Source organism: Trachemys scripta, chromosome 18 (assembly GCF_013100865.1).
Source record: "Trachemys scripta elegans isolate TJP31775 chromosome 18, CAS_Tse_1.0, whole genome shotgun sequence".
In the NCBI taxonomy this organism is placed as follows: domain Eukaryota; kingdom Metazoa; phylum Chordata; order Testudines; family Emydidae; genus Trachemys; species Trachemys scripta.
The window spans coordinates 5,314,436-5,422,815 of record NC_048315.1 but is presented as its reverse complement, the minus strand read 5'-3'; the positions used below and the strand labels follow the sequence as shown (position 1 = coordinate 5,422,815).

At 40.3% G+C, this 108,380-nt stretch overlaps 2 protein-coding genes across 9 annotated transcripts; one reads left to right on the top strand and one right to left on the bottom strand.

The window, feature by feature from the left end:
- Positions 1-13,878: 13,878 nt before the first annotated feature.
- Positions 13,879-94,345, bottom strand: LOC117867399. Of its 6 annotated transcripts, XR_004643393.1 has the most exons (27): positions 94,234-94,345; positions 91,061-91,267; positions 89,078-89,224; positions 86,888-87,002; positions 83,891-84,003; positions 83,522-83,666; positions 77,155-77,380; positions 75,034-75,157; positions 71,514-71,682; positions 71,204-71,382; positions 70,806-70,949; positions 69,448-69,609; positions 68,304-68,419; positions 66,359-66,399; positions 64,098-64,201; positions 60,559-60,733; positions 50,548-50,649; positions 49,144-49,305; positions 46,650-46,743; positions 39,284-39,428; positions 35,440-35,644; positions 32,626-32,804; positions 31,683-31,848; positions 29,396-29,558; positions 28,228-28,391; positions 15,480-15,537; positions 13,879-13,889 (listed from the first exon to the last, which is right to left on the bottom strand). XR_004643393.1 is itself a non-coding variant. In XM_034752391.1 (24 exons), the coding sequence occupies exons 1-23, from the start codon at positions 91,205-91,207 to the stop codon at positions 29,398-29,400; spliced, it is 3,321 nt and encodes a 1,106-aa protein (XP_034608282.1). In that variant the 5' UTR covers positions 91,208-93,546; the 3' UTR covers positions 23,378-23,491; positions 29,396-29,397. The 6 variants fall into 6 exon arrangements, 2 of the variants coding, with proteins under 2 accessions (XP_034608282.1, XP_034608283.1); XR_004643392.1 differs by lacking the exon at positions 13,879-13,889 and having other exon boundaries at positions 91,061-91,276; positions 94,234-94,315; XR_004643391.1 differs by lacking the exons at positions 13,879-13,889; positions 15,480-15,537; positions 94,234-94,345 and adding an exon at positions 24,945-25,378 and having other exon boundaries at positions 91,061-93,546.
- Positions 94,338-108,020, top strand: RNFT1 (ring finger protein, transmembrane 1). 3 transcript variants are annotated; one of them, XM_034752393.1, is made up of 10 exons: positions 94,363-94,475; positions 96,459-96,505; positions 97,198-97,628; positions 97,974-98,050; positions 98,761-98,861; positions 99,512-99,665; positions 100,892-101,050; positions 102,959-103,024; positions 103,959-104,060; positions 107,869-108,020. In XM_034752393.1, the coding sequence occupies exons 2-10, from the start codon at positions 96,459-96,461 to the stop codon at positions 108,001-108,003; spliced, it is 1,272 nt and encodes a 423-aa protein (XP_034608284.1). In that variant the 5' UTR covers positions 94,363-94,475; the 3' UTR covers positions 108,004-108,020. The 3 variants fall into 3 exon arrangements, with proteins under 3 accessions (XP_034608285.1, XP_034608284.1, XP_034608286.1); XM_034752394.1 differs by lacking the exon at positions 96,459-96,505 and having other exon boundaries at positions 94,338-94,475; XM_034752395.1 differs by lacking the exons at positions 96,459-96,505; positions 97,198-97,628 and having other exon boundaries at positions 94,394-94,475.
- Positions 108,021-108,380: the final 360 nt, after the last annotated feature.

Sequence of the window (108,380 nt, the reverse complement as noted above, 5' to 3'; positions counted from 1 at the left end):
TTGTCAGTTGAAACCCAATGCAGTACCTTAACATTTTTCTCATTTATCCCTACATATTATACCCCCCTCACTTTTCACTTGGCTCCAAATCACCAAATATCTAGCCAAGAAAGGTGAGGAATAGCTTGTTTTCCCCGTAGGCAGAGGTGTTTGTTTCAATAATAATAATGATTTGTGGAGAAGGAACAAAAAGCAAATCCTCCTTTCCCCAACATTGTTTGCATTTCTAAACTGTTCCAGTTTATGCTCCCCTTTCCCTTACAAGATAAAACATTCCCCTGTTGAATAAGAAAAGTCAACAGATTACATACAGGCTGTCCTGGGGAATCTCTCCGTTGAATGATTTTGAAGAAAATGGTACATTTTGAAAGTAAATTCTAAAAAAGCAGAGAAGGCATCCAGAGGACACCAGCAAGAGCATAATAAACACAGCTTGGGAGGTGAACAACATGACGCAGCATCTCTTCCAGTAGTACCATTAAATGTTTAAGAACAAGAGATGAAAAATTACCCAGGTGTAATCAGTTTATGATTGTGAACCAGAGGTTGCAATAACTTGCCCTCCCTTCAAGTGCTACAGCTGACCATTCCCTCCTTAGCACGGCCTCTCCCATCACTCAAATATCAAGTCTCACTAATTTTTAATGCCCTAATCATCATAAAATATATGAACCACCAAACAGAATTGCCTCCCATCTTTATTCCCCTCCAGTTCCCAACCTACTTCCCTTCAAGAATTCATATTTTTTGTTGACAAGGGCACTAATACACCCTGCACCAACACCACTTTTTATCCTTTACTCTAGACACACCCTAAGTGGCTATAAGGGAATATGAGGGCATGTCTATACAGCAAAGTTACAGCACTAGTATAAATGTGAATTTAAAACAATACAGTTATACCAGTATAACTCCCAATGTTGACACCCTTAGTCAGGTATAAGAATGCCTTTTCTTGGTTTAGCTTACATTGCTTTGGAAGGGGTTTAAGCTAAACTGAAAAGGCACTCTTATTCCAGAATTCATGTAACTGTATCAGTTTAACTATACCGTTTTATTATCCCAGTATAACTGGTAAAACTTCCCTGAGTCAAGGGAGGGAAAGAGAGTGTCATTTAAAATTTGGGAGGAAAAACAACTAACTGGAAAAAATAAGAAGAGTAACTTAAAGTGCCAACCTTCCATCTTAATTTACATCTTCTTCTGGCTGCTCAGTATGCAAAGTGACACTAATTTAGACACCCACTTAACTACCTGTAATTTACACTAATTTACCCACCTCTAAATTTCATCCATTTACTTTTGTTTCAACACCTTTTTGAATGAAAATCGTTCAGACACTTTTTGGGCACACACAAATTACTATCTAGATAATACAATGTATTCTGCTAATTGAGGTACATGGGTCACCTGCCAAGTAGCCAAAGTTACAGCAGTACAAGTGATTATTGTAATAGTCCATCTGAAGCATATGTCAGGTCATATAAACTTATGACAGATTTATGCCAAAAGTTCCCCTGCCTCCTTGATACAGGGAATGCTATCATTGCTACAGAATAATTAAAGAGATCACAACACTAGAAACAATGAAAAGGACTAGTAATAATACAGATTAAAATATTATAAGATTAAATTTTTCTTTAACAACTATTCAGTATGCCCAGTGGAGGGTCGAGACACAAGACAACATCCAAACATAGGCGACTGTGCACACAAGAAGTACCTTGATGCAGACTTTGTTCCTAGTGGAATGATGGCTATTGAGCAACCCCAGTCATCAAGGGAAGATAAATTGTTATTAAAAGGATTACCGGAATCCCTCCTCACTAATTTATTTTTCTACTAAATGATTTAAAACATTTTCTCTGTAAAACATCTTTTGCAGAGAAATAAAAATGCTGTATTTTTGAGAGAGTTAAGGTTCTGATCAGAAAAGTAAAAGACAACTGAAAAGTAACAATGGCTTAATTAAAAGTGTACCACTCCTTTTTTATACAGATTTTTTTCTGACTTAGTTTCACTGTCTTAAAAATATATATTGAAATATAAGGAAGAATTTCTACCAATCTATAGACATTTATAAAGTGTTCCCCACTGTACTTTTTCAAGCACTGATCCTGCAATTGGACCCCCTTGCAAAAGGGTCTTCCCATGCTGAACTGATTGCAGGATTTGGGCCTAACTTTGTAACTTTCTAGTAATCTACAGTTTGCATCATGAACACCATCACCATTGGCTAGCATTTAATTTCAGTTCAAGCTCTCTTCTAATTTTTCTAAGTATTTCATTTCACATTCATTTTATTTGAAAAACTGAGAGTTTGTAGGATTTAATATATTGCCAGCTAGCTGGGGTATGAGGTGCAGACTGAGCACTAAAGCCCCAGCCACAGAGCTGGTAATTATTGTAATTGGTCCATTTGAAGCATAATATATCAAGTGGTACAGAGAGTTCAAATTCATGCCAGTCAGTCTCCAGTTGGCACAGGCAGTACTATCAGGAGGATATAGAGATCTCAACAGGATTTATTATTGGCATCTGCTCAACAGTTCTCTTTTCCAAATGATTTCAAAGGGGGTTGAGTGGAAGCTAATTTTTAACAATTTAAGGTACGTAAAATGGATGGATCCCCACAGCCACATAGTAATTACTATTGCAGACTATCAAGCAATTTAAGCAAGAGGGATTAAAAATATTATTACTGTAAAGAAATGTCTATCAGGCTTTAACAAATATGCCCTGACCACTACAAAGTTACCAAAACATTTACTATGAACATACTACTATAAGTATGTGCAGCACTCCAAAGGACAATGTACAGTAGAATATTTACATAATGTGTGTTCTTCTGTAAACAATTAAATCAAGTTACTGGAATCCTGGCATACATACTGTATGTACAGTACCAAAAGTGCCTAGCAAATAGGTTGTGGGAATGAGAGAACAATATCTTACTTTTTAATAAAAAAAATAAGGTCACAGGAGGTAGGATTGGGGGACCTGTTTAGGTCCAACTAAATATCTATTCTAATGCATTTCTAGGGTACCGTCACTGTGGTGTGCAGGCACTATACACAGAAATTAAGATTTTCATTGAGCGTTTTTCATTATGGATTCTGCTCTTCACCTCACCTACCTTAAGCTGCTTTTTCATTAATACCTCCTCAAGTTTGGGTATTACAGGACTACTTTCACAAGATGGTGAATTTTGTATTGTGGTTTGATTTCCATTGGTGGGTCAGGTTTTAGTAGAGGACCCTATTAGACTATGTGGGTACAATATAGTACAGTGAAAGGGAAGGAAAGCTGAGAATTCCTGCACTGTTAGGCCCTGATCCTGCAAAGACTTAAACATGCATGTGAGTAGTCCTTTTGAAGTCCCTGGGACTACATATGTGTGCAAAGTTACAAATGTGCTTCAGGGTCTTAATTAGTTTCATATTGTTTAATGGAAAAAAATAATGGAAGACTACTACCTATTTAGGCACAAGTCTTAAGAGTCTTTTAGGTAAGGAATCTCACAATAGGACATTTCTGCACTTCTCAAAAAAGCACTTGTATTCTCATAGGTCAAAGTATTAGGGGGAAAGAAATGAACTGTCTCAGATGAATGAGGGAGTGAGGATGTTCTTTGAATCTACAGCAGGGAAGGGGGAGTAATGGGTTTGCAAATAACCATAAAATTTACCATTATAAGCCTCCTGCAGCCTTTACTCACATTAAGGTCCCAGTGACTTCATATGCTGCAGGATTGGGTCCTATATCCTTGTGTTCTAAAGGCCTACATGCTTATCAGAAGAACCCTTCTGGTAACCACCATACAGTGTAATTTGAAATATCTTTATTTGCTGCAACATGACAGAGCAAGATTTGTTAGGTTATTGGCTAACAAAGGTTTGTTTCAGCTACAAATAATCTAATTAAAGGAACAGTAAATCAAGTTACAATAAGGCCATGTTGCCTTTATACACAAGACCTACAGAGTATTACAAAGAAAGGTTTGGTTTACCAAAAGAAAAAGCTTATGATGCAACAATGATTGAGTGAAGAGAAAAATCATTCAGGAATTTTTAGTATTTATATATGTTATCAAGTAAATTAAAATCTAATCAGTAGGTCTGATATCAGAAATTTGATATGATGAGTCATGAAAAAACGTTTTTTATATGGCAACAGCGGACAGAAGATCCTGTGCTTTGCATGGTAACAAACTACCTTCTAGGAGGCCACATTCACAAGTTACTGCACGTCAGACGAAGAAATTGATCTGTTTGGTGCAATAAATGATGGCAGACCTTTAGATATTTGAGGTGTAACAGATGGTTCTCTAGGAAGAGCACACAGACTGGCAGACAGTACACTTCATTAGAATGGCTTGGAATGTCTTCAGCAATTACACACTGAATGCTTTAGAAAAAAAGAACTGTCATCTTTATGATTCTCTCAGTGCAAACAATGTTCCTTTCCCTGTTCTGATTCTAAAGAATGATATCTTCTCATAACACACAAGCTACTGACAAAGTGAGTCAATAAGCTGGAAGGGGGAGTTAGGAGACACCTTCAGCCCTTCAATGATTATAGAAAGCAAGGCTCCAGGCTGATGCTCTCTAAAGATATTGTTATCTGTGGAAGGAGGAGCAAAAAGGAAAAAATCTTAACATTCAGCAAAAACAAGTTTTGGCATGTAACTGTGAGAGTACTTTATCTATAGCTATCTATACTACAGAAATGTAACTTTTGGAGGAGAGAGAAGTTTAAAAACAACCCTCTTCAGCCTTTTAGGAGCTGGGAGTGCTGCTGAGGCAGTGCACTGAGCCCTTAGGATAAGCAGTGGAGGGGAAAGGGAGTACATTACTCAACAGTAACCCCCCTCTGGTAGATTAAGGGGCATCACTGCTGGGCTTTGAAGAGTCCTATTAATCTGGAAGATTACAGCTACAACCCTTGAGGGCAGGGTATAGAAAAAAGGAGTTCTTCAGGGGTATGACAGGGATTCTCCCTCCCCCCCTTGTGACTTGACTGGCTATTGTAGTCGTTAACAGTTCACAACCACAGATAAAATAAGAAATAAAACAGTAATAGATATGCTGATGATGGTATTATAAGTAAGGTTTAAACAAACATCTCTTCTCCCTCCAAAATAGTCATTTCTGGGGTCAGACCTTATCAATCAAATTTCACCCTGGATAGAATTGTATATAGCAGAGTAAATACTAACCAAAATGTGTCCTTTTAACCAATTGTAACTTAAACATTGAAGAATCATAACTGCATTACTCCCCCTCCAATTAGCAGCAGCTTTCTTTATGTATGCTTATGAAGCGTAAACTGTTCACTTGTCATTACAAAGACCTTCTGTAGAGGACTTAAAAAAACAGCAACAGCAATTAAGATGATGACAGCAGAGGTGGATTAGGCACATTATGTCAGAAAATACCCAGCTGTTTCCTTTTCAGCAAAGGACACACCAGGCATCTGAAATGCGGTGGCCAAATTTTGCCAGTCCACATAGCACTGGTGATTATCTTAGATATGGTAGGGACTCCCAAGATGGGGATATGGATAAGAGAAACTAAAAAGAATATCGTAGATTGAATGATTTTCTTTTAAAATCATCAACAATCCCTTCTGTGATACAAAACTCTTTTTTTACCAAGAGTACAGATATTCTATTTATAAAATGTATTCTTTGCGTGTGAAATTGACTAAAGGCAAAGTGAAACTGACTAATCTATTTTCATTGCCAAACTGAGAAATCAAAAAGGTACTGACAGCATAAAGAGTGAACAGTAAATCAGATAATGCAATTCTTTCACTTGGTAGTGCTGGAAAGCATTTAAAGAGTTAATTAAGACTATAGGACTTAGTACACCCAGGTTATTTCTAACAACACTAACCTCTGTTACAATCACATGTGCCTCTCTGTGCTGCTTGCTCCTGCCTGCATATCATCATGACATTAATAATCTAAGGAATAATTTGTAACACAAGTAAGGAATTTTTAATTGAATTTTTAAGCTGATATTGTCCATTTAAGAAAAAAAGATATCTGAAATATAAATGATTTAGTTTGGATGCTTTCAGCTGAATAGAAGGGACTAAGAACATCTGAGGAAATAAGATAAATTTGATTATTGGTACAGTATGAAGGACAATGGCAAACACTACAAACACACTGAAGCAGACACTTGGATGAAGAAACTGTCTCTCTTTACCGTCCTCCTAAAAATACATCATTGGAGGAACTGTATGACTAGATCATCAAGAAGATTTCCTTCACCTATAAGTTATTGTTTCTGATAAAAGGGCAAATGTGTCAAGTGTTGTTATAAATGGGAATTGTCTATTAGCCATTTTTTGCCCATCACAATAATTTGATTATCCACGATCTCTTATGCAAACACAGGAATGCAGAAAACATTCCAGCTGTTAAATGCATTGTGTGGACACTTAACTCTGCTTTACATTTAGAAAGAGCTGCAGATGCACAAGCTCAAACATTAGGTACTTACCAAATTAATTTTTATTGTTGAGCACAAAACATCTGTGGCATATAGCCCTTAGCAGTCCCATAACCATTCGTTTCCTTTCATCTAAGTGTGTCTGGTTTTCAGGAGTGAAGCACATTCCTGGTGTAGCCACATACAGCTTACACAGCTATGCAACTACTCCCCTATCCCAGGGAGAAGTCAGACTTCAGAAAGTTCTTCTGTCATATACTGAACTCAAGATTTTGGGGCAGATTTCAGGTGAGGCTCTGAACAAGAACAGCACCATCACCACCTCAACGTCCTCACATCCCTGTCAGTTCTAGCTGGCAGCCAGCTAGGGGAACTTGAAAAGGATTGTGCCTCATACAAGCCCCTTATAGCTATGCAAGCAGGGCTGAGAATTTGGCTCTATATGGCTGAATAATTAAGTATCATTAAGCCACTAAGGGGTTTGCAATGTGGCAAAGGAGTGAAGAGGTGGCCATTCTGTATTTGACACCTACAGAGTTGCAAATGATAGAAGACCAATGCATCATCCTGCAACTATTTCAGGAGGCCAGAGCACACGGAAGCTGAGCTGCAACAATGCTGTCCTGGGTAACCTAATTTTACTGAGATTTCCTAATGGATAAGACAATAAGGTACAAAGAGACCTTTTAATCAACTATTGTTGCTGACAGTATAATAGCTGTTGAAAATGAACTTTCACATTTATAATCAGGAAAACAACAAAAGTACATTTTGAGTCAGCAGTAAATGGAACAACTTTAATGTAAAGATGTATACAATTTATACCCCATACATGCAGGAAGAAATGCTTTTTGTACAAAAGATTCTTAATTCTATTATTTATATTTTTTTAAAAATCAGTAAGTTATAAAATGGAGGCAAAATACACATAATGTATACTTAGTTTTAGGTAGAGCTTGAAAATATGTTTGATCCAGTTTAAGAATTTGATCATTTTGATACCCAATATTCTTCACCTTTGAGGGGAAAGCTCAAAAAGATAGTTCATAGATGACCATAACCTGCATTCAAGAGGACTTTTTCCTGTAATGAAATAAAACATTGGTTGACCTAGATGCACAGACTTGAATATATTGTAGATGAGAGGTTTGAGACATTTCCTTTTAATTTTTTCCCTTAAAAGTATTCTATATTAAAATATTTGATGAAAGAAACATTACTTGAGGACACCACTCCTTCCTAATATTACTTAGGGATATACAGAAATGGAGGTTGATTGGCTACAGCAAAGATAGATTGTTCAGCTACTTTAATCACTTCAGTTCCATGCCCTCATGCCCACTTTGTTTAAGACTGATCCCTTATGGCAATTAAGTTGACAAAGAAAATAAGAGCATATGTACTCACTGGATTCTTGAAGACATAAACTAATGCAAATAAACCCGAGTAACTCACTCCATGGCAGCCTAACTGTAGACTGTTGGTAACTGAATATTGTTCTACATTTACTAAATTATAATGAGCTTTCTAGGCATTCTTACCAAATCTTTTTCATATTTGATTTGAAGGTGGGAGAAAACATGGCACAATAAGGACATGAAATTAAGCATTTCTATGCCAAAATAGGCCTAAAGACCATATAGTGTGATATTCCATCTCAAAAAGTGGCTACTGACAGACACTTCAGAAAATTGCAAAATAAACACACAATATGCTCCTAATTGTAAAATATGAAAGATTTATTAGAATTAATCTTCCTGCTTAGGCATCACATACAGAAGAAACTCCACTCAGAAAAGTAAAGCAATCTTTTCCTTATAACACTTGGTTCAATCAGAGTTTGAACCTGATTAATTGTATCAGCATATGCTTTTACAAAGAACAAAATAGGTATGTGGAGAGAGAGAAATAGCGGGGTCCCCACAGGACCTGTACTGGCATCAGTGCTATTCAACATACTCATAAATTATCTGGAAAAAGGGATAAACAGTGAGGTGGCAAAATTTGCAGATGATACAAGCACTTTGGAGGATTGAAGTAGAATTCAAAATGACCTTGACAAATTGGAGAATTGTTCTGAAATCAGCAAGATGAAATTTAGTAAAGATAAGTACTTCATTTAGGAAGGAAAAAAAATCAAGTGCACAAATATACAATGGGGAATAAGTACTGCTGAAAAGGATCTGGGGGTTATAATGGATCATAAATTGAATACAAGTCAAGAATGTGATGCAACTGTGAAAAACACTAAGATCATTCTGTGGTGTATTAACAGGAGTGTCATATGTATGACAAGGGAGGTAACTGTCCCACTCTATTCTGCGCTGGTGAGGCCTCAGCTGGAGTACTGTGTCCAATTCTGAGAGCCACACTTTAGGAAAGAGGTGGACAAATTGGAGAGACTCCAGAATGGAGCAACACGCATGATAAAAGATTTAGAAAACCTTCTCTTTGAGGAAAGGTTTAAAAAAAATGGGCATGTTTACTCTGGAGAAAAGAAGATTGAGGGGAGACCTGATAACTGTCTTCAAGTATGTTAAGGGTTGTTATAAAGAGAAATGTGGTCAGTTGTTCTCCATGTCCACTGAAAGTAGTAGAAAAAGTAATGGGCTTAAACTGCAGCAGGGAGGTTTAGGTTAGCGCTAAGGAAAAGCTTTCTTACTATAAGGGTACTGAAGCCTTGGAATAGGTTTCCAAAGGAGGTTGTGGAATCCCCATCATTGGAGAATTTTAAGACCAAATTAGACAAACACCTGTCAGGGATGGTCTAGGTTTACTTGGTCCTGGCTCAGCGCAGGGGCTGGACTTGATAACTTCTTGAGGTCCCTTCCAGTCTTACATTTCTATGATTCTATGAAGCGTTTATACCTGATGTTATTTTCTACAAGTCATGAAAAACAGAAATTGCAGTCAATTAACATTGCAAGAGAAGTGCTTGAGAGACTAAAAAGTAATCAAGCTGAAGCCGAAAAAAAACTTGAATTGGGTCTTTTCTGCCTGGCAGTGACAATAGAGTGTTTATGACTCTCTGAAACCTAAGTGCCAAATGACTGAATTTAAAGGTTGGTTTATATGCAAAACATGTATTTATAAGCAACCTTACTGACCCAAGAACACCTCCAAAAATGCCAAGGGACAGAAGACTGGATGATCTATTTGAGACACTTCAAATGAGTAGCTTTCCTTTACCTTCATAACATCTTTTTCTCATTCTACTCAGTTATATAAGTCCTAGATCTGAAAGTCAAAATCTGTAACTGTGTCAGCTTGCATTGATTCATGATACTGCTGATCTTCCTGCCACATTACAAGAATCAAAAGATCACCTTCAACTAATGCTTAGGAATCTCTATGCCTTTTGGAATTACCTTCCTAAATACCCCCGGCTTTTTGTATGTGTGTGGTAATAGTAAGCATTGTTTCAAAAGAGGAAATTTTATTTAGCCACCATGAGAATCTGGTAGCTGGTCACAATGCATTTAACAATACCAACTGGTAAGCCACCAGTACCAGCAAAGTCAAACACAGATTGTGAGAGATGGAAACAAATCAAGTACAAATAGACTGTGTGCCAGGTTGAAAGCATATAGACCCATTTAGGGTGTACATTTTGGAGGAATAGTCTTAGTACACAAATATGAGTTTAAAATCAGATGGGAACTGCATTCCCTCAAAGTGTCTTTGTGGGCAAAGGGGTTTCACCTGGTCTCATGACTAGTGAAAATGTTGGAGTTCTGCTTGGAGACACCCAATTTGTGCCAAGTTTCCAGAGTGCTAGAATTTAGGAAGGAGGATTTTTTCTGAATGTTACAGAATAAGATAGTACTAGGCACCTATGACATGGACTGACAGGGATGGGTTAATACTTCCTCTTTCAAAGAAGGAAAGAGCACTGATGCTTGCTCCAAGTGCAGGGATTAGAACATAAGAACGGCCATACTAGGTCAGACCAAAGGTCCATCTAGCCCAGTATCCTGTCTTCTGACAGTGGCCAATTCCAGATGTTCCAGAGGGAATGAACAGAACAGGTAATCATCCAGTGATCCAAGTTATACCGATTTAAGTTTGTAGTGCAAACCAGGGCTCAGAAACAGCACCAATAGCCATAGTTGCGACTCCAGCTACAAAGAGGATAAATAAATCAGGAAGATATTTTTAAATTATATTCAACATTCAGTAAAATTCTAACACGTATTGAGAGAGAACTCAAAGTGTTTTAAGCTTTAAATTACGCGTATCACAAACAAATTCTTGTTACTACAGCAAGGCTGGACCAGCTGTGGTGCATTAAATAATTCCCCCAGCAGACTAAAAGAGAGCTATGCTTTGGGAAGTTGGGGCTAGCTAATATTAAAAGTCAGGCATTCCTTGTAATGAGAATGTAACAACACAGAAAAAGGCTTGTTTTATCTACACATTTTGGTAAAAAGACATCTCTTTTTAGTTAAGTTTCATTTGGAACCAGCCTGAGGAAAGCCTTCTTAACTATTAAGTTTAAAACACAGGTTGTGGGAAGTTTTTGTTTGATTTGACAGGGTTCTGAAAAGTCCAGATACATCAATCACCTTTCATACTTGACTGTGGTTTACTTGACAAAGAGCCACAACAATTTTGTCTGATGGTTTAAAAACAAAGAAAATATTCCCTGTATAGATGATTTTTTTCAAAAGTTAAGGGAAACACACTGATTTATTTAAGTATGCATCAGAGGTGCTTAGAGTGTTTGGGGAGATGCCTCTAATTTTATAAACAGAAATAAATAATAAATAATTAGAGGTTACACGTTAATTTATAGCAAAAACTTAGAATGTTCACGCTTACCACAAGACTGTAAAAAGCATTTCCCATTGCTTCTTTGTAAAAATACTCTTGTTGATAATATTCAGGGCTATGTCGTCCCAATTTTCTTATTTTTTTATCCATACTGTGCAGAACTAGCTGTGACAGCTCTTGGCCTCTCTTGTTTGCTTGAGTGTCCACAAATTTCTTTGTGTTAGCAACAGTTAGAAGGTTGTTTAGAACCTTAATTTTAAAGAGGTACAGTTTTAAAAATTTGATATAAAGCATGAGATCAAAGCTATTAAAAAATGAACTGGATTAATACTTTCAGAACTAATTATCTACTCCCCCCCCCTTGAAAAATTATTTGGGACAAAGGGATACTCACAACATTTTTTGTTTCTTTCCGGTGGGGGTGTATATTTTTAAGAAAAATCAGTATTTTACAGATCTTTACCTAGTATGGGCTTGAAAATATTAAATTCCTTTTCTGCACTTCTATTCATATTTTTCAAGAATTATTTCAGTGGGGAAGAAACTCGTTGTTTCTCCTACACAGTCAGTAAAGCTGTCAATATACAAAATAATCAAACTAAACAGTTTCAGTATTCAGTTAGACTAGAGATTACTTGTAATATAGAAAATACATAATTTTCAGATAAAGCGATTTTCAAATTGATTGTGTCGCTTTAATTTTATAAATGTAACATCTAAAAAGTGTCTGTTTTACCATAACTTTATCAGAAGGATTAAGCAAGCCCATCTTGACTTTCACATACTAAGTACCTACAATTTAGGCACTGTACTTGCATGACACCAGTATACCCTGGGCAAGCACACAACTGGGAGAGGTTTCTGGTGGAGACTGAAAAAGCTTCTCTATATAAGAAAATTGCACTAGTTTAAGTAAAGGTGTGATTTTTACACTGATTTAATTAAACCACTACAAAAGTCTGTTTGAATATTCTTATTTTGGTTTCAACCAGGTTTATTTTGGTTTAGGTTAGGTTGATTGTGGATAGATTTAAGATCAAACAAAACAGGACACACTTAAACCAAAAGAAGTTTCTATGCATAGGCTTGCACCAGTCAAAAACCATTTTAAATTAAACTGGTGCAACTTTCTTACATGGCTAAGACCATACACCAGGGCAGATGTGTAATATTGCTTCTTCCGAGCCCCATGTTCAAGGACTGAAAATGGTTAATAACAAAAGGTGAGAACATAAAAAAACAACAGTTAACAAACAAATAGCTGAGGTACGTAATATACAACTTCTACATACTTTACATTCTCTGATGCATCTTGTCGTTAAACCTGCTTGACAATCTTGTCTTTGCTATGTATTACTATTATTACTGTATATTACTGTATATGTATATACAGTAATATTTAGTGTATTTATGTCTTACTATTGTCTAATGTTTGCTACAAAGTGCTAATCTCCTGTGCAGAACATAAAGGAAGATACAGTCTTAAATTTTGGTTGACATAGTTTTTCTCTGGTGAATTAGCACAGATAAACTTCAGGGGAAAAGCGAGTTTTAAGGAGGATTTCAAATCAGAATGGAAGGTAGGCTTGTTGTACAAGGTTAAGGAGTGAGTTACAGATGTAAGGGACAGAATGAAAGAAATCATGTAGAGTGAAAGGATATATAAGTAATACTTAGAAGGGCAACCTTCAAGAAACATAAGCAGTGAGAGGAAGAGTAGGAAGAAATGAGAGCGGAGATGTTCTGAAGAGCTTGGAAGAATGAGAACCTTGAATTTCATGTAAAAGATTAAAGAAAGGCAATTAGGCAATTCAAAGAGGGGAAGGACATGGTGAGAGAAAGATGATTTTGGCAATACCATTTTGGATAGATTACAGGAGCACGAGACAAGACCAGAGAGGAGGTAACAGTGGGCAAGGTGAAAATTAGTCGAAGTGTGGACTAGGATTTCAGCAATAGGAAAGGAGGGCAAGGATGAAATTTAGAGAATGTTGCAGATGAAGAACCAAAAAAGCTGGCAATAGCTCAGATGTAGGGGTTAAAGAGACAGAAGAATCAAAAGTAACACTGAAGCAGTGATCCTGAGTGAAAGGAAGGCTAGTGACTCAACCATTATTCTGCTGGGAAAAAGGGGATTTCGGTTTTTGCCATAATTAACTTTAGTGTGTCACACGATAACCAGAATGAGATGCCAAAAAAATATGGACACGTAAGACTGAATAGAGAGGGAGTGGATGGGGATGGAAAGGTAGCTTTGTTGTCCTCAAGTGGAGAGATAATGAACAAAGACAAAAGAGAGAGGATGTGGTACCCAAGTGATGAACTGTGAAGGGAAAAAAGGAAGTGACTGAAGATGACCTTAAGGAGGTCTACGGAGAACAGAAGGAAGGAAATTAAGAGAAGCTTCCAAGAAAGACGTTGAAGGTGTACTTAGGGAGGTAGGAGAACCAGTATAATGTATGAATGATTGATTTAATTTCCATCATATAAACTTGAACTTACAGGTAGCTCATAATGCTCCTCTTCAAAGTAATGACCATCCCAAAACTCAAGAGTAACACTGCCAAAAGTTGGCAAAAGTTTTAATGTCTTTTTCTTTATACCTTCAGCCATAACATCCTTCACTGGCTGAGAGATTACAGACTGGAGAAATTCCTGCAAAATACACAGAAAAAGTCAGATTCCTCCAAGAAAAAAAGATTAAACATTAACTGCCTATTTTTCACTCCCATAAACTGTCCATCATTTATCTTCACACTTCAAGCTTCTGTACTGGAAGTTAGGATGTAAGATTTTGTAAAGCACAATGTCGTCCTCTGCCTATTTTATCTATTAGTATTCTTGGATAATGAGCACATTTTCTATTTAGTAATCTCTTTGAATGGTTTTTGGACTATATATATTTGTTTACGCAACACCATAATACCCAGTACCTACCATATTTCTTAATTTTACAGTTTACAAGAAGGACCCTAAAGCCACAACAGTTTGGTGCTATTGCATATACAGGAACCTAAACTAACTTCTTCTACAATTCTGCAGGTATAGCGATTTACATGTTTGCATCAATAGCAGCAAGAAACAAAACACTGCCTCAAATTTTGAAATCAGCAGATTTTATTTAACACCACAGTTATAAATCCAGGGCAATAAAAAAAGTGTACTAGAGCAATATCTCATAAATATAATGATGCTTTGCAGATGTTTGCTATTTAATCCAATGGAATGAATGTATAGTTCCATGTGGCTAAATTATATCAGACCCCATCATACCAGAGGCAGTGAGAGAGGGTTCAATCTCAAAAGGCAAATTTCTTGATACTGGACTGATAAAATCTTTTGAAATTTTGAAGCTTAATTTATTTCATACAATAAAAACATGTTGTACCACAATTTATCTAACCTTTTTATAAACGTTTGAAACCCAGGCATGCAATATTTACTCTCAGAAATAATCTTTGCTCATGTGAATATATATACACAGATATACAGGCAGTTGCATAGCCACAATAATAGCCTGCAGCAGAGACACCCAAGAGCTCATATAAAAGACAAGAGAGCAAAGCATTCCGTTGACATTGGGCCCAGCAAATGCCAGCTGCCGGATTACATCATATGGAAGGGCAAAATAAAATCAATTCTGCCAGCTATGGCAGGACCCAGTGCCCACAGGGATCAAGTGCCTATGCAATCACTATACAGGGGTGTGTCACTTAGATGGATAAAGGCGGTGCCTAGAAAATAAACACACAGTATGTCCATTTACGTCTCAATTCTCCACTGCCTTGTACCTTGTGTATTTTGAATTTATTGCACATGCGAACTCTGTGAACTAATGAATTTCTGTAAATAAACTGGTACTTTTCTCTTTGGTAACTCCAGGAACCATAAGGGGAATGGATTAGGGAAACTTTGGTTAACTGAACCACCAGTATTTTCAGTTAGCTCAGATCATTGCCATTACATTGGGATCCTACTTTACATGAAAGGAAGTTTGAAGTTGTATAAGAGTAGCAAGAAGTTTAAAGAGAGCATCTAAACAATCCTTACTCTCGTATTTTTCTCAAAGTTAACTCATATGAGCTAGGCAAATTGTGTGAATAAAGGTTTACGTGAACAGTTCCACGTCCATCATTAGTATACCAGTCTTTCCCTTTCATAAGTATTAAAATTCACTACGTTCCCCCTCTCTTTCCAGTTTGTCAGAAGAAAAAAAAAAATCTCATCATCATCCAGAATACTTACTGCACTTGGAGAACCCTGAAACAACGGAGCACTGTGCACACCACTCCTCACATAGTCACTGCAAAGGAAGCAAGGACAAAAAATGGACAAAACAGGCCATATCTGTTTTTCCCTCACAATTTTACTATTAATAGAGTCCCTAGTACTACAAATGTAGAACTGAAGTGTAATTAGATGATAACTGAAGAGATTTTGTGTTTCGGAGATAATCTATTTATAATAAACTCGAAGGCAGAAGGCTGAAGTGTTTATTAATCTAGGATATTAAAGGTTATAAATTTAGCAGGATGTACCTTCAAGTTATTACTATTATGCTAAGAGGTCTATTGATTAAATATTTTTGAGACATATTGGTAAGAGTGGTTTCCCTTCTGTCAACTAGATGAAATAAGAAATCGAGGCACCCATGATTATTCCGATTGAGTGGTGAGATCAAAAATTAGTTTTCAAAGTTAGTGAGACGACCACACAGTTGGGAGTCAGAAACTGTACATTTCTCTGCTGTTGGCTGGGAGCATTCAATTTCAGATGATGTTATTAAGAAGTTTAAGCACTGGGATCAGTAAGTCTGGAGTTCTAATCCTGGCTCCAAGACTGCAACTGTCTCTGGCCTTGGGTAAGTTACCCCACATCTTTTTTTCTCATCTGTTAAACGGAGACAATATCTCACATGGGTGCTACGTGGACTAATTAGAAAAGTTCGTAAGGGCTTTGAACATGGACTGTGACATATAATATTAAGAAAATAAGTAATATTGTTATTCCATACAATTCTTGATTCTTGTCTTTGAACACAGCAATTAAAAGAGTCAGAAAGGATATGTTTTTGAGTAACAGTCAAAATTTCAAGTGGCTTCCATTCTGAGGATTATTCAGTTCTGGATTTTAGGGATTTCCCTCTAAAAGATTTTATAGAATTCTTGTATGCAACATATGACTCATCTGTGTTACTTAAAGGGTAACAAAATAAATAAAATAAGATGTGCTTGTAACTGGAGCTGAGCACAAAATAGATTTTTCAGTTTGGGGTAGAACTGAACAATCTCCCCTCCCTCCCAAAAATACTGTTTGATGCAAACTGAAACTAATTGTTTCAAAATGTTTTGTCAAATCAAAAAAATTTCATTTTTAACCAACTGAAACATTTCTGAAGTCTCAACCCTGAATGTTCAGTTCTCCCTCTATGTTCCCTGCTTCTGGACCCACCTGCAATACTAAATATCATTGTGATGAGCTAAAGAGCCAACTTCAATATATACCCAGTACATTTTTCTTTCCTTAACTACTCTAAAGACTTTTTGCCTAGTACAGCACATCAAGGATTTAGAATTCACCACTGTTAGGATTTATATACCAAACAGCTGTGCCAAGAATTCACAGGAATCAAACTGCAGTTTCGTGAGCAGCATAATCTGTTAACTTGTCCTCGGGTATTTACAATTACACAGCTTTACAAACTGCAATACAGACCACTCCATTTAAGCTGCATTTCTCTGTTATTTTAAAAGTATCACTTTCCCAGACATGTGAGAATGGGAAACAAATTCAGCTCTGGCGTAAGTGAGCACAACTGAAGCTAGTGACCAAGAGACCACTTATGTCAAGGCTAAATTTGGTCCTGAGAGATCTGCAAAGAAAGGGGGTGAGAGGGGAAAAAAGGAGGAGTACTTTGTATCAATCAACAGTATCCTCTCTAGGTAATTAAGGAGCAGTGATAGACTCCAAAATGGAATCCCATCCACTCTTCACCCAGAAAGATGATCGATGCTGTGACATTAACTAACAACAATGGGAGGATACACAGTGCTTCAAAAGATTTGTGGAAAACACACACAGGGAGGGGAAGTGTTACATGATAGATCTCTGGGAAAGATAAAGCTCTGCATCTCAACACCAGCCTGTGTTACAGTATGGCAGTAAAAGAAACAGTTAAGGTTTTATAAATTTGAAATATATAAAATATGATGTTTGTAAATTAATTTAGGTGATCCACTTATGGCTGTGGGTTTAGAGGGTTCCTAATCAGGCTCTGGAAGCTGAGAGCAAAGACCTTAGCACTTAGTCTTTGTAAAGGCTTTCTACATAATGAATAGAAGCAGTGGCGATGCTAATAGGAGGGCAGGGGGTGACTGGCCCCCTGGCCACCTTTAGGTGTACATATTGCACCTTTTCAAGCCAATAGGTATAATGGACCCGTCACCCCCTCCCAGCTCCATTCCTGCTCAAAACCTGGCTTTGCTACCGAATGGAAAACAATCATAGAATCATATAAATGTAGGAGTGTAAGGGACCTCAAGATTTCATCCAGTCCAATCCCCTGCACTGAGGCAGGACTAAGTGTTATCTAGACCAACCCCGACAGGTGTTTGTCCACAGGGCTGGCTCTAGGCACCAGCAAACCAAGCATGTGCTTGGGGCAGCAAATTTTCAGGGGCAGCATTCTGACTATCGGGTTTTTTTTTTGTTTTTTTTTTTTTTTTTTTCTTAGGGTGACAAAAGTCTAGAGCCAGCACTGCCAGCAGTAGCAGAGGGGGAGGAGCGCCCTGGGACCACTGCGGTTCGTGTCGGGGAGCAGCACCCGCACCTTGTGACTGGGTTGAGCGGGCTCCAAGCGTGGGACACTCGGGCTGGGGACCACCGCGCAGGGCACATGGAGCTGCCTGCAGGTGCCACAGGGCGGCCGCCCCCCAGCTCCGCAGCCGGGGCTGGGCGAAGTGGCCCGAGCCACCCAGGGACTGCGGCAGGGCGACCAGGAGCAGCAGCGGGGCCATAGTGGGGACTGGTGCCCGGGACGCTGCCATGCGCGGCGTGCATCCCACTCTCCAGGGCTCCGCTCCCTCTGGGGCTACCCTGCGCCAGCTCCTCAGTCCCCTGCTGGGGCAGTCCCCCAGCTCTGCCCTCCCGAGTCCTGGCCTGGAGGAGGGAGCCCTGGCTGGAGGGACCTGGGCTGAGGAACAGCCCGGCCCGGGACCCCTGCTGCTTACCCCAACCCTGCCAGCGCTGGACCGGCTGGAGGTGAGGGGGGAGCGGGCAGAGTCAGCACTGGTGTGGGGGGGAGCCCAGGGCTGGGGAGGCAGGGGTCTGTGTGGGGGAGCCCAAGGCTAGGGTGGGGGGCAGCCAAAATTTTTTTTGCTTGGGGCGGCAAAAAACCTAGATGCACAAGCTCAAACATTAGATACTTACCAAATTAATTTTTATTGTTGAGCACAAAACATCTGTGGCATATAGCTCTTAGCAGTCCCATAACCATACGTTTCCTTTCATCTAAGCGGGAAAAAACCTAGAGCCGGCCCTGTTTGTCCAATCTGTTCTTAAAAACCTCCAATGATGGGGATTCCGCAACCTCCTTTGGAAGCCCATTGCAAGGCTTAAGTACCCATATAGTAAGAAAGTTTTTCCTAATGTCTAACCTAAATCTCCCTTGCTGCAATTTAAGCCCATTGCTTCTTGTCCTGTCCTCACTGGCCAATGAGAACAATTTATTACCTTCCTCTTTATAACAACCTTTCACATACTTGAAGACTGTTATCATGTCACCCCTAAGACTTCTCTTCTCCAGAGTAAACAAACCCAATGTTTTCAATCTTTCCTCACAGTCATGTTTTCTAGACCTTTAATCATTTTTGTTGCTTTCTTCTTGACTTTCTCCAATTTGTCCACATCTTTCCCGAGACGTGGTACCGAGAACTGGACTCAACACTCCATTTGAGGCCTTATCAGTGTTATCATGTTTTACTTATAATACTCCTGCTAATACATCCCAGAATGATATCTGCTTTATCAATATTTCATTGACGACTCATATGTAGTTTGTGATCCACTCTAACCCTCAGATTCTTTTCTGCAGTATTCCTTCTTAGGCAGTCATTGCCAATTTTGTATTTGTGCTATTGATTATTCCTTCCTAAGGGTAGTACTTTGCATTTGCCCTTATTGAATTTCATCCTATTTATTTCAGATCATTTCTCCAGTTTGTCAAGGTAATTTTGAATTCTAATCCAGTCTTTGAAACTGCATGCAACCTCTCTGAGACTGGCATCATCTGCAAACTTTATAAGTGTACTCTCTATGCCATTATTCAAATAATTTATGAAGATATTGAATAGAACTGGACCCAGAACAGATCTCTGCAGGACTCCACTTGATATGCCCTTCCAGCTAGACTGTAAGCCATTGATGACCACTCTCTGGAGTATGGTTTTCCAACCAGTTATTAGGCCCTGACGACTTGAAGACATCTAACTTGTCTAAGTAATTCTTAATGTGTTCTTTCCCTATTTTAGCCTCAGATCCTACTCCATTTACACTGATGTTCACTACATTAGTTGTCCGATCATTGCTAACCTTTTTGGTGAAAACTGTAACAAAAGAGGCATTTAACACTTTGGCCATTGCTGAATGATAACAGCCATTTCCAAAGCGCCTGCTTTTTAATTCCCGGGGTTATATAGTCTCTCCAAATGAAACAAGCAACTGATTTAACTTTCTAATATTAAATCTCCAGATAGCATGCTATTCATACAGTTTATGCAGATGTCTTTACCCTCTGGAAAACCAAAGTTTAAGAAAAATTGCTTTTATCTTTATGGAACATTTTAAGTCTCAAGCTCACTACATTAAAAAATCTAACTCTATTACCTTGTATTTGACATTTTGTTACTAGATTGGTAATAGGAAATTACCAAATAAAATTGGTATTTTACTTGGTAATTTTCTTCTGTGGTTCTTGGCTAATATGAAAGACGGTGATCATCAAATTTATTCAAGTTTTCCTGTCAACAACATCATTAACCAAATCCCTCAATTTCAAAGTAAATAAAAGCATCTGGGTTTCTAGCACAGCAAGACTGACTTGCATATTTAAGCCTCATATATAGATGAATTTCCACTGGACCAGATTTGCATATTAATGAAGGACTAATTGCTCTTTGCAGTCAATTTTATGCAAATTAATTTACTACTCTTTGTACATGTTTCATAATGTTTGGAAAGATCCAAAAAAATCCAAAACTTAATGAAAAAGCACAAATATTTGACAACCAAAAGAAAGAAAGAAAATCACAATTACAACAGACAGCTTTATATTAAAGTTTTATATAATTAATCTTATATATTGTTGGTTTATTTTAACTTTATCCCACAAAGAAACACACAATTCATAGGATAACTTCAGCCTTCCTCCCTGCCTTTCTTTTCAGCCCCTCAAAATGTAACAGCTTGTGACTACCCATTACAACACCTTGCTTCCAGCTGGAAGGATGATGAACCAACTCTAATGCTGAGTTTAACACACACAAAAATTGGTTTGGAGGTGGTAGTGATTTTAACCTGCTAAACAGAAATGTCTTTCCTCTCTACCTGTTTCTTGCTACAGGCCCGTTACAATACAAGAATCCAATCTATGACCTTGAAGAATCCAACAGCATATTTTAGATGCAGATTCCTCTCCAAGAAAAATGAGAATAAATACTGAACAAACATAAAAGGAATAAATCTAGGTATTGAAGTATTATGCATTATCAAGATGAATACCTAGCTTCATATCCTCATTCAGTTTCTCAGTTTTCAAGATGAAATACAATATGTTGGGGGATGAAGGGAGCCACACAGGGAAAAAGAAAATAACTGTTGAGTAGGGAAAGCTAAAATAGTGAAAGAGATAGAGGAATAGTATGAGGCAAAGGCAAAGAAAATATATAAAGACTAGAGTAGAAGAGGAATGGAAATGGAGACTGAGTTTGAAGGATGGCAACATTCAGTGTGTGCATACAGAGATAGGTTGAAAGAGGAAAGTGAAGAGCTAGAAGCAGAGCTCAAGGTGAGAAAAAGAAATAAAAAGACAAAAAATACAGAAAGTCCCAAAAAACTAGAAGAACAAAACAAAGAAAGCAAGAAATAAAGTGGGAATAGGAAACAGGGTAGAAGACACTTTAAAAAGACAGCGATAAGACAAAGACTATACATGTCTTGTTTTTAATTCTGAAAATGGGGAGAGCAGTAGGAAGGGAATGGGGGGAGAAGAACATGTACTTGTATTCATACACATCCTGCCACCAGTGATGATGTCCCTATCTTAGTTGTAAAGACTAATCACCTTAACATTTGTACACATCATAAAATCGCCTAAAGTTTTTAGTTTTAATATGCAGAGGACTAGGATCAGAACTAAAACTTTGCTTGACTACAATCTTTCATTTGCACAAACACCACAATTCTCTCTCTCTCTCTCTCACACACACACACACACACACACACACACACACTTTGTTCAGGATGTACACAGAAGTAAATAATTTTATATGAAAAATGCAAAACCTTATGGCATCAGTTCAAGATAACAAACTTGAGCCATTTCAAGAAATGGGTAAGTATTCAAAAGGAGTAGTTTAGGGGATCCCATAACCTTGTTTGCCTCAGGCAAACACTACGGTTGCAATTGTGTTTTGTACTATACTCTCTCAAATTTTTCTGTTTCATCTGGGAAGTACCGTAATTCTTTCACCAGATGACCGTTAGGAATAGACATTGGATATAAAGAAGTGGCATTTTGAGCTCCAAACAGTAGCAGCCAGATCAATAAAGTACCTCTTCTGCTCTCTCAATAACTTGCTTATTGCTCAAAAGTGGATGTTTTGATCATCTGTACAGATACCCAGTAGTCTTCCTACCAAAAACAGAGTAGGGGTTCATGCTTTCCTGAAACCTATAAGCTGCTCTGCAACTTACTAAAGATATTTTCGCTTCTGTAACAAAGGTAGTCTGAATATACAGAATGGTTGGTTATGCATACCAAACACATAAAAAATTCAATTATGAGGAATTATTTTAAGAGAGCCTTCTACGAAGCTTTTGGGTCTATACAAATGTCATTCACTGCAAAGTTACAGAATACACATTCATACTTTAGAATCTCATTATTCAGCATTGGTTGAAGTGTTCCAAAGAGGATATGGACATGCTGTGCTCTACACAACTCTCACTCTGAAATACTATTCAAATGGATCTCAAGGTTAGGGTCTCCTGCAGTTAGCTCATATATTACCATCTTAATTTAGAAAGGGGCAGATTCACTAGACAATGTGACTTTGGAATTAATCAATGTAATCTCAGTTTTAAAATCTACATCTAGTTATTAATGTTTTCTTATCACAGAAGTCCAACATTCTGCAATTTTAATATTTTTAAAAATCCATTAATTTAGATATTTAGGATGTTTTCTGTCAGTGGATAGAAGTGCTAACAAACAATATAACCATCTCACTGAAAATCTGAAGAGTTTAAGTTGAAACGTAAGCTTCATGAGAGGCTAATGGAGAGCAGGAATTCTACAATGCCATTGCAGAAACAAAAAAGAACCAAATCAATGATTTCTCTGTGGGAACTTTAATTCCTTCAGAGGTTGTGAAATTTCTCCCTTCTTCAGCAACAACATAAATTAATAAAGTTAAGTGGGTTTGGGTTTACCAAGGTCAGTGCTGGAATGGCAACTCAGAACACCCAGTGAGATAATATTACTCTCATTTTGCAAATAGAGAACTCAGGCATAAAGAGTATATGACTTGCCCAAGGCCCCACAAGCAGACTGTGGCAGAGCTGGGCATTGAATCCATATCTCCAGAGTCCTATTCTAGTGCCTCAACCACAAGATCATCTTTCTTCCCTCACAAAACATTTGTGTGAAGTTCTCAAGCATGAAAAAACACCCTATCTGCAGTTCTTGTCACCATTAATTTCCGAAGATGTTTGCAGGTCCAACGAAAATATGTTAAACTTTAGACTATTGGCATATATTTCATAATGATAAATAGCAGTACATATTTTTCACTTTACCTGTCAAAGAGTGGAACAGCAGTCCAGCCTAACTGTGATTGTGTATTAAGCTCCAGGATCTGACCAGGGTGGGAGATTACTTTTCCTGGTCTCTGTCCACTTGGATCCGGAACATAAATAGCATTCAGGCCAAATATTTGAATTAAAAGCACACTATGATCATCAAGATAAGGGTGTAACACCTAGAACAAAATACAGAACTTTTAAGAGAGAGGCCTAATTTAACAAAAACAAAAAAAAATGAATCAAAGAAAACTAAAGGTAGAATAAAACAATATGAAAAGGAGAAATGTCTCAAGATGTTCCACCCAAAAAGATTACACTTCACTGAATTCTTCTTTAGAGGTCTGGGTGTCTGCTTCTAACCACTGAGTAAAGTTAACATGACCAGATTTAATTAGCTATTTGACAGTACAATTTAGGTGCATCCATTACCAGTGATGGATGTCACAGGAGGAAAACTGAATCCAAAAAGAAAAATATATTTTTGCCAACAAACACACAATTGGAAAAACCATGGGGAGCTGATAGCACATGAATATTCTTCTGTAAAGATGCATAAACATTGGTACAGAATGTATATGGGAAATGTTATCAAGTGTCTACTGAAAACTCTTTCTGCATTGTTAATAAAACAAATTTACTGAACAACAACAAAAAAAGCACCCTCCAAAACTTACATGCCACAAATGTGACTATTTCTCAACACTGTGCTTTGAATTAATGGATGAAATCATCCAGGTTGTCACTTTAAACTTGCAATTGGACAGTGAGAAATTACTAATTCTTGACAACCAAAACAGCTAAAAGATGCCTCCTCACCACTTCATGAAATCACCACGGCTTAGCTAACTCCTGTGAGGCAACTTATTGAGATTTTGCCCCTTAACTTGAAAGATAGTTCTCAGCAGTTAAGTGTACGTTAATAGGTATTTCTCTGCAGAACAGATGTTTTTAAGTTTCATGGGTATCATAAATATTAAGATCTGTGCAGTGTTTTTTAGAAAAGAGTTCTCAATTGTTAACACTCAATGTAACACTGAACTAGGGGAATTTGATCCTATAGGGAGGTTTAGAATATATAAAGAAGTTGGAGGGAGGTTTTTCATGTTTTGGTTTAGCTAACTGTTTGTAGTAAAACACAGTATTGTTCTAATTCTGAAATATGCTGCTAATCATGATGTGAAAGGTTATTACTATAGCCATAAAATCTATTCCTGAAGGCCAGTTTTATTTTTTCCCCCAGTAAAGTGAAAGTTCAAATGCCCTTTAAAATAAGCAATTCAGTACAAACCACTGCATCCACTATTGATTTATTTTATTCATAAAGTAATAATTTACTGGTAAAATTCAGGCAATTTAATTAGAAGTTTAATGAACTTAAATAAATCAAAAGGACAATGAAAGCAAATATAGCATGATTAAACCACAATAATTTGTGAGAAAAAGGCACACAACTTTCAATTCCATTTTACTCCAAACCATATATTGAACAAAAACAGGCTTTTGAATTGTTTAAAAGAAAGCTGTATCCATTTTGCTCTTTGCGATGTCTGGGAGTCCATAAGGGAAGGTGAATTATCATTTAACTAAACTGTATTTGAAAGTAAAGTTTTTGATTCATAGCTCCATTTTTGAGCCTTCTCCTGGCATTGCCAGCAGTCTCAGAATGCAATGCCAGAGACTGTAACTCAGTTTTATTGTTAAACTAATTTTAAAGAAAAACTCTGCTGTTTAATATTTAAAATGTATGATTATTCCTTTAACTCAATGCCCAGAGACAGTGAAAACAATGAGTTTCAGCTGTACTGGTTGGTCTAGATTGTAGAGAATCTGCACAGGAGCACATCACAACTGCTGTGTACTGTAGAAGCAATTTCCACTGCAAATCTCTAAAGGGAGGAAATGTACGTCTCTCCCACAAACCTGGGAGAGGCCAGTGGGTACATGCATATAGTGGATCCATGGAATTCAAATCCCAGTAAATGGTGGACAAACTATATCCATTACCCCTGTTCAGTACTTAACAGCAGTTGGCCTTGGTATGGGTATATGCTGGTGCCTTGGTCCTGAAACACAGACAAAAGGATTACTTTCCTCAGTCCTGTTGTGTTACAGTGCAGATTCAAGCAAAGAAAACCTTTCCAACCAGCCCTTTGCTCACTTGGCAACTAGACACTAGAGAGATGGGTGCACAATAACTGCTTTGACAGATTTCTGAGGATTAAGCCTGTAATTTTGAAACAAATATTCCATTTGTGAAAAATCAATATTTAGCTCCAGTTGGGGGGGAGAAGGGGGCAGATTCTATTAAAAACTGGATCTCGGGAATCTAACATAAATTGTAATTGCTACTGTTAATTTGTGCCAGTCATGTTAGGAGACTTTAGGAATATGAGGATATTTCCTTATTACTAGAGTAGATATACTAGACTGCTATATGTAAGAAGGAAGAATTCCGAACTGTAGCAGAGAAAATCCTCATACATTTGAGGAAAGGAGGAGCCAAATTAGGACATTTTTCTCCACTTAGAATGCAAACCTTTTGTTGTATTTACTCAAGGTGGATACAATGTCCACACATGCCGAAGTAAAGAGAATGTAAAATGGGCTAAATGATGTCTCTGAAATCCACTGGAGCATTGGAGTGGTGTGAACAGTGGCTGCGGAGAAAGGCATTATGCCTGTGTAAGCCATAATGCCTCCAGGCACAAAGGAGGAAACATATTTAGCCAGGGCCGGCTCCAGGCACCAGCTTAACAAGCAGGTGCTTGGGGCGGCCCAGGGAGAGGGGCGGCACCTGCGGCAATTCTAGGAGCGAAGGACCTGCCGCTGAACTGCCGCCGCCAATCGTGGCTTTTTTGGGGGAGGGGCAGAAATGCTGGAGCCGGCCGTGTATTTAGCAACAGCACTTGCTATATGCACTTCTTTAAAAGGTGCAGCATGTGGTGTCAATAGCACTAGTTGGACCACCAATTCTTTTGCTTATGCAGCACAAACAGCTGCATTATGGGTATGTAACATTTGGGTGCTCTTGGAAGGGAGAAAGGGTTTCTGTGCACATCCTCCTTCCCCCTACAAGTCAACCACACAGGAGCAGTAATAATTTCATTCTCTATTTTCTAATGGGTTAACTGTTGGGTTACAGAAATTAAATGACATCAATCATATTGATTTATTGCATTCAATTATTTTCTTATATTGTAAATATATATTACATACAAAAAACTACATGAAAAGAACATTAAGATTGCAAGCCAAGAACTCAAAAGTTAGGAACTGCCTGTACAAACTTAATTTCATCACCTTGTGCATATTAATTATGAGACAGCCTTTAATTACATGCTCACATACTATTTTTTCCCACAGAACCTCCTGACCATTTAGTGCACAGGATGTGCCTACTCTGACAAGGAATCAGGTTTGAGTAGTGAAGGAGACAGTTGGGTGTAGGACCCTTGTCTCATTTGTTGCAGAAGTTGGAAGGTGTGTAGAAAACGAGGCAGGGGATTACAGGAAGAGATACGATAGCCACATGGTTAACGCACTTGAGTGCTGTCCTGGATAAATGTATTCTATCCATTCCTCTGCCACAGAATTCCTATGTGATAGTAGGCAGGTCACTTAAACCAAACTTATCAACAATTGGTCACTAACTGTGTGTTCCTCATTTTCTGGGTGCCCAACTTGAGACTGGGGCTGGAATGAAGAGAAAGTCCCTCTTTGCCCCTGTAGGCCAGGGATGGCACATGCATAGTCCAGACATATGCACAATCTGGTCAGAAATAGGAGATATGAGGGGTGGAACATGCTCAATGAGGATGGAATCTTCTGAGATTTTAGCTGCTAAACTCTAAGTCTCTATTGAGCAGGTGCACACTGAGAAATCAGGGTCTTACAATGGGAAGTGTCTGGCAACCTTAACAATAGGCCATGCTAGCAGCCCCGTCTATAATGTTATTAAAAACTCCATAAAATGAACAGAAACATTAATAATTAGTGTGTTAACTGCTGAGCACAAATCGCACATTGATTTGTAGCTACAGAGTACTGGAAAGAGCACTCACTTTTAGAAACAAGGTCTTACTTAGAGTATAAAATTTATTTTGATAATAAAGAACATATATGTCCTAATGCAAATGGAGACAGATCTAATTAATCAAGCCCCTGGGGAACTGGTCACTAGGTGAAAATAAGACTGCTTTATCTTTCCCTGTACCATGGTGGCCACCACCCAAGCAACCACTCCTGGCCAGGGGTGCGTCTGCAGTGCCATGCTCTGTTTTCCCCTTCTTCAGGTCTCCTTAAACTCCACACAATCACTCTCATTCAAAGCACAACCCTGCCTGGGGTCAGGTTTCTTTATTTACAAAGTTCCAAGAAGAAATCTTCACAGAACAAATCTTCCACCCAGCTTTAAGCAGTGAACAGCCCCTCCTCGCTGAGGTGCTGTTTCACTTGGGTCTTCTCCTCCAGACCCAATACCCTTCTTCAGGGACCACTGCAGGAGACCTTCTCTCCCTGCAGCTTCTCTCCACAGTTCCTCTTCTAGCTTTTTCTTCACTGAGCGCCCTCTGATCCTTTAGAGTCCCCTTAATTGGTTTAACTGGGAGCACACCTGTTCTGGCACAGGGGAGCTGGACCTATTTTTAATCACAGATGCCAGTCATCGTGTGACATTCCTTATGAATATTATATACTAATTGCTCAATCAAATTTCAAGTGCCAGATAACAGCTGGCATAGAAGCTGAACCATACCTATAAAGTTTGGGTTTATCAGCTCAGCTATTACCCTTAGACCTCACAGAAGTTTGTTTTTTCATTATTTAAAAAAAGAAAAATATCTGTAAATATCCTTCTCTCTCCTGATATAGGCCATTCGTGGGGAGCAAATGCAAAGAGGCAGTTATTACATACCACAGATGGATCCGTCCACCGTGGTGAGCTCTGTAGACTTGTAAAGTCAAGTTGGCTTGTTAGAAATTTTTCTTCTCCTGCCCATTGTTGAGGTAACTCAGGCAAATGCATGCTTGTAGCTCCCTTAAGGACTCTGGCTAACACATTTACATAATATCCACCAGCTGCATAAAAAAATAGGCAGCACAGAAGATTAATTTGTACATATTTATGACTAGGCATCTAAAATACCAAGAAGTACAACTATATTGCTATTTATCACTTTTACATTAAGTCAGATAGATTGTCAATGAGACAACCTGGTCTTTTCGGGGCAAATCCTGTCCACTTAGCAAAGTCCAAATATTAAGGTGGGATGTTGAGGAATACAGTGGAGGTTGAGAGGAAGGACTGGTGCTTCCTCGGGCAGTTGGGAGAAATGGCCAATGGATCAATAAAACTGCAGATTCATTGGTCCCATCAAAAGAGAAAAACCCTGCCTGCTGGGAACCTGGCAGCCCCCGTGGAGCGCAACTCTGTCACATGCTGATGGGGCAGGTTCTCTGTGCTGGTTTCCAGAATCCACCCAATGGAGCAGAACCACCTGATTCCCTAGGGCTACTGAGGGCTGGTAGGATTTGTCCCTTAATGCTCAGGTGCATGGATTTTATGTTCCTCATCTGTGAAAATCATTGTTGATGGGAATAGGAACTCCCAAAATCATAACTACACCTCTACCTTGATAGAACGCTGTTTTCGGGAGCCAAAAACTCTTACCGTGTTATAGGTGAATTCGTATTCAGCCCCGCCCTCCCGGAGCACTGCTTTACCGCGTTATAGCCTAATTCGTATTATATCGGGTCACATTATATCGAGGTAGAGGTGTATTTTTAAAACACAAATGACATTTCTCTCTCTCTCCAATCATACTGTTAATTAGCCATACTATTTTATTTTACTTTAGTATTTACTTTATTTTATTACTATACATTGTTCAGAGGTACTTGCAATAAAGACATTTCACAAACTACCTGTGCAAACTTACAAAACTGCAAAAAAATCACAAGCACATTTACAATCATGGGGAATTTTGGTCATAGTGAAAAGTTTTGTTGTGTTTTGTTTTAAATAGTATTGCTTATTAAAATAAATAAAATACAAATAATAATCTCTGAGTATTTGTAATCACCTTTAAGTCCAAAGGCTTGTTTGACCTTTATCCGGATGCCTACTTCCTGCCGATAGCGAACTGCGTGATGTATATTGATATATTTTGGAAAGTGTTCTGGTCGTGAATGTCTTTTTTTCATCCAACCTTTCCACATACCAGGCTTCCAAATGATCAAGTGTAACTGCAGAAACAAACACTGACATCTTATATATAATTTGGCAATTGATGAAATGCCTTTTTTGATAATATCTTTTGAACAAAAAATTGCCCAATTCTGCATTTTGATGCTTAAATCAGCACTTACACATCCAAAATAACAATTTTAAACATTTAAGTTCCACACAATGTATCCAAATATAAAGCAAAAGGTATGTCTAGACTGTAGGCTTCACATGTGTCAACTGATGCATTTTTGCCCATACCTCCCTATTATCCACACTCCAATCATCTAATTCAGTGATACTCATACTGAGGTTCGGGAGCTGCAAGTGGCTCTTTAATTTGTCTCCTGCAACTCTCTGCAGCACATGATATTAAAACACTGTGTGATTTAATTATTAATCAGTCTAAGTTATCAACCAATCAGGATGGTTCTACTATTTTATTAACCAATTATAGAATACTAGGTCAGTCATTTTGCTGTGAGACTAATAGAAGAATAAGACATTAGGTGCATCAGTGATGATGGGGCACTTTCTTGTGTCTGTACCAAACCTGTAAGCCAGAGTATCTTGAGACCACTCCATGCCTTTTAGCCTCACAGATGTTGCACGGGGCATAGCAGGCCACAATCATACAGATGGCATTGGCCACAATGGCATCCACATGGTTTTGTAGGCACCACCACCTTGCCTTCAGGCTGCCAAATGCACACTCCATCACCATCCTGCAATTGCTAAAAGTGTGACAAACTTCTTTGCCAGGCCCTCTGAGGTCAGAATATGGCTTCATGAACCATAGCAGGAGTGGACAGATCTCTCAAAATAAGAGTGAGCATCAACACCCAACTGATGATAATGTTATGAGGAGGAAATAAGGTCACTTCTTCTCTAAGCAGGTAAACGCCAGATGATCTCAGCAATCTGGCACCATGCACCTTGACATACTTCCTTCGCTGGTATTTCTGAATCTGCCTCTGGTTGATCAAGGCCTGTGGAAACTGGGAGTAGTACCTTTTCGGCTGACATACTCATTGGCTCCTGCTGGTAGGCAAAGGGGTTTGGGGACCCTACTCTCTGCAAGAGAGCTATTATTTCAGGCACATTTCTTATGTCTGTCACCTGTGGGTAAACCACAGTGTTAAGGGCCTCACAAACCTCCACTGCCACTGTTGGTCATCTCAGGTCTGCATGACATGGTGGTCCCACCATGCTGTGCTAGCTGTCCTGTACCAGTCTATACATGAAAAATATGCAACAACTGCAGAATTCAACAGTCCGTCGAGTCTGCCATGAATGAACCCCGCACTGAGTCCTGCCACCTTTTGCATCTCAGACAGTGCTCCTGAAATGCCATCCAGTGTCTCAACACTGGGTCTGGAGCATGTCTCTGCAGACTGGACTCTCGGGGAGGTGCTTGTGCTTGGCCAAGCTCACATGCATTCAAACTAGGACACAGGTACATGCTGAAGTGTATACATAGCCCGAGAGACTTAAATTAGGAACTCTTAGGCTATGTCTAAACTATGGATCTTACAGTGGCACAGCTCATGAACGGTGGTAGCTATGTTGGCGGGAGAGCGTCTTCCGCTGACATAGCGCTGTCCACACTAGCACTTTTGTCGGAGAAACTTGTCGGTCAGGGGAGTGTTTTTTTCACACCCATGACTGACAAAAATTTTGCCAACAAAAGTGCTAGTGTAGACAAAGCCTTACTGTTTTAATGGATAGATGTTAAATTAAGATTAAATGTAAGTGTCACATTAATCAAAGTAGGATTATTTTAAATTCTACCTTGCCCATGCATCCCTTAGGTAGTGCCCATGAATAATAATACTTCCACATGAAACTACTATTGTTGAGTGCTTCCTAAGCAATTAGGAACAATAAATTGATTAGCTACAAATACACATATTACTCAGTAAAAACAGCATGCCAATTCTGCTCTCAGATACCCATGTGCATCTCCCTTTAGGATTGGATTCATAGGAGATGCATGTGAGGGTCTGAGGACAGATTTGGCTCAGTGTTAATAAATGATAAAGAGAGGTTAGCTATATAAGTAATCATATTGTATTATGGTTTGTAAAACAAATAATAGCAGGAAGAGCATTTGTGAATTAGGTAGCAATAATTTGTTTTCGTACCTTTGCTTTGTTCTTTGTTAATTAAATGTATTGCCATGTCTTGTACAAGTTTTGGGAAGCTGTTGTCCTTTTGAAAGCTGGATATAACCTCTAGCTCTGAATTATTGGGCTTAGCATCATTTGAGAAGTAATATCCCATCAAGTAGCTTGGTGCAGGCACTGAAAACTGTAAAAACACTGTCAAACTACAGGGTTCTGGTGTAAGCTATTGGGATGACTCAGGAGAAATTAAACAGCTGCAATCAGCAATGATATCTCAACAGTAGCAAATCTTTGTCCGCGTAAATAAAAATAAATTTACTATAAGCAAAACCATACACAGCAAAGATTCTCGATTTTGGAATTCACCCAGCTCTCAGCACTTGGATGTAGACCCCTGCCTTCCCAGAATCTCCTTTTTCCATCTCTCACAAACCCCTCTAACAGCCCCTCCCCTGAGCATCTATGAAAATTGAGGGGAAGGGGAAGATGGAGTTAGTCCCTTGTGTATTTGGTACTTGTTAGTGAACTTACACTCTGTCACATCTAGGTACAGTACACTTCAGTCCCAAAGACTGTGATTTCAAGCAGTTATGCAACTCCTTTGCCTACACTAGGATGTAAAGGCACGATTTTAGCATGTGGTAATAAAAATATTTTAAAAGTCTATTGTAGACAAGGCCCAGTGCTTCTGACACATGCTTCTCTGGTCAAGTTAAAGACTAGGGCATCTCTAAGGCTCCTCCTTCGGATTTAACTCAACTAATTTAGCAAATGTTAAAAAGGCTGTGCCTGGTCTACATTGGACTTTTAAAATGTATTCATTAGTGCACATTAGCCAACAGGAGTTAAATCACACCTTTACATTCTGATCTATATAAAGCATATAGGACTGACTTCCACAGTGCAGCATGCATTTCAAGCAGATAGAGTAACTATTATGGCTGAAACTCTATATACTTGCCTGAGTGTGTGGTAACAATCGAAGTAGTATAGTGCAGCAGGGAATGGCTGGATACGGATTTAATGCAGATGGTGTAAAAGCTGCTGGTTCCTTCGTTGGCATCCCTCCTCTCAGTCTTAATTGAAATCCTCCTACGTTTAGCTTCCCATCATCATTAAACACACGTATCACAGAGTTTCCTATAAACATAAAGCAAAGGAAAAACTACAGAGAACTAGGGATCACTAAAGATTTTACAGTGCATTTGTTTGTTTTGAGTGTGTGATTTTCTCTTAAACGTTTCCAATATTTTCCTTAACAACTGAATGGATGAAGACTAGGTTCATGGAGAAACTACACAAGTGCCGCATTTAGAAATACCCTGATTATCCAAAAGCGGGGGTGACTTTTCATAGGATGTTGTAAAAGATGGCTCCGACAAGGCCAGGTCTCAGGATCTCTATCACTTCTTTTATGTATAAAAGCTTCTGTGACTCCTTTACCCCCTACTTATCTCCTATGCCTCCATGTCATATGCTATCTTCCCCTACTTACAGAGGCAGTAACTGCAGGAACTCTCCTGCATTTTTAATATTATAAATGTTTAGAAAATACCTAGATTTGTTTTGTTGTTATTTGTGTTCCTTTAATTGTTAGGTCTGAATACATTTTCTTCTTCTTTCACTAAAATATGTAAATAAATAGGGCAAAAACAATGAACGTAGTTTATGCATTGTAATGCACAAATTCTGTAGACAGGATTTTATATGGCCAGATGCTGCTGCCCTGACTCATTGTGAGTAGTATTATATTCAAGAAGATCCTTATCAAATTGCTGTTTAATTTAAAACAAAAAAAAGATCTGTCTTCCCCGCCCCCAAAGTGATCTACAAAATATATATTGTTTTATGTCATCTTTTGGCCAATGCGGTAGAGAAAATAAAAAATATGTCACTATCTTCTCAGATAGTCTCTGTTTCATTTTTCATAGTTATGGCATTCAGATGGAGGATCCTGTCTATATGTACAAGTGGAGAATGTAAGAATATAATTTCTAAAGCACAAATGTAATTAAAAGAGAGTTAAGGCAGAAAGGGTGTTTTGATAGGGTCTAACATGCAAAACCAATGGTAGACTTTCTTTACAAAACTTCCATATATTTAAATTAAAAAGTTAGAATGCCTGGGAGTGAAAAGTTAATGTTGATGTTCAGACATATTCTTCCAAATTAACAGTAATTGAAAGGTTATATTATAGTTGGGAACTAACTGTATCCACATGAATCTATTCTATTCTATCAGGCTTGCAATGTGAAACTAACTTCAATCTTATGCAACTATTACTTCTCCAAAATGAATGTTAGGAATAAGAAAAAGCCTAACTAACCAAACTTGCCTGATCATTTTTGGTTATTACTCCTTTTCCTCCATTTTCAGCATATCCCTCAATTCTCTCTCTTTTCAGAAGCAAATCTAGATGTCCCTAACTAATATTTTTTATCACGGTTGCCATCTCTTTCCTGATAAGTTACTTTGTATATAATTTACTTCTTGTGAGGAACAGTTCTGCCTGACTTCTCAGTTTAGAACAGAACAAACTCTGATTTTCTGAAACACTTTTCATATCCAAGTTATCCCACAATGCTCTGCAGAATAATGAGTTAGATCATGGCAATATAAGGAGTGTGTAAAGCCAACCTGGCAGCCATTATGTGTTCCGAATAACTGACATACTGTCATGAACATTAGAAACAGCTTTAATGAGAGATATAATTGTTGATCAAGATACCAGGGTTATTTCCTATGCTTGAAAATTAAAAATTCATGAGATCTTTAACTTCCATCTGAACAGCCACCATAAACAGGCACGAAGAATCTTAGTTTAATATCCAGTTAAACTTCTACTTTCAACATCTTTAGATTGCTACTTAGCTTTTAAAAGTCTCAAAATGTCCATCAGCTCTGGTGATCCCTATCCTAACTTTCCATATTTCTAACAAGTCACTTCAATGACTCCTTTTTTTATTGATTAAAATGAGCCCAACTCCCTTTACCTTTCCACCTAATTGCAAGACTTGGTATCATATTTCTTACCCTTTGCCGCATCCTTTCCAAATGAACAACACTGGTTCTGTGCCTCGTCTTACACAGGTTTTCCAGATGGAAATATAAGAAGTGCCTAAAGCAGCAGCAGTAGTGTCTTTTGTTTTGTATTTTGTCCATCTGCTAATACAGAGCCAGATACTGATATCTCTTTCCTAAGTCCCCTCAAGTCAATGGAACTACTTGTGTGATTAAGGTGAGCTGGATTTATCCAATAACCTAGCATCTTTTTTCCCTTTTTATACTGCTGTTGTACACTGCTCTGATAGTTTTGATTATTTTTCTCACAACACATTCCAAATCCTTCTCCTGATCAGTAAACTGGAAGGCTATTCCCCTGAACATAATTCCCTGGTCTAGTTCCTTGTTTATTTGTCTAAATTAAACTATAGTTGCCATATGCTGGCCCAATCGCATAAATGATCCATTCTTTTGAATCTAGTTGCAAAGTATAGACTAGAAGTATTTCTATAAACAGTGGTTTAATTGAATTTCAGTATAAAATATTTGTCTGTACTAATTTTCTATGCTTTATAAAAAGTTTGTGTTACTTTATTCTCAGCTTCTGCAAGACAGTCCCTAGGAGGTGCATTTCAACAGTTTGCATGTGCTATAAAATAAAGTTCTGTGCTCTATCTTTGAGAAAACACAAACATTAGAAGGTATGGTGAGGAGCAAAGAGAAATGACAGAGGAAAGAAAGAGGGCTAGGTAATACTACTTGCTTAATATACCTATTATAACAAGGTCTCCAGAATCTACATCCACTGTATAAACTTGAAGAAGAACACATGTCTTGATATCCATTACTTTTGGATCATCTCCATTTAAGACCATTCGGTACTGGAATTCTGGATTTCGAGATGAACTATTAGGAAGTGGAAATGCCATAATATCAGGCAAGCTATTCAGCCCTGAATTCTTGATTTGCCCTGTTACCTAGGAGGAAAAAGTTAATTTTCAATGTGCTTTATTAATTATTATTACTTAATTTTGTTGTATGTACTTTTGGACATAGACAATTAATTTGGAAATATTGTAGCATACTAAAATAATACCCAAAGAAACTTCTAAAACAACCTTTCTGGAAACCTACATTGTAGGTCTTTGGCCCTAATTTTTAAATCACAAAGCCAAATTCTTCCTTATTAGGGCTGTCAAGCGATTAAAAAAATTAATTGCATTGCTAAACAATAATAGAATACCATTTATTTAAATATTTGTGGATGTTTTCTACATTTTCAAATATATTGACTTCAATTACAACACAGAATACAAAGTGTACAGTGCTCAGTTTATATTTATTTTTTATTACAAATATTTGCACTGTAAAAAACAAAAGAAATACTATTTTTCAATTTCCTTATTGTAAGTAGTGCAAACTGTAGTGCAATCTCTTTATCATGAAAGTTGAATTTACAAATGTAGAATTATGTAAAAAAAAAAACCTACATTCAAAAATAAAACAATGTAAAACTTTGGAGCCTATAAGTTCACTCACTCCTACTTCAGACAATTCGTCAGGCAAATTTGGTTACAATTTGCAGGAGATAATGCTGCCTGCTTCTTGTTTGCAATATCACCTGAAAGTGAGACTAGAGGTTCACATGGCATTGTTATAGCCAACATCACACGATATTTACGTGCCAAATGCCCTAAAGATTCATATATCCCTTCATACTTCAACCACCATTCCAGAGGACATGCATCCATGCTGATGACGGGTTCTGATCGATAATGATCCAAAGCAGTGCAGACTGACGCATGTTCATTTTCATCAACTGAGTCAGATGCCACCAGCAGAAGGTTGATTTTCTTTTTTGGTGGTTTGGGTTCTGCAGTTTCCGCCTAAGAGTGTTGCTCTTCTAAGACTTCTGAAAGCATGCTCCACACCTCGTCCCTCTCAGATTTTGGAAGGCACTTCAGATTCTTAAACTTAGGGTCGAGTGCAGTAGCTATCTTTAGAAATCTCACATTGGTACCTTCTTTGCATTTTGTCAAATCTGCAGTGAAAGTGTTCTTAAAATGAACATGTGCTGGATCATCATCTGAGAGACTGCTATAACATGAAATATAAGGCAGAATGCTGGTAAAAACAGCAAGAAACATGCAATTCTCCCCCAAAGAGTTCAGCCACAAATTTAATTAACGCATTATTTTTTAACGAGCATCATCAGCATGGAAGCATGTCCTCTGGAATGGTAGCTGAAGCATGAAGAAGCACATGAATCTTTAGCGCATCTGGCACGTAAATATCTTGCAATACCATCTAAAACAGTGCCATGCAAACACCTGTTCTCACTTTAAGGCAACACTGAAATTAAGAAGAGGGTAGCATTATGTCCCGTAAATGTAAACAAACTTGTTTCTCTTAGCAATTGCCTGAAGAAGAAGTAGGACTGAGTGGACTTGTAGGCTCTAAAGTTTTAATTGTTTTGTTTTTGAATGCAGTTATGTAACAACAACAAAATCTACATTTGTAAGTTGCACTTTCATGATAAAGAGATCACACTACAGTACTTGTATGAGGTGAACTGAAAAATACAATTTCTTTTATTTATCACGTTTATAGTGCAAATATTTTTGATAAAAATAATATAAAGTGAGCCGTGTACACTTTGTATTTTGCGTTGTAATTGAAAGCGATATATTTGAAAATGTAGAAAAACATCAAAAAATATTTAATCAATTTCAATTGGTTTTCTATTGTTTAACAGTGCGATTAAAACTATGATTAATCAAGATTAATTTTTTTTAGTTAATCACGAGTTAACTGTAATTAATCAACAGCCCTATTCCTTATATAAGTTTGCAACTTCCATTTACTTGAACAGGCATTTTGCATGCAAATCTGAGGGCATATTTTGACTTTGAAACCTTTATTTCAGAAAAATCCTATTCACTGCAATTCTCCAGAGTAATTAACATAATACTGTACAATACATGAGCCCTAGGAGTGTGACATGTTGAAGGTATGCTCAAGACCTAAAAAGGGCAGAGAATAAAGTAAAAGGGACTGATCTGATGTAAGTCACATCATTTCAAGAGTCCAGAACTTAATAAAGTTTAAAACAAGAGAAGTTCAAGGATTATGCAAGCATTACTACAAAACAGACAATCCAACCTCTCTCTGGCCTTAGCATTTTTCTCTAGGATATGTCCTTGAAAGATTTCTTCACTGTATTATGCACAAAGTCTTTCCATCAACCTCAGCCATGTGTTTCTTTGTGTTTTACTTACTTTTTAAAATAGCTCAGACATATTTATTAAGGCTATGCTTTCGTATTTGTGTCAGAACACAAATAGGGCTGAATGGGGTCAATTTTTATTAGTCCTGAAAATGACTTTGATCCAAACAGAATACTTTCTGCCTGGGGGAAAACTATGTGATGACTGATTTGGCAGCCCTAATAAGCCTGGTACAGTAAGTCCTTGAGATCTGGAATCAAATTCTTTTTAACCTCACCAGTAATAACAAAAATAAATTTTAGAGGACTTATTAATCACCTCTGCCTAGATTTCCTAGTTAGATCCCATCAGATCCCAGAGTGTCCATCTAACTAGTCTGGTGACTGCTTGAAGGGAGTTTAAAACAACTCAGACAAGGCATTAACTGAAACCTAATCCAAACACTTGTTGTATAACTAAAAGATAATGAATAGAGATAATTTACTGAGCCAAGATCTTATTGAAGTTTTTAACTAATTAACATAACTACCTCAACTGTAAGGCAAGATATTGTTCTTTCTGGGGACAGTATGTACTACACAGATTATCGGATTTTTCACCAATTTTATTACAGATTTCCAAATTTGGGGCCCAATCCTGTGAAACTGTTCTCACATGCGTCTGACGAAGTGGGTATTCACCCATGAAAGCTTATGTGGTCCAATACATCTGTTAGTCTTAAAGGTGCCACAGGACTCTCTATTGCTTTTTACAGATCCAGACTAACACGGCTACCCCTCTGATACTTGTACTCACATGAACAGTCCTTACTTCAGAAGTGCTGCTAGTGAAGTCAATGTAACAAAGCATGAGTAACAACAACCAGTAGCAGCAGCAATGGGACAAGGAGAGGCCCAGACATGGTCCTTTGACTCCATTGTGCAGAGGCCCTATGTTCTATGTAATCCAATTTAAGAAAAATTAGACTCACCCCATTATATAAATTGTTTATAAAAATAAGGAAAGTTGGAGACAGAAATATTGGTACCAACTGGATTGTTTAAGTTACAAGTACTATGAAAAGACGTCTTTAAGACTCCTGGTAAAGTCAGTGGTTCACATAAAAAGCTGAAAGATTCTAGGGAATGGTAGGAAATGTTTATAGTGTAAATCACCAAAATGTGTTTCCATTGGTCAATTGTAATGGGATGAGGTTGACATCTCTTGTTGTATATTGTTTATTCAGGGGTCACTGGAAGAGACAGTGGGAAAGCCAAAAAGGTGGACTGGAAGAAACAAACGTCATCATCATAGCTGCCGCTGCCCCTATTGTCTCCCGGGGCCTTATTAAATATCATGAATATCTATACATCAATTAAAACGTGAAACCACAGTAGTACCAAAGCTTACCTTTGTTATTGTTGCATTATCAGGGATATAATGGAGTGCATCTATATATAGATCCAATGGACAGTTTAATGATGTAGGACTTGGTAATATGGTAGAGGAATTATATGGAATCCAAGGTACATAGAGAAAGTCAGATTCTTGAAGCCTGACAAATATGAACAAACAGAGGACTTTATACTAGACCATTATTAACAATAAAATGTTATATTTTCTTAAGGTAAATTATCAATTAAAAGGTATTATATTTCTATTACTTTTTTGTTAGGTAGTTACAAACATCTGTACAATCAAGAATTTAAAGAATACCTAAAATATTATTAGTAAACAATTTATGATATCAGCTTCAAAGACTGTCAACAACTGTAAATTAAAGACATATGGGGATATTTTCAAAAGTTTCCCAGGTACTTAGGAGCACAATTCCCATTGACTTCCACTTTTGAAAATTTTCCCCATTAGAGAAGAGCATTTCCAAGTCTGTAAAATGCACATTTGTGGATGAACAACTTTTCCCACACATTACACTGTAATGTTCTTCACCAACTTATAAGAACATTTGGATTTTTTTTTAAATGTACGTTTATCAGAAATAGGTTCTAGTTGGCTGAGTATAGGGTTAGAAGTCAAATGGAATCTAGCATATCTTTAAAGTTAAATGTGTGCTTAAATTCTATGCTGAATTGGGGACTGATTAACTTTACATTTTCTTAAATGTAAATGGGACTTGAAGGTGTTCAACACCTTGCAGGATCAAGCTCTTCAGGGGTTGATTTCACATCATAAGTGATAAACGCACGCAGTTTAATCAAGTAATGAGCATTAGGAAAGCTCCAAAGTGATTTCTGTCATGATCCATTTTGGTCCTGATGTAAAGCTCACAGAATTCAGTGATAGTCTTTCCATTAATGTCAATAGGATTTATATCAACAGTCCTGGGTCTCACTTCTGGTTTATGTCTTATGCTCCTAAAAGCCTATGATTCAGGGTTTCAGCTGGCCACAGGGGCCAGGAAGGGATTCCCCCCAAATGTATTCTGCGTTGTTTTTTCCTGTCTTCTTCCTCTGAAGCATCAGAGGTGGCCATGGCTGGAGATGGGACTTTAGACTGAGAGGGCCAGGGCTCTGAGGTGGTACTAAGCATTCTCTCGCTCAGGTGCTTGGCTGACTGGTTGTTGCTCACATGCTCAGGGTCTAACTGACTGCCATATGTCGGGTCAGAAAGGAATTTTCCCCCAGCTCAGATTGGCATAGACTAAGGGCTTTTCCCCCCCTGCAGTGTGCGGGGTGTGGGTCACTTGCTAGCATTATCTGAGTATATCTCAATCAATCATTTCCCTGCCCTTGCAAGGGCCCAAGCATTGGTCTTCTCACTCCCTCCACTCTTTGAACTGTGGCACATAATAGTTTATTCTGCTGTGGGCTCTAATACTTTGGTTTAATTTCGGTTGTTGATTTAACATGTGGTGTTGTTGTCCTGTGGTATACAGACTAGATGACAGTTAGTTTCTTCTGGCCTTAAACTCTATGGCCTTGTCTACACTACGAGAGTAGTTCGATTTTACTTAAATCGAATATTTGGAATCGATATTGCAAAGTCGAACGTGTGTGTCCACACTAAGGACAGTAATTCGACTTTGTGAGTCCACACTAACGGGGAAAGCGTCGACATTGGAAGCGGTGCACTGTGGGTAGCTATCCCATAGTTCCCGGAGTCCCCGCCGCCCATTGGAATTCTGGGTGGAGCCGCAAATGCCTTCTGGGTAAAAAAAAAAGGGGCCAGGGTGCTTTTGGGTAACTGTCGTCATCCGTCCATCACTCCCGCCCTCCCTCCCTCCCTGAAAGCGCCGGCGGGAAATCATTTCGCGCACTTTTCCAGTCATTGACAGCGCGGACGCCACAGCACTGTGAGCATGGAGCCCGCTGCAACCATCGCTGCAGTTGTGGCCGCTCTCAACGCCTCGCAGCTTATCATACAGGTTGCCCTGAGGCAGATGCAGAAAAGTCAGGCGAGGAGGCTACGTCAACGCGGTGATGGCCTGAAGTCTGAGAGTAGCACAGACCTCTCAGAAAGCAGGGGACCCAGCGCCGAGGACATCACGGTGGCAATGGGTCATGTTGATGCTGTGAAACGGCGATTCTGGGCACGGGAAACAAGCACTGAGTGGTGGGACCGCATAGTGCTGCAGGTCTGGGATGAATCACAGTGGCTGCGAAACTTCCGCATGCGGAAGGGAACTTTCCTTGAACTTTGTGAGTTGCTGTCCCCTGCCCTGAAGCGCAATGACACCCGGTTGCGAGCTGCACTGAGTGTACAGAAGCGAGTGGCCATAGCCCTCTGGAAGCTTGCAACGCCAGACAGCTACCGGTCAGTCGCGAACCAGTTCGGGGTGGGCAAATCTACCGTGGGGGTTGTTGTGATGCAAGTAGCCAAGGCAATCGTTGATGTACTGCTGCCAAAGGTAGTGACCCTGGGAAACGTGGAGGCGATCATAGATGGCTTCGCAGCGATGGGATTCCCAAACTGCGGTGGGGCCATAGATGGAACTCACATCCCTATTCTGGCACCGGACCACCAAGCCACCCAGTACATTAACCGAAAGGGCTATTTTTCCATGGTGCTGCAAGCACTGGTGGACCACAGGGGACGTTTTACCAACATCTACGTGGGATGGCCGGGCAAGGTTCATGACGCTCGTGTTTTCAGGAACTCTGGTCTGTTTAGACGGCTGCAACAAGGTATTTACTTCCCGGACCACAAAATAACTGTTGGGGATGTGGAGATGCCTATAGTGATCCTCGGGGACCCAGCCTACCCGCTAATGCCCTGGCTCATGAAGCCCTATACAGGTGCCCTGGACACTGAAAAAGAACTCTTCAACTACCGGCTGAGCAAGTGCAGAATGGTGGTGGAGTGTGCTTTTGGACGTCTCAAGGGGAGATGGAGAAGCTTGCTGACTCGCTGTGATCTCAGCGAAACCAATATCCCCATTGTTATAGCAGCTTGCTGTGTGCTCCACAATCTCTGTGAGAGCAAGGGGGAGACCTTTATGGCGGGGTGGGAGGTTGAGGAAATTAGCCTGGCTGCTGATTACTCACAGCCAGACAGCCGGGCGATTAGAAGAGACCAGCGGGAAGCGCTGTGCATCCGGGAGGCTTTGAAAGCAAAGTTCCTGAGTGAGCAGGGTAACCTGTGACTTTCTAATTTTGTGTACAGAGAAGCCTTCACCCCACTTCCAACACACGTTTCAAAATAAAAATAGTTCTACTTTGTTAAAGCACACCGTTTTCTTTAATACTGTTTTCGCGGGAATTTTTTAAAACTGGGACGCAGACTGTGGTGCGGAGCGGGTGTAGTGTAGTCGCGCGAATGCAGCTTCTAAACTCAAGGACTGACAGGCTCCGCTGCGGTGGGATGGTTCTTTCAACGGAGCCTGTCACCCCTCCTGATACGGACTGTGTGTATGGGGGGTCTATGTGAGTTTGTGGCAGGGGGGGGACGGTTACAGATCCCCTGCTGTGTGGCTCTGTGATCCTGCCTAAGGACCGCCGCTTAAGATCTCTAACTGCCCTCCCCTGACACAAAGTCACAGAGCAACCCACCCCCCACCACATAACATGAAAAGAACCTCCCAGACTAACCAGGGTAAGTAGTCACTGCATCACTGCACTATGTATGTGCCCTGCTGCTGTGCCTGCCCCCGACTATGTACCCTGCCAAAGGTGACTGTCCTGTCCAATTACCAACCCCCTTTCCCCCCCCCCTCCAAAAGAACATGATGGAAACAGTAGTTAACAGAAACATATTTTTTATTATCAACTACACATGGGACTGGGAAGTGAAACTTGGACGGGGGCTTGTGTCAGGCGGGAAGGAAAGAACTTGTCAAACTTTGGGGAATGAGAGCCTTCTGCTGCTCGAGCTCTCTGCAGGGGTGGAGTGAGAGTTAGCAGGGACTCTGCCGCCTCTCCTTCTGTGCACTTTGGGTGAAGGGAGTATGGGACTTGGTGGCGGGGGAGGGCGGTTAGAGATGGACTGCAGCGGGGCTCTGTCCTCCTGCCTCCGTTCCTGCAGAACATCCACAAGGCGCCGGAGCGTGTCCGTTTGCTCCCTCAGTAGTCCAAGCAGGGTTTGAGTCGCCTGCTGGTCTTCCTGACGCCACCTCTCCTCCCGATCCATGTTGGCTTGGTGCATTTGGGACAAGTTCTCCCGCCACTGGGTCTGCTGTGCTGCCTGTGCTCTGGAGCAGGCTATAAGCTCGGAGAACATGTCCTCCCGTGTCCTCTTCTTCTTATGCCTAATCCTCCCTAGCCTCTGGGAGTGTGATGACAGGCTAGGTTGTGAGACAGTCGCAGATGGGGCTGTGGGAATGGGAAAAAGGGAGTGAATTCCTCAGAAAGATAAATGTAGTTGTGAACAAAAAACATAGTCTTTCTCTGTGAACAGGACCATGCACAGCACCTATCACATGCGCACTCAGCACAAGGTCGAATTCTCGGCCTTCGCATTCAGTGTCTGGGGTTTTGCAGAGCACTTTTGAGAACCCTGTCAGGACAACGGAATTGCTCTTGCACGCAGACATGGTAAGCCGTAGATTCGTGGCAGCTTAAAACTTTAATATTAGCAATGGCCTCATTTCACATTGAAATCAATGTCGGTCCCTGCTGCCAGCAATCCGGCAAGCAGGAAGTCTGCTCCTGTCCCACACCCTCGCGGCTGTCCCCGGGAACGATCCCTTTCGGCTGACCCTCTCCCGCCTCCACCGCGTGGCTGCAAACCAGCGGTTACAGTTCTGTAAAGGAACGGTAAAGCAGTCCCAACACTAACATTCCCCTACCTCATTCAAAGCAGGTCATCATGAGCGACATCACCCTCATGAGGATCTCTGAGAGCGACAGACAGAGAATGCTCCGGGAAAGCCTTCAAAGACCAGGGCCGTATGCCGCCATGCTGTGCCAAGCAATGATTCCGGAGTACTTGCTAGTCTCGTGGCGCGGCAACGTGTCCTACTACGGAGGACCCAATAAGGCCGCTCTCCCCAAGAACCTAATGCAGCGGATTTCAAATTACCTGCAGGAGAGCTTCCTTGAGATGTCCCAGGAGGATTTCTGCTCCATCCCCGGACATATAGACCGCATCTTACTGTAGCTGCAGTAGCAGGGACTAAACAGTAGAGCGGCTTGGGCAGGACAATCATGCAAAACCGGACATTGCTAGATTTTTTTCAAATAGTTGCACTGCCCATGACTGAACCGTTAAGTTAATCAAACTAATCATGAGAAACCCATTTTTTAAATTGTTAATAATCATGTTCTGTTACAAATAAATGTTTAGATGTTTACAACACTTACTGGATGATCCTTCACCAGATTCTGTGTCCGGGGTAACGGCTGGGGAGGGTTGGTAGGGGATCTCTGTAAGGGTGATGAAGAGATTCTGGCTGTCGGGGAAATCAGCGTTGTGAGCGCTGTCGACTGCCTCGTCCTCCTCATCTCCTTCCTCATCTTCCCCGTCCGCGAACATCTCCGAGGATCCGGCCGTGGACACTATCCCATCCTCGGAGTCCACAGTCAGTGGTGGGGTAGTGGTGGCGGCCGCACCGAGGATGGAATGCAGTGCCTCGTAGAAACGGGATGTCTGGGGATGGGATCCGGAGCGTCCGTTTGCCTCTTTGGTCTTCTGGTAGCCTTGCCTCAGCTCCTTGATTTTCACGCGGCACTGCGTTACATCCCGGCTGTATCCTCTCTCTGCCATGTCTTTAGAGATCTTCTCATACATCTTTGCATTCCGTCTTTTGGATCGCAGCTCGGAAAGCACGGACTCATCGCCCCACACAGCGATGAGATCCAAGACTTCCCGATCAGTCCATGCTGGGGCCCTCTTTCTATTCTGAGATTGCACTGCCATCAGTGCTGGAGAGCTCTGCATCGTTGCCAGTGCTGCTGAGCTCGCCACGATGTCCAGACAGGAAATGAGATTCAAACTGGCCAGACAGGAAAAGGAATTCAAATTCAAATTTTCCCGGGGCTTTTCCTGTGTGGCAGTTCAGAACATCCGAGCTCTTACTGCTGTCCAGAGCGTCAACAGAGTGGTGCACTGTGGGATAGCTCCTGGAGCTATTAGCGTCGATTTCCATCCACACCTAGCCTAATTCGACATGGCCATGTCGAATTTAGCGCTACTCCCCTCGTCGGGGAGGAGTACAGAAGTCGAATTAAAGAGACCTCTATGTCGAACTAAATACCTTCGCGGTGTGGACGGGTGCAGGGTTAATTCGATGTAACGGCGCTAACTTCGACATAAACGCCTAGTGTAGACCAGGCCTATGACTCTGAGATCTGGCATTTAAACTAGGCAAAAAATCCCCTCCCCCCATTTTTAACATAACACATAAAACCATCTTCAGGAACTTCTTGATACATTCAGAACCCTCTGCTCCCTTTCCCCCAAAATACTGAAAACTGGGGAGGCAGCTCCAATATTGTTTTGTGTTAACTGAATTATGATAACAGACTGTCAAGACACTGATTCAGATTCTTGGGTGGCTTTCTTCACTATTTTATTGAAATGGTCTATTTCTTAGTGTATTATATTATTTTTATGTTACTAATTTTATAATTTACAGAACCTTTCTCCGATATATTTTTTTCTTGTAACTATCTAAAAAGCACATATACAACACGGCCAACTCTCTAGTGACTAATTTTTTTTGTCAGTTATCTCTTTCATTTGGCCAGTTTATTTGCAGATTTATGATCCGCTGACTTTCACAGTTTGAAAATTAATACTAAATCAATACTTTGTATACATTTATTATGGTTTTACTGTAAATTATTTTGCAATACATTGTTTGGCAGAGGTTGTGCAAAACTGTATTGTATATAAATGAAAACATTAACCAAGCTGAAGGCATAAAATCAGTTAAACACCCTAATACCGCAGCTTTAGAGTGAGAAAGTGTGTAGCATTTTTATGTAGCATATGGGAAAACTGCAGCATGGGAGTGTGAACATTAATTCTGCAGCTGTACTAAATCTACTGTGTCAGCCTCTGTCTACAAGCAAACCAGATTTACAGAAGTAAATTTTTACTGCAGCACTGAATGATGAAAATGGATAACTTGGTAAAGTTAAAAAGAGAGAGACTTATTTTAAAAGGAATAGACAAGGATTAGATGTATCTGTAGAATAATCATAGGCAAATAATTCTATATGTAGAAAATTATTTGAACTATTTAATGTTCTTCCCAAATTTTTAACTTTACGCAATTGTTGCAATCATATTTCAGCACAATGTCAATTATGCAACAATAATTATATCAGGATCCAAACATAAAAATATTTCTGTTGAACATAATTTCAGTGTTTACCTTTTTCTTCTCATTTGTCTGTTTCTCTGTCTATGTCTTTCCTGGGATGTATCATAAACAGTTAACTGGATACTTGAATGACCCCAGGCCAAGTCTGTAGATATAATTGATTTGTTTATTGTTGTTATATTTTCCAGTACATTTAAAAAATAGCACACTTGTATACCCACACAGGAAGAAATATACTCAGAAGGTCAAATGCTGTTAAACTGTTATATCACTTAGGCAAATTTAATGTAACAGCACATTGAAAAATCAATTAAGAAAATTAAACAACCCCCCACTCTAAAGTGTTGAACTGGCTCCCCTTGTGCTGGCCCCCTTGAAGGCTGCACAGAAATCACTCTGCAGGTCCTCTTTGTCAAGAACCACAAAGAGGCGTTATTAGGTATGACCTGGGGTCCGTGGTCTGGACAACAAGTATATTATCATCTAGACCCTGACCTGGCAATGGCCTTTATGTCAGCTCCAGTGCAGACTATCCCTGATCTTAGTTCAGGCTGTATGATTGGGGCTAGCCTTGGCCAAAACACAGAAAATGTAAATGCTGCTTTGGCACCGTATATATATCTGGCTGTTTTGGAGATCCATTATAGTTGTTTCAATACACCAGCCAGAATATGACTCACTGATTTTTAAATTCAATACAAAATAAAAATGAAAATAATTATTTTGGTGCTTTGCCTATATCTTTCCCCTTTTCTTATTCTGTTGCTCTTTCCTTTTTTCTATTGGTTTATCCTTTTAGTCTACATTTCTTGTGGCTATTCTGTTCCCTGACATTGTACAACTTCCTGGTTCCAGAATCTTCTGTTGTTCTGCCTGTCCCCAAATCCCAGTGTCATCTGTTGTCGGTCCTCAACCTAGTTGCCACACTTGACACCTCCATTTGCTCTGTCCTCACCTCCAGCAACCCACCATCAAAGCTGCAACTGAAATTAATTTTTAATTTAATATTTTACAAGCTGTGGTATGGTTTACTCAGTACAGAGGCCAAAGGCAGGAATTACAAAACAGTAGTTGTTACTTATGTCTTTTACTGTGTCCAGAAGTGCCCGTTTTTAATCCAGGCTTTGCTACTTCCTTGATGTGCAGTCTTGACTGAGCCTCTTAGGCCAAAATGAAAAAATCTGAGTGCTTATATCCATATTTATACACCGTAAAAGACCTGATTTTCCAGAGGCGTTCATGTCCCAAATCAAGTTAACAGGTGATACGAGGCACTTGGCACCCCTCAAAGGTAGACCTCTTATTTAGCTACCTGTATGTGGGTTTAGTTCAAGCAACCAAGACTTACAATTTTAACTTTAACATCTATGTCTCATATGCCACATCTGTAAAATGAGAATATTAATATTGTTATGCTGGAGGCATAAAGCTGAGAAAGTAGCAAGCAGAACAAAGAGACAGAAAGAGAGTGTGGTCCTGAGGAAAAGCCAAGAGAGAGAGCTTTTGGGGCAGACACTGGTGGAAAGGCAGGCTTGAAACTGTGAGCAAGGAAACTGTCCCCTCTTGTTTGATACTACTGCAAATGACCTTTTGAGACATGGACAGAGAAAAAGGACTTCGTATAATTCTTTGTAAATAAACAGGATAAAATATCTTATGAGAGGTAACAACAACATTTACTTACCTATCTCATACAGGGTTGTGCAAATTAAATAGTTAATATATATTTAGTGCTTTGAAGAATGTAAGTTCTATTATTAATACTATTCAAAGATTTACAGCTGTGCATAGACTGTATTTTATGTTGGAGCTGCTCTGCCTTTCAAATTCCAATATTACAAAAAATTAAACTAGGAGGTTCTAAGGGTCCAACCCTTTGATGTACCAAGAACCCTGAACTTCCACTCAAATCAACAATAGTAAAGGATGCTTAGCACCATACACAATTCAAGCCCCTAAAAAGGAACATTATTTGAAGGTTACATTGGCCATTGAGTCAAAAACCTGGATATGAAAGAGCATTGTACTCATACTTTAAAAAAGAATTTATTTGACTGAGAAAACATTTGCCACTCTTCCTGTTTTGCTACAGAATGTGGTCAAGGTCAGTGTAGACTATAACTTAAATTCATGGTTATAGCAAAATAAGAATTCCACATGTTGCCTCAAAAAAAAACCCCCCAGAGTCTGACTCTCTGTCCACTGCCTAGCATCTGTGTAATCATTTACATCTGTGTAAAGTGAGTGAAGGATAACTAGTGAGTATAAAATGCTTCCAAGTCAGAAATGTCCACTTAGACTGGTGGTAGCATTTTATACTTACTTTGCATAGGTGTGAATGGCTACACAAGATGCAAGACAGTTAAGTATCAGACCCACCATCTTCTCAGTGTTCCATTACTTAATAGTCACTACAAAAAATAACTAAAGGAACTCTTATTGAAAAGTTGACAAGATTTTAGACTGCTGCTAACATTTGATACATTATTCAAGAGTGTATTTTTCTCATCTATAGAACTGTGACCGCTTTAATTTTTCAAATTACCTTTTGAGACATGCTTCAAAGTATAATCCATAATGTTATAAGGAAGTTTCCCAGGATGCAGTGGAACAAGTGTAGAAAACTCTTTAGGTGTCCAGATAGCTTTAATATTTGTAGTTTCTTGCTGAAATACATCCACCATTTGCCATCCAAGAGTCAGTGAGTCTACAAAACATACATACACAAACACACACAAGGGCTTAATACTCATAACTATTCAAATCATGTACAGTGCATTGGTCAGGTATATTAAAATTGCTTCTAAGTTTCATCTTTATAGCATCTTTTAAGAAGTGTTACATATAGAAGCCAAGATGGATTCTAATATACTACTCAGTGTAAGGGTTTTACTTCACAAATAGTCCTATTGACTTCAGTTGGCCTACATATGGAGTAATAGATTAGTTGATGTGAGTAAGGGTGGCAGAATCTGGCCCTATCGATATTAAGATAATAGGCACCTTCGATAGATGACTCCAAGTAACAAGCTGAAATGAATTCAGTGGCCTTATCCTGGTTTCTATTTATTTGTACACATAGGAAAACCACTACACAATTTTGTATAATTCAGTATGGAGAAATATGTTGAATAACTGTCTACACGTGCATGTCTCGCAAAATACTATTAGTGTTCAATCCTGCAAGATTCTGAGCCCTTCCGGCAAGCTGCTGGAGACCCTAACTCTCACTGAAGTCACTGGAAATGGAGGATGATCAGAAACATGGCACCTGGTGCTCTGCACCTTGCAGAATGGAGCCCTAATCCTTCACTTTCCACAATAAATTTCTTATAAGATCCTTGGGAAACTTTCTAACCTATCTGTAGCAGCAGTATAATACTTACCTCAAAAATGTTAGAAAACACAGACTTGCTGCTGTTCCCATTAGAGTCAGTGGAAGTTTTGCCACTGACTTCAATGGGAGCAGGAGTCAGCATATTATAGATACAAGTTATACATTTTAGTAGAGTTCTGGATTGCACCACCAGGATCCCAGGAACAATACAAAACATTTGATATCGCCCCTCCATCTAGGGCTTCTCCATTTATAAAACTGAAAAATAGAGAGTTAAACGCGGAAATTAAGTAAAGGACTTTCCTTAACTAAGCCAATATCCTTGTTTTTACACAACTTAGGCCAAAAAAGCCTTGATCTTGTAAACTTACACGAGTAAAATTTTACATAAATAAACCCATTGCCTCCAATAGGACCACTCACTTGAGAAAAATTACTCAAGATACATTAGTCATTAGTGTTTGCAGAAATAACATTAGAAAATGGGCTGCACTGCTGAATATGCAGTAAATTCCTTGCGGAACTTGTTGCTCAATACATTTTACATGCATCACTTATTATGTCTGTCTTTAATATACAGTTTTGATAAAATATGAAGGAAAAATTACATACCTTTGCCTTTAGACTTGTAAACTACTTGTAATACAATATAGGGTTTAGCTTCTGCCATATTTATAAACTCAGATGGATCCAGAGAATCAAAGGCAAATGTTTCTTAACATAAACAAAGTTAAACATTATTAAACAAATCCGTTATTTATTTCACTGATCATTATACTAAAGTAGTCAAGAAAATTCAAGCTTGAGCTTCCCACTAATACCACTGAAACCCTTTCTGACAATCTCTGACAATCTGACAATCCCTTCACTCTGTTTCCACATAAGCCCCTTTCTAGATGTAAAAAACGACAAAGAGTCCTGTGGCACCTTATAGACTAACAGATGTATTGGAGCATAAGCGTGACTTAATTGTGAGCAGGACTGGGCCTTTAGCATCCTACTAAATACTCTTTACTCTCTCCTTTCTGCTGTCAATGGAAGCTTTTCCACTGATTTCAATGGGAACACCATCCTGCCCTGTGTGTGCTGGTAAGTTTCTTCTAACCCTGCTCTCCTCAGTTATACATAATAGGCACACCCATTAATGGAAACCATAAGCAGCAGTACACTTCAGTTCCTCACAAAGAAAAAAAGATATTTTAATATTGTGTCTTGCTGTACAACAGAGCTAATCTCTAATGATTTGTAGTATACTTGCAATAAATAGCTTATGAGTTTTATTTAAACCACTCCATTTTGTTTAGGGAATTAGTCAATTTCAGCATCCATTGATTGGCTTGTACAGTGTATTACAAAACAAAAGAGATTGTTAAGTTAATTTAACATCGACTTAACAAGTGATATTTAAATTCTGAGCAATATTAGGGGTGAATTTATTTACCCAGCGTAGTTCAACTAATGCCTGGTTTTCAGTGAGGTCTTGTTTCTCCTTTGCCCCAAATTTCAATCCAAAGTCAGGTAGTGAGGGGCAGGTTCACTCCCAGTTTAACAAATCGAAACAAAGAATTGGAAAATTCCACAATTCCAAAATTATAGTTCCATATGGTAACCAAAAAATATTTTAGAAGGCCCCCAACCACTCTCATTTAAAAACAAAGTATAATTGACCTACACCATTCTTAGTTTTTAACATCTAAAGATTTTAGAACTGGGACATTAGAGCCAGATCCTGCAAGATCCTGCCCACACTCAATTCTCACTGACATCAATGGCAGTTGAGGACCTCAGCAACTCATACAATCAGGCCCCAGGTACCATTTATAATTCAGTGCCATTTTAAGACGGAAACGGAATAATAGCTACAAGAGACATTACATTTTTAATAAAGGATTCTCCCTTTTCTTGGTATAACTTGTGCAACTGGACTATTTTATTTGGCCACCAGGCTCACAGAGGAATGTTGCTGGTTACATTATCTAAGCTTTATGACAACTGTAATGAAAAGATACTCAGTAACCTTTCACTCCAGCAACCAAAGGGCAAGTTGACTCTGTCTTTCCACTGAAGCATATACCAACAGCTGGGGGAGATTACAGCTTTAACTAGATGATTACATGAAAAGAAACCTTCATCTAGAGGATTTTTTTAAGACTATAAAGGTTCTTAGAATCACAAAGTTCAATAATTTTGTCTCTTATCTAAGCTGACAAAATTCTCATATCAAATATCATTTTCCTTTACATGAAGAACTTGGTCTTGTAACGAGTAGAGGTTTCATTCTTTTGGACAGGAACTCTCCTTTCCTCAATGCCTCCACACATGCTCATTAATTCCCTTTTAAAAAGGACATTTTAATTTAGTTGCCCATTTATAAGACAGCCATTTAGCAAGAATTGGTAGGGGAACAGTACCCCCTTTGAAAGGGGATGGATGGAACCTGGACACAGGCTAGGATGGATAGAATCAAAAGGACCAGAAACTACAGAATCCAAGGCCACTGAGCATCTGGTGCCTAGGCTGTGAAGAGGAGTAGATTTGGGGGAAGTGTATTTCTTTCTCCAACATGAGCCCATCACGTAGAGAAGACCCAGGTTTGTGCACAAAGTGGATTGACAGGGTTAGGAGCAAACACTCTCTCTCTTTCAGCAGTACACTCTGGCAGAACAGGAAGAGGTTGGGCCACTACCACAGATCTGATTTCAGCAATGGTGCTGAGGCACTTCTCCCCCCTGCAGATGGCAATAGCACATTGCAGGCAGCACTGAAGCTAGAAGAAAGATAAGAGAATGTAGGTGGACCAACAGGGCCCACTCACTTGGCACTCCCATATTTATCTAAGGTCCTTATATGGCTCCCATTATCCTAGTACTGAAGAGCTTCACATTCTTTATTATTAAAAAAATTATTTTACAGATGGGGAAATGAAGGACAGAGAGGCTAGTGATTTGACCAAAATAACATAGGATTGCTGTTGTAGAGCAGGAATGGAACCTGGGTTTCCCCATGGCTCAAGCCAGTACTCTAACCACTGGACCATCCTTCCTTCCAGGGGCAAACCCTGAGGCTGAGGAGGCTAATAGAAAGGGAAGAATTTTGACTAAAGGAAGGGAGAAGACACAGGAAAGTACCACATAGGAAAGAAAAAAAAATATTAACAGGAAAAATTGATAGGGGCCTTACAGGAGGGAAAATACAAAACTGAAAAGATAAAAAATTAGAACAGAAGGAAAGGCCTTGAAGATAGAGGAGGGGTGAAAGGATAAAAGCCTTAAAGAGCAAATATTAGCAAGAAAAATCAGGAGAGAAGAGAAGAAAAATCAGTAAGGAGGAAAAGAAATGATGAAGAAAAGAAATGAGAGATAATCAGCCAAATAGATCTCTGGCATAACTCCACTAGCTTCAAAAAAATTTTTCTTTAATTTACAGAAAGCATATAGCCAAATTATAATGCCCAATAATGTATAAATAAAAATATTTGTCTATGGATATAAGGAAACAGGTGATATGCCCACCATATATGAAGAAGGGGCCTTCAAAGCCCATTTGTGGATGGGAGGCAAACGTGGCAGCTCAGGAGTGGGGATGATACACAGTGGGAGAGAAAAAAGACGGTTACTCACCGTTGTAACTGTTGTTCTTCGAGATGTGTTGCTCATATCCATTCCATTAGGTGTGTGCGCGCCGCGTGCACGATCGTCGGAAGATTTTACCCTAGCAACACCGGCGGGTCGGCTGTGGAGCCCCCTAGAGTGGTGCCTTCATGGCGCTGAATATATACCCCAGCCGACCCGGCGCCCCCTCAGTTCCTTCTTGCCGGCTACTCCGACAGTGGGGACGGGGGGCGGGTTTGGAATGGATATGAGCAACACATCTCGAAGAACAACAGTTACAACGGTGAGTAACCGTCTTTTCTTCTTCGAGTGCTTGCTCATATCCATTCCATTAGGTGACTCCCAAGCCCAACTTAGGTGGTGGGGTCGGAGTGAGACATTGCTGTGTGCAAAACCGCTGACCCGAATGCAGCATCGTCCCTGGACTGCTGCACTAGTGCATAGTGGGCTGTAAACGTATGGACTGATGACCAAACCGCCGCTCTACAAATGTCCTGTATCGGAACATGTGCCAGGAAAGCAGTCGAGGAGGCTTGGGCCCTCGTGGAGTGAGCGGTGAGGTGCGGTGCTGAGACACCTGCCCGGTCATAGCAAGTCCGGATGCAAGACGTAATCCAGGAGGATAGGCGTTGTGAGGAGACCGGTGAGCCTTTCATTCGGTCGGCCACTGCAACGAAGAGTTGCGTCGTCTTTCTAAAGTGCTTTGTGCGGTCAACATAGAAGGCCAGGGCCCTTCGTACATCCAGGGAATGCAAACGTTGATCCTGGCGAGTGGCATGTGGTTTGGGATAAAAGACCGGGAGAAATATGTCCTGGTTGATATGAAATGGAGAAACCACCTTAGGGAGAAAGGCAGGATGTGGGCGAAGCTGCACTTTATCCTTATGGAAAACTGTATAAGGGGGCTCGGATGTAAGCGCCCTGAGTTCAGAAACTCGCCTTGCTGAGGTGATGGCTACGAGGAAGGCTGTCTTCCAGGATAGGTACAAAAGTGAGCAGGTGGCTAGTGGTTCGAATGGAGGACCTGTGAGTTTGGAGAGAACCAGATTGAGATCCCACGTCGGGACGGGATGACGCTGTTGCGGGTACGTCCGGTCTAAGCCCTTGAGGAATCTAACAACCATCGGGTTAGAGAATACCGAGGACGCGAGTTCCCCTGGGTGAAAGGCCGATATAGCGGCCAGGTGAACTCTAATTGAAGATATCGCCAACCCTTGTTGTTTTAGGGAGAGGAGATATTCCAATATGAGAGGAATGGGTGCCTGCAACGGGGACGTGGCTCGTTGTTCGCACCAACAGGAGAACCGTTTCCACTTGGCCAGGTACGTGGTCCGTGTTGAGGGTTTCCTACTGCTCAGCAGGATCTGTTGGACAGAGTGTGAGCATTGCCGCTCTGCCTGGGTGAACCATGGAGCAGCCACGCCGTGAGGTGGAGTGATTGCAGGTCGGGGTGACGCAGCCGACCGTGGTCCTGAGATATGAGATCCGGACATAATGGAAGCGGGATCGGTGTCTGAACCGAGAGTTCCAACAGTGTGGTGTACCAATGTTGTCTCGGCCACGCTGGAGCGACCAGAATTATCTGTGCCTGGTCTCTGCGCAATTTGAGCAGTACCTTGTGGACCAGAGAAAACGGAGGGAAGGCATAAAACAGGTGGTCTTTCCAGGGAAGGAGAAACGCATCCGAGAGGGAGCCCGGAGCTCGACCTTGTAGGGAGCAGAACATGTGGCACTTCCTGTTGTCTCGGGATGCAAACAGGTCTATCTGGGGAAACCCCCACTTCTGGAAGACGGAATGTATGATGTCCGGACGGATAGACCACTCGTGCGTTTGGAAGGACCTGCTGAGTCGGTCCGCTAGAGTGTTCTGGACTCCAGGGAGGAACGATGCCGTGAGATGGATCGAGTGGGCGATGCAGAAGTCCCACAGGCGAATGGCCTCTTGGCATAGAATTGACGAACGTGCTCCTCCTTGTTTGTTGATGTAAAACATGGCCGTGGTGTTGTCGATGAGAACCAACACACAGCGGCCACGTAGGAGATTGAGGAATGCCTGGCACGCCAGGCGTACCGCCATCAGTTCCCGAACATTGATGTGCAGGGCTAACTGGGATGCAGTCCACAGGCCCTGGGTATGGTGTTCGTTGAGATGGGCGCCCCAACCCAGAGATGACGCGTCTGTGACCAGGTGCAGAGAGGGTTGTGGGGCGTGAAATGGCATCCCCTCGCAGACCACATTGTGATCTAGCCACCAGGTGAGGGAGGCCAGGATCGAGTTCGGGACCGTGACCACCAAGTTCAGGCTGTCCCGATGTGGACGGTATATTGATGACACCCAGGTTTGAAGCGGGCGAAGCCGAAGTCTGGCATGCCTGGTTACGTACGTGCAGGAAGCCATGTGACCCAGCAGGGTAAGGCACGACCTCACCGTGGTAGTTGGGAAGGCCTTGAGCCCTTGAATGAGGTTCGTGATGGTGCCAAAGCGGTTGTCTGGCAGGATGGCTTGTGCACGTCTGGAGTCTAGAACTGCGCCGATGAATTCTATTCTCTGGGTAGGTTCTAGAGTGGATTTGTCCTTGTTGAGTAGGATGCCCAACTCGTTGAATGTGTGCACTATTCTGTGGACGTGAGCTTGAACTTGCTCCTTGGTGCGACCGCGCACCAGCCAGTCGTCTAGGTACGGGAACACCTGTACCCCTTGCCGACGAAGGTACGCTGCCACGACAGCCATACATTTCGTGAACACTCTTGGGGCCGAGGATAGGCCGAAGGGAAGGACAGCAAATTGGTAGTGCACCGTGTTTACCACGAATCGCAGGAAGCGTCTGTGAGGCGGGTAAATTGCAACGTGAAAGTATGCGTCTTTCATGTCGAGGGCGGCGAACCAGTCTCCAGGATCGAGGGAAGGGATAATGGCCCCCAAAGAGACCATGCGGAACTTCAACTTTACTACGAATTTGTTGAGTCCGCGCAAGTCCAAGATGGGCCGTAGACCTCCTTTGGACTTGGGGATCAGGAAGTAACGGGAATAAAATCCCCTGCCCCTTAACTCTATCGGAACCTCCTCTATGGCCCCCATGGCCAGGAGCGTAGAAACTTCCTGTATAAGAAGTTGCTCGTGAGAAGGGTCCCTGAAGAGGGACGGGGAAGGGGGGGAGGAGGGGGGGATTGAAGAAAACTGGATAGCGTATCCCCTCTCCACCGTGCGGAGGACCCAACGGTCCGAAGTTATAAGGGACCAAGCACGGTGGAAGTGGGAGAGGCGATCCCGAAAGGAGGGAGCTGGATCCTGGGGGATGACTGGGGCGCCGTCCTCGACCGCACCTTCAAAAGTTCTGTCTAGGACCTGAAGGTGGTCTTGGTGGCCCTTGGTTCTGACCGGGTTGAGGGCCAGCCCATCTTCTCCTACCACCTCGCCCTCGCCTTCTGGCAGGGTCCTGTCTCTGGCGAGGTGGAGGGGGGTAAAAACGTTGAGGCTGGGGCCTAAATGGTCTGCGATGGGGACCCGCAACATGCATCCCCAAGGAGCGCATGATTGTCCTGGAGTCTTTGAGGCTCTGCAATCGAGAGTCCGTCTTCTCTGAGAACAGCCCCTGTCCTTCAAAGGGCAAATCCTGTAGGGTCTGCTGTAATTCAGGGGGCAAACCCGAGACTTGGAGCCAGGAGGTCCTGCGCATAGCGATACCTGTGGCCAGGGTCCTTGCGGCCGAGTCCGCTATATCCAGGGAGGCCTGTAAGGAGGTCCGAGCCACCTTCTTACCCTCCTCGACCATGGCTCCAAACTCTTCCCTGGACTCTTGGGGAATCAACTCCTTAAACTTCCCCATAGAGTTCCAGGAGTTGAAATTGTAGCGGCTCAGTAGCGCCTGTTGATTCGCCGCTCTAAGTTGTAGCCCTCCGGCTGAGTAAACCTTACGGCCGAACAGATCAAGCCGCTTAGCCTCTTTTGATTTTGGCGCTGCAGCCTGCTGGCCGTGGCGCTCTCGTGCATTCACTGATTCCACCACTAGTGAACACGGTTGGGGGTGTGTGTACAAGTACCCATAGTCCTTAGATGGGACAAAGTATTTCCTTTCCACCCCTCTCGCTGTGGGTGGAATGGAGGCAGGAGTCTGCCATATCGTATTCGCGTTCGTTTGGATCGTGCGGATCAAGGGTAACGCCACCCTCGATGGGGCATCCGATCCAAGGATATTCACGATCGGGTCGTGCACCTCCACTATCTCCTCCGTCTGCAGGTCCATGTTACGGGCCATCCTGCGGAGGAGATCCTGGTGAGCCCGAAGATCTATCGGAGGGGGACCCGTGCATGAAGTGCCCGCCACTGCCTCATCCGGAGAGGAGGAGGAGGACGCCTCCGGCGGTAGTGGATCCAAGGGGGGGGCCCGGTCCCCCTGGTCTTGGGTCGGAGCGTCACCTGTACTTGGGTCCACGGTGTCGGGTGGTGTGGACACAGAAGCCTCTACGCCTCCAGGCGGAGGCCGAGAGATGGTGGATTCTGGGGCCCTTCTGGCCGAGTGACCCGAGCGAGAGGTCGATGGTAGTGAAGCCCCTTGCTCCTGGTGGTACGCCCACGGGGTCCAAAACGACCAGTGAGATGGTCCATGAGGGTGGTCCTCTGCCCTCTCCTGCCAATGGCCCAAGTCTCGTTCCTCGGCCTGTCCCTGAGGGGGGTATGCCGATCTCGACAGGTCCTCCGATGAGCGAGATGCCGATCTTGACGGCCATGGCGGTGCCGCGCAAGATGAAACGATCCCCGTGGTCTGCGGTGCCGCACGGTGCCGGTCCGGAGATGATCTATCTCTGTGCGGTGCCGGCGATCGGTGCCGGGACCGCGACCGGTGCCGATGACCTCGTCGGTGCCGGGAGTCGGATCTGGACCTCGACGAGGACCTAGAGTATGCCCGGTGCCGGGATCGGCCCCTCGGCGTCGAGCGTCGAGCGTGGCGGTGCCGAGAACTACGTCTCGACGTTGACCGGTGCCGACGATCATATCGGTGCCGAGACGTAGAGCGGTGCCGCGAAGAAGATCTTGACCGCGAGTACGACCGGCGCCGAGGCGATATTCGGTGCCAGGACTGCGAGCGGCGTGAGGACCTGCTTCGGGACCTGGATCGGCGCCGAGGTTCCAGCCCTTGTGATGGAGGGCGCATCAAGGCAGGTTTCCCTCTTGACTGTACCGGGCGAGTCAGCGGTGCAGTCGGTGCCGGTGGTTGAGGCGGTGCCGGCTCCGTGAGAGCTATCAAGTCTCTCGCCGCCTCGAAGGTCTCCGGAGTCGACGGGAGACACTGTATCACCGCCGGCCTCGGTGGAGACGCTATTTGTACCGGACTCGACGGCCTCGGCGCCGGAGTCGACGGTGCTGGAGGCGCCTGTTTCCGTTGCTCCACCGGCGGACGCGGCTCTACCCCCGGCACTGGGGGAGCCGGCGCCTTCGGCACGGACGTCCCCGTCTTATGGGCTTTTTTATGCCCTGGGGATAATGACCGGCGCCGCGGCACTTGCTGTGTTTGCGGTGCCGACGAGGTCCGGTGCCGGGGAGGCTTGTCTGACGCCACTCGCGTGGTCGTCATAGCCGGTGCCGCCGGGGCACTGCGCACCGAAGTGCTAGGCGTCGGAGTCTGGCCCGTGGAAGGAGTGTCCGGGCTAAGTGCCGCCTCCATTAGGAGTTGCCTGAGCCGAAAGTCCCGCTCCTTTTTGGTTCTTGGTTTGAAGGCCTTACAGATCTTGCATTTGTCTGTTTGGTGGGACTCTCCCAGGCACTTCAAACAGGAGTCGTGCGGGTCGCTCGTTGGCATAGGCTTAGCGCAGGAGGCGCACTGCTTGAAGCCGGGAGCGTTGGGCATGAGCCCGGGCCCGCGGCCGGGGAAGAAAGGGGGAGACGACCCCCTTAACCCCTTAAACTATAATAACAACTATAACAAGTTTAAACTATTGAACTATAAACACTATAACTACAACTATAACTATAACTCTGAATGACTAAGTACGCTAGGGAGAGTGGAGATCAGCTATGCCGCGCTCCACAGTTCCAACGACCGTCAGGGGCGGTAAGAAGGAACTGAGGGGGCGCCGGGTCGGCTGGGGTATATATTCAGCGCCATGAAGGCGCCACTCTAGGGGGCTCCACAGCCGACCCGCCGGTGTTGCTAGGGTAAAATCTTCCGACGATCGTGCACGCGGCGCGCACACACCTAATGGAATGGATATGAGCAAGCACTCGAAGAAGAATGACCTGTTTTGCTTAGAATAAAATGTTGGGGCTGCAGTTTTAATGTTTCTATTTGTCTTTTGAATATGCTTGATGGGAAACAAATGGATGTGTTTGAGATTCCATAGTGCTGGTGGAGCTAAGGCACACTTTGACTTAATCCACTCTGACCCTAGTATAAGGCAAGTGAGTGGCAACTCTGGTTGAGAAGAAGATTCTGTCTGACCAGGGGGCAGCCGGGCTCCTGGCAGGGAGCTGTGCAAGGAGCTAAGTGCCCGGGCTCTCAGCCCTTCACACTGCCCCTCCTCTTAAGTCAGTGGAAGTGCTGCTGGTGAGAATGCGCATCACCGACAGAAGGAGGGTAGTGTGGACACGAACCGCTGCAGTAATTACTGCAGTGGCTGTAAGCTGACCATCACCTAACATAGGTTGATTAAAGTTTGTAGTGTAGACATGCTCATAGATAATACAAAGAGTTTTGGAGGACCCCAAGTTAACCCTCATCCACCACTGGATGAGACATTTCAAACAAGACTTCTTAATTTTATGTTGAAAACGCTGAAGGGAAGTAAGGACCAAAATGATAACATCATACAAAGGGAACCTATGATGGCTCACCATGAATCAATTGAAAGCTTATCTTTAAAAAAAAAAAGAAGATCTACTAAATATATTTGAACTTAAAATATTTATGCTAGGATCAAAAAGAGTTGCAAAATATTAAAAATCCTTTTTTTTTTTTTGAAGTACAACACCAAAATAGAATGCATACCAACAGATGATAGACTAAAAGATTCATACCATTGAACTGAACAGTAAATTCAGTGGTTTCACTTTTATTTGCTGTTTTCCCTTTGGTTTTCTGTACAAGAGAGGGTTTAAAAGAGCTAGTCTTGGAACACAGTTTTTCAAGGCCATAAAATACTGAAACCGTTAACTCCACAGCAAGAGGGTCAAACTCTTTCAACCAAGTTTCCTTCAAAAAAAAGAAAAAGAAAGAAAGTAAGAAATATTAAATGAATGAAACAAAAAAAAATTACTTTGATCATTGTCACTGTGAGAAACCACTGCAGGGCCCAAAACTCCATTCTGGGATGTACCTACAGGTTGAACCTCTCTAGTCTGGCACTCTCTGGACCGGCAACATCTGTGGTCTGGCATGAACTTAGTTAGTGTCAATGTCAATACAGTAAAGGTAGAATTGTTGCAGAAATTGGAAAAGGGCACATCGGTGCGTGCCTTGTGTGAGTTTTACAATATAGGGTCAGCTACAGTGTATGATTTGAAGAAGCAAAAGAATCAAATCCTTAATTTTTTTGCCAAAAGTGACAGTAAAAAAAGAATGAGTGTTCGTAAGACATTGACGGAGGGGAAAAGCAGCAATTTAGATAGTGCGCTTATACATTGGTTAAAGCTTCACAGGAACGATAGTGTTAGCATTTCAGGCGAGATGATGATGGCACAAGCAAAAATATTCCACAGAGAACTTAACCTGTAGCATGAGTGTGACTATTCGCAAGGATGCTTCAGAAATTTAAAAACAGGCCCGGCATTAGTCTACATTGTGTGTGCGATGAAAAAAGAAGTGCAGATATGGAAGCTGCCGCTAACTACGTTGATGAATTTGCACAGTTAGCTGCAAATGAGAAGTTATCCCCAGAGCAGGTATAGAACGCCGATGAAACTGCTCTCTATTGGCATTGTACGCCTAAAAAAAATGTTGGCTACTGATGCAGAGGAGCCACCATCTGGTACGAAGGAGTTGAAGGACAGGGTAACTGTCCTTGGTTGTAGCAGCGCAGCAGGTACACACAAATGCAAGCTCATGGTTATTGGGAAGAGTGTGAACCCAAGGGCATTCAAAGGGGTGAAAATATTCCCAGCGATATACCGTAGCAACAAAAAGGGATGGATAACGACTAATCTATGTCTCGAGTGGTTTGAGAAATATTTTGTACCGGAGGCAAGAGCCCATTGCACCTCAGTAGGTCTGGATCTGAAGTGCAAAATTGTGCTGATTCTCGACAATTGCTCTGCCCATCCTAAAGCAATGACGAGAACGGTTTCACCGGATTTCAAGTGTCTGAAAACCAAAACATTGTTAGTGAGTTAATGGAGTATGCCAGTGGTATGTCCCACCCTGTAGTGCTTGAGCTGGCCAAGAATTTGGGAGAGGAAAATTTACTAGACTGGATGGAAGTCGACAAAGATGCACCAATTGCTAATCAAATGACGGATGAAGAAATTGTGCAAATGATACAGCAGGAAAAAACCAAAGATAACGAAGAAGCCAGTGATGGTGATGAAGATGATGATGAGGATATCGTAGAAAAAATTTCTATCGATAAATGCATTCAGTTGGCAACAAATGTAATAGAAGGACTGGAGCAAAGACATTTCATTTCTGAGCAAGAGATCACATCTCTCTACATGATACAAGAAAAACTAATTAAAGAAAAATCAAAATAAATAAGACAAGCCAAGCTGGAAGGTAGCGAAGAAGAGCGGTGAGCAGCACTCTACAATCAAAAATCCCATTGCCTCCACTTCATCTACCCTGGATATACCTACAGCAGAGACCCCAGATATAACTCAAATGTAATTTGAGTTAGCGGTGTCACATCCTTTTGGAAGCGGAATTCAGGCATCATTTTAGGTGAGTAAATTATAGATTTACCTGTATTATGATTTATTTCTTTTTCATATTATTTTGTTTTTTATGCTTTAGCTACTTATTTCCTTATGCCAATACAGTAAAATTGTGTAACAACACTAATACTTTGTTATGAAGAGAGCCAGTAAACCTTGGCTAGGCGGCGTTGCAAGCATTGTTCTGTTTATTCGCCTCAGTGAGATAAAAATAAAAAGAGACCCGCTCGCTACAATACTGTATAATTATTTTCAGAAAATGGTTCGGCAAATTCTCTGGCTCGGCACCGGTCAGGTCCCAAAGGTGCCAGACTAGAGAGGTTCAACCTGTATAATTATTTTCAGAAAAATGACTCACTTTTCCAATTCATATGCAACCCACACTCCTGCTGATTTTGTGGGAACTTGGGATGTGCACAGAATTAAGTGTTTATTAAAGAAGGGAAGCATTTTCTCAGGACGTATGAAGGATTTGACCAATGATAACTCCCATTAACATTGTTAGGGGCCAAAGTCTACTTACAGTTAAACTTCTGCAGTCCTCCTTCAGTCTGATCATTCAAATCAGTAAATATATAAACTTAGATCACTAGCCGGTATGAACTTGCACATTTTTATTGACTTTGAAAGAGAATTAACAGCCAGAGGATCTGGCCATAAATATTTGTTATGTGGTTTGGCATTTCAGATCCATGGAAATCAGAGAAGATGCGATCTTAAAATGCAAACAAGGAATAATACCCACTCTATGGGGTTATGCAATCATTGCTTAATTCAGTATTATATTTACTCAATTTACCCATTTTTCTAATTTATTCTTTTTTGTGCTTGTAAACTGTTGTGCTCATAATCCTGTTAAAGTTTATTATATGCTGGACAAATTCCTCCAGTTGTGGGAAAGGCTTCGTAATAAAGTAACATACATCTGCTAAACCAAACTCTTTTCCAAAAGAAATGAAAGACTCCAAACTGCTAGAAAAACAGAATTTAGTACATTGTCACCAGACTAAAAATAATAAGTAAATATTGACTTTTGTTGGTGAAAAACAAACTTTATTGACCAGAGAGGTAAATATTGACTTGGAGTGAAGCAAATATACAATGTACTGAAGTTAATGGATCAAATCCTTTTCAGTTTGGCAAAAGAAGATTTGGCCCAATATATGTTTTATTACTTATTTTCTGAGAGTCTTCATCAGAACATCTGGAAAATCTCTCCATAATGGTAATGCATTTCAATGAGGTAACAGTTTTTCCTTAGAAGCTAAAAGACAGATGCACTCAAGAGGATCAGAAAAAAATAATTATCCTCCTGCGAGGTGAAATAATAGCTTCCAATTAATTTTCTTCAGCCAGTCACAGTGTATTTATTTGCATAAGTGGTCTGACTGGATAACTGGAAAAGACTTCAATTTTATTAACTTCTGAAGAGGTAAACAATAGAAACTTACTGAGTCTTCACATGACAATTTTCAACCAATCACAATCTAAGGTTTTTCTTATATATGTAACATTAATTAATGACAGAGTTCTCTTTATCTGTTGATATGTTTAGGTCTCTGTTCAGTCAAAAAACATTCTTTATGACAAATAGTCTCAATGAAAAGAGCACTAAACCTTTTTCTTTTGTAAAGTAAAGATTATCACAATCCCTGTCAGAACATACAAGGTATAATTAAATTACCACTTACAGTGTGTGATATCTCAACCTGTGGTACTGGTAAAACTAGCTTCAGTAAAACATCCTTCACTTCAACTGGCAAGATGTCCTGGAAGCCAAGAGAAACCTTTCCAGCTATCAAAACAAATTACACCAAAGGTAATTAGCCAATGTAATGTTTAAATAGTTTGATCCTTGATTATAAATTAGGTTAGTCAGAGCCTTTGGTGGCTTCTAAGCCCAAACAGAAGTATATTACACTTTTACCTATTAAATTAAAGAACAAAAATTGCTTTCTTCTTGCTGTAAAGAAAATCACAAAGGTTGAATTACAAAGAATCAAATATAGTAGACCAAATATAATTAATTAAGTAACATTTCTAAGTCTCAGATACTGAAAGATACAATATCATTTTACAACCACAGAATGGGTTCTTTGGGTAAAGTCTATTTTACACAGAAGAATTTATATGAATTCCATAAACAGGGCAGTCCAATCTTTTCATACAGAAGTTTTGGTCAGGATTAAGGTCTGATCCAAGCTCCATTAACATCAGTGGAACACTTTCCATTAGCTCTAATAGCTATTGGATTAGGCTGATAACCCTGTGTGTGTATCAAAAGATAGAATTTGGCTCTGTCTATGAGTTCTTTCCCTGTTTAATGGTTCTGACTTGTTAAATGTAAGGGTTTACAGAATCAGGCCCTTAGACAGATGGGAACAATTTTTGTTATTGAAAGACTTGAAGGAAAAATTATACTGTAGATTCACCCACATTTTTTTAAAACATGCCCACCAGAGAACTCTAATATCTTACATAGTGTACTGTCATTATGATACATCATCTGACCTATAAACCTTTGTTTGCATCTCCCATAGCAGCAATTAACCCACCACTCCCAAATATCTCCTTGCCAGCTTCACATATAAGAAATAACTATTTTAACAGCTACTATCAGTGTTGCTATGCAGCTATAAGAAAATACCAGTTCAGACCACTACTTTATTCTAGATCATAGAAGTCCCTCTTTCCTGTAGAGGGACACAGAAGATGAGCACCCTCCTGTGCAGTGAGCAGAAATTACAACTATTTTCATCTGTTCAGGGAGCCAAAGCCTCAAGGGTCTGATTCTCCTCTCAAACCAATTTGACAACAATGTAATCCCACTGATTTTAATAGAATTACTTCTGATTTATAATGTTTTAAGTAAAAGAATGATGAGATGGAAGATTTTCATACTGTAGCATATAGTGAGCTGGCAAGATTACTTAACATTTCACCGAACTGGATAATGTTTTTGCATTTTAAAAAAATGCAAACATCTAGCTTGACTTCAACAAGAGCTTTGCCTGATATGACCCACAGGATCAAGCTCTAGAGATGAAATCCTGGCACCACTACTGTCAATGGGAGTTTTGCCTTTGATGTCAATGGGGCCAGAATTTCACCTTATACGTTTATCAGTCTTAAACACAAAATATAACCAACATTTTCAAAAGTGGCCACTGGGTTCAGGTCCCTCAATTATGGGAGCCTTGGACCAGTTTTCAAATGTGCTGAGCCCTCACACCTCAAATTGAAATCAATGGAAGCTGTGGGTGCTCAGCAACTTAAAAAAATCAGGACTTAGTTGTGAGAAGGCCTGAATACAGAAAATGAAGCATCCAAAATTAGAGGCCATTGTTGAAAATCTGGGCTTCTCGGCAAAATTTTAAAATCCTCAAAAACAAATTTACACTGAAAATTTTGATTTTTGCAGAAATCTTCTATTTACATGGAACATTATTTTCTTAGAAATAAGACAAAAGAGAAATCTGATGAATATTCAGGACTATTCTACTTTTCTGCAAACTTTTACATGAAAACAAGTTTAAACCACAATAGCTGACTGTCTTTTCCACATATTTTAAAACATTTCCTTCACATTTCACCAAAATGCATGCTACTTTTCCAGTTTTAAAGAAGAATAATTCCTTCTACACATTCCTTTGAAAAATGCGTATATTGCAAAATTCCAGCGTTTATTGGTAGGAACACTATAACAAAGATTAAGGACTTAATCCTGTAATCTGATTGGCACAGGCAAACCCCTGTGGGGAGCACCATCAGGATGTAGGATTGGGGCCTAAGACACTTTCTTCTAATATTTTTGGCGAGAACAGAAGGTTTAAATAAACTTTTAGAAGTAAGCTGTGCTTTTCATTATATCTGAAATCTTGCCTATGATACAAAAGTTATTAGGTACTAAAGGCATGCTCAAATAACAGCATGAATACAAACAGCTACATACCTTCCATTGAACTGAGCCTTGGAGACAGATCAGCAAGTGGCCTGCACATATAAACATTCATAATTTAATTCCCTATTTTCAGTGAATATAGCAACAAGCAACAATCTGAATTAAATTCTCATTTGAAATAGTTTTGCTCATTAAAGTATTTTGTTGACTGCAACAAAAAGAAACAAAGCAACCCAACTATCTATTTATATTAAAAATGTTTCCCATACCATATAGAAGGCATTTCTAGATATAAAATATTCATTATAAATGAAAGATTTAGTATTACCCTCCCTAATTTATGAGTCAAATGAGATATTGTTTCATACAATCCTTCAATGTCCAAATGTTATGAGGAAGATCCCATGACTGAAGAAATGTAGGAAGGAGTAACACAGTAGTCAAACATTATAATATGCACTGTTCCTCTGAACTATGTGAGTATGCCCACGTAAAACTGACAATGCTCTTAGGTTCATGTCTACACTACCACCCATGTTGGCGTGAAAAAAAAACCACCTCCCTGAGCAACATAAGTTTCACCAGCTTAAGTGGTAGTATGCACAGCACTCCGTCAGTGGGAGCCTGACATAGCTACTGCCACTCATTGGAGATGGTTTAATTATGTCAACAAGAGAGTTCTCTCCCATCAGCATGGAGCGGCTACGCAAGAAATCTTACAGCGGCACAGCTGCATTGGTACAGCTGTGCTGCCTGCTGTAAGGTTTCAAGTGTAGATATAGCCTTAGGACAGCACCTGAAAGCAACACTGCCAAGAATAAAAACACAGCATCAAGACTATGACTGCCCGATATTGTGATAACAAGGTAGGAATGACATGCAAACCTGCAAGTCTCACTACTTCAGAGAGCCTGAGCATGTTTTGAGCGCTTGAGAGCGTATCTGTGATAGTTATCTCTAAGTTTATGTTTTGTTTTCTTTCCAGTAGGTCAGACGTGTCCCAGATGGAACGCAGAGGATACTCCCTCCTTTAACCTTTCCTCCCCCATTAAGGCATGCATTCTAGCTGCAAATCTCCAGTCAAGACAGTCTGGATGAGGTTCCTTTTGAAGGCTATCAATAATGTCCATAAAATTAGATAAGAGAAGTCACTGCAGAAGCCTCCTTCTCACCCATCCCCAACACAAACAGAGGTTTGCTCTACCTTTACACAGTGCATACAGCTTCCTTTGATCTGTGGTGTAAGAGAACAGCTTTCTTGTTTGGTGATTCAGAGAGCCTAGCATTAGCAATTTTATCTACCTAGGCACTTAGATACTCACAGCAGTATGTGCCTTCAGCTACATTTAACTTTTATCTGTAACATGAATATTACCAAGTCTACTGAATATATATGGCAGGTTAACAAACTAGGCCCCAGTTCAGCAATGTAATTAAGCACTTGCCTAACTTTAAACACATGATTACTTCAACTGAGTACAAAAGAACTCGTTTGCTTAAAGCAGTGGTCCCCAAATGTGGTGTCCGCGAGCGCCATGGCGCCTGCAGGGACGTCTAAGTGTGCCCACGTACTGGCAGGCGGATGAGCATCCGCCGAAATACCGCCAACAAGCAGCATCATCCAGAGGCGTCGCCACCAAAATGCCATTGATTTTCAGCAGCGACGCCTCTGGATGACGCTGCTTGTCGGCGGCATTTCAGCAGCGACACCTATTGACGTCGTTGCTTGTCGGCAGCATTTCGGCGGATGCTCATCTGCCGCCATAGTCCTCAGTGGCTTGTCGTCTGGCACCTGCCAGATGAAAAAGGTTGGGGACCACTGGCTTAAAGCATGTGCTTTAAATACATTGCTGAATTGGGGCCCTCCAGGCAGCCTACCAAGTGTTCAATATAGTTTTATGAAGGTTTTTTTTTTTTTTAAGGCAGCCCTTTAATTTCAGCAGCGTGTTTCCAATCAGTACATCCTTGTATCTGTAAAGCAAGGGAAGTTCTCGACCTTTGATTCTGCCTGCTAAGCCCAGGGATGTCAGATGGTAAACCACCTTGCTGAAGATGAATCCAGGCCCTCTGAATATCAGCTGTAAGAAGATGACAACCATAGAACAAAAACACCTGAAAAGAAAAAAAAAATAGAATTTTCACTACTGTACATGAAACAGATCTGTTAATATTTTATGGATTCTGAGAAGGTTTCCTGGCAGGAAGTAACGTTTTTTTTTGCTGTTAAAAATATTTTTAAGTATGCACTATAATCACAGAAAACTGCCTTGACTTTACTTCCTATGCTCATTATTTTGCTTACAGCCTAAACTGCACTCATTCAAAAAGGCTTTATTTTTGTTTTCCAATGAAAACTCAACAATTCCCATTTACTCTAGTAATTTCTTCATTTTTAGTAGGAATTTCAAGATTTTTACCTTTTAAAGGGGTGCTTAATTAGCTATAGACCTAAACATTTAGATTTTGTTTTTTAAAAAGCCAAACAAATCAAAATAGGGGCCCAAATCTCAGCTGAACCTTTTACACTGGTCTGGCAATCCCTTAGAGTTGGTGTAAATGTAATTTGACTTCAGTAGGACTGAAACATAAGCTTAAGTGCTTTGCTCATTAGGGATGGATTTAAGTATGTGTTTAAAGCTGAACATGTGCTTAAGTGCTTTGAATTAGGGCCTTAATGAGAAACCTTTTGGTGCATCCTACAATGCAATTGCTCAAGCTAACGAATACTGCAGGTTGTATTCTCCATATTCTGTAGATGCAGTACTCCCATTAATGTTAAATGGAAATTTAGCATGTAATTCAAGGGAAGTATTGACACCCCCAGGCCTGGACTAATACTCTTTAGACAAAATTTGGTTCTCAGTTATGGCTACGCAGCTGAGAAGTCAGTAAGGTTGCATAGGTGAAACAGAACACAATTTTGCCCATAATTTACTCGCAAATCTCAAAAAAATTATATAAATAAAAATGTGTATCACAATAAGGAACTCCAATGGAATTTTCTGCTTTGAAGGAACCAAATGTTCTTGAAAAACTATTTAAAAATATCTTTAAATAAAAATACCAAATGTTTGGTGATTATTTTTATCAACAGAATAGATAATTAGATGAAAGGTAACATGAAGCATTGTTGTATGTACCTCTCTTATAGCTGGATAATCATTGGCAGCCATTAGTGAATCCTTTAACAGCATAAGGATTGAGAGGCAGAAATTCTCCATCACCTTTTGATTCCAATCTTGCATGTACAATTGATCCCAAATCAACAACACTGCAGGAAAATCCAGTATACTCACAAAGCCCTACACAAAATTATGAAATGTATTGTATTAAAAATATATTAGGCAATTTCTAATTTATAAAAACAACACCAAAACTTTCTCTTCCTACTCACACAGGTACCTGTATGGTTTAACACTTTGTTAATGATACCCAGAAACTAGCTTCAGATTGTTAGGGTAGGTGGGCAGTGTTTGACAGAAAAAAAACAGTGTTTGTCCAGAATGTAGCAGAATGTGGTCCTGGTCCATAACTCAGGCTCTTAGATGATATGGTAACATACTAAGATGATCAGATGTCCCGATTTTATAGGGACAGTCCTGATTTTTAGGTCTTTTTCTTATATTGGCTCCTACTACCCCTCAGCCCCATCCCGATTTTTCACATTTGCTGTCTGGTCGCCCTATAACATACATAAAAAAAATAATAATAATAACAACAACAACTACTGCGCGTGCAATCAGTGTTACTGAAAGGAGACTTTCACCACTAGTTTTTTTGAACTGGATCATCAACTTCTGTAAATGATCATAGCTCTACTGAAGTCAGAGAAACCGTACGCATTTATACTAGCGGAGTATCTGGTCCTTTAGTTTTAATTTAAAGTGGCTCATATCTTAATATTTATTCCACTGGCTCATTTGTGGCTTTACTAGTGGCTGAAGAATATAAACTTTAATTATTTAATATTCTAGATGTAGTTGTAATAAATAACTCAAGATTTTGTTTTCTCAGTATAAAGGTTAAAGTCTAATAAAAATAATTTAGGTAAAACACTGCGTACAGCTACTCTTGAGCAGACATATTTATATAATGTGGAGAAGAAACCAAAACAGGGGACTAAATTTTTAAAGAAAACATGTCATATGATTTAGGTTCCAAGTTTTAAAGACTATAGCAAATCTGTTAATAATAGGAAGAAAGAAATATTTATAAAATTAGAAAGCAAAATATTATTTTCCATGTTTCTATTGTTTCTTTTTTTTCTTTCTATTACACTATTTTTCCATAGTGGAAAAATACATTCATTTAGTAAATTAAAATATTTTGGTTTTGTAAAACCAGAACAAACAGTGGACCTGATTCTTTTCTCATTAACCAGTTTAACTCTATCTGGTTTGATAGTCACTTCTGATTTACAACAGTGTAAGTGAGGCAAGACTCAATCTCCACATTTGTGTTTTTTTTTAATTCAGTCACATAAATTAGGATATCTTACTTCACCCATCCACTTTCTGAGGAAAATGACTGGGCTTGCCAGTAATTCCTTGGTTAGATGTTTGTTTTGCTCAGATCTGTCTGTTGCTGTGTAGAGTTCTTGACCTCTCTCTCTTTCTCGAACTATCAACTCCACCAGGAAATCCTGCAAAGAAAAAAAAAAAGAGTATATTAGATGGGATGGGATATGCTATAATATGGAAAAATCAGAAACATTATCCCTAGAGTTAAAAAGCTATGTATATTTCAAGATCATTTAATAATTTTATTAAATCATATTTAAAAGTATAACTTTATTCCATATACTGACTTTTACTACAGCAAACATTTTATTTTAAACTTCTGCAAGTAGCGTAAATATAAAAGACTCTATAGTTTAAAAAAATCAATAGATTATACTTTTGGGTCAACTGCAAAATTCTTTCCGAAACACTGTTGAAGATGAGTGAAGAATTCAATGTCCTCGCTCTCCAGAAGGCTCATCATCCACTCAGCCATTGCAAAGATCTCTGTCCATGATGGGAATAAGTTTTGATGTAGGAAATGTAGGTACATAGCCAATTCATAGGGATGTTCACCTAAAAATTAAAATATTGATTAGTTTCTAGAATAGTGAAAATATCTTTGTCAAAGCCCTGAGGATTCTTGATCAACTCCTAAGAAAAGTGATATAGGTCTACAGCAATTTTCTGTGATCTAATTTAGTTACCTGTAGGCATTATTTGCTTAAATGCCATTTGCAAAGGAAAAAGCCAATAGATTAGGTAGGGTTCATATGTGCCATTGAAAACATAGAGGACATTTAAGGTTTTGCTGGTCTCTGAAATCATTTGTTCATTTGTGGCAAAAGAACGCATGCAGGGTGTCTTTTCATATTTCTGTTGGGTGGAAGGAAAGAAACATGTTAAATATTTTTAATTAAAACAATGTTTTTAAGAAATAAAATACATTAAGTAAATGCAATTTCATTTTGATATTTATTTCAGTCAGAATGTACAAGCTCTAACCATTAAAGAATTGGATTCAGCTGTACTGATATTAACATTGTGTGATGTAAACCTAGGGTTTAAATACTAAAAAAGGTCACAGCTTTACAGCCCTCTTAACAGCTCTAGAAGAAGGAAGTTGTTCTTTGGAGAAAGCAATGGCTGAATACCAGATTGGAAGAAATCTTTACCATCACAAGAATATGGTAGATTAACTACAGAGGCTTTAGAAATGGTCTAATTCAGTGGTTTTCAACATTTTTTCATTTGCGGACCCCGAAAAAATTTCAAATGGCAGTGCAGAACCCTTTGGAAATCTTAGATGTAGTCTGCAGACCCCCAGAGATCTGCAGACCACAGGTTGAAAACCACTGGTCTCATTAAGTGCATGCATAGTGTCATCTGTTTGGAGTGTGCCTGAGCTGTCACCTAGTGAGGTGGTAGTTTAACTTCCTGTTCACTGAATCACCGAATATTTCTTTTCACAATAAAACTTTGAAATAGTCATTCATAATTTTCTCTTCTTACTTTATCCTCTTGTGCTCTCAGGTGCACAATAGGACGTCAACCAGTTTCTGCCATTTATTTCAGTAATGTGCTGGTCTGTTCAGGCTTCTCAGTGCCATGCTAATGGATCTGGCTTCTTTTGATACTGTTAGGGATAAATGTTTCTCTAAGTGTCCCTCTTTTTCTCTTCCATATTATCACTTGTTGTGGAAATTGTGTGGGTGGCCTCCTTAAAGTATGTCCTAAATAAGTCCATCCTCATTTAATTTCCAGATTTGCTCTACTTGGAATTCTGATGTTGCAAGATACTCTTTCCAATGCAGTGATACGTGTATTCTATATATATAGATATATAGATATAATCTCTTTGGAATGCCTCGATCTTATCAATGAATTTTGTTGTAGATTTCAATGACGCTGGTCCATAAAGGCAGACAGGCATGATGGAAGTGTTAAAAATAGTTGTGTGTCAGAGCCAATCATGCAACTATTCCAAATCATTTCAAGTTTATTGAAGTTGTTTGCTGCTTTTGATATTTGTTGCTTGACATCTAGCATAGTGTCATCATTGTTGCACATTTAACTCCATAGATTAGTAAAATTACTTTTCTTCTAGTGTTCCTTTGTCCACACTAACGGTAATTTCTAAGACACTTATAGCCATATTTCTCTTCCCCTTGTTGATGAACAAACCAACTTCTTTTGCTGTATTTGCCAAAAGCTAGGTCTTTTCTTCCATTAAGTGAATTGTTGAAATAAGTAGGACAATGTAAATCAGCAAAAAAGGAGGTAATCCAATTGTGTTTTATCATTTGTCCATAAAATTCCTTGGTTGCCTTCAGTGGTTACTTTCCTCATGACATAGTCAATGACCAGTGCACACAATAGTGGTGACATAATACACTCTCACCTTATTCCAGTTGTCACTGCATTGGCTGATACTGTCACCATCTCTGACTGCACATTCAACATTATATAGATCCTTGATTAGTCTAATTATTTTTGTTGGTATTCTGTAGTGTGCCACAATTTGCCAGACTGTCTCTGTGTATGCTGTCAAAAGCCTTCTGCAAATCTATAAAATTTATCACAAGAGGTGCTTACCACTCTACACTTGTTCCATAATATGTCTAAGAACAACAATATGGCCTGCACATGATCTCAATGGTCTAAGACCTACTTGTTTCTCTCTAAGATGAAAGTCTATTTGTTTCTTGATATGTTACCGGATGTTATTGCACATGGCTTTCCCAGGCACTGAGAATAATGTGATTTCTCTCCAGTTATTGCAGGTGGTACAGTCATCCTTCTTTGGCAATTTTACTATAAGGCCTCTCTTCCACTGGGCTGGGTTATTTTCTTTATTCCATATTCCACCCAAAAAACACAAGGAAAGTCTGGAGGGCTGTTTCATTACTTACTTTGGGCATCTCTCCAGTAAAATTATCCCCTCCATTTTTTAGTTTACTGATGGCTTTTCTAACTTCTTCATTTGTAAGAACTCCTAAATCAATATCAAGCTCTAGTGGTAGGTCATCATCACATATTTCTAGTAGTTTGTTTGAGCATGGTCTATTTAGAACAGCCTGAAAATGTTCTGCCCATCTTTTCTGTTGTTCTTCTGTACTAAGAGTCTTTCCGTCTGCATCTTTAATAGGGCCTCTGGTACTTCTAAAGGTTCCTGTTAGCTATTTGATTGCCTTATACAAGTTTATAAGGTCACCTCTTTGGCTACCTCTTCAGCCTCTTGACATTTTCTATCAATATATGCCCTTTTATCTCTTCTAGTATTCCTTTTAACCTCTCTGTCTAGAGCGCTGTATTCTTCTTGCCACTTGCTTGCCTCTTCACATGACTTAGCATTCATGAGATTTTGCTTTACATTTCTTCTCTTGGGTTTCTTCACTTAACTCCATTAGAATACTGAAACTGTTCTTCAGTTCAAGCTGAAAAGCACTTTTTGTATTTGGTCTTTTACTTGTGCACTGCTGATGCACAGTTGTCTTTTAACCTTCTTCATCCTCTTTAATTTGATCTTCAATTTAGCAACACAAAGGTTATTGTCACTGTGCCCACATCTGCTACCCTGCTAACATGCACATCTGCCAACGAACTGCGAAACATTCTTAAAATGTAGAAGTGATTTATCTGGCTCTTTGTAGTAGCATCTGGGGAGTTCTATGTCACTTAATGGATTTCTTTATGAGGAAATATTGTTCCACCTATCACTAGTTTGTTCACGCTGCAAATTACTTTTAGAATAAAACTGATGTTCGGTTTTATTGTGAGTTATAGATCACTGAATTATTTAATGGCACTATAAACAGTATGTTTCTCTCTACTGTAAGAATCACTTTCAAGTGTGCAAAGAAGACAAAGTTTACTCCATCTTGTGGACTGGCTGAAATCATACTATGGTGTTTGTAATGATATTCCAGAATTCAGTAACCAACCAAAGGAGCCAACTAGGAGGACATTACCAAAATGATTACCAATTAAGGATAGGAGAAGAAAAACCCAGAAGTCACCTGATAAACATCAGCAATGAGTGGTATAAGGATGGATGACTTATTTGGAAATATGCAACAGAATGGCAGTATTGCTATGACCAAATGAATATGGTTTTAATCACCATTACATAGTGCAAATATTCATTATTAAGTGCTCAGGACAAAGAGTAAGAAAATATAGAATAAAAAATAAACAGCATGCCAGGTTTTACATTTTCTGACTAACCTCCACAACTGCATTTTCAATAAGGCCTGAAATTGGTGATCGGGTGGCACTTCTAATTTTCAGTTTAGCAATTCGGTGTGCCACTGTTCGTCCAAACTTCACTCTAGCTTCTCTTTCGAGAATTCTGAGAAGATGAAGCACTGATTAATTTCCCTGATTACATATAATTTTCAAAAGCTTGTTATGAACGGAGATGAATTGACATAAAAATACCTGGTACCTAAATGTATCCAAAATACTCACTCTACACATCAGCATTCAGACACAATGCAGACTACTATATTTTGATGCAATCATTCCAGAAATGCCCATTCATCATGCCAGTGAGCCACTCTAGAATATGCCCCTTTCACAGCCAATTCAAACTTTCTGGAAATGATGGAGGGTGGGGAGGAAACAATTATACACAAAAGGCCAGATCCTCAGTTGGCATAAACAGACATATCAAATTACAAGAGCTGAGGATCTGGCCCACAGCATGTATCTGCTCGGGCTCTGCTGGATGCACAAAAGTCCCATTCAAGTCAATGAGAGATGCATGTGCTTAACCAGGGACAAAATTCAGCCCCACATTTGGAAATCATGCAAGCATGTAATTACTAGACTTTTCCATGGGCCTCCAAAAAAACCTCATCTTCAAAGATATCAGTACTTTATCAAATCAGAATCCACTTTTCTGCATTGATTCTTCACTGAACAACAGGGTCAAGTTCAAGATCTATGAAATGATAGTCAAAGCCCTCCATGAGATTGGCCCTACCTTCCTGAGATAGCACCACTCCATCCATGATTATGACCTCCCACAACATCTGTGTCAGTTTAATTGTTCTGCAGAACAATCAACTGGGAGTGGCTCATGTACTCATGAGAGAGAACTTTGAGATGAGTTGGACCTATGAATTTTTTTTCTGTCAAGGGATAAGAAGGATTGCTGATCTCACAGCTTTTAGAACAGAAGCAAACTATTCAACTGTTTTCCCTCAGTAATTTATGCGTACACACACACACACACACACACACACACACACACACACACACCAAACAAAAACATTTATAAAGTAATCAAATTATTTCCTCAGATGATGGGAAGGAAGAAACAGAGGAAAAAGACTGTTATTTTTATTTTTAAATACTTGGGATGTATGAAAGTAGACCTGGATAGAAATTTTCCAACAGAACCTTTTTCTGCTGGAAAATGCCAATTAAACAAAATTGAAATGTTCTGCGGGAATGTGATGATTTTGACAAAATTCTGATGGAAATCAGGCAGGTTTTGACACTTGCCTGGTTTCCTGCAAGTTCACCTGCCAAGCTCCTCAGCAGCCCTCTGTTTAGTCAGTTTTGGGAGCAAGGCAGAGAGGAGGTTGAAGAGATGGGTGGGGTAAGCAGATCTACCAACGAGCCAATTACCAGCTGTTGCCAGAAAGGGCACTTCTACATGCAGAGCCAGAGGCAGAGGCCAAGGCTGCTCCAGAGCTACGCAAGCAGATACTGACTGGCTCCATGGCCTGATTTCCTCCTCATGCTCCAGTGTCTGTAGGTCTCCAATGCTACAACTTCAGCCACTTGAACTCAGAGCAAAGAAAAGCATTTACCCCACAGGCAAAGATTCTCACTCATTTCAGGAGGAGATCTGACTGAGCAAGGTCTGATTTAGCCCATAGTTTGTTACCTAGAAGTTACTGTGGGTTGCTCTGATTACACCTGCTCTTGTTTCATATTAGAACATCAAGTGACTACACCATGGGAGAGGAGTTGATTTATAAAAACTCATTTGAATGAAAAGTAACATTGTGATTACATAGATCTAGGCAGGCAGACACTGAAAGTGTCCTGGAGTCAGTCAATTCATAGTCAAATGGCACTAAACTGCTTCTGCATTTCTTGGATATTCCAAGAGGTGGGAGTTAATACAAACTTCAGAGAGGAACCTCTCTCCTACTGGTATTTCAAGCTGATGTTAAGGTGGTATATTATTCTCAACAGTTTGAAGAACGTTTGGGCTAATTTCATGTCAGAGAATCAGGAATTATTTTGAATATCTTAATAGACCAAGAATTAGATGGCTGCAGTTACTAACACAACAATATTTTTCAACAGAAGAAAACAATAAATACTTACGCTATTCTTTCAAACTTGTCAACTTTTGCATCCGCTTTTAGAAGTTTATCAGTCCAGATAAACTGTCGAAGTGTCTTTGGAAGTAATTTTCCACTTAGCCTTTCACACACAGTTAACATACTATCATAATCTAATGAGATTATGGCACAGATTGAGTCTCCCAGTATATCACTTGCTGAGCAATTTAGAATAGGTGAGGGTATCTCAGAACCAATGTGCATCTTGTCTGTAACAAATATCAATAGTAAATGACTAATGAATTATAGCTACCTTTTCCACTCTTTCAAAAAGTTACCAATGGCAGTATCACCAAAAAATAAAATGGAAAGGAATATCTAAAATAGAACTGTTTGTTTAAGAAATCAAATATTTGAACTTTATTTGCTTCAAAGCAGAGAGCACTGGAGGACTGTCGATATAAAATTCACAATAAGAACAGTTACTTACCTGTACAGTAACTGTTGTCCTTACAGATGCATTGGCCACATATGTATTCCACTTCAGGTGTGTGTGTGCCCAGTGCATTTGAGCCAGAGACTTTTAATCAGCAATACCTACTGGGATGGCACATGCACCCTGAGGGTCCTCCTGCCTCCAACTGAGGGCGCAAAGCCCTCTCAGTTCCCGTGCACCAGAATCTTATGACATTAGACTCCGAAGTAGTGGGGAAAGAGGATGACTCATGGAATATATACAGGCGAGTCTCATCTTACAGTTAGCGCGTAAAGCGAAAACTGCGTATAGTCAAAATTACATTGAGTTCAATGGCGGGCAGAATCACCCACACTACAGATACAGTATTAAAATGGTTATTTTTCTCTTTTTTTTGTTTTGTTTTTTTGCTGACTGCATAAAGCTGAAATCGCACATGTTAAATGCGTGTAAGATGCAACAGACCTGTATGTGCACAATAACTCTTGAAGAACCATCATTACTGTACAGGTAAGGAATGGTTTCTTCTTTTCGGAGTGCTTGTGCACATATATTTATTCCACTTCAGGTGATTACCCAGAAGAATTCCTTAGGTGGTGGGAATTTGTAGTCTACTTAAACAAAAACTGAAGAACACATTTCTCAAAGCCTGCATCAGCTCTGGAAGCTACTGTGATGAAATAATGTTCAGCAAATGTGTGAAAGACAACTGTGACTCATGGACTCTGTGGTGCCAGCTGGCAGATGGCATAAGGGCACATATGGGTTTACAGGGATCGCCTGGGTCAAGTATCTACATACCAAAGGATGGAATGTAAGGTCTCTTCTGAGATCCAGTAGCTTACTGGTTGTCATAATCATTGTGAAATGTACGTATGGATAATATTTAAGAAGTTATTTATCTCTACTGGAAATTATGTTCTTAAAGCCTTGAAATTAAAAGCCAGTCACCAGAAGGTGATATGCAGGTTCTGTTCAAGCAGAGGCTAGTAGACGCATCTCTCTCTGGGTGGTCATTATATACAGTGCATCTCACTATATAAGTTTATTTGCAGTACTGACCACAATGTATCTGTGACAGAACTGGACTCTGACTGGCCCTGAAACAAAAACAGTGACATTTTCAGTTTTGTCTGGTTGTGAAGAGGGTGACACTGGAATATCCCCATTTCTGGACTATTAGACACACTATGTTGTTTTTCAGTGACCACTTGTGATTTTCCAAGGACCTCCTGCTGAGGTGATCTGCGAAAACATTCTGTACCCCAGGAAGGTAACAGGCTTTGAGGGTACTAAACCCTCAAAATGCAGAAGTTCCAAAGTTGTACCATCTCCTGACATAGAGGACTGGACCCTGCTCTGCCCTGTTTGTTGAGGTACAACATTGTAGTTGTGTTGTCCATCATCACCCAGACCTGAAGAGTTCTGTGTAGCTCAAAATCTTGTCTCTTCTACCAACAGAAGTTGGTCCAATAAAAGGTATTGCCTCACCCACCTTATCTCTATCACTCATATCATCAGGCACTCGATGGAGGTGAGAAAAGTTTGCATGCTCCGTGTATGCCCCTTAAATCCAAGAAGTTTATATGGAGGGCTGATTCTTTGATGAACTATACAGCTGGAGGAAGAGGAGTGTAAAGTACCCTCCAGCAAATGTTCTGCAGACTCATCCACCAGTACAAGGATGATAAAACTTGAACAAGTAAAAGGATGTCCAGAGGGTGCTTGTTTGGTCAATACACACACCTCCACCAGCTTGTATACATTGTAAGTGAAGTCTAGCATGCTGAGTCACGTATGTTCAGGATGCCACATGCCCTAACTGCCTCAGACAAGATTTCTATTGTCCTTGCATGAACTTGCATACTGGTACACAAGTTTAGCATAGACTAGAACCTTTCCTAATGCAGGTAGGCTGTGGAGGTTGTAGAATTGATGACAGCCCAATTAACTTGACCATAGTGCTTGGGTCTGAATCTCTTCCAGACATGCACCCATTGATGTTGGGGGAACTGCGGTTATCACCAAGAGAATAGTCTGTTGCAGCAAGACCCCGGTACCAATATGTAGTCTAGTTTCCTGGCTGCCATATATTCCTGGGGAGTCAACTATACTGATAGCATTGAAGCCACAGTTACTGGTACACCCCATGCAATGAAATCAATGGCATTGGTGTCAGGGCCACCAGCATTGGAGTCATTGACCATACATTAGGTACCCACATCAATGGTACCAATATGGTTGGCACCAGAGTTAATGGTACTAGTGTTACATATACCTTTACCACGATATAACGCTGTTCTCGGCAGCCAAAAAATCTTACCGTGTTATAGGTGAAACTGCGTTATATCGAACTTGCTTTGATCCACCAGATGCACAGCCCCGCCTGCACGGAGCACTGCTTTACCGCGTTATATCTGAATTTGTGTTATATCGGGTCGTGTTATATAGAGGTGTACCTCAGCTCATATGGTACCAGGGAGTAGCACTCTGGAGCTCTCGATTTTAGCTCAGTACTAGACAGCTTATATGAATTTTATCAGCTGAAGTTTGGCAACTGGAGTCCCCGTATATGCTCGAAGAGCCCTTCTTGGTTCTCAATGTAGTCTTCATCTCCAGAGAGCTGGCAATTTGGGCCAGATGTCCCCGGTATGGAGAATTATGTCTCGTCTCTCTGGAGGTTTTCAGGGGTTTTCTTTCTCCGTGAGTAGATGGAGGAGCCAGAGCACTTCTGGTGGAGGAGTACTAAGTTTGCTCAGTTCCAGAATGGCCTGGATTGGAGGCAGGACAAATGGGTTTTTCCATGAGATACGCCCTTAGACACACCTCCTGAGGTTTTTGCATCCCCTTAATAAAGGGCTTGCAGATACATTTGTCCCTTATATGTCTTGCACCTAGACAAATGAGGCATCTAGTATGCTCTTCATTAATGGCCACAAATGCCTCACAAGAAGCGCAGTTTTTAAAATGTGGGGACTTTTATGTAAAGCTGTTCAAGTACTGGGGTACCAACACAGGAGTAAAAACAAATAAAAGTAGTCCTATCAGGGAGAAAACAGAACACACATACACTTTCCAAAGGAAACACTAACAAGCTAGCCTTAGATGGAGTTTACTACAGCTTTGGGCTGCATTCCAAAGCAACCTGACTCCAAGAAGACCCGGTCCCGGCACGCCGGGGGCCGCTACCAGCCTCACACCGTCCCCGGGCACCTCTTAACGGTTTCACGCCCTCTTGAACTCTCTCTTCAAAGTTATTTTCAACTTTCCCTTTCGGTACTTGTTGACTATCAGTCTCATGCCAGTATTTAGCCTTAGATGGAGTTTATCACCAGCTTTGGGCTGCATTCCCAAGCAACTTGACTCCAAGAAAGACCCGGTCCCGGTGCGCTGAGGGCCACTACCGGCCTCACACCGTCCACGGGCATCTCTTAACGGTTTCATGCCCTCTTGAACTCGCTAACAAGGTAATCTATCTACAGTAAGACTAAGCTAAGAACTCTAGGGCTATTTAACAGAAAAGGGTGCTCACCAGCACTAGAAAGACAGTGAGCTTGAGGCATCACTGAGAACCGCAGGTAGTGAAAAGGAAAGATCGGGGCAGCTCTGCCCTTTATGACCTCGGTTAGAGGTATGAGGATACTCAGGGCACATGTGCCGCCCCAATGGGAACTCCTGTCTACAAATCTCCGGCTCTAGTGCACTGGGAAAGCACACACCTGAAATGGAATATGTATATGCACCAGCACTTGGAGAAAAAACACTGCTATGAGTTAGGTGAAATGTATTATTTTGCAAAATGCTGCATATTCTGCAGTAAACTGATCTATTTTAAAGCTCACTTGGGTAGTTACACTAGCTGGTCTTTTGCCCAATTATTTTAAGCTTGAATGAATAAATGATGACACTACATCAGCTTGAAAACCTCTATTAGCTCTCATGTCTGTGTGAAGGAGCACTTTTGTGTGTCTGAAGTGGAGGACCTTTTATGTTTTAATAAAGGAGAAAAATCACACTCTTCAAAAATGGTTTGGCACTCCTGACTGGCACGGAAAGCACAAGCAAAGCAGATGCTCTGTGTTAACAAATTATGTCTGAATTACTGGCATTGGTAATTTCAAAAGTTCTTAACCTATCACATGCAGGTTTGTTTTTCAACATGATTATAGTAGTTATAGGATTTAAATAATGTTAACACTCTGTATTTAAAAAAAAAAAAAAAAGAAAGAGAGAGATGGGCTTGAACCTAAACCCTGGATCAGAATTTGGAAGGCTTCAGAATTGAAACTTGGATTCAGGTTTGGATATCACAGCTACTCCTATCTTTATAATAGGCTGAACCACAACATGGATTCAAACATCTTGATAGTTTGGAGACTCCAGATATGAATACTTTCTTTTTTACTTGGGCCACTCTCTAAGTGTGATGTTATCTGATTAGAATATGACCATACAAATCATTGTTGCTACCACTGTTATATAGTTGCAATGAATCTTATACAAAGTGTGTCAAGTATGGTGCCAATAGAAAGCATTAAATGGTTCACTGGCTAAATTACCCGAGTCAACCTTTAGAGACATGTTAGAAAAGTATGTGAATGGTAATTAGGGTCATTCCATGTTAGATAGGCTAGAACTTTGAAATGCAAACCTGTATTGTTAGAGAATTGGAGGTGATACTAATTGTATGCGTTTACTTACATCTTATTAGATGTCAGCCCTGTAAATAGACAGCTCCTGTCTATTACTATAGCAATTGATTCAGAGATCAAAAGAGAATATTAACATTTAGATGAATGTTGGGTGAAATAGTGTCATTGTCTATATGTCTCTTTAAAGTTTGTAATAAACTGCTTAATGGATAAATTATCTTATGTTAATCCCTGTAGCTAGTTACCGGTGATGTTTAGGAAATAGGTCTACTTCAAAGTTTCCATGATTGCCTAGTGTTCGCCTAAGGACTCTGAACTGTCAAAAGATGGCCTGGAACTGTATAAAAACACTTGGGTCCTGATCCTTTTTATCTCAGATCTGCTTGATGCTTCATGCAGGGGAAGCTTAAGTCATAAGGCTGACATCTCCAGTCCCACCTGGATTACCCTGAATATGGACATTGGACTATAACCTATGGACTAATTCTGAGAATTCTTTGCAACTACAAAGCTTACCATCTCTACTATGAATCTAATCTCAAAACTATACTCATGTCTGTATGTATATTGATCTTTTAACCACTACTCTCTCTCTTTTCTAATAAATTTTAGTTTAGTTAATAAGAATTGACTGTAAGAGTGTATTTAGGTAAGATCTGAAATATTCCTTAACCTGGGAGGTAATGTGTCCGATCCTTTGGGATTGGTAGAACTTTCTTATATGATGAATAAGATTTACAGTAATCCTCATCATATCTGACTTGGGTGTTTGGGTGGAGACTTGAGGCTGGGTTGCTTTAAGAGAACTGTGTTGTTAGCTTCTGGGTAACCAGTCAGGTATTATAGAAGCCATTTTGTGCTTGCTTGGTAAATCTAAGTATAAGAATATCCACCAGCTTTGGGGATTGTTTGCCCCATTCTTCGCAATTGATTCTAATTGAGTAACTACAACATGGCTCCCTGGGACCCCGGTCACACTAAGTAAAAAGCATCAAATTAAATAAATGTGCTTGTCCACTCATATAATGCTGATGTGGATTTATTGCGGAAGATAGGGACCTGGGAATTGAGAGGGCTGAGTCAGAATTCCTTAAATCAGGCTTTGTGGGTATTGCTGGAGCCTGTTTTGCTCCCCAACCCCCAAGCACAGTACAGTTATGGTAGCCTTAACTCTAATTTAATTTTGTTTTTTTCTATGTGGATATGATTTCTGATTTATTTTTTAAATATCAGGTACACTTAAGAGAGCATTATTAAGGGTTGAATCAATTTATTTCTTTTACCTTTTTCATTTAATTGGAAAACAGATCCTCCGTATATGGCTAAATTGAGGTCTTTGTTTTCAACAGAATTTGGCCTTTTTTTAGCTACTGATGTCGGATCAGAATTCCACTCCGATGAAGGTAGATCCTTATGTGAATCTTCTGCCTATAAATGCAAAATGTAATATAAATGGTGTTCTAGTCACAAACAATTTACAATTTTGGATGTCTATCAGCAGATCTTTAATTTAGATGTTAATGTTGATTCAAAGTAACCTATGAGAGGGGGATATAAATTACCTGGATTGTTATTTGCTGAATAATATTTAAAAAAACAAGTTAAAGATTTTTTCTTAGCAAAAAACTGTAACTGGAGAAAGAATAAGCTACCTTTTTCCATGCCTCATGTGTAGCCAATAACAATTCCATCTCTGCTGCTACTATGTTGTAGGTATCATTAAGAAAATGCACCATTTCGGGAGCCAGTCTGTCAGAGTTATTATCTAGTGTACGGAAAACAAAATTGAATTGATTTTAAAAGTCATTTACAAATGCAAGTCCTCCTTATCTTGCACACCCAAAAACACACAATTAAACAAATACAGGGTTAGACTCAAAGGACCTGATTCTCCACTGTCTTGCGCCCTATGTGGAATCTTACACCTGTGCAAAGCGAATGCAGGTTGGGTACAAAATACTACCATTGGTGTAAGTGAGTGGAGAATTCTGGTTGGTTGTGTCGTAACCCCACTTTAGACTCTTTTCACATTGCAGATGAATACACACAGTTTGGGGAGCAAAAAATCAGGTCCAAAAGACTTAAAAGCAAAATTAATACTGCATTTTCCAACCTTAAGGTACCTAAGAATGACTCCTAAGATTGAGTAGGAGATTGGAATTCCAATTAAGTGCAATTAATATTTATAAAGCACTTTTAAAAGTGAATATTTTCAAGAGACCAAAGTCAAGTCATTATATTATTGAAGGGAATCAATTTTTAATGTTAACTTTACAAAAAAATTCTTGTTTAATTCAACCACTTACATGAACACTAAGAAAACATGTCATTTTCACATGCAAACCAATTTATTCAAGAGCATACATCGAAATAAGGAATCCTGTAGCTGTTTCATTTCTAGCTTCATGTAGGAGATACAGCAACACTACACAAGACATTTTTCAGATTTCCTAAGATAAAAAACGAATTTGAAAACAGCAGAACATTCCTGTGGTAAACCATAATTACTGCTAAGCTGCAGTTGGTATGATATTGCTATATATATATTTATTTCTCTTTCATTCATTTGTATATTGTTTTCTTCTCAGATATATTTTAGCGGAATTTTTTTTTGTTTTATAAAAAACAAAATAATAAACAAAAAAGGACAATAAGCAGCATGGACTCAGTCCTCCTATGAGATCTGCATAGGCTGACCCCTGCATCTGCACAGAATCCTACTGACTTCAGTGGGTCTCCAGACAGGTACGGAAGTCTGCCCGCGGAGAACTCATTGTAGGATCAGGGCCTATGGCAGGAAATAATGGCATACAGTGACTTCTTCAATTTCATACTGAAAGGTGAAGACATATGAATGAAATTGATGGATGTTACTGTGGCAAGCATGGAGCTGTTAGGTAATAATTTGAGCATACGGATATGTAATAATTGTATGAATATTGTATGTGGCCCGGTCAGTGAGGTAAAGTTACTGTATAGCTATAATAGCTTATGAAACTTTCCTGTATGGATGTACTGGTCTATCTTAATAGCGGGCTGTTGGAAAAACAAGCAGGAAAGCAACACAATGGCTCTATATAAGCAACCTCCCAACAACTGGGCAGCAATTACAACACAATGGCCTACTTCCAGGCTCCAGCCTAAAGTTATGTATCTATTTTGCCAAGACTGGGAGTCTAGCGATCAAAAGGGACACTAAATGGTAAAAGATGACAATTCCTGTGAGCAAGTTTTTAAAACACTGAGCAGCTTTTAAAGACAGAAAACTCCCAGCAGCAGACAGAAAGAACTGGTTTGTGATTTAAGGGAAGGGGCTTTCACTCAGGGCCTAGCAGCCTTGTGGTGCCTATAGGAAGCTTAGGTCTACCAGGATCCCCATCTGGAAGATGGATAGACACATGGGTTAGCTAGACGTGAATATTGTCTGTTTTATTGTTTTACGGTCTTTTTATTTTAAAATGCTTTTTTTTTTTTTTTTTTTAAATAAATACTTTCCTTTAAGAAGGCTGTCTGGTCACTGGGTACCACTGTCATAGCTCCTGGAGGGAAAAGAACTGCAGGAACTGAAACTAAGTCAGACCTGGTCTGAGAGTGGGAGAATTGGGTGATTCCCTCCCAAGACACATGACAGCTCAAGGCATGAGATGTGAGAGGGGATGAACTCAGAGATCAGGATGGAGTCAGAAGTGCAGCTAGCTTGGTAACAGTGACAGTTATGTGAGAGACATATGTAGTAACAAATTAAACCGCAGGTCAAATTCATCCATGGTGTTAACTCCCCCAACTTCAGTGGAATGACATCAGGGATAAATTTGACCTATTTAGCCCACGTCCTTCCATTTGGCAAATCTGTATTTGGTGCAAGAGTGAAGGAGGGGTAAAGACAGCTTGCTTTCAGGTGGCATTTTATCTGAAAAGATGGGGATAATGATACTTATTGCCTTTGTCAAATGCTTTGAGAGCTATGAAAAAAAGTACAATGAAAAGTATGGTATCAGATATAGGTACTATTCGTCATTACAATCCCTAGATCCTGGGCCAACCAGGGACTGGGCCATTTCTCAGCATAAATTAGAGCTGACAAAGGACTGCTCTCACTTACATCCAGCAACCCACTGTTCCAAAGAGCCATACTGGCACCCAGGAATCAATGGAGTGGAGGGACACATTGGCGATGCCCCATTCCTATAGGAAAGACCCATGCATTGGAAGATAGCAGGATGTTTGGCATAAGAGATGCTACAGTCCTCCCAAGGATTTACAAGTGTAGGAGAATCCTTAGGAGGCTAGATCTGCTTGCTTTACAGCTGCTTTGCTCAACCAAAATGATGCAAAAGCAGCCAGAGAAGGAACCAGAACCTGACCCATTATTTCTAACTACTATTTAATAAAGTAGTTAAAAGTTCTGCCTTCCTACTTTTTGTGGCTTAAAGTTAGATGTTTAAGACGGGGGAACATTGGTGCAATCAATTCTTGTTCATTCATAAAAAGAGTAGGTGGCTTGATTGGAGTCTCTCAAATCTTTTGTTTAATACTTTTGTAGACAAAGATTTAGCTGTAACAGTAAGATTTGCAGATAGTGGCAGTTGTTTTTATTGCCCAAGCTTGTTTCCACATATACATGGCACAGACAGTATATCTTAACTCACCAAGTCTGAACTGACAGCTAATGCGTTCTGCAGCTTTTAAGCACTGTTGCTTCAGCCAAATCCTTGTATCTTCTTCCAACTTCTTCTGATCTATCTCACTCATGTTTGTGGAAGACTAGGTACAGAAGGTTTGGGTTATCACAAGAACATAACATCTTTTATAAACAGTTCTTGTCATTTTTTGCTGCCAGGGCCAAGACTGTTGATTATCACATTAGGGAAGGAAGTTTTAGTAGAGAAAATTTGCCAGTGAGCAGTGCCTTATGTCAGTCACTGAGAGGAAGGTCTGGTGCCAGTGAATATAGAAATTCAAGAATTTTATTCCTCAGTAAAATTATTTTGAGTCAAACTTACTTCTAAATATCTTTATCTTGGAGAAAAGTTTGCTTGAAGGAATATCTTATTTTTCAGAAAGAATACCCAGAGTCATGCTTACTTCTCAGTACCTTTATGCTTGACATTACGTTCCTTTGCTATACGACACACTTCTTCTTCATGTACCAGTCTTACTCTGCCTTACTCTCAAATGTTAAACTCCAAGGCTGGATATATCCACCAATGGAAAAAGACATAGGAGGTGAAAAGTAATACAAGAAGCTCTGAATTACAATTCATGGAGTTCCTGAAGCATCATTCCAGGTTGTGGTTTGTAGGACCAATGGAGGGGAGAACCCTTGAACAAGATGGATGTTCTGAGATTTGTCAAAAAGTTTAATGGATCCCAGGGCAATCACACAGAGATCTAACCCCTCCATTACTCCCTACATCCTCGCTTCCTTTGGTAGCATGGCGCATGAAGTCACACTGCCATTACCTCCTTGCCTATCTTTGTTCTCTAACTCCCAGTTAAAGAAGGATACATGGCAAGTTGCTGCTGACAGAAGCAGTGGATCTGAAACACCTCTATAAAATATTTCTTGCAAAAACAAATGCACTGGACTTCAAAATAGTAATGAACTTCTTCCTTAGAGATAGCAAAAGCCTAATTTGAAAAACAAGTGATGAAGTACTTAACTCTGAAAACTAATACATTGTTTTGTGATTTTATTAAGGGATGTTCAGAAGTGTAGTGAGGTCTTCTATTTTGGTTCTGATTTAAAAAAACAAAAGAACAAAGTAAATAAGGCACAAAGTAGTTAAAAGTTCTGCCTTCCGACTTTTTGTGGCTTAAAGTTAGATGTTTAAGACGGGGGAACATTTTTTTCAAAGAGGAGTAACTTTTCCCTAAAGAAAATCTGTAGTAACTTTCTCACAAAGGCAATGATTTTAGGGAGTGCTCTTGTCCCAAGATATTCTTACTGGGGAATAATAAATTCCCACAGTAGCAAGTCCTGTTATCAGGATACTCTTATTAAGGGAAATAACCTTTTCCTAGGGTAAAGATACCACACAGACTAAGCTTGGTTCAGGCTACTCTTAATGTGGAGCAAGAAATTCCCAGATTTAAAAACACTCTACTGCTTTGGCAACAAAAGATTCTAGTAGCCAGACAATCAATGCTTAAAAAGATTTTAAAGATATGGAACAAAATCCTGAGCTCCTTGCTCAGTTCACAGGCAAAATTTCCATTGAAGTTAATGACATTTTTGCCTGAGTAAGGTCCTCAGGATTTTGTCCAGAACTTTATACACAACAGGACAGCAGCCACACTACCATCCTCCCTACATGCAGTCATCAGCTTCCATAATGAAGAACTGAATACTCCCATCATCATGCACAAATGCTTCCAAACCTGTCAAGTCTGCTATCACATGAATTCCGTTCTAAGAAGAGTCTACTCAAAGGGCTAGATCCTACAATCCTAACTCAGACAAAATTCCCATAATGTCAATGAAAGTTTTGCTGAGTTAGGACTACAGAATCTATCCTTATATGAGTTTGATATCTCACTGAATCTGGACTTGAACCATAGGTCCAAATGAGAAAACCCTCACATATACACCCATCATCTTGTTTTCTTTTCAAAATTTCCTGAGAGGAGAAAAAAAATACTTGAAAGCCTGTTAGATACAAGGTAAAAGATATATAACATTTTAATCTTATTTCAGATCAATTAACTATACTGAAAAATTTTTAAGTACAATTTTATAACTGAGAACAAAATAATCCACTTTACTTTTATGACAACAACAGATTTGTACATGTTCACGTTATGTTGCTGTAGGCTCAAAGCTCCCATAACTCACTTACTAGTAGACTAGGTTGATTAGGACACTCATTAAAATATTTTTTAACAAAATGCTGGCCAAGAAGACAGAAAACCATTTGTCGTTGTTCAGGATTTCTTAGTTGCTGCTTCACGTCATCAGCAAGAGCAGCTCCAAGTTTGTCTAAAACCTAAAGGAGAAATAAATTACAGTAAATATTCAGTTTGCAGTGTTGTTGTAGCTGTGTTGGTCCCACAATATTAGAGAGACTAAGTGGGTGAGTAACGTTTTTTATTGGATCAACTTTTGTAGGTCAATAGCTTGTCTCTTTCACCCACAAAAGTTGGTCCAATAAAAGATGTTACCTCACCCATCTTGTCTCAGTAAATATTTTAACATTCTGTAATTCCAGAAATTCTTCATACTTTAATTCAGGCTAACTATTGACTTTTAATGCACCCTGCACTGTAGTATCTGGACATCACCTGAAGTTCTTTAAGGAGCAATCTTTCATCTTAATGTGGCTGATCCAGAGGTCTCATTTTATTTCAACATGTTGCCATGCAGAACAATCCCAGTCTTGGATCCCAAGCTCATCTTTCTGCTATTGGGCTAGAACGATCTGAGGCAGCAGACTGCTCCCTTCCCTGAGGCAATGCAAGCAACTTACCTTGTTCCTCAGCAGAATCCTCTGTGTGACACATGGAGCAATACTGACAATCACCAAAGGCAGATGATTCCAGCCCTCCTTAGTGGCATGGAAGGTCATTGCAATAAGAGAATTTTGAGAGAGGGATGGAAAAGGAAAATAAATGGTGGAATCCCAGAGGACCCACTTACTGTGTAAGGTATTGCAACATTGGGCCCTATGCTGTAAATAAAATTGATGCCATTCAGATTATTTGACTTCCCTATTTGTGGATTCAAAACTAAACAATGCATTTTGTTTGTAGGTGTATTTTCTTTTACATAGCAGGTTAAAATGGGGGGGAGGGGAATCTGCGTTGATTCTGCTTTATAACTCAAAACAAATAAAGATTTCAAGATGATTACTGCCAACAATTCTTAGAGATTATGATAAAAAGGGGGAAGGGGAAGACTATAATATACCTCTACCTCGATATAACGCTGTCCTCGGGAGCCAAAAATTTTTACCGCATTATAGGTGAAACCGCATTATATCAAACTTGCTTTGATCCACTGGAGTGCGCAGCCCCGCCTCCCCTGCCCCCCCCCAGAGCACTGCTTTACTGTGTTATATATCGGGTCGTGTTATATTGGGGTAGAGGTGTAATTGAACAAAACTTTGAACTATATAAACACTATGAAAGGAAGGAATGCTTTAGGGTTTACCTACAAGTAATGAAATTTTATTAAGCAAAGAAAAGTTAAGGCTGAATATCAGAAAACCCATAAGAAAGCAAAATACTCTGACAATTTTTTATTAAATTGTATTTCAGAATTATGAAAGAATTATGGGGCAAACTCAGATCTGGTGAAAGTATGAATTTGGTCTGATGTTTATGCTAGCATTCTGTTCAAATATGTCCATCTGTCCAGGTATTTATAACATGCCTTGTCCATGATATGAGTGAAACTAAAGTTACAGAACGCAAACAGTCTGGAAGATTGTAATCTTCCCCTTGCCTCATATGTGTCAAGAGTTTCTTTAGCTGTTTTTAGGGGGAGGGGAATTTCTGTTTTTGTGTAAACACACTGCCTTTAGAGAATTTATTGTGGGAAAGCTAATGTGAACAGTTGAGTAACATTCTGATGCATGACTTTTGTCCTAACTTTCAAGTAGAGTAATAAACTTCTTGACTATCTAACTGAAATATTCATTAGAATATTTACCTACCGGTACTTGCAAATTCAAAAACAACAGTTGTTGTTTTAATACCCTCCACACTAAATGTCATATAAGCAAAGCAATAGGAACAAGGACAGCTCAAAAATTGAAAAGATGACATCCACATGTATTTAAATCATTATTAATAGATGCATATTTTGCAAACAAACACTTTACCTTATGCCATGGTTTTCCTGGTAATAATGTCTCTTGTAGGCTAGAATTTAACCAAGATACATCTAAAGTCTGATGGTTTCTACATAATCTTATCCTTGCATGTCCAGATGTTCCTCCAACTTTATCCATTTCATGTGATATTTTCATCAGACACAGATTTCCTTATGTGCTCGTCAGCTTTATGCAGAACTTCTTAATTATATGATGCTGAAAAACCTCAGTCAGGGAAAATCATTAACATATATGTTACAATCTAGCTAGAAATATTATTTAAGAAAGTTATTTCTTCTCTGTGATGACATTTTTCCAATCATCATTCCAGCAGCCATTTAAAACTTTTTATTCTGAACTAAATTACATATTTTAATAGTAACAGAAATTACAGAGGAGCTGGGTGCACAGTGCTCAATCCATACTGAATTCCCACTAAAAGTCCAGTGTATGGAGGACATACAAGATCAGACCAATAAAGACACAGAGTTCCTGTAGCATCACTAACTTACATTAGCACCTTTGTACAATTTTATAAATCATTTACTCTTTTGTCCAAATTCATGTTGAAGCAAATCCGCATTAACCTTCAATAGGAACTGGCCCATAGCTTCTAGAAGACTTTGGGATAATTTCCCCCTCCCAATCCATACCACACAAGGCCCTATGCAAAGTCCACACGGAAGGATGTGATTTTCACAAGTGTTGACCAGCCAAAACTCAATGGGATCTGTGGGTGCTCAGCACCATTTAAAATCAAGCCTCAGGTGCTTAAATGGGGCATAGTGTACTAAAAGACACTCTCGTTCAGGTAAGAATGTTGTATAGACTATATCACTAAGTAATGGCAGATTAATGCCTGATGAATACATTAATATCTGTGTACACTTTTAGGTTGTAAAGTGTTTATATACATAAAAGTATCATTAGTACAATGAGTGCAATTTAAAATTCAGCATTTACTGTTCTGCACTAACTGCAGTACCATATATATTATTCTCAATTACCACAAGGAGATATAAATGCTGAAGTTTTTAAATAGCACCTACTCTATTATTTTAATGACTCAGGCCCTGATCCTACAAAGATTAATACATGTGCTTAACTTTACACACTGTGTAACTCATTGAAGTCAATAGGATAATTCACTGTTTAAAGTTAAGTATGAGTCAGAAGGATTGGGGCTTTAATTAAGAGAAACGAGAGAGGAGCTACTGAATTAGGGTTCTGTCTTTAAGTTGTACTGAAATAATTAATTTAAAAGTTTTTATAAACTTTTGTATAAAAAAGTCCCTTTGGGCTGAAAACTGAGAGACACATTCTCAGATCCAAAAGCATTTTCTCTGTAATAGTTTTGCATATAAAACCAATATATTACATTTCTATTATGTTGCACTTTTACAACTGAGAAACATTTATTTTTAAAATAGGGACCTGGGATTCAGGATCGCTGTGTATTAATCACTGTAGGCCCCAGTCCTTCAGGGATGCACCACATGGACAAAGGGGGGTGCCCACAGAGGTCACTTTGCAAGATGCACACCTTAATTTCTGCTTTAATTGTCAAAGTGAGAAACAGTATTGCGCTCAGTTTACCAAGCGATCCAGATCACTCAGTATCAGTGATCTGTCCTCTTTATTATTTACAAAAATTGGGGGAATGGTGTCATCTGCAATCTTTATCGGTGATAATGTTATGCTTTCTTCCAGGTCATTAATAAAAATGTTAAATAACATAGGGCCAAGAACCAGTCCCTGAGGGACCCCACTAGAAACACAGCCATACTAAGATGATTCCCCATTTACAAATATATGTTGAGTTAGCCAACTTTTAATCCATTTAATGTGTGCCATGTTCATTTTATATCTTTCTATTTTTTTTTTTAATCAAAATAGCATTAGGTACCAACTCAAATGCCTTTATCTCTCTCTTTCAGATACTTATGTGGCCTCCATTACCATAGTATCTAAGCATCTTTAATGTTTTTATCTTCACAACACCCCTCTGAGACAGGGAAGTATTATCATCACTCAAGAAACGAGGCACAGAAAGAAAGACTAAGAGTTAGTCTACACATGAAAATAAATCTGTAATGTGAATTTAAAGCAGATTCTTGATTAACTCCATGTGCAGATGCTTTTATTCTGAAATAAGAACATCCACACATGGAGTTAATCAGGAACAGCTATTCCAGAATAACTCCCTGTGTACACAAGCACTAAGTGACTTGCCCAAGATCATACAGGAAGTCTGTGGCAGAGCCGGCAATTGACTCTAGATCTGCTGAGTCCCAGGCTGGCACCCTAACCACTGGACCATTCTTCAAAGATCCAAATCACAAAAATCTGAACCCCACCACCACAATACAAACCCCAATAAATATTTAAACCTTTACAGAGCTTCAAACGAGAGTTTAACCCTATTAATAATAATAAAAAAAATTATAATACTTTGCACATATAGTGCTCTGATTCAAAGCACTGGACAAACATTAATTTACCCGTCAGTAGGTATTGCCACATTTTACAGAGAAAACTAGGGGTTAAGTGACTGCCCAAATTCAGGCCGGGGCAGAGCCTGAATGAGAAATCACGACTCCTGCTTCTCAGTTGTGCTCTTAGTCCACAACTCACTCCCAATATCCAGGTAATTTGAGTCATAACTCTCCAACTTCACTCCTACCGTTCGCCCCCCATCCGTGGCCCCCACTGCCACAGTCACCCTCATAGGGCACCTACCAGCTTCATCAAAATCCACCCCCAGCACCTTCAACTAGGGTGACCAGATGTCCCGATTTTACAGGGCCAGTCCTGATTTGGGGTCTTTTTCTTATATAGGCTCCTATTACCCCCCCACCCCCTGTCCCTTTTTTTCACACTTGTTATCTGGTCACCCTACCTTCAACTCACTAGCACCTGCAGACAGCACCCTCCAAATCCCTGCTCCTCGCCTTCCTCCATCTCTCCCCTCGGCCCACGGGCGGCCCCCTTCCTTTCCTGCCCTCTCTGCTCAACCCCCGACCCCCACCCAATCTTCCTCACTCCTCTCCTCTTCCTCACGCCCTGACTGCCACCGCCCACGCCCCAGCTCCTCTCCTTCCTCCCCCGACCCCTCACGGCTCTCAAACGGCTCTCCCCCCCCCCCGCCTCCGCCCCACAACTCCCCCTTGCCCCCTCCTCACCATCTGCCTCCCCCTCCCCCCGCGGGCTCGGCTGCGCGCTGGACGCAGGGCCTGAGCCTTGTTGCTATGGCGACAAACAGCTCCGGGCCTTCCTCCTCCAGCTCCTCCTCTTCCCACAGCCGGTAGTTGCTGCGGCTTCTTCCCCCGCCCCCAATTTAGCCCAGGCGTCAGCGATGGAGGCCTTGGGAGGCCGCGGTCCGGGCAGCAGGGCTGGGCACGGAGCCCCGGCCGCGTTATGAGAGGTAAGGCTGCGGGGCCGGGGGGACTTGCCCCTCTGGCTCCGCCCCTTCCCTGCGCGGCGGCGGATCTGCCCCGGGCTCTGTCCTCGGGCCGTGTACACTGGGATTGGGCCCTCGCTGTCTAGTGCCAGGGTGGAAATGGAAAGGGGAGGGTGTTGCCCCTCACAGTGTATCCCCACCCCCGCTGCCTTAGCTGGGGTTCAAATGGCATTGGGGGGAATTTGTCCCTCCCTGTCTGCCCTCTCTCCCCTGGCCCCCTTGCTAGGGGGGGAAGGTGGAAGGGGAATTAGCCCCTTACTGTCTGCCCCACTCCTACCCCTGGGTGGAGATGAAAGGGGGCATTTACCTCTCACTGACTGGTGCTGCCCACCCACGTTCCCCTAGGTTGGCACAGGAGGGTGTGTATCTCAGCCCCTCTCTGTCCCTGCTGGGAAGGGAAAGCGGGGATGGGTGCTCCTCTGGGTGCTCTTTTGTTTATGACAGTATTTACCTGGCATCAGTGTCTTTGCCTTGGGAGGAACTCAGCAGTGGTGCCATCCCAGAGCAGCAGGGTGACATTCTGATGTGATGGTGTCAGGCCAGGTCATCACCACACTGGGACAGATAGATGTTTTGCAGACTAGACAGGTGGCTTCAGAACCTGTTTGCAGGACACCATTTCTGATAAACCTGGAAAAAGAAGAACAGGAGTACTTGTGGCACCTTAGAGACTAACAAATTTATTAGAGCGTAAGCTTTCGTGGACTACAGCCCACTTCTTCAGTCCACGAAAGCTTACGCTCTAATAAATTTGTTAGTCTCTAAGGTGCCACAAGTACTCCTGTTCTTCTTTTTGCGGATACAGACTAACACGGCTGCTACTCTGAAACCTGATAAACCTGGGAGCATCCCATAAACTCAGACCTGAGTAGGAGGAGCCGACATGTTGAAAAAGAAAAATTAAAGGGAATTATGTTTCGGTCAGTGTTCAGAGAGTAGATTTAAGATCTATTAATTAAAATACAAAATGTTTGTTAATATATATATAACATTAGGGTGCCTATTAAACACTTAAATTAGGAAATGAAAAGAATTCTCATAGTAACATTAAGTCAGCCATATTATGCATTCTATGTGTTTTATAGTATGATTTAATAATAAATGCAGTTATTTTTAAAGTTCTCTAAACAGGTAAACTGCCATGGGCTGATTCTGCAAAGCCTTACTACTAAGCGTAGTGCTCTATTAAAACAATGGAATTACTTACAATATAGGAACTACTTTGTCCTGGTAGTTTTTGCAGGAGCAGGTCAGAAACCACCAAATCAAGAATGCTAATTACATTAATCAGTTTTAGCAACATAAATATTAAGGGCCTGATCCTGTAAACCCACGCATGAGAAACTTTATTCATACACTCAGTGGTCTTGTTGACTTCAGATCTTTGGATTACTCACACACACTAAGTACAGTACATGAGTTTTTGCAAGACCGAGGCCTACAATATGATCGTAGGACAACAGATAATATATCCGTAATAGCTCTGAATGTTAGTGAGAAGTTTTACTGTGCATGCAGTTTTTTTTAAATGCTAATAACCCAATTTTTTTTTATAAATTAGCAGAATCTAGTTTTGTTTCAAATGTTAAGTCTTTGCTAATGTAGATATGTGCACAAATAGCATATTGAGGTTTTCTTGCAGTTCAGATTGTATGTTTTTCATGCTTGCATAACTGAAAAATAGGTCAATAGATTTTACTCAAACTTCCCTACATGTCCAACAAAAGAAACATTTTTGAGAAAATGGTGAGCAACTGAAAAGGGTTTATAATGAAATCCCAACTAAACAACAACTGTAGTGTTTGCTACCAGATAAATATTGTAAAAATACTTTGCACTTCCGTGCTATCTTAATCCAGTAATCTCAAAACACTTTCCAAAGAATATCGAATGAAACAATACACCATTCCTAGGATGTATATAAGAACTATTATACCCATTTGACAGATGGGGAGACTGAGGCACAGAAGTGAAATGAATTGCCAAGGGACACAGTGAGTAAATGACAGCACTGGGAATAAAACCCAGATCTCTTGCTCTAACCATTAGACCACTCTTTACTGTCTGCAATTGCCTTTGGACCTAGATTCTCTACCAACCCTAATCCAGTCCCACATATTAGCTCTTTATTTCCTGCTTTCTTCTCCCTCCCAGGATTACATTGCCTATGCAAAGCCCCCATATGGTCCATGCTCTTCCCAGTGCCTTTTAAAAGTGGATTAACCTGGTTCCACTCACTTCCCCAGACAGGATAATCTCGTCTGGTAATCCCATAATGGCACTCAGTTTTCAGTACTCACTGGATTTTGATTAGACTTGTCTGTGTCTAAATATATGCCATTTTATGGATGCTTAATTGTGTAGTTCCCATCCCCCACCTTTATTATTTCCTTCTATAATCTCATGATGGTTCCCAACCTTTTTCTGTAAATTTATATATTGTGTTAAAACTTCTGCTACACAAGCTAGTGCCTCTGTCTCCTCCTATTCAGATGGGTGCTTTCTAATTTTCAGTGTAGCTTTGGCTGTTCCAGACTGTATGTTTGGCAGCCCATTGAGGGTTACAGTATACATCACTGAATGATCATCAGGATGGCCAAAAGGCTGTGTATTTCAGAGAGACAATTCTCTTTTCCTAACTAAATGGAACACTGCTCCTTTAACATGGCTTTCCCCCCTCCTTTAGGAGACATAGCAGTGAGACAAAAGAATCTGGACCAGAGAGAGATACATTCAACGCCATGCAATCAAATTGCAGTCATCTCCACAATGCCCCAGGAAGTGGTGATGTTCCCTCATCCACTCAGAGTACCCATACAGCAGGGCTGCCAGGAGAAGGCTCTTGCCACCATAGTGGAGATGTTCACATCCAGCTAAGCTCTGCCTTGGGAGAAGCTGGGGAAAACGCCAGTTTCAGGCACATACGGTCAGGTTCCCAGGGCCGTTCACATGGCCACTCCCACAATGAAGCGAGGGGGCCCGAAGATTCCACCTTAGATTCAGAGGAACACAGTGGCAGCTCCATCTCTGAGCTCAGACATCTCTTCCAGTGGCTGCACAAAAGTCTTCCATACATCTTGATTCTGTGTATCAAACTGACCATGCAGCACATAATCGGTACAGTATAACAGAGTATGGTATGAGGGAACCAGCCCTTTTTTCCTGCATTCAATCCTGCTTATGAGCGTGCCTGAAATATAATTTGATTTACTTTTAGCTTTATTTTAATTTGATTTCTTCACTGGAAGGAGAAATTTCCTAAAAGAGATTTCAATCACTTATCTGTTTTTCTTTTGTTAGCATATACAATGTAGCTTAATTATTTTAGCTTGATTGCCTGAGCTGTTAAAATTGTATTATGTTATTGAAAGTATTTGCTAGAAGTGCACTTATTTTGCTCTTATTTTATTTTAATCCAGTTTCTTATTTTCCTCCATATAACTGACCCATTTTTCCTAATAGGCATTTCTCTTGGAATTGGGCTGCTAACAACTTTTATGTATGCAAACAAAAGCATTGTAAATCAGGTTTTTCTAAGAGTAAGTATTGCCTGTTGCAATGAAGTTGAAGTGTTTTTACATTAACTATTACCCAAGACTTCCATGAATCAGTTTTTGAGTGAAATGTGAACTGATCTTATATTAATTTAGTAAACAAAACAGATAAATATCATAGGATTTTTGAGATGTAAATGTTTTAGCTATCAATAAAATTTACACACTTCTAAGCCTGACTTAGCACTTGTCAGAGAAGCATACTTTGCAAATTTAAAATAAAATATTGGTACAATCTCTTTTTCTGACTTTCCATATCGAAATGCCCGACAATGCTTCTGCCGTTATGAGACAGAAATTCTTAGCTGTATTTTAAAAACTGTTAAGACTACCATTTCATATGCAGAGTATCTGTTATGAGGGCACAGGGGTTATTGAGAATTTTGTTACTTTGAAAAGCAGTTATATATATAAACATTAAACATTTAAAAAACATTAAACAAAAACATTTCCTTAAGAAGTGTTACTGCTTGGGCGTTCACCCCATTAAAGTGCATGGAGATCTGTGTGAGCACAATGATCTGCCCTTGCACTTCTTCTTCCTGGTCTAAAGTAACATAGCAGCATCTAGTACTAGTGACTGTGTTCAAATACTGCAGTTCTAGTTTTATTGAGTGTGAAAGAAATTAACTTGAGACTTAAAAAAAAAATCAAAGTAACAGACAACTATTACATTTTTAATGTGTATCTTACAGGAAAGGTGCTCCAAGTTGCAATGTGCTTGGGTACTGATATTCCTAACCGGGTCATCTCTCCTCTTGTATTATACCTTTCACTCTCAGTCACTTTATTACAGGTAATTAGCGGAACATCTATGTTATATTAGTCACTTTAAATGAAATGTCATTTCTTGTGAAAACCTCATCTTTGCTCCTGGCATTTTTTTTTTAAAGAGAATCAAGAAGTTGGCTTCTCTTAACACAAATAAATAAATAAATGATGGGCCCAGTCCCGCAAAGCCTTACTGCAAAACACTCATGTGAAGAAGGGTTTGCAAGATTAGGCCCTATGTCTGGGGTTCACTGGCACAGCTTGGGTTTGATTCTCAGCCCTATTACCCCTTGGTGTGGGAGTACTGGGGATACAGTGCCATGAGTTTCTAGCAGGGCATGTGTCTAAGTTTCTTCTCTCACTAGTTTACAACAACCCTGCTAACTAAGGGGCAACATTGGCAGAATGGGAAAGGGAGCAAGTACCTGTATGGCAGGATGAAGGTTACAATGCAGATGTAAAGTGGATTCGAAATGGGGAGCGCTTCATGAATGACAAAAGATCTCTCTTTCCCACTCCTCCTAGAGGAAAACATTACACTATCTAAACATGCTTTTTTTTTTTTTTTTTTTTTTTTAAATGTACCATTTTAAATGAAACCGTACGCTAATATCCATTCATGGTATGTACCTCTGGAGAGTGTACCCTTGTAATTTTAGATATTTCTTTTTGTAGCTTAATCTTTTTAAAACCTACTGTGGATTTTATGAACTTCTGGGAGGTACTTTGGATCGTGGGAATCACAGACTTTATTCTGAAATTCCTCTTCATGGGCTTCAAATGCTTTATTCTCTTGGTGCCTTCTTTTATGATGTCTTTTAAATCCAAGGTAAGAAAATAATCTATACTTAGCTTTAGCATGAAGTTCCTTTTACAGTACAATCAGCCACTCATGAATTCCACCTAGAGGAACATTTTTCTTAATTAAAGCTCTGCGCATTATCTGTCAATGCAGGGGAAGGGAAAAACCATTGTCAACTATTTTTTGTGTATGGTCTTTCAGCTAGTTGTGCATCCATTTTATAGTAATTTAATCTAGACTGCATTTCCCTTGTTTGGTTATGAGAATGTCATGTGAGACTGCATCAAAAGCCTTACTAAAATCAAGTTATGTCACATTTACTGCTTTCCCCTGACCACCAGGCCCAGTAACTCTTTTAAAGATAGAAATTCGGTTGGTTTGGCATGATTTGTTCTTGACAAATCCATGATGGTTATTTCTTATTGTATTGTCCTCTAGGTGCTTATAAATTGATTGCAAAACTGTTTTGCAAGGGAGGGCATGGAGCTTTTAAAGAATACAGAGTAACTTGCGGGGGGAGGTGAATGGAGTTCTGATTTACATGTGGTTGTAAAATAAAAGGCCTTTTCTTAACCCCCGTTTTTCTCAGTATTATATATGCAGACAATTTTTAACAGAAAATTGATCTCTATGTTTGGATTTTTCTTGTAAATTTTTCCCCTTTTGAATGCTTATGAAAGCAAGACTGATAACACTGGTAAGTAGGTAGGCACTCCTAGAATATCAGGGTTGGAAGTGACCTCAGGAGGTCATCTAGTCCAACCCCCTGCTCAAAGCAGGACCAATCCCCAGACAGATTTTTGCCCCAGATCCCTAAATGGTCCCCTTAGGGATTGAACTCACAACCTTGGGTTTAGCAGGTCAATACTCAAACCACAGAGCTAACCCTACTTGCCAAAGACACCCCTATTCTGATCTTATGTACCTTGGTTTTTCTGGCCTTCTCTTGAGCAGAGCCTGCTAGTTATGCATTTGTTTTATGCTAGTTGACAAATGTCAACTAGCGACTTGCTAAAGATCATCCGTTTTGTTTTGTTTGTCTTGTTTGTACACCATGCAGTTTTGTAACTCATACATGTACGGGATTTTAATGACTCAAGTTTCCAAACAGTATTTCATATCTGTTGAGACACTAGTTAAGATATAATGAGGGATAAATATTAAAAAGAGAGTTCATATATAGAAAAGATGCATTAACTTTAAATTATCTGTGTTTTAAATGTATTTTTAAATATTCCTCTTGTTGTTCCTAGGGCTACTGGTATATGCTGTTAGAAGAATTCTGCCAGTATTACCGTACGTTTGTCCCCATACCAATTTGGTTTCGTTACCTTATTGGCTATAGGGAGCTGGACAATATACTGGGGTGGAGTCTTGGAGTATTGCTGGGGTTGCTCTACTTCATTCTAAAAGTATGTAAATGTTATCCTTCCTCTGTATTTTAATGTATTAAAATTATACTGCATTAATCACCATAGAAGAGATGTAGACATACAAATGAATTTATTCTGAAATATTCCCCAGAGTTTGAACTGACTTGCTGGTTAAATACAGCCTTCCAAAATCAATATAAAAATTTGCTAGGTCAGGCATTAAATCTTTTCACCCTCCCTTTGAAGGATGATTAGAAAACTAATGATGTTTTACACAGTCCAAAAATTGCTTGCCACAGCTGAGTGTGAGAATAGGAATTCTGTCTGAACTAGTTGTTAATTCCAAGATTGGCTATATATGTTTTGTGTCCTTCAAGCTAAGATCCACTGGGTTGCTCTCACTGTTGGAGAGTTCAAGTTCTGAATTTCACTTTAACACAGCAAGCACTAGGGCATTCTCAGGGTGGCAGGCCTGACCCTCCGTTACCTGCTGTATCTGGGAGGTCTGCCGGAGCCTGAGTTTGGCAAACTTCATGGCACTATTGTGCTTTTGAGTGGCCTTTGTAATAATAGGGAATCAGGTTGGTGGGGTTTTTTTTTGTTTTGTTTTGTTAATTAGAGACTTCTGTTGTTGTTTGTTTTTTGTAATTTTGCTGTAGAGTGCCTATGTGCCTTTGTATTGCCAAAGTAAGACCAAACTTGAACTAGGGTGGAAAAAAATATTAAGAACTTGTGGACAGAATGTGGAGTAATGCACCAAATAATAGTCCTAACTGTTACTGTAGACTTCTTGTAGGCAGTATGTAAACAAATTGCCAAGGGAGATAACTGGAATTCTGCCTAACGAAACTCTCTCCTTTTGGAAAATCTTGCATTAAGTAAAATTGTTGCTTTGGGCTTCCATTCCACTATTTTAACTTGTCAGCTTAATCTGTTTTTCTTCAACATGGCTTAAAACCTCCCCGTCACAAAGGGAAGTTGGGTGTCAACTCCCATTGACTTTCAGTGTAGTCGGGTACCTAACTCCCTTTTGTCCCTTTGACACTGTCCCACTCTGTGCTTATACTAGGCATATCCACAACTATCTTGGTTTGGTACAATTTATATATAACACAGCAGCTGTGTTCTATTGTTTACTATACACATGCAAAATTAAAAGATCATTATGTTAAAAAAAACATTAAGATTGCAAAGTTAAGTACTCACAAGTTAGGCAATGCTAGATGTAAAGTTGCCTGTGCCACCTTAATTTGATTCTCTTGTGTGTATGCACTATGGTACAATCTTTAATTACATGATCGCTTACTATTTTTTTCCAGTGAGGACAGACTCTTCTGAGATATTAGCTGCTAAAATCTCAGAAGTCTCTACTGAGTATACATGAACTATAATTTTTAAAGGTAAATAATTTGGCCAAATATGAATAAATTTTCATGGGGATGGCAGAAGGCACATCCCTGACACAAAGACATTTCGCTGCCAAATTTCAAGTCCCTCCTCCAAAACATGGGGGTGCGAGAGCATCTCAAAGAAAAGGTTACCAGAATTTTTGTAACATGGACAAAACAATATATTTTACCCTAGTCTCATTTTTGGAACAGCTCAACCATTTAGGCTGAAATTTTGCACAAGAGTTCAGCCTGAGCCAGACACCCAGCGTGGAAAATTTCAAACTTAACGGTTAAAATTTGGCAAAGTTTATAAGCAACCGAAAGCATGGTTTTAAAAAGGGGAAGTGTTGGGCAACTCAGTAAGGAGAGCTATCAATCCCACCTACAATTGTTTCATTACCAGACTAAAAGTAAAACACTGAAGGCCAAGTGTGCAAAGTGTTGCACGGAATTTTAGCACTGAGGCTCTTCACTTCAAAATCTGCACAAAGTTTGAAAATCTAGCTCTTGGAAATAAATATTAAGCATAATTTTGTTTTTCTTTTCTCAATTTCAGCTTTTGAGCCTTTTTGGACGTCTGAGAAACTTTAGACAGGTTTTGCGGATATTTTGTACACGACCAGTGAGTATTGGATTCTCTGTAACAACAAAATGACAAATGTGGCTTCTACAAAAATAATTCTTCTTGAAGATAGCTTTTCCCTGTGTACTAGTTGATCACATTATGTTCTTTTAGTTACATGGAGTTCAACTTTCAAAGTAATCCCACTGTTTGTTCCCTTCTTACAGTTTCTTGCACTGTAAAATTTAATTTCTCAGCTTCATGGTCATGGGTCGACCTGAAGTCACTTTAAAAGTGATTAGTTTTTTATTGTGTAAGCAGCATTTTGAGGTAAACTATTTGAATACCATGTAAATAAAGTATGAGGTAAAGAATATATTTTAAAACTGGGTGAAATATTTGTTTGACTCACAGCCGCAAGAGCAAAGTAGCAAACCTTTACCCATTATTAACTAACTGAAATATACAAGAGTAAGACCCAGATCTTGGCAAAATAACTGAAGAATAAATAGATATTCCATTTACAATAAAAAATTATTCTTTTTCTAGAATAGTGGGTGGTTGATAAAATGTATTGTAATTTTAATCCAGAGCCTGCTGTGCATGTACCAGTATGTATAGGAGTATTTTTGACATTTAATTAGATTAATACTAAAATATCTTACGCTGTCTGTGTGAGCAATACTTTCTTAACAGTAAGTGATGTGTTTTCATTCTGGTCAATGTGTAACAGCCCATGACAGAACTCTGCTGCAGGAAGGCCACCATTGTAGCAAATTACTTCCGAAGTCCCACATAGTGTGCTCAGTAGATTAGACCCAAATACCACCTTGCCCTGGAGCATGTATGTGTCAATGTAGCACCCTAAGGATTGAAACACTTAAAATCCTGTTGCCCCAGGGATTTAATTGTTTCCCCTCTAACCACATCCTTTCAGTCTTCCTGATCTTTTTCTGGATCGTAACATCTGCTGCAAAATCTTTTTTTTTAACAGCACTATGGAGTGACAGCTAGCAAGAGACAGTGTTCTGAAGCAGATGATATTTGTTCAATATGCCAAGCTGAATTTCAAAAGCCTATTCTTCTCATCTGCCAGGTAATTCTAAAGAGATTTCTGAATTGGAGAATCACAATGTGGGGAGGCTCTTGTTCTGAAACTTTGTGAATCAAGCTGATGTTGACAGTGTCAGTTGGAAAGTAGCAACAGCTTTATGGGAAAAACTTGTAGATGCTTGTGAATGGGAAACTCCCTTTTGATGGAAGAGTCCTGTAAGTCTTGCTAGCTTGCGTATATTTGCCTGCAACTTTTTTTTTTTAAAGGTCTGAAATTTTATATTGTATGCTAAAGACAGCAGCTGTCAGTACTATATTGTATGGGAACAGTTAATACTAGCAAGTATTCAACAAGGGATTGGACACTTATATGGATAAAATAATATACAGCGTTGATGCTAACAAATTTTGGAAGCGTTTAAATTTCATGCTTCAAAGACTAAAGAAATATCGAACTACTAGGAGTTTTTTTTTTTTTGTACCTTCCCCTAAAGCATCTAGTGCTGACTGCAGTCAGAGACAACATACTGAACTAGGTGGACCATGAGTCTGATTTAATATGACAATTCCTGTGTTTCTTAGGAGATCTGAAGACACTACACACTTGGGGTAGAAAAAGGATATCAACTTGTTCTCACTTGACTGCGCTGTCTATGCAGTAGTTAACTCCTGTCCATTTACTTCTAGAATCCTTGCAAGTGTTCATACTGCTGATGCTTTGCAGTGTGTGTGGTTTTTTTTTTTTTAAATAAATAAAGTAATTGCTGTTGCTACAGGTAGGGCTGGTAGCACTGTCTATGGTTAAGGTTGCTCAAAATTTCCCATTATAGGACCCTGTTTTCAGTTGCTTTTAACTTGCAAAACTTGAACCATTTGGGATGAAATTTTCCATGTAGGGTGTCTGCTTTAGTCTGATTTTTGTTTGTTCGTTTGTTTTTGAAAATTTCAGCTAAAATAGTCCAGCCACTTCTGAAAATGAGGCTAGGAAAAAATACATTTGTTAAAAAAAATTCTGGTGAACTTTTCTTTTAGTGGCTCTCTAGCTCCCTAGTGCTTTGGAGCAGAAACGCTAAATGCGTCAGGAGGTTGCCTTTGTGACAGGGATGTACCTGTTGCGCTCCCCGTGAAAATCTGCCCAGGGCTCAGGAGGACTTTTTCCTGCAATTGCAACTTGGGGCTGCTGCAGCCAGGGCTGTGTCTGGGCACCTGAACTGAGTACAGGGAGTCTGTCTTTCCTGTGCTTTCAGTGACCCCCCTTCTCGGTCCAGGCAGCATGGAGGATGGAACCACCTAATCTGAATGCAAGGCGGGGAGGGGGATAAGAGCTTGACCTGCAAGGGGAGTAGATTGGCACAAGGAGCATAGGGGTGGGGAAGAGAGGAGAACGGCATTAGAGTGGAAGGATAGATTGGGACTGGAGATTGGCAGGGGGAGAGGGAAACTTGGACTGGGAGCTGGGGTAGCGGGAGACTGGAACTGAACCAGTGGGGCCAGGAGAAAGAGGAGAGGGGGAGACAAATCTGAGGATCTAGAGTATGGGAGTCAGAACTGGGACTGTTTGAGCCAAGAGACTGGGCCAAGGAGTGGAGGGACACTAAGAATGGGACTGGGAGGTAGTGGGGATGAGCAATGGATATGCAGGGAGAGAGAGATTAGATTAGGAACAAGGATAAGAAGGAGCTGGGAATGGCTAGGGAAGGAGAGTGGGACTAGGGTGAAAAGCCTGAGAAAAGGAGTCTGGGAGTAGGTAGCAAGAACAGAACTGGGAGAGGAGCCAGTAGTAAGGAATAGACAGGCACTGGGACCAAGAGGAGTGGGATAGGTCAGAAGGAGTCACACTTGGTGGGGAAATGAGCAGAAATTTGTGCCCACTAGAGGACACACTCCTCCAAAGCCAGGAATGGAACCCAGGAGTCACCATTCCTCTTGTGTCAGCAAATAAGTATGAAACAGGGTGTGTTTCATCGCCTCTAGTGCTGGTCCATATGGAGCAGGGGTCTCAAACACGCGGCCATGCAGCCCGCGGGGTTCTTTCCTGCGGCCCGCCAAGCTCCCCATGCCCCCCCCCCCCGCCCGCCCCTCTGCCTACCCTATGGCGCCGCGAGCCCCGCGCCACTCCTTGAAGCGGCTGGAACTATGGCCCTGCAGCCTCGGGCAGGGCGGGGAAGGGAGGAGTAGAGGGCTCCATGCTCTTGCTTCCAGGCACCGCCCCCCACAGCTCCCATTGGCCGGGAACGGGGAACCGCGGCCAATGGGAGCTTTGGGGGGAGGTACCTGGAGGAGCAGCAAGAGCAGCACATGGTGCTGTTTCCTCCTGCCCCCGGGACTCCGGCTGCTTCCTGGAGCGGAGCGGGGCCAGGGCAGGCAGGGAGCCTGCCCTGGCCACGGTGCACGGCGCTGCCACCCCGGAGCCACTCTAGATAAACAGCGCCGGGCCGGAGCCCGCACCCTTCCTGCATCCCAACCCCCTGTCTGGAGGCCCCTGCCACATCCCACATACCCCTCCTGCACCCCAACCCCCTGCTGCACCCCTCAACCCTCCTGCACCCCACACCCCAACTCTCTGCCCATAGCCCCTGCCGCACCCTGCACATCTCCTGCACTCCATGCCCTGAGCCCCCTGCCGCACCCCTAACCCCTCCTGTACCCCTCACCCCAATTCCCTGCCACACCCCTCACCCCTCCTGCACCCCACACCCTAACTCCCTGCCCTGAGCCCCCTGCCGCACCCTGCACCCCCAACCCTCTGCTGTACCCCGCACACCTCCTGCACCTCAACTCCCTGCTCTGAGACCCCTACTGCACCCCCTGGGGGCAGGGAGGGGGCAGAGTTGGGGTGAGGACTTCGGGGAAGAGGTTGGAATGGGGGCAGAGAAGAGGCGGGGCAGGGGTGGGGCCTCATGGAAGGGGTGGAGTGGGGGCGGGGCCAGGGGCAGCAAGGGGTGGGTGTCAGTGATGTGGCCCTCAGGCACATGCACTAGTCCTCATGTGGCCCTCTTGGTCATTTGAGCTTGAGACCCCTGATATAGAAGAAGACAAGCTAGTATTGCTATCATTTACTCCTTTAACTCTAATTCGCAGAGAACTGTGAGGTGGACCTAAAGGTTTTAGATCTCCTGACGAACCATCTGGGTGTCATTATGATGCTACATGAGGAAATTTGTGGGTTTTTTTTCCAGATTGCTTTTTTAAGTAACACTTAACAGTTAAATTCTGCCCTTAAGAATTTGATTCTGTCCCTGTGTTTGCCACAGAGCTTTGCTTTGAACATATGAAGTGCTGTATAATGCGAAGGACTCTTAAAAATCAGGTCCTGCGTGTCTCAAATTGGTCACCCCAAATTAGTGGATACCTCATACCTTAATCCCTCTGATGTAGAAAAGCCCATAAGAAAACTAATAATTGTTTTCAGAGCAAAGTCCAAATAGTGTGCAGGAAATGCTACTCATCAAACAAGAAAACAAAATATTGAATGGCTGCTCATTAAGTGATCACCATCCATTCTGTGCACTGCATGAGGCAAGGGTCCTCTGCAAAAAATAGGATATAATCATGTAATTAAATACTATCATAATACTTACGCACAGAGGGGCTGAATCAGCATTGCACAGGTAACCTTACTTCTGGCATTTCCTAAGATCTGAATCCTTGAGTTTGCAATTTTAATATTTTTAGCTTGGTTTTATATGCAATTATGTAAGTAGAATAGTTTAGCAGAACCATTAATTATTAGAAGAGTAACTAGATTAATTTTCTAAATGGATTTGAAAAACAGGTTGTAATAAATATTAGATCTTTTGTGCTCTTGCCGTTAAAAAAATGTCAAGTACTTGTCATTCTTTTCATTACAGCACATATTTTGTGAAGAATGCATCTCTTTATGGTTCAATAGAGAGAAAACATGTCCACTCTGCAGAACTGTTATTTCAGACCATGTTAACAAATGGAAGGATGGAGCCACTTCTATGCATCTACAGATTTATTAAAACATGTCATACTTTTACTTTTTTTTTTACAGTGTACATTCATTTGAATTAATGTTTTGCAGTTTAATGTGGATGGTAAAGGGACTGTGTTTAAGATTAGCAAAGGACTATCAAATATTCTAAAATCTGAGTTTATTAAAACATAGCATACATTGAAAACTGCCTTTTTATAGATAGATGTAAGATTTTTTTTTATAGAATTAATGTTCAAAATCCAACATTTTGATTTTTTTTCATACTTCAGAGAAATGGTCAAATATTTGAAAATGCTGCACGGTTAGTTGCAGCAACTTCTTCCCTCATTGCAAACTATTGTAGATGTTAATGTAAAACAGTGTTCCAGATTGTAGTAAATTGCATTTATTCTTCTATGACTT

What these genes read in the sequence shown, in the direction of transcription:
- LOC117867399 (XM_034752391.1), bottom strand. Translation starts at nt 91,207, where the DNA reads ATGAAAATATCACATGAAATGGATAAAGTTGGAGGAACATCTGGACAT. An exon ending in TTGAAAATGCAGTTGTGGAG is followed by an intron (nt 71,683 to 75,033) that starts GTTAGTCAGAAA and finishes TCCACCCAACAG; the next exon opens with AAATATGAAAAGACACCCTG. An exon ending in TAACAAAGAACAAAGCAAAG is followed by an intron (nt 29,559 to 31,682) that starts GTACGAAAACAA and finishes TTGTTTCTGCAG; the next exon opens with TTACACTTGATCATTTGGAA.
- RNFT1 (XM_034752393.1), top strand. Translation starts at nt 96,459, where the DNA reads ATGGGGAGACTGAGGCACAGAAGTGAAATGAATTGCCAAGGGACACA. An exon ending in ATGAATTGCCAAGGGACACA is followed by an intron (nt 96,506 to 97,197) that starts GTGAGTAAATGA and finishes CCCCTCCTTTAG; the next exon opens with GAGACATAGCAGTGAGACAA. An exon ending in TCTCAGTCACTTTATTACAG is followed by an intron (nt 98,862 to 99,511) that starts GTAATTAGCGGA and finishes TTCTTTTTGTAG; the next exon opens with CTTAATCTTTTTAAAACCTA.